This window comes from Dermochelys coriacea, chromosome 9, assembly GCF_009764565.3.
Source record: "Dermochelys coriacea isolate rDerCor1 chromosome 9, rDerCor1.pri.v4, whole genome shotgun sequence".
NCBI classification, from domain to species: Eukaryota; Metazoa; Chordata; order Testudines; family Dermochelyidae; genus Dermochelys; species Dermochelys coriacea.
The window spans coordinates 102,559,752-102,699,027 of record NC_050076.1 but is presented as its reverse complement, the minus strand read 5'-3'; the positions used below and the strand labels follow the sequence as shown (position 1 = coordinate 102,699,027).

Below are 139,276 nucleotides of genomic sequence, written 5' to 3'. Positions count from 1 at the left end.
ACACACACACAGAGAACTCTGTGTTTGTTTTCGTGACTCCAGCAGCTCTGCCCATGGGAGGGCTATCCATTCCTCAACCACTCATCTTCTGGGCATCTTGAGACAGCCATTCTCAGGGTCCTGATTTCAACTCCGCTCTCTTTCCTTTCATGCTGGCTGTTTTGCAATTTAATTTCTTAATGGAAATGTTCAGATATCAAAATTTATGTTGCTCTTAGAATTTTTTTTTATTGCCAGATAGTTCCTATTGGGACTAAAACTTAGTGGGGAAAATAGAACCGTCTGGGGCTGAGGAATATAGTGTTGATTCAAAATGTTCTTTAAACACGCAGCAGGTTTGGAATCGTAAATATCATATTTATATCTTGTTTTGGCTTCAGTGATTCCATTTCCTTGTCTGTTTATAGCCCTTTTATAACTTCCAGACGCATGCAGTGGTGACAGGGTTGGGAGACAGATGCCATTGCAAGATGCTTCATCATGCAGAACCATTTTTTGATGACTGCAGGTTGCCTCTGTGTGGCCTCATGACGTGCAAAGTTGCCTATGCTTCGCACTCGCTGTGAAAATAACACGTTGCTGTTATGCCAAATGTTGCTTGATTTAGCTGCATTTCCAGCTAGTTCTATGCAATCCGTGCTCTGCTTCTCAAGCACTCGATGTTCAAGCAGTGTACTGTACCTAGAGAGGTTTTGTTTTTGTGAAAGCCCCAGGAAATCAAGGTTGCCCAACTTGACAGTAACTCTATTAATTATAGTGCCATAGGTGTGTGCGGGGCTTTACAGACAGGTCGAAGACAAGGTGCCTGCCATGAGGAATTTCCAGTCAACGGGTCACCACCTGCTCACACTCCTGATTTTTGTTACTGCTGATGTACCGTCTTTCATTTTGTTTCCACCATGACACATCTGTGTCTTATAGCCAGTCTCCTGGTGGTTTTCTCGAGATGAGGGCCATAGATCTTCGTGTTTCACAGGGATTATTTCTTTTGTCCCATTGCTGCTTCTGGTATTAACGTTTCCTAAAGTAAATACACCAAGTGTTTTTTGACTAAGACATCTTGCCATTCCACTTTGTATGGGAAGTCTGAGCCTTTCCAGTTCATTTGTTACCATGTCTCTGACCCATGCAGAGGCTAGATACCTGTTTTGACTATTCTTCAGACAGTGATTGGGATGCTCCCTGGGATCTATTTCCTAGTAGACCCACTGCAGAGGCTTTAGGGAGCTGGAGATGTCTAATGTCCTGCTTAGTATTTTATCCAAGCCATGATCCACCTGTTTTGTCACGTTTCTAATATTTTCCTGTCTTGTTTTAGGTTTTGCTGCTGGACAGTATTAGAGGTAAAAGCGTCCCTGTAGGAGTGGCTGGTTTAAATGCGACGGCCCCGGATGGTTTTGTTCCATTGTGCCAAACTCTCTCCTGGTCCCCCTCTCATACTATTAGCCTCAGCTACTTCTCCTTGTGTTTGGTGAAATTGTTGTGCCTTGTGGGTCCAATGAGCTATAAATGCAGCAAACCTTGTTTCTTACCTCTAAGTGAGGAGAGATGGAGCTAAGATAATTTTGGTACCTTTTCTATTTAACTGCAGGAATAGTGAAGTCTTACTAGTGTTGTTTGATTTGTATTATCATAGGGCTCCTTGGTCTGTATTTCCACCATCAGGACTAGCAGTGCCATTCCAGAGAGGGGAGAGCATAGAGACCTCTCCATACAAAGCCAGGACCAGAGATGATGGGCCCAAACAGAACATGGGTAGTCATCCAGAACATTGGCTTACCACAGCCTGGCGTATCCCTCCAAAGAGACTCCGGAGGCCTTGCCTTTCCACAGGAAGTGCCTTTGGACAGTGGAGGGGAGAGGTGAGCACTCACAATATATCACCAATGGCTGCATGTTAAAAATTCCCAAACCTTTACTGGAGTGTCTCATTCTGTTTGTATGAAGTGTTGTGAGAAAGCAGCTGCAGGCAGGTCACTCTCAAGGTGAATGTGCGAAGTGGCCGCAGGCCAGAGAAACATAAAGGCACGTTTTCATTTCAAAAGCGTGTGTGCTCTCGGCAAGCCCCTGGGGCTCCTGGCATGTGGCTGAGGCAGACCTTGCGCTCCGAGTTCGGGCATCCTGTTCTAAATCCATCCGGAGTGGCACTCTGCCGTGGGTTACTGACTTACATTTGATGCAGTTTCTTGGGGAGGAGATTTACTTGAGTTTTCCCCATGTTTTCCCTAAAAGAAAGAAATCCACAAATACCTTCTGCATCTGGAGCTGCATGGAGGAATTTGGCAGGCCAAGGAGGTTTTAACCTCAAGAGTATGACATGACAAGCTGCTAGAACATTTTGAAATATTACATTGTTTGGAATATTCCAGGCGAAGGCTGGGAAAGCAACAGTTATCGGCTTCCCCGTGAAACCCCAGACACAAACTCTGTAATGTACTTTTATTAATTTACAAAAACAAAATGATGAATGATGGGTTCATATTTACTCTCCTTAATCAGCTTTTTTTACTGTTGTAATTTTCTAACCATCTTGTTGAATGTTTGGGCCGGATGTTAGGAAGAGGAGCCACCGCTCTGCATGCAAATGTGCATTTCCAGTAGGTTAGCGTTAGTTAAGCACCAATAGACATGCAGGGCACAGTCTTCTGCTGAAATGCACGTGTACATGTCCAACGCAGGCTCCGAGTTGCGTTAGCTTCAGGTAAGGGGGCTGAAACAGAATGAGCTTCCGGCTCATCTGTCCATCAGAAGGGCTGGGGGGCCCCGCCCCTGTCCCCAAAAATCTGCAGGTCGCCTGTCATTCGTCTGAGAGGAAAAGGGCCATTTGCTACTATGCATCAGCCTGGTCTTCCCAACTGTCGGTGCCCCTCAAAAGCATGGTTCCTGATCAAGTGAGTAAGGGCACCCTGCACCAGCTAGTGCTGTTTCACCCTGGGACTTGCACCAGGAAGGTTTGAAGGAGAGTGCTCAGTGGAAATCAGCCGGTCTCCCCACCCCACCCTGTGGGCCTAGATTCCTGTGGGATCTCTCTGGGGAGCTTCTGGGGGGTCTAGAGAAAGGGGGAGTACACTGCCAAGCCCCTCCTCCTTAGGTGCCCCACCAGCCCAGCTCCAGCAATCTCTGCAGAATGGGTATGCGAGGAGTATGGCCAGTGTGCAAAGACCTACCTAGTTGTGGTGATTTCACCTGGAGCCAGAGGCCATGCCTGTTTTGGGCCTATCCCTCTGCTACTAAGGGTATGTCTGCCCTGTAATCTGAGGGACGATCCCAGCATGGATGGACATAGCTACCTAGATTTCTCCATTTTAGCATGGCTACAAACAGCAGTCTAGAGCTGAGACGCTGGCTTCTGCGTGGGCCGTCCAAGCCTGCAGGGGACCGTGGGTACGTCCTCGCGTTGCTAGCCTGTACCGCTGCGTCTGTGCTTCTGTTTTTCACTCTGCTGCCATCACGTCTCAGATTGCCAGGTTGACCTGTTCTGGGATAAGCCAATGGTGAGGTTTAGGCATTCCCAGAGGTATTGGTAGGGCATACACAGCAAGTATCCATGAGGAACTGAAAAGGATCTGGAGAAGAAAACACTGTTTATATTTCAATCTAAACAACAATTTGGTCTCAGCATCATGAAAAATAAACTTTCACACGCTACTGATTTTTTTTCTTCGTTACAAAGCCTATCAGATGTTTGAACAAGTAGGGCAAAGGCGCTGTCAGAAGTGGTTATGTACAGTGCAGCTGGAAGCAAGCATTATGGCTGCGGGGCGACGTTCTCTCCACTCCTGTCCAGGAGCAGACGAGCACAGGGCTATTGATCAATGAGGTGGGCTTGCGAAAACGTGCAATTTTTCTCATGTGTGCTAGGCACATGGTGTCAGCTGCAGCTCTGAAAAGAATCGCGTTTGTGTTGTGCACATGTGCCAGGCGCTCTCTATGGAGGTGTTCGGTTCTAATTATCAAATAGAGAGCACGGAGTGCATAGTAAAATGTAACTCGTTACGGCTTTCAAAAAGTTGTTCCTCCTTGTAGTCTGGAGCATCGTGATATGAGCTAGGTGAAAGCTTCCATTGTCAATGGTTTCTAATTACATGGCGCCTTCTAAACAAATTGTGGACAATTTTCTGTTTTAAATTTTTTTTCAGATTTAATTTTTTTTTAAATTTTAAACCTGAACATTTTTAGACTTTTTTTTCTTTTGTAATTTTTGTTTCTGCCTCTTATCCCCTGATCTTTTCCAGTGGCTAAAGAGAAAGAAGGGGAGGTGGAAAATCCCCCAAACTGAATTGAAAACATTTTTATTTTTTTGTTTTGAAAACAAATTGTTTTTCATCACTCATTGAAAAATTTTGAAACTTCCCATGAAGAATTTCAAGAGAACAAGGTTAAGATTTAAGGTTGTTTTTTTTTAACACTCCCTCCCCCTCCCCCCAACATACCATTTTTCAGCTGGCTCTGATTCTGATTTACAGTCCACAAATTTTAGAGATGGTCCTGTGCTAGTGGGGATGTGTGGGTGGGGGAGTTACCCTCCCTCTAGGGTGAATTCTATATCTTCCTGAAAGATGCGTGTGATGCTCTGGATTGAGGATTGCAGCTGTACTGTTTATCTGCCCTCGGCACATGGTTTCACTGGGATGCTCAACTGTTTTCATTACATACGTTGATCCCCAGAGCAGTGTCACAGTTGTATCGGTAGATTTTAAATCCTGGGCACGAACGTCAGTCGTTCTGTCCATGAAGCACTGGCTTAGGTGCGCTGCAGTGAAAAGAAGAAATAAGGGAGTTTCGCTGCTTTTCAGTCGTGTTGTTTTGTGCGGTAAGGGCCAGGTTTTACTACACGTTGAATCAAAAGCAAGTCTGCCAAGCAGTGTGCTTGATTTGCTTTCTAAGGAATGGGATGTTTGTGCAAGGAGCCAGCACTGGAAACTGATATCCCCAGAGAGATCCCACAGGAATCCTTCGCCGCAGGCTCCACTTCGAGTGAGAGGCCAGGTCAGTCTCCAGGGCCCATTCAGCCCCAAGAGTTTCTGCAGAGGGGTTTTTAACAGCAGTCGCTGGATTTCTGAGCAGATGTTAACTGCCATCAGGAAAGCATGGTGTGGCGTCTCCCCTCCCCTGTTCTCTTGAACAGGTCCCTTCCGTGTCGCTTGGCTCGAGAGGCTCCCCTGGTCTCTAAGGGCACATGCATGGGAGATACCGTTTGCCCTACTCAGCTACCCCCACAGAAGGGAGGAGAGCCCTGGGCCACTGGGACTGGAGCCCAGGTCTCCAGCTCTTCGTGGCTATTGCATAGATCAGCGGTTCTCAAATTTTTGCAACCCAAGGACCCCCATTTTGATTTAAATTTTTTCATGGACCCCTCCCCCCCAAGCCAGCTTCTAATTTTCCCCAGAGGTGCTCAACCCCCACTCATCCCCCAGACCTCTTCCCCACTCCACCCCTTCCCTCAAGGCCCTGCCCCTCCTCTTCTCTGCCTCTTCCCCTAAGCATGCTACATCCCCGCCCTCCCAGCACCTTCTGCATGCCGCTGAACAGCTGCTCTGCAGCATGCAGGAGGCACTTGGAGGGAGTGGGAGGAGTTGATCAGTGGGCTGACAGCCTCTGATATGACTCGCGGACCCTCTGGAGTACTCTCGCAGACCCCAGTTTGAGAACCGCTGGCATAGATGGTCTGTTTTCAAGAAGGCTGCGAGTCATCAAGCCGAGCGGCCAATAACGCTGCATATGAAGCATTGCAAACTCTGCTCTGCACGTGGCTTATGAAACCCAGATCCCGGCAGGCCCTTTTCCCCTACGGATTGTTCCTTGCAATATGGGCTGTAGCTCGCAGTCCTGCCAGGGAAGGCACCTGACTGGACTGGCTCTGGGTAATGTATTGAAGTGGAGGAGAGCTGCAGGCTTAGACGCGATGAGAATAAAACCAATGTCCTGCTGGCTGCTGAAAGCGTTCAGGGCTAGAGGTGGGCAGGCCAGTGCAGACACCTGTATCTGATCACCAGTTGCCTCCCTCTCCTTTCTATACTCCGGTAACAACGTGTCCAACCCCTACACAGGGCAGCAGTCGTGGCTTGAACAGATCAGCACTTGTGCACCCCCTGCCGCCCAGTGCACCTGTGGATCCAGGCTCTACTGGGGGTGTGTGCAGGTGTGTGCTTAATCTGTTACAAGGGGCAGAGCCCAATCCCATTTGGATTGGCAGAAGACTCTTTCCCTTCCCTCTCACACAGCTTGCTCCAGCCTGGTCTCTGCTCCAAGAGCTGACCCTAGCTGGCTCCCCCGGCAGTGGGAAGCGTGGATGCTGGTTGTTAAGGCACTAGGTTGGCATTCAGGAGCTGCGTGAGCATGTGACACACCGGTAAAGGGTCAGAGCTGAGCCCAGGATGACAATTCAGTTGCATGGCAACAGCCGAGGTTTTTTGTGTGTGTTCTATGCTGGAGGAAAACCAGAACGTTTCAGCCTTCTTCCCCGGGCTGGACTTGTCGATGTCCGTTTTCGGATGGATAGTGGAGCTGGTGACTTGGGGAGAGGGGTGGTCAGAGCACTCCCCTGGCATTTGGAAGACCAGGCTGTAGTCCCTGATTTGGAGTGAGCTGACTCTGAATTAGGCGGAGCAGGGACTCAAAGTTCCCAGTCGCAGCCAGTGCCCTAGCCAGGAGATAGAGTACGAGAGAGACTCTCTCTCCCCTTTCTGATGAAAATGTGATCAAAAGTGATATGTCTCCACGACCTGGTTAGGCTGTGAGGGAACAGCAGAGGGCCATTCCCACCAGCTCTGTAAAGGGTGTTGTGTTTGTGATCTGGTCCTAGCAAGAAAGGCTGATCTAGCAGGCAGGGCACTAACAAACCTGGCTTCAATTCCCGGCTCAGGCTGCGTGTGGGCCCGAGGCAGGTCTGGCTGTGCCTCAGGGCTCGGCAGTGCAGTGGGACGGGAGTGCTGCCCTGCCTGCCAGGTGACTACAGTAATGGCCACGAGTGTGTGGCTCACGTAAGTGCCTGAGAGAAGGGGCTAGAGAACAGCCCCAAGTCTCCAGAACCCCGAAGTCACCAGAAGGGGGGGGGCAGCTTCCTGCAGCTGTCCCCCCGAGTGCCGCTTCTCGGGGGGTGGTATTTGATCGTTACTGCTGAGGGCTGAGTAATGTCCGGGTCGTGGCAGGCAGTGGGCAGGATCTGGAGGGTGGCCTGGACCTTCTGCTTGCCGGTTGCAAAGGCTGTAGTGGGCTGCTGGGCAGGTCTGAAGGAGCCGGTGCTCCGGAGCCAGTGGTCTATGCGGAGCAGCAAGAGGCTCGTAGAAGTGCTGGCTGTGGGGGCTGTGTAGTGCAGGCCGCGTGCAATGAGGGAAGCTACAGCAGGAGGAGCATGGAGCATTTGAGGCAGAGACGAGCTTTCTGCCCTCTGGGCACATTTAAAGGCAATGTTCAGCATTGGGCCAGACGATTCCCAGTGCCTGAGAGGGCAGCTGCGATTAGTCACTGGCAGCCTGCAGTGAGCAAACCCAGGAGCCATTGGCTGGTGGGCATTGCCCTGAGCCTGGGGTGCGCTCTGCACGGCAAGTGTCCCTTCTCGTTGGGAGGAGCGGCACATGGCCCAGTGGAGGCGCTAGAGGAAAGCAGACTTCTAACAGCACAAAATGTTTGCAGCACTTGGGAATGTTTAGCTTGCACCAATCCTCTTGCACAAGTGTCTTCAACTAAATAACATACAAGTAAAAGAAGCACGAAATGGGAATGATGGGGAAGCACATTCATGTACACAATTTGCTGTGAGTTATGTCTGGGTTTGAACGTGCAGGCTTACAGCTCTGCTGTGCTTTTAGACAATGGGCTTGTTGCTTTACCTCGAAGCATGATTCTTCTCTCTGCTCTGGGATTTGCTCTGCTGCAGACTTAGACTCTTGTGCATCATCTCACAAGCAATGTACCTGTTTTAAGACACTTGGGTAATGTATGTCCATACTGTGTATCAGAAGGCAGCAGCCCTCCGAGTTTTTCCTTCATTTACAAAGTAAATATTTTCCCCCTGTGAGCCCTCCTCAGAATGTCCCCTGCTGCTTCCCACAGTCTACATTACCTTCTGCACATTTTACTCCCTTTGTTGACTTTCCTTTTTCTTTAATTAGCACAAATATCTACTGCTCTCTTGGATTTGTTGTCAGACTGAGAATCCTTTAAAGAAAGTGGGATTTCCCCCCTGAAAACCATTAACTACAGAGTGTATGTGTACTTCGCTAGTATAAGGAACCCACTATCTATGCTAGCAAAACAGCTCAATATGTTTATGCAAATTTCATTTTGTTCTTGTTTCTCTCCTTTTCTGATTCACTGTGTGTACTCACACGATCTTGGATGGGGGATTCGCAATCAGTTTTGCTGCCAAAAAAAAAAATCAACAAACTGGCAAGTGTTCATATTTCAGTCCTGGAGTTATGTAGGTTAAAGTCTCCTGGTGCAGACAACAGAATGTATCGGAAAGAAAGCAGAGAGCTGGAGATGTTGCCTGCTAGAAGGAAAGTGGAATAAGGGACCACGTTATTCTATATCTATCTCCAGCTTGAGTTCTGACACTTTTAAGGTAAGTGGAAGTCGCTTCTTGATTACTTGTTTATTTACTGTAAAAAAAATTTGTTAAAAATACATTGCTTTACCTACAATGATGCGATGTGTCATGCTGCTTTAAATGGAAGCATAGCAAAAATAAGTAGAATACTTTACAAAAAATAAAATACAATGAAAATAAAAAATCTGAAATGAATCATTTAAGAGCAGACAGCTGGGCATGTAGAAACAGCTGGTGCTAATTCATGATAATTTATCTAAACGTAAACATAAAACAGTCCTGCTGACAGTAAATCAAACAGATAAGACTTCATGACTCTATTTCCAACACTTAAATCGGTTTCAAGATACAGTAGGCGTGAGAAAAAGATGATCTATACAGTTAAAAACCAAACCAGACCCCTCACCATGGTGGAGGAACTGTTTAATAGTACACTGGATCTTAAACTCAGTTTATGTGACTTTAAGTGAAGAAGCATTCATCTGCTGCCAATTTAATTCTTATTACATTATGATAACCATGTATTTAAAAGTTTGTTTTACCAGATTTTTCTAGGGAGTGTATTATTTATTGTAGTATTAAAATATTTTGTGCAAACCATACATGATCATGCATGAGAAGAATTGACTAAAGTTGTTAGAATGAGAGAAAATACTGATTTCTGAGTAGCAACCGTGTTAGTCTGTATTCGCAAAAAAGAAAAGGAGTACTTGTGGCACCTTAGAGACTAACAAATTTATTTGAGCATAAGCTTTCGTGAGCTACAGCTCCCTTCATCGGATGCATTCAGTGGATGCATCCGATGAAGGGAGCTGTAGCTCACGAAAGCTTATGCTCAAATAAATTTGTTAGTCTCTAAGGTGCCACAAGTACTCCTTTTCTTTTTTAGAAAATACTGAGACTTTTTGAGGCTGTCATTCACCCTTGGTTAAATAAAACAGCATTGTTAGGGATAGACCCTGCAGCCCTTACCCCATCAAAATTCCAGGTGTCTTACAGAGACCCTGGCTAAGTCTGAAATGGCTGCATTTATATCTTGCAAGGATTTTTAGTAGCATAAATATAAATAGTTCCATGAGTATTTAAACAAACAGCAAGTGTAGTTTTATCTTACTGACAAATAATGGAATGTCATGATGACGTCCTTTTTATTGGTTAAACTCTTACATAAGAATGGTCATACTGGGTCAGACCAAAGGTCCATCTAGCCCAGTATCCTGTCTTTCGACAGTGGCCAGTGCCAGGTGCCTCAGAGGGAATTAACAGAACAGGTAATCACCAAGTGATCCATCCCCTGTCACCCATTCCCAGCTTCTAACTATCAGAGGCTAGGGACACCATCCCTGGCCATCCTGGCTAATAGCCATTGATGGATCTATCCTCCATGAACATATCTAGTTCTTTTTTGAACCCTGTTATAGTCTTGGCCTTCGCAACATCCTCTGGCAAGGAGTTCCACAGGTTGACTGTGTGTTATGTACAAAAATATTTCCTTTTGTTTGTTTTAAACCTGCTGTCTATTAATTTCATTTGGTGACCCCTAGTTCTTGTGTTATGAGAAGGAGTAAATAACACTTCCTTATTTACTATCTCCACACCAGTCATGATTTTATAGACCTGAATCCCCCCTTAGTCGTCTCTTTTCCGAGCTGAAAAGTCCCAGTCTTATTAATCTCTCCTCATACAGAAGCCGTTCCATACCCCTAATCATTTTTGCTGCCCTTTTCTGAACCTTTTCCAAGTCCAAAATACAAAGTGATTAATGCTCTGCTGGGTGTGCAGATGGAATAAACGTTGAATTGAAATTTCACATGAAGTAGGTCCCCGAAAGATGTGTGACCGAGGTCTGTCTTTTATTCCTATATTCATGGCTGTGTGTTGTAGTTGCTCCTACATTGTATTACTGAACTGAAGGCCAGTCCTGCTCCCACTAAAGTCCACTGACTAAACTCCCACTGACTTCACTTGGAGCAGGAGCAGGCCCTTGCTTCCCTGACACGTTCTTCTCTTCCACTGAATACACAGCGCGGGGAGTGCACTAGTCATTGTGTGCCATTTGCAAGCCTCTGTGCCTTAATTGCCCACTCCATGAAATGGAGCTAATCCTCACCTCACTTGTGAGGTAGTTGGGAGGCGAGATGAATGTTTGTAAAGCTCTGTGAGCGCTTTGCGTGGACATGCAAAGAATGATTGTTTTCTGTCAGCTGTGAGAAAGATGGGAAACAGGATGAGCACGTGGAGAAAAGGATCAGGAGAAGCCCAGCCTGGGCCTTGTCCAGAATCAATGGGCTTTCCCTTCTGCCCACAGCAAGAACCTCAGAAAAAACCCAGAACCTCAGCCCTTTGCTCGTTCTAATTAGGATGTACCATCACCTCTCTCTGGTGCTAATTGCACCCTGTCATTGGGATAGAAGCTCTGAGAATAGCAATAGTGATTTTGTTGGCTACATGTGGCTCTAACACTTATTTTATAATCTGCAGGGGAACAATGTGGTGATAAAGGTGTCTCTAGCACAAGAATTTCCAGCAGTGAATATCTCCTCGCCAATATCCAAGATGTACAGTAATTACTCCAGGCTCAACACTACGGAAGAAACACTTCAAGATGTACATTACTCTGCTACAAACGTATCAACTGAGCAGATGTCTCCCTCCCCCTGTCCACTTCTATATTCAGATTATCAATTTACACTGATTCCGGTGCTCTACTGCGTTATCTTTATCCTCGGGCTTGCTGGCAACAGTGTGGTGGTCGTGGTACTCTGTTGCCATCACGGCCCTAAAACAGTTGCTAATATTTACATTTTCAATCTGGCCATGGCCGATTTGTTGTGCCTAGCCACACTTCCCCTTTGGTCAGCCTATTATGCCTATGGATACAACTGGCTTTTTGGATCTGTGATGTGCAAAATTTCAAGTTCCGTTCTGTCTCTGAACATGTTTGCAAGTATATTTTTCATCACGTGCATGAGCATGGACCGGTACTGGGCTATTGTCTATCCTATTCGATCGCAAAGGAGAACACTGCAACAAGCTTCGTTGATAGCATTACTTGTTTGGGGCCTAGCTTGTTTGTCTTCCCTGCCAACATTTTATTTCCGTGACATGTACTTCATTGAAAGCTTGGGGGTGAATGCTTGCATTATGGCTTTTCCTTATGAGAAGTATGCAAAGTGGTCTGCTGGAACAGCCTTAATGAAAAACACTCTTGGCTTTTTGATTCCTTTAATTGTCATAGCCACATGCTACGTGTGGATCTGGATGCACTTAATGAAAGCACAGGAATTTAGGAAAAACAAACAAAAAAGAGACAAAGTCTTGAAGCTGGTGGCTGCAGTTGTTGTGGCTTTCTTAATTTGCTGGCTTCCGTTCCACATTTTAACCTTTTTGGATGCCCTGGCTCGGATGAACATCATTAATGACTGTGACATTACAACAGCCATTGACACTACTTTGCCTTTTGGCATCTGCCTGGGATTTGCAAACAGCTGCATCAACCCTTTGTTGTACTGTTTCATAGGACACCAGTTCCAAGAGAAGCTCCAACATCTGTTTAAGCTGCGAGTCAATCAGTTTAACAGCACCAGACAAAGCTCTTCTTCAAGAAAAGGGAGTTACCTTAAAGAGGCTGAGACCCCTGGGGACTGTAACAAAGAAAGACTGAACTGTAAACCAACACTGTAGGTAGCAAAGAGGGTTTCTTTGGGGCATGTAGGCGCTCTGAATGCCACAACACTGTCCTCTTTTTTTCCTCCATTTTCCAGATTTTCTGGTACAAAATGTTCAAAGGAGAATTTATTTGAATGTACCTAGTCATCTACTTTACCTGCCTTTTGGCAAACAGCAATGACTGACTAGAATTTTTACATAAAGTGTAATGTATATAAAATCAACTTATACGTGACAGTTTAAAACATAAGATTGTATGTAGCTGGGGGCACGTGAATGCTGTTTAATACGACATAGGAAAGGGTGACCAAAAATAATGCTAATAAAAGACTGTGCAATAAAGAAAACTGTGAATATCACACCCCTCATTAAAATCTCTTCCTGAAGGAAATCGTTTGGCATGACAAAAACCTGTCAACCATGCTGTAAAATAAGTAAAATACAGATATTACTGTACCTGTTGGTAAGAAAGGATTTTGTTCTGTATTTCATTTAGTGAAAGTATTTGATTAAGAGATCAGATTATTCATGTACTCTGAAAGAACCCTCCCCCCAACATTTTGAAAACACTGGACTTATTTCCTGTTTGTTTGGTTCTGGGACCATTGCAGCAAATAGACAGGTTTCAGAGTAGCAGCCGTGTTAGTCTGTATTCGCAAAAAGAAAAGGAGTACTTGTGGCAGCTTCGAGACTAACAAATTTATTAGAGCATAAGCTTTCGCGAGCTACAGCTCACTTCATCGGATGCATTTGGTGGAAAAAACAGAGGGGAGATTGATATACACACACAGAGAACATGAAACAATGGGTTTATCCCCCACGAACATGATACAGTTGTGTGGTGACCTAGAATCCTATTTTCGACATCTCCGACTCAAGGAATATTTCCAACACACCTCTGACCAACATATTAACCCACAGAGACCTTCCTGCCAACACTACAAAAAGGAGAATTCTGGGTGGACTCCTCCTGAAGGTCGAAACAGCAGCCTGGACTTCTACATAGAGTGCTTCCGCCGACGTGCACGAGCTGAAATTGTAGAAAAGCAGCATCACTTGCCCCATAACCTCAGCCGTGCAGAACACAGTGCCATCCACAGCCTCAGAAACAACTCTGACATCATAATCAAAAAGGCTGACAAAGGAGGTGCTGTCGTCATCATGAATAGGTCGGAATATGAACAAGAGGCTACTAGGCAGCTCTCCAACACCACTTTCTACAAGCCATTACCCTCTGATCCCACTGAGAGTTACCAAAAGAAACTACAGCATTTGCTCAAGAAACTCCCTGAAAAAGCACAAGAACAAATCCGCACAGACACACCCCTGGAGCCAGGACCTGGGGTATTCTATCTGCTACCCAAGATCCATAACCTGGAAATCCTGGACGCCCCATCATCTCAGGCATTGGCACCCTGACAGCAGGATTGTCTGGCTATGTAGACTCCCTCCTCAGGCCCTACGTTACCAGCACTCCTAGCTATCTTTGAGACACCACTGACTTCCTGAGGAAACTACAGTCCATTGGTGATCTTCCTAAAAACACCATCCTGGCCACGATGGATGTAGAAGCCTCTACACCGACATTCCACACAAAGATGGACTACAAGCCGTCAGGAACAGTATCCCCGATAATGTCACAGCAAACCTGGTGGCTGAACTTTGTGACTTTGTCCTGACCCATAACTATTTCACATTTGGGGACAATGTATACCTTCAAATCAGCGGCACTGCGATGGGTACCCGCATGGCCCCACAGTATGCCAAGATTTTTATGGCTGACTTAGAACAACGCTTCCTCAGCTCTCGTCTCCTAATGCCCCTACTCTACTTGCGCTACATTGATGACATCTTCCTCATCTGGACCATGGAAAAGAAGCCCTTGAGGAATTCCAGCATGATTTCAACAATTTCCATCCCACCATCAACCTCAGCCTGGACCAGTCCACACAAGAGATCCACTTCCTGGACATTATGGTGCTAATAAGTGATGGTCACAAAAACACCACCCTATATTGGAAACCTACTGACCGCTATTCCTACCTACATGCCTCTAGCTTTCATCCAGATCATACCACTCGATCCATTGTCTACAGCCAAGCTCTACGATATAACCGCATTTGCTCCAACCCCTCAGACAGAGACAAACACCTACAAGATCTCTATCGTGCATTCCTACAACTACAGTACCCACCTGCTGAAGTGAAGAAACAGATTGACAGAGCCAGAAGAGTACCCAGAAGTCACCTACTACAGGACAGGCCCAACAAAGAAAACAACAGAACGCCACTAGTCATCACCTTCAGCCCCCAACTAAAACCTCTCCAATGCACCATCAAGGATCTACAACCTATCCTGAAGGACGACCCATCACTCTCACAGATCTTGGGAGACAGACCAGTCCTTGCTTACAGACAGCCCCCCAATCTGAAGCAAATACTCACCAGCAACCACACACCACACAACAGAACCACTAACCCAGGAACCTATCCTTGCAACAAAGCCCGTTGCCAACTCTGTCCACATATCTATTCAGGGGATACCATCATAGGGCCTAATCACATCAGCCACACTATCAGAGGCTCGTTTACCTGCGCATCTACCAATGTGATATATGCCATCCTGTGCCAGCAATGCCCCTCTGCCATGTACATTGGCCAAACTGGACAGTCTCTACGTAAAAGAATGAATGGACACAAATCAGACGTCAAGAATTATAACATTCAAAAACCAGTTGGAGAACACTTCAATCTCTCTGGTCACTCGATCACAGACCTAAGAGTGGCTATACTTCAACAAAAAAGCTTCAAAAACAGACTCCAACGAGAGACTGCTGAATTGGAATTAATTTGCAAACTGGATACAATTAACTTAGGCTTGAATAGAGACTGGGAATGGATGAGTCATTACACAAAGTAAAACTATTTCCCCATGAAGAAAAGGAGTACTTGTGGCACCTTAGAGACTAACTTCATTGGATGCGAATACAGACTAACACAGCTGCTACTCTGAAACCTGTCATTATGCAAGGCACTGAATTTAGCCGTATAGAAAAAAAAATGCGAATACAGACTATCACGGCTGCTACTCTGAAACCTATTTCCCCATGTTATTTCTCCCCCACCACCCCACCCCCCACTGTTCCTCAGATATTCTTGTTAACTGCTGGAAATAGCCTACCTTGCTTGTCACCATGAAAGGTTTTCCTCCTTTCCCCCCCCCTGCTGCTGGTGATGGCTCATCTTAAGTGATCACTCTCCTTACAGTGTGTATGATAAACCCATTGTTTCATGTTCTCTGTGTGTGTATATCAATCTCCCCTCTGTTTTTTTCCACCAAATGCATCCGATGAAGTGAGCTGTAGCTCACGAAAGCTTATGCTCTAATAAATTTGTTAGTCTCGAAGGTGCCACAAGTACTCCTTTTCTTTTAGCAAATAGACAGTAATTGCATCAAAACCAAAACCTTTCAAACATTGTCCCCAAGCCAGAACTGTTGAAATATCTATTTTTGGAGGGGAACCTTTTGATTCAGGAAAGCTTTTTGGGTGGAGCAAGAGATACACATGCTCTACTGCCTGGCGGGTGGGCTTGCAGGCTGGGATGTGGGAGACCTAAATTCCTGATCCTCCTGACTGAGAGCAGAGTTTTTCATCCCGGGTCACTCAGAATCAGGCAGAGCTGCGAGTCGAGCTCCCAGCCATTGTCTTAGGCATCAGAGTCTGTGATACTGACCCATCACAGAACCAGATACAGCCCCAAGAAACATTCTGGGTTAGCCAAGATTTCATGTTGTCAGCAATGTGTAGCATGCTACAAATGAACAGGGCGCTGGTTGATTCTGGTGGAGCTGGCAGTTAATTGCTTAGTAATTACTGAAACCCAGAGTGGCGCTACAGCCACACACATAATCATATTCATATAATTGCCTGATATTTAAAGGGACAGGGTCACGGAACGGATACTGAGCTTTTGATCTCCAAATCACCCCTTGCAAGGTCAGTAATGAGGGGCAATATTTGGCTCCTTTCTCCTTTCTCCTCTGCAGAGAGGCCAAGCACTGAATGAATCCGCAGTTACGCACTAGAAATGTGAATGGGCCCCTCCACTGCCTCCGCTCTCAGAATAAGAGTCGTATGTCTATCTTGTCAGTGTGGCACCTTTTACAAGCACTACATTCTGGCTGCAGTCTCACTGCCAGCTTGCAGAGGCCAAACCAAAATGTTTGGATTGAGAAACAGTCTGTGCCCCACATTTAAATCCAACTACACTGAAATATGCAAATAATTAATTGCAACCCCTATGTGTGACCCAGCAGCAGCCATGTGGAAACTCCCCCTGCAGCAGATTAACACACACAGCCTGGGGTTCACTATTACTCCCTTTGGTGATTTGCACAGCTCTGACAGGGGACCTCTGGATGGGGTGGGACTTGTCTGCTACACAGATACGGTAAGAGTAATTTATAAGCACTGAGGGCCAGTTTCTGCCCTCAGTTGCACCCACAGTATGCTGTAAACCAATGGAATTGTGTGCGTGCCACAGAGGGTGGAATGTAGTGCAGGAACTCCTGCTGTCAAGGATATTCATTCCCCCCCCCTCCCCGCAGACTGATTGCACTGTTTGTTTCTGCAGTTGCATGGAGATTAAGAACATAAGAACAGCCACACTGGGTCAAACCAATGGTCCATCTAGCCCAATATCCTGTTCTGTTCATTCCCAATGCCATATGCTTCAGAGGGAATGAACAGAACAGGGCAATCACCAGGTGATCCGTCCCCTGCCATCCAGTCCCACATCTGGCAGTCAGAGACCTAGGGACAACCAGAGAATGGGGTTGCATCACTGACCATTTTGGCTAAAAGCTGAAGCTGGGCCTATCTGCCATGAATTTTACCCAATTCTTTTTTTGAATCCAATTATAGTTTTGGCCTTCACAGCGTCCCCTGGCAATGAGTTCCACAGGTTGGCTGTGTGCTGTGTGAAGAAGTACTTCCTTTTGTTTGCTTTAATCCTGCTGCCTATTAATTTCACTGGATGACCCTGGTTCTTGTGCTATGTGAAGGGATAAATAACACTTTCACTTTCTCCCCCCCCAGTCACGATTTTATAGACCTCTGTCATATTCCCCCTTAGTCGTCACTTTTCCAAGCTCACCAGTCACCGGCTTTCTAATCTCCCCTCGTGTGGAAGCGGCTCCATTCTCTGCTGAGGGGCAGCTCCCAGCTGTGGGTTAGAATGCTGGGTTTAGTCCGAGAGCTAGAGCAGGACGAAATAAATAGCCCTGGGCCCCAGGGAGCAGCTCCTGGGTGGGACAGGGGCCGCTCGGCACATGGATCTCCTCCGGCCCATGCACAAAGATGGTCAAGCTGCCTCTGCATCAATTTCTCTTCATTGCTCTGCGGCGCTGGGGATCGTTGAGTGGTGAGGGACCTGAAAGAGGGGTTGAGGGAGATGTGCATGGATCTATCCCTTGGGGGAATGCTCAAGGAGACAGTACTCGCATTTCTATGGAGCCCCTCCCCTCTGTGGGGTCCCTCCCACAGAGAAGTCTGAGGGGTGGCCAAAGATGGGGGCAGGGACCCCAGAACCAATGCAGAGGCAAAGGGTCCCTGGCAGATCCCCTGGGACTGTGGGGTTTGAGGGGAGAACCCTCTGCTCCTTTGAATAAGTCATCTCTCAACTCCTACTCTCCCCGCACTGAAAGGGAGACCCTGCGGGAGCTGTATGCAGGGATTTCACCGTTTTTTCCCCTGGAGGAGTGCAGAGGGGCAGAACTGAGAGGGATTCTACCTTACAGGGTCTGGCTTTGTCCTCACCAGCACTACAAACCCCAATTTCCAGTTTCCTGCTCCCAACTGCACTGCACTCCCGTCTGCTTTAAGGAACTGTGCGAAACTCCAGTTGGGCATCCTGTCTGTGCAGCTGAGCTGAGAAAGCAAAGGCCAAGAACAGTCATTAATGGGCACAGGCATTGTGGCGGTAAGTGACTTGTTTGCATACTATACACAATAAGACAGCAATGTTTAGTACAGCGTGTTCTCCCACAGAGGCCAGCAAGCCTGAGCATGTCTTGGCGCCCACTCAGCAAGCTTGTCCATTTCCTCTTGATTTATTTCAGACAAGAATATCATCTTGCCATCCCCCAGCTGGCTCATGTTATGTGGACACCCTTCCCTGCAGCCTGGCCCACATGGGCTGAGATGCAACCGAGCTGTTGTAAAGGGAAACGAATGCCCTAATTGCTGAAAACTTTCCCCAGAAAAGTGATTACATTTTAGTGTAAGCTGAGGCTTCCCTCTGTGGACATGCATGAACCCCAAAACATTTGAACAACAAATCCCTGAAGCCTGCACTTCCTGCGGCCAGCCTTGCTGGTCGGCCCAGAGCTTGCTTTCTCAAGGAGAATTCCAGCGGGTTTTGTGGCAAGGCAGGCTTTCCATCAACCAGGCCCTCCAGCTGTCCTGGGCTACAGTCAAGCTGGGTTTAGGCCTGTGCGTGGTCCGATTGCATCGTGCTCACTGGCTGCTGCTGGTCTTTCTCTATGGAGACAGAGCAGATCTCCACGCTAGGCCTTTCAGTGGCCGTTGCCAGTGCTGGTGCTGTTGACAGGTTTGCAGCCCCAGGCAGAATTTGACAGAGCTGCAGCTGAGCGATTGGTCATGGGCTCTGAGAGCTCTCCCAGGTAGATTTCAGAGTAGCAGCCGTGTTAGTCTGTATCCGCAAAAAGAACAGGAGGACTTGTGGCACCGTAGAGACTAACACATTTCTTTGAGCATAAGCTTTCGTGAGCTACAGCTTACTTCATCGGATGCATTCCCAGGTACAGTAACTTCTATCAGCCCCTTTTAGTCAATTTCTATTTGTGGCCACTAAGGGGGGCGGTGACATGGTTTGGGCTGTGATGTCAGGGAGTAGCTGCGGACCCTCAGGGGCTGTTTAACTTGCTCAGTGTTTTCAGAGACTGGCTTGGCTGAGAGCTGAAACTCCAGCCTGCTCAGACCTCAGTGATGCTGGTGGGAAGGGGAAACCGATGAGGTGATCTCAGCCAGTTGAGGTCAGAGGCTAGTTTACCTTTCCTTTGGGTCTATATCCTGTATGGTGCTGTCCCCGTTTGCAGGAAACGTTGGCCTTGAAAATCCCTTCCCATTCCGAAGTGGAAGGAAAGACCAAGCGACCCAAAACCTTCACCAAACAAAACATTCCGACGAGTTCCAACCGGGAATGTTCAAATGGAAAATTGCAGTTTTCTCATGAATTGTTTCATTCTGATCAAAACTGACAAGTTTCCATTTTGATTCTCCTAACTGAAAAATCAAAAAAAATTGATGGAAAGTGACATTTTTCCCATGGAAAATTTTGATTTAGAGAAAACCACATTTTCTGAAAGGAAATTTTTTCAATCACAAAATGTCCTGCACCTCTAGGTCTAGTGGATGTGGGCTGCTTTTGGAAGTCCATATAGCGGTGATGATTATGTGTGCGTTGTCTACCTGTGCTTGGATGGGTGTTTGAAACCTTTCTTCTCCCAGGCCAGCTCCCCAAATGTACTTCAGCCATTGTTGCCTCCAGTCTGAATTATGATGATACACTTTCTTGCGCTGTTTCTGAATACTTGCATCTCTGTAGTCCAAGGGAAAGAAGGAGTAAAGATTACACAGCTTCTTTCTGCCCAGAGATGGATAATCAAACCTGCACTGTCTTGTTTATGTCACATGGCAGCTCCTGCAGCCTGTAACCTCCTGTATATCCTGTACAGGTAACCCCACTGATTTGAAATCAGCATGGGCTTTGTATTCTTCCCAAGAGGACACATTAGAGCTGGCTAAAATCTTTCAGCCAAAAAACTTTCTGGTTGGAAAATGTGATTTTTGTCACAATCAGCATTGTTGGCAAGAAAATGATGATTTCTCCAGTTTTTCAAATTGAAAAAATCCAAACTGTTTGTTTGTTTTTTGGTTTTGTTTCAAAGCAATATTTTGAAATCATTTGAAATCATCACAAAAATCATTTTGCTTTTACTTAAAATGCAATTTCATTTTGGTTTTGGAAACCCAGAAATTTCAGTTTTCCATTAGATGGGGCTATTTTAGTGTTCCCCACCCTATTTCCTTCCAATTTTTACTTTCCCTTTTTTCTCCCACAGACAAAGGGGAGCAAAAATGGAGAGTGAGGGGAAAAACATTTTTCTACGCAGTTTGATATTTTGAACTGAAAAAGTGGGTGTGGGGGGAGGAGGAAAGGGGGAAAGGGGAGAATTTAGAGGTATCCTGCATTTCATTTCATTTCAAAGGGTCTTGCAGAAAAGCAAAATTTTACAATGGAAAACTTTGAAATGGAATTTTTCCCATGGAAAAGTCTTCAGGGGAAACCCCTGGTGTCCTCCTCAGTCTTCAGAAATGCCTACTCTTGAGAACCGGAGATCGCTACTCTTATTAGCGTCGGACGTTAGCAGTCAGCAGCACTTCTTCCCCAAGGCATCTCTGCTGTTTTCTATCACTGGCAGACATGACCAATGAATTGTACCAGTTCCACTCTAACTACCAAGACTGGTAGGACGTCTTCCAGAATCTAGACGTCATGGACTGAGATGGGAGACAGCTTTGTGCTGGCAACACATTGGAGCATTTATCAGACCCACATCCAAGTGAAATGAAAGCCGGGAGTGGTGTCAGTCCACGGAGCTTAGATTTCACAACAATGGCCTTGATCCTGGCTGAGCACCCGGAAATCCCCCTGAAGTTGGTGGTGACTGAAGATCCGCAGTACCGCACAGAGCTCTTAGCGTGTTATATGATTGAGTGACACCTCGGTCACCATGCCCAGAGCCTCAGCTCCTCATCTACTTACGCCACACCTGCTGGAAGATGCTGATGTGGCAGGATGGTTTTGAGCCAAGGGGCTTTGGCCTCTTTCTGTTTTGGTCAAAGAGGCGAGATGGCAAATCCAGGGGAGATCCCCTCGGCAGTCTGGCCCAGAGTTAGTAGTGCAAGACATAGACAGAGTCTCCGATGGACTACAGCCTTGGTCTTGGATGAAATACTTTGGGGGCTAGGGCAAAGACTCTGGGGAGGTCAGAGTTCATTTTTTTCTCTCACCTGGGTTGGCAATTTTCGAGAGTGTTCCTGTATTTGATCCTCCTGTCCCTGTTGGAATAGTCTTATAACAGAACAGAGAACATTGTAGATGATATTTACACTAGAATTCTAGGCTGTGGCTATTTAAGGAATTTTATAGGGTGGTTTAAAAATTCTATATGAAGCACGTAACTTTAAAAAAAAATAAGCGATTTCTTTTAGAGGAGTTTCCATAGATCCCTATTCAGTCAGTCCCTTTGGAATTGAGAGGAGTTTTTAAGGGCATGATCACAATTCTGCATGATACTTTCTGTAGCTTTCTCATTTGACACACCATTTGTATCTCATGCTACATGCCGAGACATAGTTTGTATCTAATGGTATAAGTTACCAGTGCAGCGCCATTAATTTCAATAGGGTTACTCTGGCAAGAAATTGGAGTAACACTGAGGTGACTTGGGACTCTTAAATCTACTGACTTAGAATGGGATCCAGCTGAATATACAAAGCTCACTCCTCCCAGCTGACAACCAGCAGTTCATAAGTGTAAGCAAACAAAAGTTTACAGTGCTACAAGCTGTATCTTTAAAGCAAAGATGCCTGGCTGAGGGATGCCAAGATTCAGCCTGGGGCTTGTTTTAAGAATGTTCAGTTCAAATATTTGATTAGTTTTTACAGTAAATACAAAAAAAAATCAACCCGAATCAAATGAACTGCTATAGTTCAAATGTTAAGTATCAAATGCAGATGCCAAACTGACATGAGAGAAAAAAGAAAAGCAGTACTTGTGGCACCTTAGAGACTAACAAATTTATTAGAGCATAAGCTTTCGTGAGCTACAGCTCACTTCATCGAGTGAGCTGTAGCTCACGAAAGCTTATGCTCTAATAAATTTGTTAGTCTCTAAGGTGCCACAAGTACTGCTTTTCTTTTTGCGAATACAGACTAACACGGCTGCTACTCTGAAACCTGACGAGAGAGAGAGAGAGAACAAAATACAGTATGAGAATCTTCCCTGAGGCTAAAAGAGAAAATACAGAGAAGCCTGAGCCAAACTGTAGGGCACATCCCCAACATGAAGGAGAAATGGGAAACCTGAATTAAAAATAGATACATATGAAGATTTATTGGGGATATAAGGTAGGATGCAATTGACTATTGTGGGGTTGAACATTTATGTAATGGGCATAACAAAAGAGAAAGATGCCACACTATTCATATATAGACAATGTGCAAATAAGATGGGGAGGGAATCCTATAAATAAAACATTATTTCTACTTCTGTTGTGTTGTCCACAGTTCTTTGGCTTTGTTGCAAAGCATTGCCCATATATCCTCCTTTCTGTAACATCAAAATATGAGTTTATCCAGAACATCATATGCAAAGTCTATCTGTTCTAGTTGGTATAGCTGAAACGGGGATTTTCAGTCTCTAACAATGGTATGTCACCCCTTTGCCAGAAGCCTGCATCTTTCGTTCACAGTTTGAACCAGCATACCAGGTTTTTCTATAAAATTTTGCCACAAGATGGCAGGCGAGTGCCTATCACCTGAACTCTGAGTCTAACCAAAGCTGAAGCCTGGTATTTGGAAACCATTTTTTTTTCTCTACAGTTTTTTAAACTGTGATTTAGGCCTTGACTGCTACGTGCAATTCACACTGTGGTCACCTGTCTGAGAGAAATTCTCAACCCCATTGATTTATTGCAAATATTTCACACAACACATGGCATTTTAAAGTTATTGTAAGGAAATTCTTATGTCTAATGACGTTCAGAAACTCATTTAATCAGATAATACAGATCCTTACAGCAAAATATGAAGTGAAAATATGAAGAAGCCATATAGAATTCAGTGCTTGGAATGCTGGAAGATTGCTTAGACAGAACGTTGAGCAATATGGTCCATCAAGACAATCAAGTTTAGTATGCGCCTAGGAACTTGGCACTTTGCAATGTGTTAGGAAGGCAGAAAGCAACCAGCAGACACACATGGAGCTGGTGTCTCAGTTCCTTTTAGAAGAAGAATGAAGCAATATGCTCTAGGTCTGTTTCCTTATGTCCATGTGAAGGTGATAGTGAATGATGCTGTCCAATAGGCCGGGAATGACCTCATGAGGTTATCAAGTCCAGCCCCCTGTGCTGAGGCTGGACCAAGTAAACCTAGACCATCTCTGACGGATATTTGTCCAGCCTGTTCCTACAAACCTCCAATGATTTGGAATCCCACAACCTCCCTTGGAAGCCTGTTCCAGAGCTTAACTATCCTGCGAGTTAGAAAGTTTTCACTAACATCTAACTGAAAGCTCCCTTGCTGCAGATTGACAGGTTTCAGAGTAGCAGCCGTGTTAGTCTGTATTTGCAAAAAGAAAAGGAGGACTTGTGGCACCTTAGAGACTAACAAATTTATTGGAGCATAAGCTTTCATGAGCTACAGCTCACTTCATCGGATGAAGTGAGCTGTAGCTCACGAAAGCTTATGCTCTAATAAATTTGTTAGTCTCTAAGGTGCCACAAGTCCTCCTTTTCTTTTTGCTGCAGATTAAGCCTGTTACTTCTTGTGCTACCTTCAGTGGACATTGAGAACAATTGATCCCCATCCTCTTCATAACAACCTGTAACGTATTGGAAGACTGTGATCAGTCCCCCCTCAGTCTTCTTTTCTCAAGACTAAACATGACCAGTTTTTTAAACTTTCCTCGTAGGTTTCTAAACTGTTTATACTTCTTTTGCTCTCCTCTGGGCTTTCTCTGATTTGTCCACATCTTTCCTAAAGAATGACACCCAGCACTGGACACAGTACTCCTGCTGGGGCCTCACCAGTGCTGAGTAGAGCAGGACAATTCCCTCCCAGGTCTTACATACGACCCCATTAATACACCCCAGAATATTAGTCTCTTTCACAGCTGCATCTTATTGTTGACTCTCATTCAATATGTGATCCACTATAACCCCCCAGATCCTTTTCAGGGTATGACTCCCTCGCTGGTTAGTGCCTGGTGTGTAGTGGTACATTGGATTTTTCCTTCCTAAGTGAAGTACCTGGCACTTGTCTTTATTGAATTTCATCTCGTTGATTGCAAACCAATTCTCCAATTTGTCAGTGTTTTGAATTCTTAGTCCTGTCCTCCCCAGTGCTTGTGGTGCACGGACATTGTGAGCCTGTCACAGTCACTGTCTGGAGGTCTGTGTAGCTGAGCAGTTGCACACCGAGCTTGTTTGGCTTTACCGTACCGCTCTTTACAGGGATTGATGAATCATGAAAGGCCAGCGCTAGTCACTGTGGCCTCAATTCTGTGACCTTTACTCACACTGAGTAGCTCCTTACTCTGCACATAGTGCCATTGAGTACAGTGAGACTCCTTTCAAAGTAAGAATAGCAAAATATGGCCATTTGTAAGTTGCATTTGTAGCCAAGCTTTGTCTGCATTAAATGGGTGTAGATTGCACGTGCATGAGATCTGGTTCTCTGTTTTCATTGTAGAGGGCCGTGCATGCCTGTGGCCTGTATGAACGACAACGGTAATAGTCCCATTGTGGATGCACAAGTCAGCAGAGCAGGGGTTGGACCTCCAGAGTTTCGGGGCCTGTTAAGAACGGGGCTTTCTGAATCTGCAATTCAGTATGCTTCCTGGGTGCCGTTCTCCCGGCATGTGTCCCCACAAAATCAATGCTCAAATCAGCTTCTGTGGTTACTGTGGAGAGAATATTTATCAGTCTTTGGCATGACTAGAAACCACCGGCTGCCCTTGGAGCAATACAGGGTTTAGAAATGCAAGAGACCCAGGGGACGTGCCCAAGTACCCAGACTGCGGCTTCTTGTTTCAACTCTGCTCCATGCCAAACAGAAAAGAGTCCCCAGTCAGGGCCTGTTGAAACCAATGGAGAGATTCTCATTGACTACAGGCCTCAGGCTCCTTCACCTAATTTTAGTTACATTCCTCACCATAGTGCAAGGCTGAGTCCATCCGTCCCTCACCCCTAGAATGCCAAAGAACAAAATTCCCCAGAGTGTGTCAGCAGCAGCCTTCGCTTCAGGTCTGAGCCTGGCAGAGACCTGTGATTCAGGAGACAGCCAGGCTGGGGCCTCACCAGTGCTGAGTAGAGACAGTTCTCCGCTGAGGCAATGATTTGATGCTTTGCAGGAAACTGGCAGTTTGGAAGTGTGAACAGTGGCACTCACACTTCATGGTAAGAGCTGGGAAAGTTTCCAACCTTGAGCTTGCTGCAAGAGACCAGGAGCATGGAAGAGTCAGAGCAAACTCCTTGCTGAACATAAAACTGATCTTTCCTGGGAAGCTAGTAAAGGGGGGAAAGTTTATATTGTCCTTATTATTGTTGATTAGTGGCAGTACTTGCCCGGTTGCAGGAGCTTTCCGGACACACTGTCTAAGATGTCTTGGGGACATCCAAAAATCAGTTGTTTGTGTCTCAGAAATGCCTGCTACATCGAACAGGGTGGGGTTTGCATCCAGGCCTCATGAATCCTATGAATAAATACTTAAAGTTCAAGGGCTTTTTTGGTTGCAAAATACGTGAAGCAACTGTGAGCTTGCCCTGAAATGCAAAGGCACTTCAGTAACCACTGGTCCAGTAAAATAGTGCTATTTAGCTACACAGTGAATTTGAGGAAAAAGTCAGAACATGAATGATATTGCCCTGTTCATCTGCCGAGACCCCTCCCATCACAGCTGCTGCCAGGATCAGTCCTTGAACATTTCAAAGCTGCCCACTGCACTTGTCCACTGCCTTTTACATCTGACTAGCTGCCTCTAAAGAATTTCCAATTTGCAATATGAATATTTTGTCTCTGCAAGGCATAACATCATAAAATAATCCTGCAAGCGAACATCTAACACAGCAGGGATGTGAAATGTTTCTTGCCCCATTTCTCCCTGCAGTATTCATAGATGCAGCAATGACAGGCATGTTAGAAATGCACAGAGACTTGCTTCCCTCTTCTTTGCCATTTTCAAAGCCTCATGCCACTGTTTAAAAAACAAAAACAAAAGTACTACAATAAAGCAGCCTGAAGTGAAGGATCCAGGATTCCCATGTCACGTGTGATAGACCAAAAGCAAATTATTTCCTTTTACCAACTTTCTCTTTGGAGATGTGGTGCCATCTTCCCATATGAGGAACACTTTTCTCTGAGTGCTGTTATCATCTTGACACTGGCTCCATTCTCGATTGCTTTGCAGTGCTGGACCTGAGCACTGTTTCCTGCCTTGAGTTTCTGTCCACCTTGTAAGCAAGTCATCCAATTTCCAGGGATGGGGCCAATGGATGTAATCCCAGGAGCAGCAAACAATGTGCATCACTCCATTACAATGCAGTGCATTGTTTTAAGAAGGCATGTTGCCTTGAAATCAGAATGGTTTTACATTTACTCAACAAAAGGAACGCTGTGCAGAGGGAGAATTGATTTTTTGAGACAGCAACTGTTTCTGCTCTGGCTGGAAAATTTCAAAAAAATGTTGATTTTAATGTTGATTTCAAAATGTTGATTTTAAAAAAAGGCAAAAAAACCAAACCCACAATCATTTTGCTGGAGTTTCCCCATTTTTCACCATCTTTAGTTTCCCTGTGAACCATCTGTAGGAAACTCCCAAGCTTCTATTGTGCTGTAGCAGTCAGTTCTCCATGTCAGAAAAGTTTGATCACCTTCATCTCTTTTCTTAGTTTCATGCTAACTAGGGAATGTCTCCTGGGCACTTCCTCATTCAGTGACTCCTCATTGCTGCTGCTCTCCCAGCTCATTCACTGCTGGAGCCAGGCTGCTGGGCTGAGAACAGGGTACAGGCTTGGTCTGCCTTTTCAGCTATTGCTTGGAAAAACAGTTAATTAACGGTAAGGGGACAAGCCCACAATAATTTTATCTTCACACCCTCTTCCACTCTGCACATAATTGGGCCAAGGGATATAGTTTTGTTTTTCTGCCATGAGGCACCAGCTGTGCATTGCTGGCAGCTGATGCATGGATGTGGCTGCAGGTTTAAAACAAACAAGAGGAAGTATTTCTTCACACAATGCACAGTCAACCTGTGGAACTCCTTGCGAGAGGATGTTGTGAAGGCAAAGACTATAACAGGGTTCAAAAAAGAACTAGATAAGTTCATGGAGGATAGGTCCATTGATGATTATTAGCCAGGATGGGAAGGGATGATGTCCCTAGCCTGTTTGCCCAGAGCTGGGAATGCGAGACAAGGGATGGATCACTTGATGATTACCTGCTCTGTTCAGTCCCTCTGGGGCACCCGGCACTGACCACTGTCGGAAGACAGGATACCAGGCTAGATGGACCTTTGGTCTGACCCAGTCTGGCTGTTCTTAAGTTCTTATCACAAAGGCCCAGCCAGCCAATCACAAGATGGGTTTGGGAAATTAGTGTCCACATCTCAGAGTAGCAGCCGTGTTAGTCTGTATTCACAAAAAGAAAAGGAGTACTTGTGGCACCTTTTTGCGAATACAGACTAACACTGCTGCTACTCTGAAACCTGTCATTATGCAAAGCACTGAATTTAGCTGTATAGAGTGGATTTGTTAGTCTCTAAGGTGCCCCAAGTATTCCTTTTCTTTTTGTCCACATCTCTACTCTGTACAATACAATTAACCCAGTTAGGAAACAACAGGCCATTACTGTTGCTGCTGCTATACTGTTATGGAAACACCTCTGAATACAGCCCCAAAGCTTTGGTGACCAATGATTTTCCATCAGTAAACATTGATTTGACCTGACACACGCAAAAGCGTTCCCTCTAATTCCCCGCCCCCGCCCCCCAATGTGCAGAATGAATTTTATGTGCACCAATATGGAGGCGATGTGTGACACATCACCTTCATATCAGTGTGCACATAACAAAATTCACGTGGTGGGGGTGGGGCCAAGGGGTTCATAGTGTGGGAGGGGGCTCAGGGCTGGAGCAGAGGATTGGGGGTGTAGGGGTGTGAGGGTTCTGGCTGGAGGTGTGGGCTCTGGGGCGGGGCCAGGGCTGAGGGGCTCAGGACTGGGGTAGAGGGTTGGGGTGCAGGGAGTGAGGGCTCTGGCTGGGGGTGCGGGCTCTGGGGTGGGGCCGGAGCTGAGGGGCTCAGGGCTGGGGCAGAGGGTTGGGGTGCTGGGGTGTGAGGGCTCCGGCTGGAGGTGCGGGCTCTGGGGTGGGGCCGGGGCTGAGGGACTCAGGGCTGGGGCAGAGGGTTGGGGTGCAGGGAGTAAGGGCTCCGGCTGGGGCCGGGGATGAGGGGTTTGGGTGCAGGAGGGTGCTCTGGGGTTACGGTGGGGGGAGAGGATCTGCCCCAGCTCTCTCTCCCTTCAGCAGCACCTGGGCTGGGAGGAGGAGGGGAGAGGTGCCTCTCCCTGCTGTGGCAGCTCCAGGGCTAGGGGGCAGGGTAGGAACCCCCCTCCCCATCCCCAGCATATTTGGGCTGGGCCTGGGTCCAGGCTGGGCTGCTCCAGCTGCACCTGGAACTGTGACTCTATGGCTGGGTCCGAGCCGCAGTAGAGTTGGGGTTGGCGTGCCCTGGCTGGGGCAGGATGGGGGCCGGGCTAGGTTGGGGCCAGGGGAAGGGGCGCCCCTCCCCTGGCTGCTTCCCGGCCGTGGCAGGTTCCCAGGCAGGTCCCTTGAGCATCTGCGCATCACTAAATAGGCTGCTGCATTGCTGTGCAGCTTATAGGGACCTTGAGTCACCACCAACCAAAAAGTCTGTCAATAATAATCAAAATGTACAGCTAGGCAAAGAGAGAGCAATGCTGCCTGCAAACTTCTTAGAGCTGGATTGAAGGACATCGACGTTGCAAATTTTACATGTGATGTTGACAATTTTGTGCTTTAACAAGTACAAAGCTTTCACTTTTTGACTCTCAATGTCTGCCCTTAAATATTGCCTGCCCCCCAACCCCCCAGGTGTTCCATAATTTCCCACAATTGTGAAAAATTTAAATTGATAAAAATAAAAAAGCTTCAAAATAAAAATCTATATTATACATCACCATTATAAAAAATAAAAATGAAGCCTGTCAATTCGAACTATATTTAGTGATACATTTGAGAACTTCACTGTCTTGTAGAACACAATGAAGTGGAAGGAAGTCAAGGATGTGTGGACAAATTTTTTATTGTGCAAAATACATTCATGCCACTGGTACACAGTTGTTTAATAGAGCCAAGTGAATAACTGATTTATTTTTTTTTTTGGTTTACTGCTCTTACTTAAAAATTGAAAAAAATAAAATGTTTCTGATTGACCTGAAATGAAAGAAAATGTTTCAAAAATTTTGTCAAACCAAAAAGTTAAAAAAAAAAAAAGCTTTGAGTTGAACTAAGTTTTGTTTATTTTTCCAAACTTTTAATACCATCTTTAAGATAATCAAAATATATTTTAAAACTAAAAGTAATTTTGAATAGAAAAAATTGAAACATTTTGTTTTGAAAGGATTGAAGCACTATATTTGATTTTGCAGGGTTGTTTTTTTTTTTAAACAAAAACTATTTGGCAGATTTGACATGAAATTATGAAAAGTTTTGTTCAGCTGGTTCTGCATTTTTCAGCTAAAAAAAAAGTTTCAGACAAATCATCTCCCTATTCCAGTAGCCTGTTCCTTCCAATGGAACATGGCCTGTTCTGTTGAGAAGTCGATTCCTGGTGTGCCAGGCATCATGTGAATGTACTACCTATTCTGAAAAAGCAGAGCTTGTACTCTAAGGGCCCATCCAATACCCACGAGAGACATTGGGAGTCATTCCTTTGACTTCAATGGGTATTGCATTGGGCCTTTGTCCTACCGCTGGTGCTGGGCCCAGTGCAATCAGTACCCACAAAAACAAGGGGGACATGGATGTATCTATCTAGTGCAGAGTGAAGTTATCATCTGGCAAAATTACACGAGCCAACTCTAGAAGGATGGGCACATTGGAAGGCAGCATAAATACATTCCCAGCTTGCTTTGAGTTTACTGCAAGATGATAGCCCAGTGATATGGCCAAAATCTTCAACTCTTATAGATTTCATGTTCCCTTCCCCCCCCCCCAATTCTCAAACATGCTGAGCACCCAGTGCTCCAGTTGAAGCTCCAATGGGATATGCACACACTCAGCTCTTCCAAAATCGGGTCCATTGAGTTTCAAACTGAGCGCCGCAAAATAGATGCACTCCAAATCAGTGGCCTCTTGTGCAACTTTGGTCCTATGTTACTTCTAGAACACTGTATAACTGAAACCTTCCTCCCAACAGATGTTTGTCTGCTATTCTGTAGTGAATCCCACGCCTTGTATTGGTAGTCCTAACTTGGCCCTCTAGATCTGGAAGGCAAGAAACAGACCCAGAGTTTTCTGTTCTCACTAGAGATCAAGTCTAGGCAGTTAGAAGACATTTTCATCTGTGTTTTATTATTTGGTTTGCTCAAGAAGGTATGGAATGTGGAGATACCAATGCAAGAAACAGGACTTCATTCTCCTAGGGTCTGCAAACATGGAGAACTGGAACAATGGTAAATGAATGCACATATCAGCTAGACAGCATACATGTGTTGGCCCTGGTGATGGCATACAATTTCACTGCTGTTACTTCTGTTTTCACTAGACTATGAATACTAATAGACTTAACAGACTTATTCGTAAAATAAATTTGAGATAATAAAGTAAGGTAAAACATGAAACCAGACATGACTGCATCTAAAATAGCATAGTGATGAGATGAGCTTTGCTTTGGGTTTGAAGCGTTTTTACTGTGGGCCTAAAAACCTTGTTTTTCAAACCCTATTGAAATTGCAAAAGTGTAAAAAGAGGCAGTTGTTTAGTTTTAGAGAAAAACTTATTTTAAAGATTGAACATGACAAATTCTGTAAATTTGAATATTACTTTAGACATAAGTGAAATCTGCAGCGTTTGGGAAATGCTTGTGGCAGTTTCACGTTGGGTTTGTATTCTTCTTGCCGAGTGCTAACTGAATCTGGCATCTTTGTATGGGTACTAACTTCACTGCAGAGCAGAAATGGGTCCGTTTACATGCTAGGTTCTCAGGTAGCTGTAACCTCTTAGGAAAAAAAAATTCTAAATGTCATTATGAACCTCTTCATGTCTCCTAGACCTTTGGCTAATATTAACAGTAGACAGAATTTAATATCTGGTATGTCCTCTGCTTGGGGATTGGCCAGTTTCTAGCAGATTAGCATTAACATAGATTATTTTTCCATCTCTAACATTTGAGCCTTGAAAAAAAGAAAAGGAGTACTTGTGGTACCTTAGAGACTAACAAATTTATTTGAGCATAAGCTTTCGTGAGCTATAGCCCACTTCATCGGATGCATTTGGTGGAAAATACAGTGGGGAGATTTATATACACACACAGAGAACATGAAACAATGGGTTTTATCATACACACTGTAAGGAGAGTGATCACTTAAGATGAGTTATTACCAGCAGGAAGGAGCGGGGGAAGGAGGAAAACCTTTTGTGGTGATAATCAAGGTGGGCCATTTCCAGCAGTTAACAAGAACATCTGAGGAACAGTGGGGGGTGGGGTGGGGTGGGGGGAGAAATAACATGGGGAAATAGTTTTACTTTATATAATGACTCATCCACTCCCAGTCTCTATTCAAGTCTAAGTTAATTGTATCCAGTTTGCAAATTAATTCCAATTCAGCAGTCTCTCGTTGGAGTCTGTTTTTGAAGCTTTTTTGTTGAAGGATAGCCACTCTTAGGTCTGTAATCGTGTGACCGGAGAGATTGAAGTGTTCTCCAACTGGTTTTTGAATGTTATAATTCTTGACGTCTGATTTGTGTCCATTTATTCTTTTACGTAGAGACTGTCCAGTTTGACCAATGTACATGGCAGAGGGGCATTGCTGGCACATGATGGCATCTATCACATTGGTAGATGCGCAGGTGAACGAGCCTCTGATAGTGTGGCTGATGTGATTAGGCCCTATGATGGTGTCCCCTGAATAGATACGTGGACAGAGTTGGCAATGGGCTTTGTTGCAAGGATAGGTTCCTGGGTTAGTGGTTCTGTTGTGTGGTGTGTGGTTGCTGGTGAGTATTTGCTTCAGATTGGGGGGCTGTCTGTAAGCAAGGACTGGTCTATCTCCCAAGATCTGAGAGAGCGATGGGTCGTCCTTCAGGATGGGTTGTAGATCCTTGATGATGCATTGGAGAGGTTTTAATTGAGGGCTGAAGGTGATGGCTAGTGGCGTTCTGTTGTTTTCTTTGTTTGAGCCTTTGGAATCAAAATATCAGTTTTTAGACTCTCAGATTCATAATTTTTTTTTGAAAAGCCAGAAGAGACCATTGCAATCTTCTAATCTGACCCCTATATAACACAGGCCATAGGACTTCCCAGAATTAATTCCTGCTTCAAATTCAATAGCAGTAAACTAGAACGTGTATCTTAGAGAAACAGCCAATTTTGATTTAAAATTTTCCAGTGATGGTGAACCCATCACAACTCTTGATAAGTTGTTCCAATGATTTATTACCCACATTATTTAAAAAATGGTACCTCAGCTCTGGTCTGAATTTGTCTAGCTTTAGCTTCCAGCCCAAGTATGCAAAACATTTTGCTGGTGCATCACTACACATTTCATTGAAAAGTATGTCCCTGTATGTTCTTATCTATTCTTGCCTCACCTGAAATGGCCAAATCCCTTTCAAAATATTATCTAAATGGAACAGATGTTGAAAAAGCCCACAACCAAATAACATTGTGTTATAATAGCTGCATTTCTAAAATGAAGCAATCAAAATTCCAATCGGCTATTATAAAGAATGTCTGGAAGCTGTACCTGGTACTGGGTGAGCCTGTATGATAGTATCAGTGCTTGATTCACAACGGTTTATATCCTAGCTTAAAGAAAAGCTGTACCCATTTTATTCAGCCCTGAAGATTAAAAATTCATTGACTTCTCAAGAGGAATAAACTGGGAATATTTTTGTAATAATTGACATTTCTGAGCCAAATGCTCGAGTCAGCCCTCTTACTCTGATGGGATGGCACTTGTGATGTTAGCACAGAGGGACACACCGTAGACCAGTTTCTTGCCTGACTTAATATAGACTTAACTGGCTGAAACAATGTGCTGCGCGGTCTATTGTAAGGGCGAGGCTCTGCCCCTCTGCCAGGTGTTGTGTAGCCCTTCCCTCCAGGAGTAGTCTCACTGAATTCTATATGATGTGGGTTCCATGGGACCCGAACGTGCAGGAAGATGCTATTCAACATGAGCCAGGCTATCATAAACTTGTCCCAGTTAAAGGAGATGGTCCCTGCCAGGGATGATCTAGTGGGCATGGGTTTCATTTTTCCTTAACCATTATTAAAGGCAAGTAGAGATTGGGTTCAAGTCCCTTTCATGGCTCCCTCCAGCCTCGGCTCATTGATAGCCCAGTGTAAAGACAATGTTTTAAAGCAATACTTCTGAGCATGTGCTCACAGTAACAACCATTTCCTGTCCCGGGAGCCTTTGGGCTGCTGGGCTGAGCAGAGCAGAGCAGGGAGAGCGAGCTTTCTTTGAAACAAGTACCATTGTGAAGAGGAAGTGGGCCATGCATCCCTGCTCTACCTTTGGCAAAACCTGTTTCCCAATTTATCTAAAGCAAAACAATTCCTTCATTCAAAATGAATCACCTGGCGGGACTTCCTGGCAGCTTCCCCATCTTTAAGAAGGAGCCAACTCTTGCGTGCGCATTCCTCCAGGGGTTTCTGGCCTTGTGCAATTAAGAAACATCCATTATTCCTTCAAACGCAGGAATTAAAGTGCCGCCCTCCCCCCCGCGAGCTGCTCTGATAAGCTCTGAAATTCCCCGATAGCAATAATGTAATTTTCTAAACCTGAAGAAATAATAAAGATCAAATAAGATTAAAAAATATCCCATTTCAGCCAAGTTCCCTGTCCTGGAATGTTCTGTGCCATCCGTTTGTGTAACCAGCCACCAGATTTTTGCTAGTTCAAATAAAAACAGCTTGGATGTAGAAATAGGTTGCTGCTTGCCAGCCTCGTTCCCCTGCTATTGACTGTGATCAGTGGAGGTAAGTAAGAGACTATAGCAGCATTCCTCCATGTTTTACGAGGCCCTCTCCTCTCACGCTGCCAGAACTAACCACTTGCTAGCCACCTGCATTTTCCCTGATCCTTTCGACTCCCTTTGTCACAACCTCTGGGCCTGATTCTCATCTGATTTCAGTGGAGTTACTCTTCATTTTACTCTGTCTGACTGGGATCAGAGCCTGGCTCTGTTCCTTTCACCAGCTACTGTCTCACAAATTCCATTTTCCTTCTCTGGCTTGACCTAGCCAGACTTGACTTGACCTACAAGTCAAAAGGACTAGACATCAAGGTCTTTGGAAAGTGCCGAGGTGGTCGTCACTTAACAGGGTTTTGTTTTCCATTGCACAGCACTTTGGATCCTGGGGTTTAGTTCCTGTGACACAGAGAGCATGTTCTCAAGGGTACTCTGTATTTTTGTGACAAGAGTTGTTTGCGTGTTGTGCCCAGCCACATGACTGGGGAATGCAAAGCAAATACTGTGTGCGCTCAAATTGCGCGTTTTCCCATGGGCAAAATTGTGGGTTCAGGTATAAAGATTTGGGGCTTGAGCCCTCATTGCCTCCCAACTCTTTTACCTTCTGTTCTAGCTCTTGCTCTGGAAGGCTGAGAATTTATCACTCTCGGGGGTATTTGAAATAACAATACAAAGTTGTTTCTTTTATTGGGAAGGGTGGGGCTTAGTCCATTTTGAAGCTGTCAGTCCCTTTAACTTCCAGTATCAAACTGGCCTTTAAAAATAATCACACTTGAACAAAATGTTCCTATAATGAAATCTCCCCCATGAGGGTGATAGCTCCGGTGTATTTGGAATAACAATTTCATCTTTTCAAAAGTCTCTTTTTATCATTACAATTGCAGCGAGGCAGGAATTCCAAGAAAAGTCTTAAATCTTGTAGACATCAGCCATGCACTAATCATGCCCAGGTCTGATTTTATATCCCCCTTCCCATGCTCTGAAAAGCACCTCCCCACAAAAGCCCCCTCTCTCCTATTTGATGTACGAGTGTTCTGCACAAATACATTTCTGTCCTGGTTTCTGACAGCTGGTGGCTCCTTTCCTGGGTCTTGTAGGTTTGTTTTTTGGTATTTTTCAAACCTCTGGCTGATGTGGTAAAATCCAGTAGTTTTGTCAGAGATTTAGATGGGCTATGAACGCCAATGTTTAACTACTTTTTATTGATACAGAGACCCAAGCTGATACAGATCATCCATTTACAAAGCACTCTGTAAATGTTCTTCCATGTGCCCAATATGGATCATTCCGGAACACTCTCTCCAACACAAACAAGTCTTGAAAAGATTATGGGTCACTTTCTCACGTCATGGCCAAGCTTTCCTACGGGTCATGCTACAGAGCCTTTTACCTGTGTGACACCGACTTGACTCTGGGTATGTAGCCATTGACCCAGGTCCTTCTATAGCAGTCATTGCTCGGTTTTCTGAAACTGTCCAACATGTACAGAACAATGCCAATGCTCTCTTTCCTTCTCTGCCACTAGGATGGTGCTGAGTGGGCTTAGCTGTCTCCAAGGGGAACCTGGGTGGAGAGGTGGCTGCTGCATTTAGCTTTGAATGTGGGAACCTTAGGGGTGAAGCTGGAAGGGAAATGTTTTCCTCATCCTGCGACTCTCTGAGAGTTCGGAAGTGTTTCCTGTTCTTCCTCAGGATGAGACTGTGACCTGTAGATGTTGTTTAATGTGTGTGTGAGACAGCGCGCCCCAGAATAGCCAACAGCACCATGGTCAGGGCACTCCTGCGGGAGCCAGGAATTCCAGTCCCGACTCCAAATCAGCCACACCAAGGACTTGGAGCGAAGACTGCCACATCCCGAGCCTCTGTTTGCCAGAAGCTGGGACTGAGCAACGGGATGATGAACTGTTCTGGTCATTCCCCCTGAAGCTCCTGGCATTGGCCACTGTCAGAAGACAGAATCATAGACTGTCAGGGTTGGAAGGGACCTCAGGAGGTCATCGAGTCCAACCCCCTGCTCAAAGCAGGACCAATCCCCAACTAAATCAGGATACTGGGCTAGATGGACCATGGCTCTGACCCAGTATGGCTGTTTGTATCCCAGGTGAGCTCTCACCACCAAGTGCTTAGCTATTCCGGGTGCTCTCCCTGGCCAAAAAGGACATGCCGACAAACTGGTTTGGTTTTGACAAATCAGCATTTTCCAGTGAAAAAGCGTTTTGTAGAAAAACTCCTGAGCTGCTTTGTTTGGAGGCTGATTCTCTCCCCCCTGGCAATGAGTGAGTTTAACAGTCTTGGCCTGGCTCCTCTGAAACCTTTGTCTGCCAGAGTCACCCGCCTCTCCTTGTTAATCAGCAGTTTTGTTGTGTCTCTGCAATGTTACTGCCATGGGAAGTTTTGGTGGAAAGCGAAAGAGGGAGCAAAGAATACCATGCAAATCAGGGCAGCACCTTGATGTGCTTGAAGTTCACCAGTGAGACAGTGCAAGAATCAGGGTGACAGGTTACTGAACAACTGGGCTGCTGCATTTGGAACCCGCTGGAGCCTCTTCATTCCCAGCTAAGGGGAACTGCAATGGCACAGCCCAGATGCTCTGAAAGTGTGGGTCATCTTGGCTGGGTCTGCCTGGGATAGTAGCCAGCGCGGTCTCTTGGAGAGCCCTGGATGGGCGAGAGTGGTTTTTGCTGCTGTGGTTATTGGCGCACAAGACCAACTGAGCAGTCTGAAGGTGAAGGCTTGGATGGAGGGGATTGTTATGGAGAAGGAGAGAGGTCCAAACTCTCCTTGCTAGTACCCCATCAGGGTGAGGGCTGAATGGGCACAGTGAGCTGGGACTGCGGGGAGATGCTCTCTCCAGAAATGTCCTGAGGGACAGCAGCTGAGCAGGGTGGGAAAAATGTACACACACAAATGCGTGTCCATTCAGGGCACCAAGTCATCGTTGTCTGTACTGAATGTCTCCCATTGATAGACAGATGGGCTTACGTTTCTGGGGCTGTGCATTAACAATAGCAGGTAGAACTTTGTACCTTCAAAGTGCTGTACAAGAATTAACCTAATTACCTCCCAACACCCCTCTGAGGTACGTGACAAAGTGTTGCTAGTCCCATTTTATAGATGAGGAAACTGAGACATAAAAAGTTTAAGTGACTTGCTCAGGGTAACAATCCTATATTCCACTCACACCCTCAACTCCCAATTCACTGGGAGTGTAGAATGCAAAAGGACTGTGCCATGAATCAGGGGAAACTCAGGCATTCTCAGTTTGGAGTCCCATCCTCAGTCCAGTAGGCCATGTGGCCACCCTTAAATCTGCCTGACTGCTGGCTCTAACCTGCACAAGGAAAGAGACGCAGTGCCGAAGATGCATTCATTTTCGGCCCACGTGTTCCATTTATTTCTGTGTATCACTAGTGCTAAGATCAGCTGGATAACTTTGGCAGGCCATGGTTTGGTTATTTGTTAAATAAATCATTTTTATTGAGCAGTAGGTGCACGTTTACAATGCCTATGGTGAAGAGTGTATCAAAGCACTGTGGTGAGCTAATGCATAAGCAAGCAGAGGTAATAAAGTGCTAAAGTTTCCCCCAAAGGACAGTGAGAAGCAAGAAGAACTCTTAGCTCTGTGGTTTTAGTTTGGCAGCAGGCAAATGTTATTTAATAATCTCTGCTCTGATCCCTGACAACATAATCTGGGGGGTGGCCCCATGAGGAGCTGCCAGGGAGAGAGACTCATTTATGGTAGAAACACAATTGGTTCCTCCTTTTCTCTAGGACATGCCATCTGTGACCACTCTGGGTTTGATCAAGTGACTTTAGAGCAGTAGTAGTTGTTTCATCATCCACAGTGGAAAAAACAGTTGTTGGGAAATTCAGGATGTGTTTTCCTGGGTGTGATGAAATCCGAATCCTCTGACCAATGCTGCCAGTGCTAAGTGGTCTGTTTTGTACATTATGTTCACAGTTGCCTAGCTCTTAGATCATTTCCATTCATACAAGGTCAGAATGTTACTACATTGGTGAATTCCTACTTTTAGAAGAAAAAATGGTTCTCAGCTGAGAGTTCTGCTGACTGAAGCCCGCCATTTGGACAGCTCCCGCCTCTCCTACACTCCCTCCATGGAAAGGCCAAGCTCCTTGGAGTAGAGAATGTCCACCCTACTTACAGGATGGGGGAATCTATCCTGGGAAGCAGTGACTCTGAACAAGACTTGGGAGTGGTGGTGGATAATCAGATGAACATGAGCTCCCAGCGAGAAGCTGTTGCCAAAAGACCTAATGCAATCTTTGGATGTCAGAGCTGAGGCTAAATCAAGGACAGGGTTTGGCTCTGACAGCTATTAAGTGTGATTTATTCACTAGTCTTTAAAAAAAAATCAATCTGAACTGTTGGAGTTTTAAAAATCTTGCAATTTAAGAGAGGAAAAGTAAACAGAGCATTGCAGCCTATGTCACAGTGCAGAACCCCGGCCATGTTGATGCTGGTACAAGGTGTTTGTACGGCGCTGTCATATGGCTTAAGTGACAGTCCAGACCAGCTGCAGGGTTGCCAGCTCTATTTCAGCCTAGGAGAGCTGAGATGTGGGGGGCTCATCCTGCTCAGGAAATGGCCTAGGTAATAATGTTTGCATCTGGAAATAGCCTGGAGATAGTGACCCGCAGCCCAGGTCTAAGCTGTTAGTTCATCAAACTACACAGAACATTGGTCCTGCTGGAGACTTTTTGCAAATCACGGTGCGAAGATGCCATGTGCTGTAGGCCTCATCCCGCCTCTCAGCACCTTGTTCTAAATATTCAGTATGGATGAAGTTTCAGTTTAAAGTGAAACCACAGCTCCTTCTCTCTCATCCTTAAAGCCACACATCTCATTTACTTGCAAGAAGGGAGGCAGGGTTAGAGGGGAGAATTTACATTTGTTAAAGTAAAGCCTCGATAGGGTTTACCTATTAAGTGTTTTGAAACCAAAAGCACAGCCAGAAGGAACAAGAATTTTCCATGCCATTTTCAGAACCATTGAACACAGCTGCTTCTGTCGTGGCTTGAGAACTGGTTCTGGTGCATTTCAAGGTGTCAGTGATTACCCTAAAGCCCGAAGTCCCCATTAGAGAAAGGCAGTTGAAGTCATCTGGGAAGCTTCTGTTGGTTTCTTAGGTAAAATTTCCCAAAAGGGAGCAGCAAAGGTTTCTCCCTTGAGCCCCCTAATCCTGGGGATTTGCTTCCCTTCCATGGCTGACCAGATCCTCAGACTGGCAGTCTTTGAGCACAAGGCAAGGTTCAGCTGTTTTGTTTCAGTACTGCTACCTGCCCTTTCCCAGAATTGAATCCGGCAGCAGTTCCAATGCAGCTGGCCACTCGGGCAGGTGACTTTAACCTCTCCTTTTTGGGGGCATGCAGCCAGAGCAAGGTGTGTGGAAGTCATGCAACATGCATGCTAAATGTGCTGCACAGACGGCTGTAGTTCTGCTGAGCTAATCCGTTGTTGGATTTTATTCTGTGGATTTATTCTGTGAATTCATTTGGATTTTTGCCAGTTTATGGGTCACAGATTCTCACTAAGGACAGAAGTTCAAGCTGTCACACTGAATTCAAAGGCAGGGAGAGGTGTTGCGTATCTATGTAATACATTTCACACTTTGGCAACAGATGTCTGCCTCATTCATCGGTACACAGCTGTAAATGAGGGATAATTCTCCTGAAGTCAATGAGCCTAATTCTGTTCCGGAGCACATCAGTACTGTTTAAATGTGCAGGGACTGTTGGCTTCAGTAGATTTTGTCCAGACCCACACAGGTGTGAGTGACAGTGGAGTGTGGGCCTGGGAAGTTAAAGAGAGAAGAATGACCCTACCTACAAAGTTCTTTTGGAAGTTTTCTTTGTTATTGTAACGGGCAAACAGCATAGAGTGGCCTATAGTTATTTGGCTAGGCAATAATGATTGTTTAGTGCACATTGAAACAATCTTAATAAACCACTTAGTTCCAGCAGCCATGTGCCTTCAGATGGACTTTAAGGAGCTGGAATTTAGCTTGCAGTGTAGAAAAGCTGTGCTCCATCAATGAGATCACAAATACAGCCTCCTGGCTTGACTAACTTTCTCATTACCCCTCTGATTCTTTTCCTAGAGCTCAGAAATAAGGCCATGAAAAAAAACTCCATGGCAGTATTAACAATAAAATAAATCATAAAATACCATGTGTTGGCTTTACCAGCATTTCTGATATCAGATCTAGAGCTTCTCTGACTGATTTCTATTTGGTAAGAAGTCGGGAGCATATTTTAAAAGGAAAACCACATGAAAAAGTAAACTTCTTTCCTCTATTGCCAAAAGCTAAATTAAAATGCCAAAACAAAAAGCAAAGTTGAGAGAACGGAAATGTAGCTGGGTATGGACATGAGTGCATGTCAAACTGGCCAAGAAAAGTCCCAGCCGTTCAAGCCAGCAATGAGTGGAGTTGTGCCCCCTGCCCCGCAGGCAGACATCATGGAGTTTTAGACCCCAGTGCTGCACTGAGCTATTCCTGTGTTTAAGGGTCTGGTCATGCGGAGCTCAGTGCAGGGCCAGGCCTTAGTTTGTGCTTGAGGTTTTGGTTTTACAGTGTTGAAATTAGAGATGGTGCAAATGCAGAGGGGCCCCCTCCCCTCAAACGCTGTCGACACCTGCTGCTTTGTTCTCGTTGTGTTACTGTCTCTCCAGGATCAACAGGGCTCCATCCGCTGCAGTTCTATACCCAGGGATTGAAAAAACACTGAGGATGAAGATCAGGGAGGTCAAGAGAAAGAATTAACCTCACTGTAGATAAACTTGGCAGCCTTTAAAGCTTCCTGCTCCAGAGCACTGCAGGTCAGTTCTTGTTGATTCTACACCTTTTGATAGAAAGAAAGGATTACTTGTGGCACCTTAGAGACTAACAAATTTATAAAAAGAAAAGGAGTACTTGTTGCACCTTAGAGACTAACAAATTTATTAAAGCATAAGCTTTTGTGAGCTACAGCTCACTTCATCGGATGCTGTAGCTCACGAAAGCTTATGCTCTAATAAATTTGTTAGTCTCTAAGGTGCCACAAGTACTCCTTTTCTTTTTGCGAATACAGACTAACACGGCTGCTACTCTGAAACCTAACAAATTTATTTGAGCATAAGCTTTCGTGAGCTATGAAGTGAGCTGTAGCTCATGAAAGCTTATGCTCAAATAAATTTGTTAGTCTCTAAGGTGCCACAAGTACTCCTTTTCTTTTGCGAATACAGACTAACACGGCTGCTACTCTTACACCTGTTGATATCACTCTCTTTTGTGTGTGTGTATGTTCCTGTTTGAGATAACAGTTCTCTAAACAAGCTATTTTTTACAATACTTGCATAGACTTGCATGTATTTTCAGGTTGTCACACCTATCTACCTCCCATGCAAACAAAACCCCAAGATGTGAAAGAGAATGCTGGATTAGCTTTCTTCATACTAATGGCACTATATTTAATAACATTTCAATCAAGGCTTTATAGCTTTCTGCATTGTTGTGGATGACTTGTTATGAACATACAGGGTATGTCTACGCTGTGCGCTAGGCCTGGGTTCTGACACAGGTTTGAGCCCAAGCCTTGCTTTCATCCACACATATCAGGCTGACTCGGGACAGCAAGTGCTCAGGATCTGGGTCCTAGGCCCCTGTTAACAGTATGGGTCAGAGCCCAAGTCCTGCTGTGACTTGAGTGCAAGCCCTGCCATTTTGCAGCGTGGACACAGGTCAAGTCACGGATCCGAGTCAGAAGATCTTCATAGCACAGTATGGACACACTAGCATGGCTGTCAGACCTGGGTCCAGCAATTATAAACCCAGATTCACAATACAGTGTGGATGCTCAAGTGCAGCCTTGGGACCACCAAATCCACAAGCCCATGTCCGACAGACCCAGGTTTACAATGTAGTGTAGACAGACCCAAAGAAATGTCTCCCCAATAATGAAACCTCTTGTCTCATTCATTCAATGTGGCAATTGTCTTGTTTGGAACATTGTCACTGAATCCATGGTGATGAATTACTGTGAGCGCTTGGGGGAACCAAAAGAGATTAGGGGGTCTGATTCCGAGCAAACTTTGGATGCTCATCCCCAGACCTTATCGTCACCTCCTTAAGAGCAAAACTTGGTGACGGTTCTTGTGAGGACAGCCTGTTTCCTGCGGTGCCCAGGATGTCTTGTAGGACTATCCTTTCTTGTGTTGTTGGAGAACTCTTGCCAGAACCAGAAGGAATAGGGCTGGAAATCCAGGACTGCCCCAGCTAAGTCAATGGTGTTACTCTGCATTTACATCTGACAAAATGGGAGTAGTGGTTGGCTCATGAATACTCCTAGTGCATCTGTGAGGTCTCTTCAGGGCAGGGCCTGCATCTTTCTCTTTGCTCTAAATAGCACAGTGTATGCCGTCAGCACCTAATTGGATAATCATCATCGTTATAGTCATGTCCCCATTTCAGCGGTGTTGGAGCAGAGAGAGGAAGAGCGACTTGATGAAAGCCACAGAGTGAGTCTGTAGAGGGGAGCCAGGGTCAGAACTTTGTTTCCCTGGCCTGGGACCAGACCATGCAGGTGATGTTACCAGTAAGATGGAAAGAAAGAACCACGGATCCGATTTCACGGCTCTTCCAAAGAAGGTTTGGATGGAGGAATGCCCAGCAACTCGGTTTGTTCTGCTCTCTGGATTGGTGTGATGCTCCCAAATTCAGCATCAGTAGCATGACCCCAGTGCATAAGAGACTTTTGTTCAGTAGAGAAACACAACAGGAACATGGCAATGGAGCTTGTATTTGGCAGGAGGGTTTTGGTGCCCTAGGAGAGTTACTATCTGATACTAGCTTTGCCCACTGGAGCTCTTTCATTGCCTCCATGACTCAAGTCAGTGTTGGGCAAATGTTTCATTGGGGAGCTGTGACGACAGCCAAGCTGGCAGGCCCGGGTCAGCAATTCTGCTGTTCCTGAATCTCCACGTGCCAGGCTCTGCTAGCATGGAGCTCTTTGCCCAGGGTGCTCTTCGTTCCCCAGCCCTCCTCTGCAGTACCCCTTTCCACTTCCCTCCCCTCGCTTTCCCTCGGTCTTTAGCCACACCTCCCTCTCACTGGAACTGTCCCTCCCTCTCCTCCCCTCATCCCCAGAGCTCTTCCCCAGCCTTGCAACGCTAGAGTTTGTGGCACAAATAATACAAATGTGGCGAAAGGCTCAGAACTATCCTGCTGGGTGCCTGTCCTCACCCCATCACCCTGCTTGTGTGTTGGATCCATCCATCTGCCTTTAATCTCTCAACTGTAAACTCTTTGGGGCAGGGACAGTCTCTTCCCACATGCATGTCTGGCACACAGCACAGTGGGGACTTTGGGCACTGTTACAATAAAAAGTGAATAACAACGAAGCACTAGAAAATCTGATGAGGTTTTCAAGAAATTATCCTAGAACCCTATAGGATTGCACAGAGACAGGGAGAGATCTGTTCCCTAGGGTTTTAGAATCATCCTGTAGACTACAGAGCAGGGATCGGATGTTCTATTACATTTTTCACAGTTTGGAAATTTATGGGAGATTATTGCTTTCTATTAAATCCTAAAGGACTTTTCCATATTGACAAACACCTGGACTGACAAATGGAGCCCTTTCCCCCAGCAGCAGGGATTGGAATTGGGATTCCCATCAGCATCCAGCCTGGGGGTCCCTCTGTTGAACCTCTCTCTTTAATATTGCCTCTGGATAGTGGGTGCCTGCATATACAGGTATTTTCAATCCCTGCATATACAGCTGTAATAAAGGGACCCAACTAAGGCCATGTCTATACTAGCACTTTTGCTGGCAAAACTTTTATTGCTCAGGGATGTGGGAAAAAAAACCCCTGTGAGTGACATAAGTTTTGGCGGCATGAGTGCTCATGTCTGCAGCGTGATGTCTGCAGGAGACACTCCCCACAGACAGAGCTACCGCCGCTCGTGGAGGTGGTTCTATTATGTTGACCGGAGAGCATAACACGGCTGCACCAGCGCTCTTACAGTGGCCCAGCTGTATCGGTTCTCCAGTGCTAGGAATAGGATCCAGAGGCAAGGAGAAAAGAGGGTTTTGTTAGCCTCAGGAGTTCCCAGCTCTGAAATTTGCTGCACAGCTGTTTATCTTTGAGGATCCAGTTCATGCCGACTACAGCCCAAAGTGTCTGAATGGCAAAAAAACCTACAAGAGCATGACAATTTTGCTAATTTTTTTATTCCAAACCATTTGAGTTTCAGGCTTTCCTGCATTTGTTATTGTTTTGGACATGGACTGAAATCCTCAAACTCTCAGGCAGAATGAGTCAAATTAGTCACTGTGGATTAGTTATCTGTTAATGGAATCAGATTCTAATTAAGGAAATCTCCTACAGGCTGGATACTCATTGCATTAGTCAACACACAGGATTTTCAGCAGGGTTTCTGTCTTGTGTGATGAGAGAGAAGGTGCAAGGGAGAGGGACACACAAGAATCAGTGAAATCCTGGCCCAATAGAAGACAATGAGAGGATTTTCCCAATACTCTTACCTTCATCGTGATTTGCCCAATAGGACTGAACTTTCCAGCCCGGTAAGGAAGTTTGGTTACTTGTATACTTTTATGCCTCAAACCATAATTAAAGCTCAATCAGAAATTGTGTTACAAAATAAATCACAATTTCCTCCTCCTCTCAACTTGTTCCTCTGGATTTCAGAGGTGGAGGCTTTCTTCAGTATTGAAACATGAAATAAGGAACTATTAAAAAAAATATTGTAGCTTGTGTTTTGAAAGAAAGTGCCTGACAAAATATACCCATTCTTAAAAACGTTCGCACCATTGTCAAATATTTGCTTTACATTTTGGCTTGTGGAAGTGTGTGCTTAGTCTCTACTAAGTGGAATGCAAACTCAATAATATTTGAATCTGAGTCAACTTTTCAGACTCCCAGAGATGGAGTTAAGAAAAACAAGTTCAGCCAAATCTAATCCTCAGCATTGTACTCGGTCACAGACCTCACTCAATAAAGTTTGTTTTACAATAGAACATCAGAGTTACAAACACCAGAGTTACAAACTGACCAGTCAACCATACACCTCATTTGGAACCGGAAGTACGCAATCAGGCAGCAGAGACACCCCCTCCCACACACACACACCTCAAAAAAGACACATACTGTACAGAACAGTACTGTATTAAATGTAAACTGCTAAAAAAAATAAAAAAAAGGGAACGTTTAAAAAACAATGTGACCGAGTAGGGAAACTGTTTCTGTGCTTCTTTCATTTAAATTAAGGTGGCTAAAGACAGCATTTTTCTTCTGCACAGTAAAGTTTCAAAGCTGTATTCCGTCGATGTTCAACTGTAAACTTTTGAAAGAACCACCCTAATGTTTTGTTCAGAGTTGCAAACATTTCAGAGTTATGAACAACCTCCATTCCTGAGGTGTTCGTAACACTGAGGTTCTACTGTACTTCCTTTTCAAGAAAAATGCACCTACCAAAGGCTGACACTAGGCTACTTAGAACGGCCAGCATATCCTTATTAGAGTGATTAAATTAATGCACTATATGCAGTGTGAGCTAGAAGAGAAGATTTCCCTTTCATCTCCATGAAACTAAACTACAGCCTAGCACTGATGAGGTCATGATTCTAAATAGGACAAAATAATGACCGTCTCAGTAATTGTTGTTGTTATAAAGCCACTACCCTATATTTACAGGTAACTTTAAATGTAGAAAAATATCCCATTCCCCCATTAAAGCTGGAGACGGCTACTGACCAAGGGAGTAAACATTGCTTCAGGTGTTACAAGTGGCAGTACCAGGAGTAATTGTTTGGAACTGAGCACAGGAAAGCTAGTCCAGGGTATCAGGAAAAATAACTGCAAAGGAAAGCCAGCTAAGGCCTGGTCCCTTTGCCAGTGATAGCCATGCAACCTGTGTTGCTCTCTTTACTGGGAGCAGGAGTTCGTTAGAAAGTAGAACTCCCCCCATATAGAAGGGGTATGGAAGCATCATAGCTTGTCATTGAAAACTGAACTGGACCAAGCACTAAAGAAGATAAGCATGAGTGTGAGCATGTGTCTGAGGGCGTGGAAGGTTTGGCTGTTTTCTTTTTGTCTTTGTATGCTGTACCGATTGTGGCTATAATTTCTGGCTTTGTTTTGAAGTTTTTATTTAAGAAACATGAACAAAGAGAGTGAGTCTTGAACAAAAAAGGATCAAACGAAAACCAAATGCAGAGAAGAATCAAATCAGGCAGGACACAGATTAAGTAAAATATATTGAAAGTTTTAGATTTGTAGTAGTATTGATGAATCACAAGGATAAGTCTCATGCTGCAATTTAAGATATGCTGATAATTTAAAACTCATGCTTATAGCAATTTCGGCACTGGCGAGACCCAAGTGAGTACGGTACTAAATAAAAATAGTCTCTGAATCTAATAAAATGAAATTCACGGTCATAGTTTTTAAATTCATCATCATCACAGTCAACTGTGCAGTGCTGTAATATCAGAAATGACCAATAAACACAATTGTCAATAGCTGCCTACTCTCATTCTCTATAGTAGATCTAGTCAAAACTTTTTACTTGAATAGTTTTCCCATTGAAAAATGTTTGTCAAAATTGGATGGAAAAATACTGATTTCGATGACATTTTCTGCTTGGGACAACTGAAACAACTTTCACTTCAAGTTAACATCTTGACACACAATGACATTTTTTTGTTTCAACATGTCAAATCATTTAGTTTTGACCAAAAAATGTCAACATTTTAGTGTCAACCTTTCTGATTCAACACTTTTGGGAATTTTTCATTCTGCAAAATTTTCCAATATGTTGAATTTTCCATTTTGATTCAGAACGGAAATTAGTGGCCAAATATTGACATTTCCCAAGGGAAGAAAATTCCACCTCTTGACCAGCTCTGTGCACAGTACCTGCAAATTCAGAGCTGAGACCTTTCTGATCCCTTGCCATTTGCACACAAGCCCAGATCTGGCAGTGACTGGTGGAGAACAGAAAGCAAAGCACACCGGCAGCAGCAGGGTTAAATGTCTATTTAGAGCTGTGTGCGCCTTACTTCCATGCCCTGTGGCCCCAGGGGGAACTGATCTACCCTTAGTGCTGAGAGTATATCCTGTAATTTGCACTGGTTCTGTTGTCTGAGGTTTTTCAAAAGCTGCACAATTTAGCTCTTAGTTTATGGCCACTAGTGGGAGTCAAACCACAAGCACATTCTCCTATGAGATTTGCTGTTATGGAAGCCTGAACATTTCTGCTGCATTGTGGCATTGGGACCAGCAACCAACCCTATGCCCAAACTGCTGCCCTCCCACACCAGGGTAGAAGGCAAGCCAGAACTGCAAGAAATTTCCAGCACTTGTATTCCCTCGCTTACTTGTTTTCTAGTTTGAATCTTTAAAGGCAGGTAAGAAAGATTTCTGGTTTAGCAATTCAGGGTGACTCATTTGTTTTGAAGCTATAATTGAAGTGTCCAATTAAGGAAAAAAGAAAATAAGATACTTCCAAACAATCTTAACCTCCACTGATGTTTCAAATACTTTTCTAACATGAAAATGTTAATTAGAACCAGGAATAAAGCAACACGTTTAAAATCCATCCTTGGCTCATTCCTGATTTCCAATATCTTTGAATCAAATGGGATCTGACTTAAGGAATGATGTAATTTATAAGCAAATCTATTCTAATTTGTGTAAAAGGATATGTTTGAGCAGTTCTGAAAGGGGTAGTCTACCTGTGCTGAAACTCCAGGGATGTTAAGCTATGGAGCTTAACCTCATTCAGCCAAATCTGGCTTCTGGTGAGGTCAGTGGGAATTTTGTCCTGACTGGATAGATGGGTGAAGCACTGGAATGGGTTACCTAGGGAGGCAGTTGAATCTCCATCCTTCGAGGTTTTTAAGGCCCGGCTTGACAAAGCCCTGGCTGGGATGATTTAGTTGGTGTTGGTCCTGTTTTGAGCAGGGGGTTGGACTGGATGACCTCCTGAGATCTCTTCCAACCCTAATATTCTGTGATTCTATGGCCATGCTAGCAGTGCCATATGCTCTGCTGCATGGCAGGGCCTGCTCTCTTTGCTCACTGCATGGGAGAATCATGTCTCTTTGTGTTTATGATTCTGACTCGGATGGCATCAGATATGATTGAGCTGCACTGCTTAGCTGGCTACAGCAATATTGATTTGTGTGCTTCTGTAAAAGCACAAAGAAAAGTCCTGCAATGACACACAAATTAAAAGATAATAATACAAAGTTAAGGATAAAAAAACCCAAAACCCTGACTCGGCAAATTCAAAGCAATATTAACCCAAATTCTATCAGGAGTTAGCAGGGAAAGAAACCTGGTGCCTTATTTGGAGCCACATGGTCAAGGCCTTCCCCCATCTTGCAGGATGGGCCACCGGTAAAGGCCATCTGGAAATCCCCTGCCCACCAAAGATCAGTGACAATATTATTTTGCCCTTATACAGTGTCTCATACCCATGGATCTCTGTGACGCCTCCTGCGGGTGCCCAGGGCTGTGAGGCTCCTCGCTCCACGTGCCCTTAGCCCGTGGAAGCCAGGATGGGTCAGCTCCCAGACATCACTGGCCCTGGGCAATACAAGCGCTGCCTTCCAGGTCTACGCAGGTCCTTCTGCCACTCCACAGCTTAGCGACGAGGCCACCTCAACTCCCAGGCGCTCCAACCATCTCCCTGGAGTGCCCTGCCCCCATTCCACGGCATGCTCTCAGTCTTCGCTGACCCGCTGCTTCCAAAGAAGCAGGATACCCCGGCGTACCAGTCCCAGCCCAGATCAGCACTCCACTGGACACACAGCACTTGCATATCTTCAGAGTGAAAACCAGGATAAGTTTATTTAACAAAACGCAGAGATTCAAGTAGTAGCAAGTAGAAGTATTGGAAACAAATGGTTAACATGCATGCTGGAGCCTTGACTTAATTAGCAAGATACTCTCAGGTCTTGTAGAAATCACCCAAAATCCCTGCAACACTTCGCAGGCTGGCTGTGCCCCCCGCCCCTGGAAGACCAGTCTGCTGTTAGTTTTCCTCCTCAGTGAAGGACTCAGTATGTCCCTTTGCATTCCCCGATACCAAATCCTTTGTCTTTATTCATCAACAGGACACCCTCTGCTGTTTGCTTATTTCTGTAAATTTTCTCTCAGGTAGATTTCACAATCTCTCAGTCCACACTGGCTCAGTGTGTAAATAAGCACACATTGTGAGGCATACAATGCACAATGCACAAATGGCCAGACAGGGAAATAAGTGTCAGTTACCTCCTGCCTGCCAAGAACAATTCTGAGGCATGTCACCTTCCGGTGACCCGCCTTCACTCCTAAACCTGAAGAACATATTTAATCATTTTATTAAGATAATGTTGAAGTAAAAAGAAAACTGTACAGAGTTTAGGCATAGAAGTTTCTGGTTATCAGGGAATAAGGTACAGATAGTATAGTATAGATACATACTCCTTAAATATATCAGCACGTACATATCGCAATGATTCTGAGGACAGTGGGCTATTGGCTCTCAGTAGAGACCTCAGATACCACTGTTTGATGAACTACTATGCAGATATCTTACCCAGGGGTCCCTGCAAAACCCTGTGTTCCCGTGTGCCCTCTGCCAGTTGGCATGAAGGGGTCTCTGTGTCATAATCGCAAGCACTTTACAAAGGTGGCTAAGCACGGTCGAGAAAGGAGACGGAACACACAGCAAGCAGAGCTAGAAATGCGGCCAGGCACCAGGCTGTGGTGCCTAATTATTAGCCCATGCTGCCACTTAAAGCATCGAGCCATCCCGTAGTGACTTGCATGGTGTCCCGTCTCTGTGCTGGGGTTTGCCTCTTCCCAGATTTGCCTCTGCCCTCTTCTCAGTCGCTCTGATTTACGCACAATGCTGGGCACCACATCAGGATTTTGTCAAGTGTCATTTTCCAGCTATTTACAGGCGTGTCAAGTGCTTTTGCAGAAGGATAGTATTAGCTGCCGCTTTGCACATTTCATTTTTCAGTGACTTGGCATCTACAGGTTGAATTATGCACTTACTAGGGTTTGAATTCTAGGCTCTGACGTGGGGTGAAACCCTGTTCGTTGACACGGGTTTTCTGTAAACTTGATTTGATAAAGTAGGTTGGAGAGGTAAACCTGGTCATGTGCCTTCATGACTAACCCTGTGCCACTCGTGTGAACAGATCATCTGCCTCAGTCGCATGCCAGGTAGGAGAAAACATGCATCGTGCATCCCAAATGGAAAAGTAGCACCCCTGTGCTACAGGCAGCAGTGCCGGGGAGTTGCTTGGGTTGTGCAAGAATTTTTTAGCTGAGAATTGTGCAGAGAATTAGACCCTGGGGTTTTCCCCACGCAGATCACGTGAGGGATGGGAAGGGCATGTGGGGAAAGGGAGGGGAAACTCAGTGGGGGCAGAGAGGGATCTGGGATGGGCCAGGAAGACTTTAAGGAGTAGAGCGTCTGCAGAGGGAGCCAGGGCTAGTATCCGAGCCCTGGGGAAGGAGGGTGGTGCAGTTCAGTGACCGCTCGGTGCTTGCAGGAGCTCTGCTTTGTTCTGTGTCTGCTTGCAGCTAGTTGATTGCATCCCGCTTCAGGCACTCTGCCCGGGGAGCTCAGCCCTTAATGGCCCCGTCTGCAATACCACATCTTCCCTTCTACGACAAAACGTAATAACGCTAATGCTTCGCAGCCCCCCACCCCCATTCACAGATACGGATAACAACCCACTAACCAAACTTATTGCCAAGGTTCACTCTGTCTCGGAGGTGCCCTGTGCCATCGCTTGGACCTGTCGTGCTCCCCTGGAACATCAACACTGGTGCTGGCAGGAGGCAGCCAGTCCACTTGTTCTGCTGCTCTCATATCCTGGGCTCTGCTGTGTCAGTACGCTGTGCTTGTTCCCTGTCTGACGCTCTCGGTCAAACGGCAGACCCAGTGCCGCTAGGTCCCACCCATCTGGGATTTGGGCAAGATGCGCCTCCCCTCTGCAGTACAGGTGACCACCGCATGTGAGCTCAGACAACCTCTTGTGACCCCTCTGCTGTTTGTGGCCGTTCTTCTCCATCACAGAGATGTAGAGTGTCATTTCCATGAGGTTGTGGCAGCGACAGGGACCCGTCATGCTGAGTGTTTTGTTTTGCCTTATTTGTTTCTTTATACATCTGCAAGTCCCCAGTGACTTCGAACAGTGCAGGGATTCTTATTCTTACTTTTCTCTTGAACAAAATGTTAGCAGGTGACAATCCAGTCTTCATTGGTGCTATTCGGTGATATAAAAGTGCTAATACGGATCAGGATCTGACTCTGCAGCCTTTGCAGTAAGAGCTTTATTATTTTGACACTGGTTTCCACCAGCCCATGGGACTGGTGAGATAGACACAGGCGATTATAGGTCTCAAATCATACTTCATTGCAAACTGCTTAAACTCATGGCCACTAAATTGAGACCCATTGTCAGACATCATTAGTTCAGGCGTACTGCGTTTAGTGACAATAGGTCTGAAAAGCAGAGTCACTGGTTTTACTGTCATATCTTCTAGTAAGGCTATCTCAGGGAAGTGATACTAACAGTCTAGCACAAATATGTAGGGTTTTTTCCCTAGCCAATGTAAACAAATCTACACCTATTTAGCTCCAGGATGCCATTTTTTCCTGTACCACTACCATCACTTGGCTTGCTCTATATTTCTGGCATATGCGAATAATCTTAATTTTCTTCAAAGTTGCTATTCATTTGAGGAAAGTATAAAATGTCTCTGGCCTTCTCTTTAGTTCTTTCAATCCCCAAATGACCTTCATACATTCCTTTTAACAACGTGACCCTTGGTCACGCCTTAGGAATCACCATCCTGGTGCCTTTAAACAGAACGTCATCTATTATAAAGAGCTCCATTGGTAATAGGGGCTGGAAATATGCTGTCCTGGCCCCACTGCTTAATTCTTTACTGTGGGGTGTCAGCTGGAGCAGTCACTCTGGCAAGCACAGTCCACATTTTGCCTCAGACCAGACATGTTTTATTCATACTGATGTGTACAAAATCTAGCCCTGGACTTTGCTCTACAGCTTTTCTGCCAAATGCTTTAGAGACCGTGTGTCTGCAACCATCAGCCCTCTCCCAGGTTTGTGTTCAATCGGCAAATAACAGGTTTGAAGCTGCAAAAATGGTCCCTGTAGTTTTTGGGGAAAGAGAGGTTTGCCAGGTCCCTTTAAACAATGACAATTAGTGGTCTGTGGTCAGTTTCAGCTAACATAGGTGTCCCATAACAACTGGAATTGTTTTCACACCCAGGGACTCGGGCCAAAGCACCCTTCTCTAGTTGAAGATATTGATCCTAAGTTTTTATTAAAATCCGCCATGCATAAGCCGCTAGTCTCCAGTTTTGACCAGACTGTTGTAAGAAGATTGCACCTTGGAAGCATCTGGGGACAATTTAGTTTTGTGCTTATTGTCCTAATCCCTCAGGACTGGGGCCTCTCTACTTAACTTCTCAGTTTCTCAAACTCTTTATTAAGATTTGCATCCCATGTCCATTGGACACCTTTGCACAGTAGTGCTCTCAGGGTGCTGGTTTGAGTGGCTAGATTAGGCGCACATTTCTCTGCACAACCCAACTGGCAGTGTGTGGAAAGAGTGTCTCCCACAAGGGGTGTTGAATGTGTGTCCTGGGCTTTGTTTTTCAGGGGCACCTGCCAGAACCCTGTGGTGCATCAAATGTTGAAAAATATTTGGCACCAACTGTCTTTCCAAAAGTGGCTTCTCGTCTAGGTAGGGGGGATTTTTCCCTTTTCCAATAGGTCTTTAATTCTTGTGGTCTGTATATAATTGAAGTGTACCGTCCTTTTCCCTGCAATGACCAATGAGTGCACCCATTGGTTGGCTCTTCTATTCTTGCTGTGGTTCTCAAAGCAATGAGCCAATCCAGCTCCTCGTTCAGCCCCTGCCTTCAAGCACGGGGAACTTTCCTATGGGAATGAAGGGGTGGGGGTTGGGTTCTTTCAGCTTTATTCTGCAGTCTGTTGAGAGTTTCCCTATCCCCTGGAAGACAGCCCACAGCTCTTCCTCCGATGTTTTGGTCCTCTGCCCCTCCAGAGTGTTCACCCTCTTGATGAGACCAAGGCTTGACAAGCATTTAACCCTATAAGGGGTGTGTTTTTTCCCTGGTACTATTACACATCTTTTTCCAATTTTGTTATTTACTCATACATTTAGTTCCCATACTTCCTTGCTGGGGATAAACTTACTATGATAAGCCCTGAGTTTTACCTGTTTACCTTCTAATACCTGTGGTTTTTCCTTTAGTGCTAATAACACAGTTCCCAGCATCTCACTGTCTTGTGCACCCATATCCAACTTAAAATTAATAAGCAACCCATTTGCTTTCAGCTTGACAGCTCACTCTCCTTGAGCTGCAACAGTGTCCATTGCTCCTGTGGAAAATTTATCTGAGAGAGTGGTACTCTTGTCATTCTCATTGTCCATGCTGTGTGCACTTTGCTAGAGCTTGGAGACTCTTGGAAAGCGGTGCACTCCACTACATTTCTTGCATCTTTTCCCATAGGATGGGCATTGTCTTGGCTTGTGCTGCTCCATGGGCTGTTTCTGCAGGACTCTGATTTTGTCTTCCTGCCTCTTCTGCTGTGGTATTTTGGGTTATTTATCATGCCCAGAGTGTGACGGAGCACTACCCACTCTCCATAAGCTTCAGTCCTCACTGGGTGACATCCATTGCTTGGCAAATTCAATTGCTTTCTCAAGGGTTAATTCTGGGTCCTCCAGCAGTCTGAGTTTTTGTTCCACATCCCAATCATGATTTGGTCTCTTATCAGAGACTGACTTCCCCAGAATTGCAAGATTGGCTTAGTCACAAACTCTTCTATGATTTCACCTTCTTTTTGTACTCCCTGTTTAAGCTCATCTCTCTCATATATTTGGATTGTGTATGGAGCACACTACTCAGAATTAGTAACACAAGTTTATAGTGAACCTCGTCTGCCTGAGTTGACTTGATTAACAGTTTTCAGTTAAGTACTTCAGAACCTGCTGCTGTCAGGAATGCATCCGATGAAGTGAGCTGTAGCTCACGAAAGCTTATGCTCAAATAAATTTGTTAGTCTCTAAGGTGCTACAAGTAGAAGGCGACTGTCTCAGCCTTCCTTGTCGCTGGCTCTCATTGCTTGCACATACAGAGTGAAGGGCTGTTTAAACCTTCCCTACTTGTGTTCCACGTTTCCAAGGAGTTTGTTCTGGTGGGGCTTTCAGCTGCTCCATTCCTCGGGGTATTTTCTCAATTCCTCTTTACACCCGGCGCTCTGCGGTGTTCAGTGATCACACAGGGCTAGACACACAAAGGTATGTGACTCTGAGTGTTGCAACGTCTTCCTTTTAGGCACCTAGAAAATCACAGGAACACCACTTCGTGATCTACAAAGTCTACATTAGGCATCTCGACTCTCCATACAACACACGGGGGGAGATGGGTGCCTTAGACTGTGATCCATAAAAGCCAACACAGCAGGCAGGGAGCCGGTGGGGCCCACCTGATCACTTTTAGTCCAGTGGTTAGAGCACTCACCCGGGATGAGGGAGACCCAGCTTAATTCCCCCCTCAGCCAGTGAGGGAGACAGGATTTGAACAGAAGGGTCTCCCCCTTCTCAGAAGTGTGCTCTACCCACTCAGCTATGGGATAGTCTGATGGGGTTTGGCCTCTCTCACTCTCCTGTTGAAACTGTTCCACTGTAGATCAATATGGATGCAGGGCCAGAGAGAGCGACACGCATACTCTATGGCCCGGTGGGTAGGGAACCACCTGGGGGCAGGAGACCAGGGCCCAGACCCTGCCTCGTTCCAGCAACTCTTCCACAGGAGACCCACCTCAGAGAGTCCCATGGCTCAGCAGCCAGAGCACCCTCCTCCGAGGTGGGAAAGCCTGCTTCAAGTGGCTCTCTCCTTCCGGCAGAGCGCGGCATTGACCCTCATCCCAGGTGAATGCTCTAACCTCTGGGCAAACAGTTCTAGGGTGGCCACTGACGCCTCTTCCACCAGCTGGATTTTGAATGGGACCCGTCCTGCCAGGTGGCCTTTGAGCACGCCCCTCTCCCCCCCGATGCAAGATAGGTGGGCAAAGGCCTGTCTTCCCTATTGGTGGCACATCGCAGAAGATCAGGGTGCAGGTGTCTGGAGGGGGTGGCAGTGCATGTGGACACGGGCAGAAGTGTAGGCGCCTAGGAACCTTTCCCCTGTGCATTTAGGCACTTGCAGGACTTAGGGCAATGTGAATCGTAGCAGTGCCTCGGCACCTTTGTGAGGCCAGCTCTCCGGGCGTATGGTGCTCGTCGGAGCTCGGCCTCCTTCTGGGTCTGGTTCCAAGTGGCTCTGGTGGAACCCACAGTCCAGGTCAACTCCTTCTGTGTCTGATCAGGAGTTGGGAGGTTTGGGGGGAACCCGGGCTCACCCTCTACCCCGGGTTCCAGCCCAGGGCCCTGTGGACTGCAGCTGTCTAGAGTGATTCCTGGAACAGCTGTGCGACAGCTACAACTCCCTGGGCTACTTCCCCATGGCTTCCTCCCAACACCTTCTTTATCCTCACCGCAGGACCTTCTTCCTGGTGTCTGATAATGCTTGTGCTCCTCAGTCCTCCAGCAGTCCGCGTTCTCAGTCTCAGCTCCTAGCACTTCTTGCTCCCAGCTCCTCGCACTCACCCCACAAACTGAAACGAGGTCCTTTTTAAACTCAGGTGCCCTGATTAGCCAGCCTGTCCTAATTGATTCTAGCAGTTTCTTCTTAATTGGCTCCAGGTGTCCTACTTAGCCTGCCTGCCTTAATTGGTTCCAGCAAGTTCCTGCTTGTTCTGGAACTGCCCCTGTTACCTTACCCATGGAAAAGGGACCTACTTAACCTGGGACTAATATATCTGCCTGCTGTCCAGTGCCTGCCCTGCCTTTATTATTTTTAAACTCCTGGAGTTTGATACCAAAAATCCTGCTCTGGGGAGAGGGAGCCAGGGAAGGCTGTTGATTGTGGGGGACTGGGTTTAATCTTTTTGGATCAAGTCTATTTTGCCAATTGAGCCCCTTGCCCCCCCCCCCACAATGCTGAGAAGATTTCTTTTTGAATAAATATTTACCAGAAATTCTTACACACACACACCCAGCTCTGTATCCATCTGGCCTGACCCTGTCACACTTGGTATTGATCTATTCTGTGTATAGAGGTTGTTTGTTGTTTCAGCACCTTATAATTAATCACGTTGCTATATTTATGGACAAAGGAACATGACATTCATCTCACCAGAATGTTTGCAGAATGAAATAACCAGATTTATTGACATGAAGCCCCATTCACACTTCCTCTGCTGAGAAGCCATACATTAAAGTCAAGAGCCGTCATTTTCAAATAGTGACCAGTGGTTCTGCAGGCCTAGCAGAAGCTTATTTTCAGAGTGTGGGTGCTCAGCACATTCTCCTTCACAGTCTCTCACATTTGGTACCCAGAAATGGAGGTACCCCAAATCCCTAGTCGTGTTTAAGAAATTTGGTCAAAATGAGGTTTGCCTTCAGGATTGGGCCGCAGGTAAACAGGCAGGTTAACTAACAACTCTGCCATGAATGGCTCACAACCAGATTTGTTTGCTTAGTAAATGCATATGCAGACATGATCATCAGAGAGTAAATAATTGTTATATGTCAGCATGTGAACATGTGTGGGTCCTACAACCTGCCTCTTTGCAATTACTGAGGAGCTGGTGAGTAATTTTTGATCTTCACAAATAGGTAGCTGGCTGCTTTCATTGTTTGGTTGTTCTGAGGTAACTAATGAGGTAAACAGTGTCATAAAGCTAGGAGTAATGCTCGCAACAGGGAAGCCTGTCAGAGGAGGAAACAGCTGTTAGGTACAGAGAGAACTGAGCCACTCCAGTGTGTGTGGTGGCAGGGGTTGGACTCCACGGGGCCGTTACACCTTGCTGATGAGGAAAACAAATTAAATCTGCTCTTTCTGAAGAACTATTCTTAGATTTTTGCCCAAAACCAAGGGAGTAGATTATAGTTTTTCAATAAGATATGTTATATTCTAACTTGAAAATATACAATTTGCAAATATAGGGTGTGCATGAAAACCGCCAGTCAGCTTCGCATTTAGGGATCTGAGGGCGAGGGGAGGTTTACTGAAGTCAATGATGAGGAGGCCTACATAATGGTGGCATTCATGTGGATTACAATGAGTAATTTGCATGAGGTGCCTCCCCCCCTTAATTTATGTCAGCGTGGTGCTCATCAGCACAGAGGGCGCCTCAAGGGAGATGGGTATAGGCAGTTTGCAGTGGGGCCCGAGCCATAAAGGATGGGGAGAAGGCAGAATCAGAGGCTGGTTCAGCATGAGGAAGCTAGGAGCAGAGACTCAGGAACGGAAGAAAGTAGGTGTCTGTTTATATAGAGTCACAGATACCAAGGCCAGAAGGGACCATTGTGCTCAGTTGGTCTGACCCCCCATCCCTCTGGCCCCATATAGCATAGGCCACAGAACTGCCCCGAAATCATTCCTCATGCAGAGCTTTTAGAACAACATCCAGGCTTGATTTAAACATGGTCAGTGATGGAGAATCTGCCAGGACCCTTGGTAAGCTGTTCCAATGGTTAATTACCCTCACTGTTAAACATTTACATCTTATTTCCATTCTGAATCTGTCTAGTTTCAACTTCCACCTATTGGTCATATTAGATCTTTCTCTGCTACGCCGAAGAACCCATTATTAAATATTTATTCCCCAGGTAGATGCTTATGGACTGGTTTCAGAGTAGCAGCCGTGTTAGTCTGTATTCGCAAAAAGAAAAGGAGGACTTGTGGCACCTTAGAGACTAACAAATTTATTTGAGCATAAGCTTTCGTGAGGCATCCGATGAAGTGAGCTGTAGCTCACGAAAGCTTATGCTCAAATAAATTTGTTAGTCTCTAAGGTGCCACAAGTACTCCTTTTCTTTTTACTTATGGACTGTAATCAAATCTCAATCAAAAGACTTTCTTAAGCAAAGTAAGTTGAGCTCCTTGAGTCTATCATATAAAGCAGGTTTTTCTAATCCTTTCGTCATTCGCATGGCTCTTCTCTGAACCCCTCCAATTTATCAATCTCCTTCTTGAACTGTGGACACCAGAGGTGGACACAGGATTCCAGCAGCGGTTCACCAGTGCCAAATATAGATGTAAAATAACCTCTCTGCTCCTACTTGAGTTTCCCTGTTTATACATCTAAGGATCACGTTAACCCTACCAGGTGCTCATGTTTAGTTGATTATCCACCAGTACCCTCACATCTCTTTCAGGGTCTCTGCTTCTCAGGATAGAGTCCCCCACTGTGTAAGTGTGGCCAACATTCTTTGTTCCGAGATGTATATATTTACATTTAGCCATATTACAATGTATATTGTTTGCTTTTCCCAAGTTTGAGTCATCCAGATCACTCATCAGTGACCTGTCCTCTTGTTTATTTACCGCTCTCTCAATTTGTGTGTCATCTGCAAACTTTATCTGTGATGATTTTGTTTTTTGCTGGGTCATTAATAAAAATGGTAAATAGTGTAGAGCCAAGAACTATCCCTATGGAACCCCACTGGAAAACACCCACTCGACGAATCCCTGTTTACAATTACATTTTGAGATTGATCAGTCGGCCAGCTTTTAACCCATGTAATATGTGCCATATTAATTTGATACCTTTCTAATTGTTTAATGCTGGGCTTGGAAATTAATATCTGGGTGTCTTTAATCTGCATTCTTGACACCTCTGTAGCCAATACCCATGCAGATCCTGATCTTACATTGCATGTGCACAAGCTAAGTTTGGCATCTCATTAAGAGGGTGGGGAGCAGGTAAGGCATTCTACATCTTAGCCAGACAAACGAGTTACACATGTTATCCTCCTCCCTCAAGCAAGTGTTGTTGTGTAGCTTTCTCTCTCCATCCTGATATGAACCATCAGTTGTGGCAGTGATGGTCTAGAGCATGTATTGATTAAACAGGGGGTAGTTTAAAAGTCTGTTTGTCTAATTTTTAAGAGGCAGAATTTGCACAGAGAATAGAATGAAAAGCTATCCCCTTTTATTGCCGTATATATTTTCTCAAGATGCAAAAATGTTTGTCCATAAATGTCACATAAGGAGCAGTGGGGAGTTTCATATAAGATTCTTTTGTAATAACCTTCAAGTGTATTTAACACAACAAAGGAAAACTGTAGAATTGCTCTCCGAGAGAGAGAGAGAGAGAGCGCCTCAGGGTTTGGATGACATCACAAATCACTCCAGTTTCACCCTTGTGGAGCTATCCTACTGTCATCACAAACCCAGGTGAGTGTGGGGGTGTGTTTGGGTTGGCCTATTGCTGACGTACAGCACTGGAGTGCAGTATCAGACAGTAAACTCTCTGAATGTAATAACACCTAGCTCTTACATAGCACGTTTCTAGAGTAGCTCTCAAAGCACTTTACAAGGGAGGTCAGTATTGTTGTTATATAGCTGGGGAAACTGAGACAGGGAGGTGAAATGTCATCCAGCAGGCCAGTGGTAGAGGCAGGCATAGAATCCAGGTCTCCTGAGATCCATCCACTAGGCCATGTTCCCTCCCAAGGATGTGGCATCTCTAACTGAAAGTGACTGAAATAACTGAGGGTTTGTTACAGATCGTAGGGTTTTATGTTGGACTTCAGTTCACATATTTTTGGTGAATTCACTCATTCACTCAGCCAGGCCCTATGGAGCACTGAGATTTCCACAGTAATGCTCCATAAATCCAGCTGCACTATTCTAAGTGGATGTTAAAGGCCTAACATAGAAGAGACAAGACGCTATTGCAGTTATCTCTCCTCAGAGTAAGTTGCTCAGCTCCAAACAGCTTCCCATTCAAACCACATCAGTCTAGTAATTTATGGACAAGTCTAGCCCCTCTCTCTATGGATACAGAGGGCCCCATCTCCCCGTTCCCATAGCCTGCTCCCTCAGTGGAACCAATGCACAAAGAGGGGGATGGATTTAGGGACTGCACATGGAGTGCAGCTCCCTATGTGGCCGGAGCCCAGTTCTGCACTGGCTCCCAGGACATGAGAAATTGCAACTTTTGCAGCTGGGGCTGGAGCAAGGCTGGAAGCCTGGCTGTGGCATGGACCATCTGGTTCTCCCTCATGGCAGGGCTCTGTTGGGACTGTGGAGGGCTGCTGCAGCCATTCAGAGAAGTAGCCTCTGTGGGTTTTCCTGCCTCTCCACCACCTGGGAGATGCACTGCCCCGTACATGGATGGTCCCACTAATTGCCTATTGAATGGAAGTCCAAAAATAACAAACTTTTTGGCAAAATGCAAAAGAAATTGCAGGTGAATGTTTGAGTTATAGGAATTTGGCTTGTGTTAGAGTTTATGGGAGAGAGGACAGAGCCCCACAGAACCCCAAGTCTTGAGGAATCTATGGGTGGAGGTGCCCTTGTGCCCTTTATCCTGCTCAGGGACTGTTCTGAGAGGAAAGGTGTGAACAAGCTCCATGCACTTACCTTCATCCCTGCCAGGTCCCTGGGGTGCACCAGCACCATCTCACATTCGGCAATATTAAATGTGTTGGAAAGATCCAGGAGCATGAAGATCAGCATTAGATGCCACCAGCATTGCATCCTGGTTTGCAACCGAAATGGGAAAAGGTCCACAACCCAGGAGGAGGTGATGAGCTGTTGAGAGATGGTTCTTCACCAGGTTCGCAGTCGCTGTGTTCAGGGAATGGAACTCAGCCACTGAGTTGGAGCTGATGAGATCAGGTAGACTGAGTGATGTCTTCCATAGTGCTGAAGAAACTGTACTTTTGAGACTGCCTCCTCAAAGGAGGTGTTGCTATACAGGCTAGCAAAGAGTCCAGTATCTTTCGCTGTGGATCCAAAGCACATGTGATGTGTTGAGGTTTCCTTCAGTGCTTTAAGGTCTTGTAGCTGTGTGAATGGGGCAGCATCTGAGGAAGGGACCCTGTGTGTGGAGCTTCCAATGCCTGGGAGCAATAGAGGGATTGAACCCCAGATCTGGCAGGTCTTGCTCACAGACCCCACTAACAGTTGTTCGCAGCAGGCTGGGCTGGGATATGACCCTGGGAGCTGGTATTCTGCACTGACAGGTTGGTTTACACTCTGAGAAAGTTCAGCAGGACATGGCTTGAGGGCTGCTCTGAGGCCAGTGAAGGAGCTTTATTCCTCCTGGGCATTCAGGAACTATTTGTGCACTACAAGCAATACTCCATACCTGCTCTATGCGGGAGCAAGGCCATAACGTAGAGGGCACTGCTCTGTCTCTAACCAGCATATCTGGGCTTTGTGCCTAACTGTTCATGACACACACACAGGATAGAAGACAGAGCCCAGATCATGGGTGATCTCACTGCTGCGTAAGCTAAGACAACTCACCCATTAACGAAGGAAGAAGCACCTTCTTTTCACTTTTCTAACCCAATGTGGAGGTAAAGTCCTTTGGCTGAAATGCCATTCCACAAGCTTCTAGAATATTCTGCTCCCTCTAGAATCGTTCTGGTCCTTCTAGAATGTCATTATCCTATTCTCTCTGGCGTCTCTCATTAACACTGAAACTTGGGTTAGCGTTTGCCTTCGCACGTAGTCTCGAAAGAATCAAAATAAAAAAACCCAAGAGGACAAATAACATCCACGCAAAATTACTTTCATTTTTAAAAATTCTGTTCCTTAGCGAGGCACAAACCAGCCATGCTCACAGCATCTGTAGCATACACAGAAAGGACTGAAAGCCTAGCTCATGGCTCAGGGTTATATCAAGAGAGACCGGATTCCTGGAAAACAATAGGAGCACAAAAACCGCCAGAATCCCTATTAATATCTCAGCCCAGGGAAACCTGAGAAATGTGGATTTACGTAAGTTTGAGCTCTTAAAAGCAAAATAATCACAGCTTCACGTACTGTACCACATTCCCTTCTCCCCATGAACGAGCCATAGACTAGAACAAGGAAGAGAGCCTGCATGTAACTCAGTTTTTCTAAAATACATTTTACCTCATTTTCTTTCTAATGGGAAAATCACCCTTTGCAATTACTCAAAAGAATTTACCTTAATACATCGTCAATGTCAAAACTTTAGACTTACCAGCCCCGCTTCATCACCCTGAGAGGAATAGAGGTTTTTCAAACCATTGAATACAACTTGATGTTTATGAAGAGGTTTGTACACAACACATATTGTCCTTATTCCGTTTGGGACCTCCATGTAAACTTAATCCTCAGATTGTCTCCGAGGCATGTCCTCCTCTTCTCTCTTGTGTCTGTACTGCTTTAGTTCTTCTCACCACCTCACTGAGATCCCCCCGACCGGAATAAACCCTTCTGCAGGCATCCAGTCTACCAAGGCTTCCTGAATCTGTTTAAAATCTTGATGAATTTGCAGTTCAGAACTCCTGATATTCCATCCAGCAGAGCAGGTAGTTGGCAGTCATGGGTGGAGTCCATATCTCAAGCTGGTTATGGAGCAATCGTGGGGAATTAGTAATTTTTGCCATCTCCTGCCATTGTCCTTTGCATGTTGTTTGTATGCCTGAGTGTTAGCCTATCTTGTTTGGTATGTGATATGGCATTTATATTCTTGTGCTATCAGTCTGTTGTCTTGTTAAGCAAAAAAGACTAAAATAGAGGTCCGTACTATAGCCTATATGCATAGGTATTTGCTAGGTAAGGCACAGGTGTAAATTAAAGTAAAGTAAAGCAAAGATCTTACAGGCCTTAAGCCTGTGCAACAATAGGTTAGCTAAACCAGGCCGAAAAAGTCTTCTTAGCATAAGCAGCTAACCAGAAATAACCTTAGCTCATAAGATATCCCAGTTAGAATGCTGTGATGACTAAACGGCTGACAGGTAACCACAAAATGTCAGTTTAGATCACTTTGAGGTATTTTAAAATTAGGAACATCAGTAGATGTCTGACCACAAGATTGCTATGGTAACTAATGGACATATATGCTAATGAACCTGAGATAGAAGGATTCGAAACCTATGGGAGAGAGGAGCCCGGACATTAGCTTGAGGAAATACAGATAAGAAAAAGGCCTACTGAATAGGCAGAGACATAGTGAGCGCCAGAATTACATGTCATAAAAGCTGTCTTCCGGCCCGTGTGCCTTGGCAGATGCCAGGATGAGGACCACTGGGATGATGAGGGTGACTGACACTTTGGCACGGGATGGTGAGAGTATATGGATATTCAGTTGCTTGTATTGCCTCTACCTACTTTGTTGAGTTGGATTGTTTGTGATCTTGCTAACTGTGTTAATAAAACTATGGCAGATTCAAAAGCTTTTTCTAAGTGCGAGTGTTGCAACCGCACATGTTGGGGTTACCAACTGATCAGTAATTCTAATAATACCTGATCTTTGGACGGCAACCTATCAAACCTCAGAGTGTTGTTGGGAATTCTTAAGAGATCAGTATAATTAATGCACAATGAATAGTGCTACTCATTTGAATAATGCTCTTCAAATATTCAAGCTCCCTGCGATGTTAGATAGTCCTGGTTTGGGTAACATGTTACCTAGGTGTTGAATGGAGGTGGGCTAGAACTGAAACCTGAATGCAAACATCTCAGGAGTTACAGACTGGATGTCTCTGCAAATTTCCTTGCAGAAATCTGCATTTTCTTTACACACCTACACATATATATAGCAGCACATTCATTGCCAGTAGCGCCCATGTACCCTGAAATGCCTAACTTACTAAAAAACCAACAAGACAAACGTAGCCGAGTTGCTGATGAGATTGTTGCCATCACTATTCCTCTAGTCTTCAATGGGCAGATATCTGTTCAGGAATGAAGTCACCCTCTTTGTGATTCCCAGTAAGATTGCAAATGTGAAAAGGTCTGTTTCCATCAGTTCATGGTGTGCAGCATTAACAAGCCATTCTAATGCAAAGGCAAACCTGATGCTGTCTGTTAATCAGTCTCATTGTCTTTATACCAAGATCAGATTTTTTTTTCCCCCTCTGTTTGCTCAGCACATTATAATACTAGTTTAGCAAGTTTGGTCGGACACAAAAATTGCAACTTAGCCAGCAAAACAATTTTATGTGTGGGTTACAGCCAGCTAATTGGAAGCACTTAGGCATATAAAAGAGAAATGTCAGCCGATCAAAATTAACCCCTTGCTAGAAATAGTCACACTATAGTGTTGTCTTTTCTTCTGACACCAGTGTCCATTTCTGGAACTAGTGTGACCCTCTGCTTGATATTGGTACCCTTGCAGGTTGGCTTTCCAGTGGAGGAGGTATCAGTGATTTGAAGTCTGGGTATTTCTAAGTGTCACTTGTTTTCTTTACACACATACACCAGCCCAATGGGGAACAAACAGCCTGTAGAGTAATCTCTTCTCTCCAGAATTTCAGCCCAGCACCAGTTCCCAGTGAGTAACTCCAGCTTGAACACTGACTCAAATCAGAGATCAAGGCACTGAGCAGAATCTCTCCTGCTTCTCAAACAGCTTCCTCTCCACTGCCTCTGCACAGAACATTGCATAACAAAAGCTAACAACAACATAATGTCTTCCCAACAACATTTGTGAATTTTGTGGCATGTTGTGTTAACCATTTAACAGCCATGGTTATAGTTTGCAATATATTACTTTTAAGGCTAAAATTTTTTGCCTTAGCCTTACAGATTTCTTTCCACATTCCTTCCCCACTATATCTTTAACATTCATGTGGACCTTTTTTGCTAGCAACCTAGCATGTCCATACCTTATTACACTCTGTGAGGATTTGCAGAGAGGGGTGATGGGGATTTCTAGCTCGTGGTTTTCTGTCATGTTAGATCGAGATTCCTACAGAGGACAGCTCGCTTACTTACCAGATCAGTAGTCGGGGTCACCAGTGTGGTTAGATGTTCAACTGCATGTGTAAGTTCATTCTGAGTGCTGCCCCAGCTCTGCGCAGACAGCCAGCACAGCAGACCTCAAGTGAACTGCCCAATGACCACAAGATCCGTTAACGTACAAAGGCACCCGGCCAGGTTAATTGTTGACAAAGCATGGTAATAGCACCTATGAGAATACTAAGACATGTATGCCCATGACACTGGACACAGCTCAGTGAATGGTGGGACTTTCCATTTCCCCCTTGGCTGGATGAAGATACTCCCTCTGAGATATGTCTTTATACCCTGATACGAACAAGTTATGTACTGTCATCCTGACCTTATCTTTTAGGAGCGGTCAGTGTATTCCTGTTATTCTTGGGGAATGTTTTTTGTACCATCCTTGATAGTGGGATGTTCTGGTACCACTTGATATCGGGATGTGTTTACGTGAGTGCTCTGTGCCTAGCACTTCTTACGAATGTATATTTCTGCAATATCAGCCCTGTTCTTGCCAGTTTCTGTGAGCAGGTCCTGCCTTGTACCAGGCCTCTGATACAATGGCTTATGTCTCAAGCTCTCTTCCTACTATACGCCATAAGAAAAAATAACTTAACCTGTGTACCCATGTATGGCACCTAACACAATGGGGTCCTGGGTCATGACTAGAGCTACTAGGTACTACAGTAATACAAACAATTAAATAATGGTAAGTTTAAATGAGATGCAAAATACCGTAACAGAGCCAAAAGGTCTGAGGTTAATTGATCTAATTCTGCAAAGGTACAATTAATAAACTTAGAACTTTGGACCTGAACCATTTACAGGGTTAAAATGAAAATTAACCATCAAATGTTTGTGTCAAATTGATCTACAGCCTCTTGTCAGATGTTTTGTAATACATAGTAGCTCTTCCTGAAGGATTTCCAGCAATATCATTTGCCATGTATGATTATCTATAATTCTAAGTGAAGATATCTAACATTATTCTTCCACCTTGAGATGACATGTTTCAAAGCCTCTGGTCTCTGTTTGCAAGAAATCCCACACATCTTTGCAGTGTCCTTCAGATTGGAATGCTCTGTGTATACAAGGTTCAGTTAAACACGGTACTGTCTGTACACCATTAAACCTTCATAATCATGGTACATGGAACTGATTAAATAGCAGTGCTGCAGCGTTTGCACTATGCTTCCAGAAACCAGTTCATATGTGCTTTCCAAGGTATGGGCTATACCAAGTAGATATCTTATGTCTTCTGAATCTCTATCTTTCTAGTGGAAGCTGAGCATTGTAAATGATCAGACACTTAAATCAGTGCAAGTGGCTGGGTTTCTCTTGATTAAATACATTTTTAAAAGGTGCATATTCTGGAACGTTACAATGCCTATCAGTGCTGATTTGGAATGCAGACTGCACATTGAAAGGGCTCAGTTGAATCTTAGCAAGCCCAATCTTTCTGTCAAGTTTCTGTTTTGGAAGTAACCACTCTGCAGACGCTTGCCATGTTGGGACTGTGTACTGTGTACTGAGATGGCCTAGCAGGATCTACCAGAACTCTGAGACACCTTTTGTAAAGCCCTGTCCACATGGCAACAAAAGCCAGTTTCAGCTGCCCTAGGTCAGCAGACTTGTACCCAAGACCTGGAACTACAGGGGCCAAACCTGGTACTTTAACCCAGGTTTAAAACAGTTCTTTAAAGAAGAATCCAGGCATGAAGAATGCCCACATCACCAAGAGTAGGGAATTTCCGCCCCCCCCCCGCCATTCACGACTAATGGATGTCCATGATGAGTTTGGGCATCTTGTGTGGCTGGTCTTCTGTTGGCCAATGCTTCAGTTGATGTGTTGATTGGCCTGGGCACTGACAAAGCCCCCTTCTCTCTGAACCATGTTGCTGTGGTCTGGGTGGCCCCTCCATGAGGTATGTGGCAGTAGCTTCATGTGTTCCCTGGCTACGTCATTCCAGGACGATGTCCACACTCCATCAAGCTGCATTACAATACTACCTTGCAAATGTTTCTTCTGGACATGTCAGCTAAGGAAGGGCCAGATGTCACCCCCAATGTGGAGAGGTAGCAAATGACAGGATTATTGGGTTGAGATAATATGGACAAATTAATTATTGCACAAAGGCTGATGGAGCCAAAATGTTCTGGGTTTGTATTGGTGTCAGAAGATTTGGATAATCACCCCCAGGAATGTGAAAGGACCTGAATTTCTGAAGATGTGTCCCTTGAAATCACCTGGACAACCCAAATGTAACAATGACTGATTTGAGGAAATGTCACAATGCAAAGCGAACTCAACTTCAACAAGCAAATAAAATCTCTTCAACTGGGGCATGGGGAAACCTGTAGTCCGATCCTGTGGAGTAACAATAATGGGCCAGATTACATATCTAGCTGTTTTACTGAAGTCTGGCAATGCAAAGGAGCTGTAACCAGTTAATTAGCCATTCACACCAGAGTTATTGCTGACCTGTGTCGCTAGAACAGTGCAAAGAAGCCCAGCATACCAGAGAATTTATTCCAATATTTTCACATGTTTTTCTGCCAATTGTAGTGGAATTATGTGTATTAATCTCTTTTCTTATCAGCAGTCAAATAAAAACAAAGTTGTAATTTATCTGTGTACACGGATGTGTGTAATTCCTCACAGACAGAACATGCAATAAAGGTCTGCTCGCCCGTTTGTCCCACAGAAAGTGCAGAAAATAAAATTATATTTAAGAAGAGGCATAGACACTATTCATTGTGGTGATGAATTATAAACAGCTTCTGGCAAATTCATCTCCGATATAACTCCACTGGAGAGAAAGGGATGATGCATCAAAGATGTATTTATCCCCTCATCTCTTCTATACTGCGACTCCATGAAGTCTGCTAGGGACTTTGCTGTTGATGATAATTTTATGTGGAAGGCACTCGGATTCTACTGCGTTGGAGGATTAAGTCCTGTGGCTAGATAGATTAGATAACAGGAGCCTACAGGAAGGGAAGTACAAACCCTTATTTCAGATGGCACATCTACCTCATCTTTTCAATTACAAAATGCCATTGTGCTACTTTTAGTTCTTCCCCTGTGATCACTGCCACAGTCAGCCAAATTCTGTCCTCAGGAGTCACTGGGGCGTGCCCTGCCGTTTCTCTGGGTGAATCCAGACTATGGTACAGAACGCAGGTGCTTGTGTTAGACGTGCTGATGGTTTCAGAGTATGGGGGAAGATGGTTCCCCCTGTTTTTTAAATACCGTTCTGATTGTTTGTGATGGAATGTAGGGGTAGGAGGGAGGACAACAAACTTCTCCCGCAGGCCCCTTGCACCTCTGACCCTGCTGGGGGCAATGGGAATCTTTGCACCTAGAACTGGATATTCACCTATGTAGAGAGGGGAACCATGAGGCCTAGGCACCTCTGGAGGTCTATCTGAATGATTTTCTTTTCACAGACTTGTCCATAATCCCGGTGACTGAAGGGTGAGAAAGGGATAAATATTGTACTGTGCAGTGGGTATTAATGGCTGATTTCTGCCTCTGGCATTTTAGTTCTGAATTTTATTTTATTGAAGAGCTACATTGTGCAACCCTTACTCACCTTGGTCAACTCTTGCTCAGACGAGCAGTGCCGTTGACTTGGATGGGAATATTTTGTAAGTGCAGGTATCTCACAAAGAGAAGAGTGGACAGAAGTTGCTGTCAGTTTACATAAGATAAAAGCATAAAGACTAGCCAAGGCAATACGGGCTATTGGTTATAGCTTGCTTTTTATGCTGTTGGTGAAGAACAAGCATGAATATAATGTCCTGTAAGATCATGTAATGAGGGTGTTTTAATATGTCAGATCAGCTGAAATACTTGCTATGTGATAGACAGCCCTTCTCTTTTCATAGTAATGTAGGACTGGAAGAGACCTCAACAGGTCATCTAGTCCAGTCCCCTGCACTGAGGCAGGACCAAGGATTATCTAGACCATCTTTGGCAGGTGTTTGTCCAACCTGCTCTTAAAACCCTCTAAAGACAGAGATTCCATAACTTCTCCAGGTAGTTTGTTCCAGTGCTTAACTAGCCTGATAGGAAGATTTTCCTAATGTCTAACCTAAACCTCCCTTGCTACAATTTAAGCCCATTAGTTCTTGTCCTTTCCTTATAGATAAGGAGAACTATTTATCTCCGTACTCTTTCTAACAACCTTTTATGTACTTGAAGACTGTAATCGTCCCCTGTCAGTCTTCTCTTCTCCAGACTAAGCAAACCTATTTTTTTTTTTTTACTCTTTCCTTGTAGGCCAGGTTTTCTAGACCTTTAGTCATTTTTGTTGCTCTCCTCTGGACTTTTTACAATTTGTCCACACTTTTCCCAAAGTGTGTTGCCTGGAACTGGACACAATACTCCAGTTGAGGCCTTATCAGTGATGAATAGAGCGGAAGAATTACTACTCGTGTCTTGCTTACAACACTCCTGCTAATACATCCCAGAATGATGTTTGCTTTTTTTTGCAATTGTTACACTGTTGACTCATATTTAGCTTGTGATACACTCACAGCCCACAGATCCTGTTTTGCAGTACTCTTTCCTAGACTGTCATTTCCCATTCTGTATGCGTGCAACTGATTGTTCCTTCTTCAGTGGAGTACTTTGCATGTCCTTATTGAATTTCATCCTATTTACTTCAGGTCATTTCTCCAATTTCTCAAGATCATTTTGAATTCTAATCCTGTCCTCCAAAGCACTTGCAACCCCTCCCAGCTTGGTATCGTCTGCAAATTTTATAAGTCTACTCTGTATGCCATTATCCAAATCATTGATGAAGATATTGGATAAAACCAGACCCAGGACAGACCCCTGTAGAACCCCATTCGATGCCCTTCCAGCTTGACTGTGGATCATTTTCTCTCTGAATATGATTTTTCAATCAGTTGTGCATCCATCTTATAGTTTGTGTAGACTGTATTTCCCTAGTTTGCTCATGAGGTCATGTGAGACAGTATTGAAAGCCTTACTAAAACTGAGATATCTCACATCTATTGCTCTTCCCCCTTGTCCACAAAGCTTGTTTTTCACATCTGCCTGCTTTTCAAAGCAGTTTTCATGTAACTAATGGGGATATGGGTGGTTTCCATATGCAGTAGCACCCAAATTTTACTGAAGAAAATGACAGAGACTGATTCAACAGGAAAAAATTTGCTAATAATTGAAATATGTCACTGTTAGCAAGGGCTGGGGGACTCATCTGGGCACTCTCAATATTTGACACTCCAGTCATTATATTACTGAATATTCATACTCTGTTATATTTCTGTGAAGAATGACTCCCTTGTTCCCATTATTCACAGCTCTGAAACATTTCCACTCCCATTAGGCTAGTGATGAATTGTGTGCATTGCCACAGAGTTTAGGTTTGTAACTCCCAGTTTGTATTTTTCATGCAATTTTAACTCCTCCCTTGTATTAGTCGAACTTGTTGTGTTGGGTTAATGAGACACTCCTGAGCTGCACATTTGCACAGAACATTTCAAGTGCTCGAGGAAAATCAGGTGGAACGTACTTGGTGGCTTATATAAATAAAAGGTTAGGAAGAGGGGGGCTTGAGGCTTTTTTTAAAGTTTATTTCAATTCTTTAAAAGTTGATAGTGACATTTTGTTTCAGAAAGGGGAAAAAGTGTGTGTATTCCTAGAAAACCCCGAGACAGACTCCTTTTGATAGAGAGTTTTGTATGTTTGACAGTTAGACCAGAGCTATTTCATCCAGCTTATGAAAGTGATGGAGACCGTTCTACCTCAGGTTTCAGAGTAGCAGCCGTGTTAGTCTGTATTCGCAAAAAGAAAAGGAGTACTTGTGGCACCCCAGAGACTAACAAATTTATTAGAGCATAAGCTTTCGTGAGCTACAGCTCATGCTCTAATAAATTTGTTAGTCTCTGGCGTTCTACCTCAGTGACACAGGGCCACCTCTGAAATACCTGAGAGAAGACCAGGGCCCAGGCTCTGTGCCTAATACTTAAGGAAGATATCAGACGATCGTGGCTACACTCCTGTTTATACACATGCTAGCTTGATGAGAACTAGTTCAAGTATCTGCACATGAGCAGGGGAATCACTCCCCTTAGCTCCTAGTGTAAACATAGCCCCAGAGAGCGTTACAATGAAGAAAGATCTCACTGGAGAACTAGTACTTGAGGTTAAGTCAAGACAGCTGCCTAGAAAACTATATCGCAGATAATGCATGTTGTCAGGAACACTGGTGTGGTGCTCTGCTCTGTTCAATGTTAATAACAGTCGGCTGCATGCATGTGTTCTCCCTGTGAGCTGCCCTGGTTCTCCGCGGATAACTGACATAGCAGACCCCGAGAGAACCCACAATGACCACAGACTCCAATAAGGTACGAAGGCACTTGGCCAGGTTTATTGCCAAACGAAACACAGTCTCCAGCTCCCCGGATCAGATGTCTACAGTTCTGCTAGTACATATGTGCTCCCTGACAATGGACCGGCTTGGTCAGTGGCGGGATTTACCACTGCCCCCTAAGCCAGACCAAGACAACTCCCCACGGATGCGTTCTTATACACAGGTACAAACAAGTTACACATCACTCCTGACGTATTGAGGTGCAAACTCCTCTACATTGTCAAGGTGCCGCCTCTCACCTTGTACATGTTGGTTCAATCAAAACAACCCTATCCATCATATTATCCTCTTAACCCTATCTTTGGGATTGGGCAGCATGTTCCTGTTATCTGAGGGGGAATGTGCTTGTGCTGGAGTGTTCTAGTACCATCCTGGCACGTATTTACATCACTTGTGCCCGGGACCTTTTAGGTATGTGTGTGTTTGCAGCATCAGCCCTCTTCATGCCAGATTCTGTGAGCAGGGCCTCCCTCTTGCTCACAGCTTAACTTCGTTCTATATCAGCAAAGTCTTGACCGTTACTTTAGCTCAGACCTTAGGCCTCATACCGGGCCTCTGATACAAGGTCTTATGTTTCAGGACCTCATCTGCCTACAATGTACAATAGAGCTGGTTTAAAAAAAAAAAAAAGTTGTTGGAGCAGTTTTCCATTGGAAAATGCCTTTTCATTTTACGCTACGGGTTTTGCTGGAATGTGTCATAAAGATTCGAAATAGAAATGGAGTATTTCACTTTGACTTTCTCAGTTCATTTCATTCCAACCTTCTTGTTTTGATGTATCGTATTAGAAAAACGAAATGCTTTGATAAAGTTCTTCTGAACTTTCTGAATCAAAATTTTTGTGAATTTCTATTCCACAAAAATGTCAAAGTCCCAATTTAGGACAAAAACAACTTTCCAAATGCTGGGATTTCCCCAAGGATGGAAATTCCATTTTCTGACAAGCTCCAGTGCACAAACAATAAATGTGGCCATGGGGGGAAGCTGCAGAAATACTGGGGCGAGGCAGGGGGGCAGTTGGTCAGTTATAAACCTTCCAGTCTCCCTAGCCTTGCATTGGCAGAGGCTTTGATTGCAAGCAGGAACTCATCTCCTTTAAGTGAATGACGACACTGGGAGCATGATCAGACCCAAAGCCCACTTGTTTATTCATGGGAGCAATCCTATAGAAACTGCAGGATGTAGGCAGCAGGATTTTCTCATGATCATTTCTCACCCCCACTATAGTTTATTACAACCCCCTAAGAAGCTGCTTCCTTCTCCCTGTTTCCTCCTGCAGTGAGAGCTCATTGTTTTTACGGCTTAGTTGTGCAATTTGCATAGGCTGTGCCCTTGTTTATCCTATGATGACCTCTCCACAATAACACATGTTCTCTGAACATGAAGTCCAGTTAGGGCGTGTCTACACTGCAATTAGACATCCCTGGATGGCCCCTGCCAGCTGACTTGGGCTCATGGGGCTCTGGCTAAGGGGCTTTTTAATTGCAATGTAGATGGTCAGGCTTGGGCTGTTGCCTAAGTGCTGGGACCCTCCCACCTTGCAGGGTCCTAGAGCCCCGGCTCCAGCCCAAGTCCAGATGTCTACACTGCAATGAAACAGCCCCTTAGCCCGAGTACTGCGAGCCCAAGTCAGCTGGCAGGGGCCAGCCCTGTGCATCTAATTGCAGTGTAGACAGACCCTTGGTATCATCCCCTCTTGCCAGCTCTTCCAGATGTGCTTCCCTGCCGCTTGCAGCTGGTCCAGAATGCAATAGTTGCTCACAGGATGGAGTAACTAGGTTTACATGACACCCACCCTGTGTTACTTTCCGTGGGTTGCCTGGGAAGTGTCAGGTTGGTTTTAAGTAGGTGGTGAAGGCTCTGGCTCTATTCCAGACACCACCTACTACCTAAGGACAGAGAACGGCCATGAACTCATGAAAAATACTGAGCATCTCTTAGCGCCACAGTTAATTGGGACTCAGCGATGGCCATTATAGCCTTGCCAGGCATTGGCTTGTGTACCTCCCAACACGCAGCATTGCTAGGATCCATGTGAGCAGGCTGAGCAGGGCGGTGGTCACTCCTGGAGCACTGAAAGCAAGCATGGAATCACCAACTGCCTCCCTGCAGTCAGCTCCCCCTGAAATGCACTCACCAGTGTATGGCTCCCGCAGGTTCCCTGCCTCTGCAATCATGTCTGAGTCTGCCGGAATGACCTCACCCAGGAGGGCCGCAGGATGTGGCCACTTCACCCACTGTGCAGGAGTGTGGGAGGACGTCAAGGAGGTCAATGCCACTCATGGAAATCGGGGAACATGCACACGTGGCAAGGGATGGGCTGGTGGTGTGACTAAGGGACCAGGCTGGGATTGCATAGTTCGGATACTCCCATACCATCCATAGTAGTAGAGCTGGCAGGCATGTCGGCTGTTACCGTGATCACAGACTGGGTGTCAGGCTGGCACTGTTCACCAGAGAGTAGATCAGACCCCACCCCGCATGCAAATCATCTAGGCATCGGTTCCTGAGGTCAATTCCAGGCTGTGCCACAGACTCCCTGAGACTTGGCAGGTCCCTTCAGGCGAGGTGGGGAAAGGAGCAGGTAGGTGCCTAGTGACATTTTCAGATGCCCCTAAGAACCAATGTCCACTGAAACCAATAACAGTTTGGCATCTAGGAGCTTTTGAAACTCTCACTAGGTACCTCTCAGCATCTCCGGGTGCCTAAACACCTTGGAAAACTAGCCCTTAGTCTCTCTGTGTCTCCATTCCCCATCTGTAAAATGTGGATAAAATATTCCTCTGTCTTGCTGGGGTGCTGGGTGATTAGATCATAATGTTTGTGGGGTGCTTGGATTGTACCACTGCGGGCGCCATATGACATACTACTTTTTAACCAGAAGGGGAACCAACCATCATTAGCCACGCCTGACTAATCTAATTGCCTTCTATGATGAGATAACTGGCTCTGTGGTCGAGGGGAAATCAGTGAACGTGTTGTTCCTTGACTTTAGCAAAGCTTTTGACATGGTCTCCCACAGTATTCTTGCCAGCAAGTTAAAGAAGTATGGGCTGGATGAATGGACTATAAGGTGGATAGAAAGTTGGCTAGATTGTCGGGCTCAACAGGTAGTGATCAATGGCTCCATGTCTAGTTGGCAGCTGTATCAAGTGGAGTGCCCCAAGGGTTGGTCCTGGGGCTGGTTTTGTTCAATATCTTCATAAATGATCTGGAGGATGGTGTGGATTGCACCCTCAGCAAGTTTGCAGATGACACTAAACTGGGAGGAGAGGTAGATACGCCGGACGGTAGGGATAGGATACAGAGGGCCCTAGACAATTAGAGCCAAAAGAAATCTGATGAGGTTCAACAAGGACAAGTGCAGAGTCCTGCACTTAGGATGGAAGAATCCCATGCACCGCTACAGACTAGGGACCAAATGGCTCGGCAGCAGTTCTGCAGAAAAGGACCTAGGGGTTACAGTGGACGAGAAGCTGGATATGAGTCAACAGTGTGCCCTTGTTGCCAAGAAGGCCAATGGCATTTTGGGACGTATAAGTAGGAGCATTGCCAGCAGATCGAGGGACGTGATCGTTCCCCTCTATTCAACATTGGTGAGGCCTCATCTGGAGTACTGTGTCCAGTTTTGGGCCCCACACTACAAGAAGGATGTGGAAAAATTGGAAAGTGTCCAGCGGAGGGCAACAAAAGTGATTAGGGGACTGGAACACATGACTTATGAGGAGAGGCTGAGGGAACTGGGATTGTTTAGTCTGCGGAAGAGAAGAATGGGGGGGGGGATTTGATAGCTGCTTTCAACTACCTGAGAGGGGGTTCCAAAGAGGATGGATCTAGACTGTTCTCAGTGGTAGCAGATGACAGAACAAGGAGTAATTGCCTCAAATTGCAGTGGGGGAGGTTTAGGTTGGCTATTAGGAAAAACTTTTTCACTGGGAGGGTGGTGAAACACTGGAATGCGTTACCTAGGGAGGTGGTGGAATCTCCTTCCTTAGAAGTTTTTAAGGTCAGGCTTGACAAAGCCCTGGCTGGGATGAATTAGTTGGGGCTTGGTCCTGCTTTGAGCAGGGGCTTGGACTTGATGACCTCCTGAGGGCCCTTCCAACCCTGATATTCTATGATTCATCACGAGGCAGTACCAAGGGGTGTGGCTAATGTCTCATCGTTTGGGAACTTTAACTCAAGACTGGCTGTCTTTCTAAACAACATGCTCTAGTTCAAACACGTACAATTGGGACCTATAACGTTCACATTCCCTCTAGTGCAGGAAATACTGGGTGAACTTCTCTGGCCTGCATGATGCAGGAGGTCACACTAGCTGACCCTGGTGGTCCCTTCCACTCTATTAATCTGGAAGTATAGAGCGAGCGATAGTCTGCGACCTCTGAGCAGCATTAGCCTGGTGCTGTTGATGACTGATTGGATGACTCATGTTCCCTTCCTTGGGATCAGTATCGCTTTTCAAATTGAAAAGGAGTACTTGTGGCACCTTAGAGACTAACAAATTTATTAGAGCATAAGCTTTCGTGAGCTACAGCTCACTTCATCGGATGCATCCGATGCATCCGATGAAGTGAGCTGTAGCTCACGAAAACTTATGCTCTAATAAATTTGTTAGTCTCTAAGGTGCCACAAGTACTCCTTTTCTTTTTGCAAATACAGACTAACACGGCTGCTACTCTGAAACCTGTGATTATGCTTTTCAAATTGAGATTGCTGCTGCGGCCTGTCTTGCTAATGGGCACATCCAGTGATGGGGAAGCTATTGTAGAAGTATTGTGCTGAAGTAGGAACAATGGCGGTGCCAGTATTATTGTGGTCAGTCCCTCGGGTCCATGGGAGGACAGGAGTACACCTCTCTCCCCACAGACCGCTCTGGACCAGCTGACCCAGCAAGCTCTGTCCGAGGCTCTTTGCGTTTTTCGCGTGACGACGGCGACATCTCGTTCGTGACCATTCATACGCACTGAGTGCATGGACCGTGTCGTTCCCGGGGTGGAGCTGGGTATCCCGCGTGGGGGCCCCTACTCCTCTGTGCACAGTGTGGGCTGTGTTCTGCCAGGCTGCACTTAGGGCTCCTGCAGCAGCAGGATACCAGCTATGGGACTGGTTCTTACGTCTGGGCCTTTGCCGGTAGGTGTAACTGGCTACTTTGGGAGTGGGAGTGCAGTGTTCATTTTCTTTTGGAGCCCTGAAGCTTTTCCAAGGCCCTTGCATTTTGCAGAGGGGATGACATCCTGGGCTGGGTTATCCTGCAGGCTTCTGTTTGGTCATTGCCTGGTCCAGCCAACTGCCTGTACCCAAAGGCTGGGCACGTGCATGTGTTGTCACCCCTTTCCCAGAGCAGCTGTGTTCTGCTCGTGCGAGCATGCACTCTTGTCTGGCTGCTCGCATGGGGGCATAGATGTGTATGGCTTACTCCCATTTCTCAGCCATGTCTGTTGGCATGGAGGCAGCTCGTGTCTTTCTGCATTCACTCTGTGTTGGTTGCCAAATGCCTATTGTTCCTCCGGATTACATAGTCCTCATCTGGATTCCCTCCCGTGGTGCGCATAGCCTTGGAATGGCTCCTTCCACCTGCCTCTGGGTAAAGGCTATGCCAGATCTGTCACTCCTAACATAAGAAAGGCCAGACTGGGTCAGACCAAAGGTCTATCCAGCCCAGTATCCTGTCTACCGACATTGGCCAATGCCAAGTGCCCCAGAGGGAGCGAAGCTAACAGGTGATGATCTAGTGATCTCTCTCCTGCCATCAATCTCCACCCTCTGACAAACAGAGGCTAGAGACATCATTCCTTCCCATCCTGGCTAATAGCCATTAATGGTCTTAACCTCCATGAATGTATCCAGTTCTCTTTTAAACCCTGTTATAGTCCTAACCTTCACAACCTCCTCAGGCAAGGAGTTCCACAAGTTGACTGTGCACTGAGTGAAGAAGAACTTCCTCAGGTCTCCTTTAGGTTCTACCCACTGGCAGTAGCAGATGCAGAGCCCTGCCTTGCTCAGCTGCACCTCATTTTGTCTCGTCCTCTTGTGGGAAATGCATATTTGGTCACAGTGTTGTGTGCGTTGAGTGCATTGGGTATGTGTTGGTGTCCCAGGTGACACACAGCTTCGTACTGGAGAGGAAGCAGTTGAGTTTGTCTCGCCAGTTTCTTTAACACACATTGAATGTGTGTGTCTCCCACTCCTGCAGATGTGCTGGTGTTAAAGAACAGCCACACTGAACTCCCAGTGAAATCGCTCAGGTATCTAAAAGGAGAATTTGAACTTTGATGTACTTAGTAAACTTTCTGTGTCAAATAGCCTATGAGTATAAAACCGCCAACAGCTGCCCGTGGATCTGATTGTTGCCATCCCAGAAAAAAAGCTACTAATGCTTTATTTTTATTTTTTTTTCTATTAGCGGGATGGTTGTAATGGAATTTATAGTAATTTAGGGTGATTTAGAGCACAAGTCTCATTGATTGTCAATGGGACTTGTGCCCCGACTCACTTAGGTGCTTTTGAAAACCCCACTTTGTGCAGGTGGGGTCAAGCTGCTCGTTACCATTGTGTTGCTGGATCAGGAATTCCACTGGTAACTGGCTTAGCAATCAACAGGGGTAATTATTACACTGTAATGAAGTCAATGGTTAGCTCAAGTGTGCGGGAAAATCCGCCCCCCCCCACCCTTAATGTTGGAGGAGTCAGACTATAGGAAATTCAAATCAAACAGCTGTGCCTTTCAGCAATGTATCTTATCACAAGGTAGAACAAAGCCACTCGCCTGGAAGCTCTCCTTCGATAGGTCCTGCAATTTATTTGTTCTAAGTACTGATTTTTTTAAATACTGGAAGTGCATAAAAATGAACAGTCAAGTGTCAGGAAGAGAATGCGCCCCAGGTGTGGTACATTAAGTGTCACTGTACTTTAGTTGTCTCTAGTTACATGGAAAGAAAATACCGCAGTAAGTGACTTCACAACATTACAACATGCACTTCATCTTAATGAGAAGGGAGAGGTTGCAGCTAACAGGTTGGGTTTTTTTTTTTCTAGTTTCATTTCAAGCTAAGCACATCCCCAGGAACAGGAGCTGTCTTCTAAATCACTAAACTGTAGTTCTGACGAAAACTCGGCACTACTATAACGTTGTTCAAACAAACAGGTTTCATCCTGGCTGTGAAGCACTGATGACTTGGACTATGCAAATGGTCAAGAAATCGCCCGTAAGCCAGGCCAACTCACCCTGTTTCATAGGTAATTTCACACTCACAGCTCGGAATCCAGTTTGTCAAAAGATCCACTAACGTTCATGTTAGAGCCCAACAAACGTGGTGCCAAGTCTGAGAGAATCTGGGCTGAAGTATGGGTTTCTCTAGCACATAGGTGAGATTTGCATTTTCTTTCAGGCTGAGTTTGTTCAAACTCGGAATTCAGAGGGAAGATGGAAGCCCAAAGAAATGCCTTCACCAAAGCCAGTGTGTCACGCAGCCCGACAACTCTGGTTGCATCTCTTTCAGCAGGTACTGTAGACTGGCGTTCTTCCAGCAAGCTAACACACATGCCTCACAGGGATCCTACTTCACAGGATGATCCAACAGAACCCAATACAATCCTGTTACCTTTCACACACTATCCTCCCCCCTCCCCCCCAATGTACCAAATACGCTTTGACGAATGGCTGGATTGTGCCCTGCTTGCTTGTGCCACGCAGCTCCTCACTCCATAAGGAGCCACACAGACCTGTGAAGAAGGGTGCTGCTCATGGTGAATATGGGTGGCATAAACTGGCACTGCAAAAGAGAATGGGCCATGCAGTTGGGTCAGTAGTTGGAAATGGAAGCAATGAAGCCATCAGTCAGTCCTCACCCGAGTCCCCTTGCCAGTGACTTGGGTTCTTTCCTGCAGGAAGTGTGGAGGTGCTTTGGCCAGTTTGCTATTTCTTGTCCAGAGAGGGCTCGTTGTGAAATCCGCACTCACCACAAGTAAAGCGAGAGCCCTTTCCCATTCATTGCCCCTCGGATTCCTGGCATACAGGTGACTCTGCTTTTATGGTCCGTTCTCTAGCACGATTGATAAGTGATGCCCACCTAGCCCTCTCGGAAAAGGTCACACCCCACCATGCCTCTCTGGCTGGTGACTCCCTCAGTGAGGAAATTACAAAGGGCTCCTAGGAAAGTTAATTTAGGCATTGGAATTTCTGGTCAATGGTTTGGGAGCACGAAGAGCAGAGGCAGCAAGCCGGCAGGTTAGGTGGATGTGGTGTGGATGTGTGTGTGTGGGGGGTAGTTAGGAGGATGGAGGTGCAGGAGGGAGGAGGATGGAGGTGCAGGGGGGGAGGGTAGTTAGGAGGATGGATGTGTCGGGTGAAGGGTAATTAGGAGGATGGATTGCAGGGGGGAAGGGGGATGTGTGAGGTGGGGGTAGTTAGCAGGATGGATATGCAGGGGGAGGATGGATGGGTCGGGTGGGGGGTAGTTGGGAGGATGGATGTGTCGGGGGGAGGGTGGATGTGCTGGGGAAGGGGGTAGTTAGGAGATGGATGTGCAGGAGGGAGGAGGATGGATGTGTCGGGCAGCGGGTAGTTAGGAGGATGGATGTATTGAGTGGGGGTAGTTCGGAGGATGGATGTGTCGGGTGAGGGGTAATTAGGAGAATGGATGTGCGGGGGGAGGATGGATTGCAGGTAGGAGGATCTATGTGGGGTGGTGTCTGGGGGTAGGTAGGTACATAGGTAGGAGGATGGATTTGCAGGTGGGGAGGATGTGTGGGGGATGGCAAGCAAGTAGGTGGGAAGATGGATGTTTTGGGAGGAGGATGGATGTGTCAAGTGGGGGCGTAGTTAGGAGGATGGATGTATCGGATGGGGGTAGTTAGGAGGATGGATGTGCAGGGTGGATGTTGAATTTTCTTGGTGTTTGGTTTAAAATATTCTCCTGTGAAAACTGAAACTCAGTCACTGTAAGGTTGTGTTTAAGACCCTTCTGGAAAGTAAGTAGCCTTTAAACAGAAGTGAAACTCATGCAGTGTTGCCAACTCTGATGATTTTGTCATGAGTCTCATGATAATTATTGTTTTCCTTAAAGCCCCAGCTCCTGGAGTCGCATCATCTGTGATTGTTTCAGCCTTCATTCTTAAAGAAAAATGAAGTTTCTAGCCCTTATGGCTGTGGAGAAAGCTTCAAAATGTGACCCCAGTGCGCCCTAAAGGCTCAAAAAGCAGAATGTAAATAAAAAGAACCCCAAATCTATTATTTGTACATAATCACATGATTTTAGAGCCAGTCTCATGATTTTTGGTGCGCCTGAGTCATGATTTTTGAACAGTGGGGGTTGGCAATACTATGAGAGTGACTTGAAAGTGTCAGGTTTCAGAGTAGCAGCTGTGTTAGTCTGTATTCGCAAAAAGAAAAGGAGGACTTGTGGCACCTTAGAGACTAACAAATTTATTAGAGCATAAGCTTTTGAGATGCATTGGATGCAAGTGAACTGTAGCTCACGAAAGCTTATGCTCTAATAAATTTGTTAGTCTCTAAGGTGCCACAAGTCCTCCTGTTCTTTTTGAAAGTGTCAGTTTCACTCCTCTTTAAAGTCAGTTTCTAGTGTGTTGGTTGTAGTGAGGTAACACTCCCCAGCCAGGTGCAGTATAAAATAAATGCAGGGGGCCTTCCCTAGTTGGATGTTTCAAAAAGTTTAAGGATCTATTCAAAGCTTGAGAATTGCAAACAAGTGACAGAAAGTCATCTAGCTTTTTCTACAATTGTTCCAAGAGTTGTATTCAGCGTTAATGACAAAGTGAGATGATACATTAACATTGTTAAACCTAACCAGTGTCCCTTACGTGGATTGACATAAGATGTCAGAACAGGTTAGGATTAGAGTCGCGTGGGTCTAATATTTATTTCATTTTCTTTTTTTATATAGGAATTAGAAATTATTTGACAAGAGCACCCAAGTTGTTGTTTGCAAAAAAACAAAGACCCCTGCCCCAAAACAAACAAAAATAACCCCAAGAGTTATCAGGTGCCCAAGTAGTCTCTGGAATCATGGTTAAAGCTGTAACCCCCCATCTGAAATGGTGCCAATAGGTGGGTAGGAGGATGTGTGTGTAGTGAGGGGTAGGCAGGTGGGGGGATTAGTGGGGAGGTGTCTGGTAGGAGGGAGGATGTGTGGCAGGGGGAGGATGATTGTGGGGGGGCTGGATGTGCGGGGGGTGGGGGAGATGGCAGGAGGATGTGCTGGGGGGACGGATAGATGTGCGGAGGGCTGGCAGGTAGGAGGATGCGTGTGTGTGGGGACTGGATGGATGTACGGGGGTCTGGCAGGTGGGAGGATGTGCGGGGGGGCGGGGCGGGGCTGGATGTACGGGGGAGGATGACAGGTGGGAGGATGTGGGGGGGGCTGGATCGGGGGGCTGGCAGGTGGGAGGATGTGCGGGGGGGGCGGGGCGGCGCTGGATGTACGGGGGAGGATGACAGGTGGGAGGATGTGGGGGGGCTGGATGTACGGGGGAGGCTGGATCGGGGGGCTGGCAGGTGGGAGGATGTGGGGGGCCGGATGTGGGAGGATGTGCGGGGGGGGGCTGGATGTACGGGGGAGGCTGGCAGGTGGGAGGATGTGGGGGCCGGATAGGGGGGCTGGCAGGTGGGAGGATGTGCGGGGGGGGGCGGGGCGGGGCTGGATGTACAGGGGAGGCTGGCAGGTGGGAGGATGTGGGGGGCTGGCAGGTGGGAGGATGTGCGGGGGGGCTGGATGTACGGGGGAGGCTGGCAGGTAGGAGGATGTGGGGGGGCGGATGGGGGGACTGGCAGGTGGGAGGATGTGCGGGGGGGCGGGGCGGGGCTGGATGCGCGGGGGAGGCTGGATGGGGGGGCTGGCACGTAGGAGGATGTGGGGGGTACCGGATGGGGGGGCTGGCAGGTGGGAGGATGTGCGGGGGGGCGGGGCTGGATGTACGAGGGAGGCTGACAGGTGGGAGGATGTGCGGGGGGGCTGGATGTACGGGGGAGGCTGGATCGGGGGGCTGGCAGGTGGGAGGATGTGGGGGGCCGGATGTGGGAGGATGTGCGGGGGGGGCTGGATGTACGGGGGAGGCTGGCAGGTGGGAGGATGTGGGGGCCGGATAGGGGGGCTGGCAGGTGGGAGGATGTGCGGGGGGGGCGGGGCGGGGCTGGATGTACGGGGGAGGCTGGCAGGTGGGAGGATGTGGGGGGCTGGCAGGTGGGAGGATGTGCGGGGGGGCTGGATGTACGGGGGAGGCTGGCAGGTAGGAGGATGTGGGGGGGCGGATGGGGGGACTGGCAGGTGGGAGGATGTGCGGGGGGGGCGGGGCGGGGCTGGATGCGCGGGGGAGGCTGGATGGGGGGGCTGGCACGTAGGAGGAAGTGGGGGGTACCGGATGGGGGGGCTGGCAGGTGGGAGGATGTGCGGGGGGGCGGGGCTGGATGTACGAGGGAGGCTGACAGGTGGGAGGATGTGCGGGGGGGCTGGATGTACGGGGGAGGCTGGATCGGGGGGCTGGCAGGTGGGAGGATGTGGGGGGCCGGATGTGGGAGGATGTGCGGGGGGGGGCTGGATGTACGGGGGAGGCTGGCAGGTGGGAGGATGTGGGGGCCGGATAGGGGGGCTGGCAGGTGGGAGGATGTGTGGGGGGGGCGGGGCGGGGCTGGATGTACGGGGGAGGCTGGCAGGTGGGAGGATGTGGGGGGCTGGCAGGTGGGAGGATGTGCGGGGGGGCTGGATGTACGGGGGAGGCTGGCAGGTAGGAGGATGTGGGGGGGGCGGATGGGGGGACTGGCAGGTGGGAGGATGTGCGGGGGGGCGGGGCGGGGCTGGATGCGCGGGGGAGGCTGGATGGGGGGGCTGGCACGTAGGAGGATGTGGGGGGCCGGATAGGGGGGCTGACAGGTGGGAGGATGTGGGGGGGGCTGGATCGGGGAGGCTGGCAGGTGGGAGGATATGGGGGGGCCGGACGGGGGGCTGGCAGGTGGGAGGATGTGGGGGGGCTGGATCGGGGGGGCTGGCAGGTGGGAGGATGTGCGGGGGGGCGGGGCTGGATGTATGGGGGAGGCTGACAGGTGGGGGGGCCGGATGGGGGGCTGGCAGGTGGGAGGATGGGGGGGCTGGATCGGGGGGCTGGCAGGTGGGAGGATGTGGGGGGAGGCGCAGATGGATGATTAGCCGGGGGGGGGGGGCTGGCAGGTGATTTACCTGCCGTAGACACGGCCCCGGGAGGTGCCCAACCTGCCGCGGCTCCGCCCGGGTCCCGCCGCGCTCGTCACGGCCGGGCAGCCCCACGGGGGCGGGGGGCGGATAAAGGGCCCGGCCCCGCGGCCGCCGCTCACTCGGGCAGGGGAGCGCAGGGAGCCGGGCTCATGGGGAGACTGACACCGCCCGCCTGCCTCTGCTGCGGGAGAAAGAAGGTGGGGCCCCCGGGCAGGTGCGGCGCGGCGCGGGGGTCCCCGGGCAGGTGCGGCGCGGGGGGGGCGCGGGGGGCCCCCGGGCAGGTGCGGCGCGGGGGGCCGGGACCTCTAGGCAGCAGCCCCGAGCCACCCAGCGGGTCCGGGGAGCAGGGTGTCCCCCCAAAAGCCCGGCTGCCGCCCGGGGCCGGGGCTCCGTCTCTCCCCCCCCGCCGGGCGCCACGCTCCGGGTCCGAGTCTCCGGCGCCCGGCGGGAGCCGCGGGGGCCCCGGGCGCGGGTGATCAGACTGTCCCCGGGCCACGACGGCCCCTCTCGCCCCGCAGGACTTCACGCTGTCGAAGGGGAAAGAGGCCCCCGCGGGGCAGAGCGACGAGAACTCGGAGCGCGGTAACTGGTCGAGCAAGACGGACTATCTGCTCTCCATGGTGGGCTACGCCGTGGGGCTGGGGAACGTGTGGCGGTTCCCGTACCTGACCTACCAGAACGGAGGGGGTAAGTTTGGCCCCGTCTGTGCAGGGCGCTCCGCGCCTCAGCGAAGGCAGCGGCGTCCCCTCTGGTGCCCCGCCGGGCAGCGACGCGGAATTCATGGGATCCCCCTTTGGTTCTCGTGCAACACATCGGCTGTCCCCAAGCCCCGGCCTTCAGCAGAGCGTCCTTGCTCCTGTCGGACGCCGTGTGCTGGGCAAAAAGAACAGGCGGACTTGTGGCACCTTAGAGGCGAACACATTTGTTTGAGCACAAGCTTTCCTGGGCTACAGCTCGCGGCGCCCCATGCCTAGTCTCAAACCCGAATCTCCCATCCAAACATCCCCGAGCTTTTGGAGAAGTTGGGATTCCCATTTGAAGGGATGTTGTAGCTGGCACCAGCCTTTATAATCGGCTAAACCAAAACCCGAACCCTGGGAAAGGTGGGGTGGGCCCATCTCGAGTTAGCAGTGGATCAGGATACTAGGAATGGACGGGAAATGTGAAGTATCTGTTCCAAACTCTTCCCTATCAGGAAAGTAACTGAAATACTTCTCTGATGGATTATATCTACTAAGGGACAACCCATCCTAAATGCTCAATTATTCAGGGACAATCTACACTCATTTCTATAGTTGCTGTCTACAACCAACTCTCTCCCTAACTTTTCATGAGTGATGTACCTGAGTATTTGGATTCTAATATTTACATTTAATAGACACAGTTTATCAAAATTTGGGTTATTGCAGATCATGTAGTATACGTATCTTATGAGTTTTTAAACAAACTTTGTATTTGTGGATAAACTAAGCACTGTACCGGGGTGGGCAAACTTTTTCACCCAAGGGCCACATCTGGGTATGGGAATTGTATGGTAGGCCACAAATGCTCATGAAATTGGGGGTTGGAATGCGGGGGGGGGGGTGAAGGCTCTGGGCTGGGGCCAGAAATGGGGAGTTCAGGATGCAGGAAAGGGCTCCAGGTTGGGGCAGGGGGTTGGGGTTTGGGGTGGGTGAAGGATCTAGCTGGGGGGGTGGGCTCTGGGTGGGGCTGGGAATGAGGGGTGCAGGAGGCTGCTCTGGGCTGGGGCCAAGGGGTTCACAGGGCAGAAAGGGGGATCAGGGCTGGGGCAGGTGATTGGGGCACGGGAGGGGGTCAGGGGTGCAGGCTCCGGGTGGCACTTACCTCAAGCAGCGGCATGTCCCCCCTATGGCTCCTAAGCAGAGGCACGGCCAGGCAGCTCTGCACGCTGCCCTGTCTGGAGGCGCTGCTCCTGCAGCTCCCACTGGCTGCAGTTCTCGGCCAGTGGGAGCTGTGGGGATGGCACTTGGGGCTGGGGCAGCATGTGGAGCCCCATGGCTGCCTCTGCACGTAGGAGCTGGAGGGAGAGCATGCTGCTGCTTCTGGGAGCCACACAGAGTGGGGCAAGCCCCGGAGCCCACTCCGTAGTGGGAGCTCAAGAGCCAGACTAAAACTCCTGGACGGCTGTAGTTTGCCCACCCCTGCACTATGCCCAGATACACAGACACTTTTCTCAACCTGTGTATTATATAATTTTAACATTAGCTTTAATAAAATTTTAAACCTATTTAGCACTTAATTAGCAACCATCTGAGGCTCTCCAAACCAGGAGAATAAGATAAGCACCCCCATCAGACAGATGGGAAAACGAGGTACAGAGAGGCTGTAACTGGTTCAGACTTATTCAATGAGCCCGTGGCAGAACCCAAACCAGAATCCAGGTCTCCTGACTCCCATCCCACACTCTGTGGACCTAATCTACTGCCAGGGATGGGTAACCAAGCAGACAGCAAATATTCTCAGCATTTGGTAATTCCTGAGGCCTCAATCCAGCAAAGTACTTAAGGGGGCCTGTAACCTGAGCCCTGCCACCTGGGCCTGAAACTCTTGGGCTTTGGCCCTGAGCAGTGGGGCCATGTGTGAAAAGATTCAAGTTAGTTTGAATGCTCATGTGCTTCTACATCTACCTAAGTGCTTTGGGGCCTTGAGACACCCCTGCTTCACTATTGTCAGTGCAATGGGACTAGTCATTTGAGAAAGGGTTACTCATGTGAGTAAGAGTTGCAGGACAGGCTTTAAAGCTGAAATTATTAGACTGAAGTACACAGAGAAAAGCAATTGTGATGTGACCTGAAATAAATGACAACTTTTTGTGATTGTAGAAACAACTAGTTAGAGCAACGATTCTGAAACTATGGGTCTCTCAAACTGTGGGTCAGGACCCCAAAGTGGGTTGGGACCCTGTTTTAATGGGATCACCAGGGCTGGCTTAGTCTTACTGGAGCCCAGGGCTGAAGCCTGAACCCCACTGCTCAGGGCCAAAGCCCAAGAGTTTCAGGCCCAGGTGGCAGGGCTCAGGTTACAGGCCCCTTGTCTGAGGCTGAAGCCCCTGGGCTTTAGCTTTGACTATCCCCTCCCACCCCCCCATCCAGGGCAGTGTGTGGGGGGATTCGTTCCCCCCTCCTGGGGTCGTGTAATAATTTTTGTTCTCAGAAGGGGTCACAGTGCAGTGAAGTTTGAGAACCCCTAACTTAGAGCCTGTTCTGTTTGTTGCTAATGGCTGTTTCTGGTGTAAATGTTGAAGGTTATCTATATTTACACTTATCTATATTTCACAATGCTGCACTCCAGTCAGAAACTGTCCCACACTAAATGATGCTCAATGCCTATTTATTTAAAAGGGTCTATTTTCAAGTGACATCCCCGTTTTTACTTGGATTAAAAATAGTTTACCCCAAACAAAGACTAAAAATAAAGGCCTCTAATCTATTCACCAGAAGGTTACATTCCATGGGTGCCTTGGCAGCTCCTTCACAGAACCATGTGGCTGGCTTTACCTGACAAATCTCTGGTGAATCACTTGGCTGAATGCAGAGGCAGGATAGACAAACTTTGGCCTGTCCTGTGATTTATGGAGGTCAGAGATTCTATTTCAGGTGGGAAAAGCAGGTGTTTAAGCTAAAGGTCTTAGGGCCAAGTCCAGCTCCCATTTAAGGTCAATGGGTGTTGTAGTGTAAGTGCAACACAGCCCGAGTATGTAATTTTACATACCTACATTTGAGATATAGAGATATGGAATACATAGTGGCATTCTTGGCATACATCTTTTATTGGCATGTGTTTAGCCTGGTTGCATTACTCATGAGTGATGAAGGAGAATTCTAATCCAAAATGAATGCTAATTAAATCAGTTTATCACACTGCACCATTATTTATTTTTGTATATAGAACAAAACAGTTATTTGAGGAATATTTTAGAATTTAAAAATATTTCATTGGGACTATTTTTTGTATCCTTCTGCCTGTAAGGCAAGGTGCCTTCAGCAAGGCATGTATGCATTTGCTTAACTTTAAACATGAGAAGTTTGCTTGAATTCAGTGGGGTTACATGCTTAAGGTTAAGCATGTGCATAAATATCTTGCCAAACTGGGTCCCTAGTTTATCTTAAACCCCTCTGTGGGCGAAAAGAAAAAATAGATGAACAGCTGCACATGCATGAATATAAGATCACTTACTGGGTGCTGATTCTCTCTCTCACTTATACACTACAGCAAATATGAAATGCTGGTCCTTCTCATAGTACAAAAGATCTCAGTAATGAGGGGTGCTGGAACAATTTGTACAGTGCGGGTGCTGAGAGCCATTGAACTAAACTTTAAACCCTGTATATGATGGAAAGCACCTCAAGCCAGGGGATGCGGCAGTACCCCCAACACCCCTATTTCCAGCACCTATGTCCCTGACCCCAGTTTAATGTGGAATTTAGGAAAGCATTCACGCAAATGACCAGCTGAGGCTCGGTATCAGAAAGGGGTCAGCCAACCATATGAAATAATTACTAACATTTCCATGTTCTAGCCATTCTAACAGGGAGTTGCAAATCACCACTAAGTACAAAGAAGAAACAGTTAATTTCTGTTTTAAATTAAAAAACATAAGCTACCGTAGAATACAAAGAAAATCAAGAGTATACATAGCCAAATATCGTCTCTGTCTTCCTGAGAGCAGTATGTGTTGGACAGGTTTTTTATCCTTATTTTCACAAAAGAAAAGTTGTGCCATAAAAATTCGTCAGTTCTAAGTTCCAGAGCCTAGCAGGCTGGCTCAGTGCTTTGTGCCTGTGGCAGTATAAAACGATGCATTCTGAGGCATCGATGAAGAGGAGAAGCAGCTAGTGGTATTGTTCAGGGTCTAAAATTAGTGTTAGATTTGTTTTGAATTACTGTTATTTATATATTATGGACCTGACTGAGCTATTTTTACTCATATGGGTAGTATCTGATTCATGCTGAGCAGACCCAGGTAAGTAAGTACAGACAGCAGACTCTAATCATCAGTATTTATACAGCACTATACATTTGCTTGGCACCTATAGAAATAAAAAAGAGATGAGGTCAGTTTTTTGATAATTCAACCTTTCTATGTGTGTGTGCAAATCCAAGGTGCAAATAACTGTGGATGCAGTTGTGTGCCTACATTGATTTGCAGGTAAAACTGATGTAATGTGGAAGTCTAAGTACCTGATTTGTGAGTGCAATGTGGTGCATCTTTTATTTTGCTTAAATGATTAAGATTAAAATAATTTTTATTAATATTTGGTTTTGTAAAATGTTTATTTTTAAATTACAAAATCTAAATCTTGGGCTGAACTATGTTCCAGTGTTCCTGTAAGCAATTACTGAAAGTAAAAAGCAGGTGGGGGAAACTAGATAATTTTAAAACTTTCATATATATGTTATGCAAGTACATCTATTCCCTTTTATTCAAAATATTAAGGGCCCACCATTTTAGCCCTGAGGTGAGGCTTTCGTACTGTCTTGAATCTTAGACTTTTAAATAAGTTATTCAGAGATAGAGCCACTTCAGCATCTTTCTGACCTACTGATGTTTTCCTGTGAAACATATTTTCAGTTGTGGTTATAGGCACAATTCATAGTCATGCCTGAAGGTATATCTGGGATCTATGTGACACAAGCAAACATCTCTGGATAGACAATAGTGCATCCTGTTGTTGGTAAGAATCTATCATTGTGAAAGAAAGAAAAATACATGAGAACTTTATTTTACAAAACAGCCGTGCTTATGTTACTAAAGTTACCTTTAATGGAACTTGGATCAGACCTCCAATGAGTAATTATCCCTTTCCTCTGCAAATACTATTTGATTTTATGGAACACAGTCCTTTTTTTTAAAAAAAAAAAAAAAGCAATCTGTACATCCTGTACAAAATAAAAACCACTTTGGTATATTTGCATATATGGCTATACCTGCACAATTCTACTCCTTTTTGTATAACAGGTTTTTCTATTTTCCCCAGGTGCCTTTCTAATACCCTACACAACTATGCTGGCGTTAGCTGGTTTACCTTTATTTTTTTTGGAATGTTCCTTGGGGCAGTTTGCCAGTTTGGGGCCAGTTTCTGTGTGGAGAATATTACCAATTTTACAAGGTCAGTGACACTAGTTTCTTATGTATAGATCTTCTTATGTTGCTGCTAATAGTCAAAAGTGGACTAATAATTTCCCCATAATGCTTCTGGCTAGTGTCATAAATTAGACTCTAGAGTACTGTACATGGTGTGTCATGCCATTTCATGGATGGCCAAACTAAAAGGGCTTGTATGTACTGTAGGAGAGGAAATTGAATTCATGGCACTATATGTGATACATCAGAAGCAGCAATTTTCCATAGTGCCAATGTAACTTTATTGTTTTTCATTTACTGTCTGTCTTCTCACTCTATATGCTAAATAGGGGTCTGCATGGGACATGCAAATCCTGCATTTAGCTGCTCATATTGGCACCTGCACATGTGCAGAACCATTTTACGCACCTATGCACCTGGGCCTCTATTCCAGCAGTATGGTCTGTGGAGCACTGAGCCTGTTGCAATCAGAGACATCCCGCACCTGTGGGAATCAGGATCATGGGGCAAATTCTGCCCCATTTGCATCCATTCTTCTCCAACAAGGATGGACATGAACAAGGGCATCCTTGGGCCTGCATGCCCTCCTCACCACCCAGCTGCATTAAGATAGAAAAGGAATTTACATTTTTAATCATATTAAGAGCTTTATTTGCCTTTACTGATCCTGTATATTAGTAGACAACAAAAAGGAACAATGTCCAGGCATTTACTGTTCCTTACCAATTTCTGCCTCAGAACTCACCAGAAACAACAAGGCACTGCACACAAGCTTTCAAAATCTGCATTAAATGAAAAGAAGGATGGATCCAACCCAAAGGCAGTTGGGTCTATGGAGATAGCCAGGGCTGTGTGTGTGTAAACGCGTATGTCATATATACTCCCCAAGATCATTGGAAAAGGTTTGGTAGGTTGACCTCAAACTCACAAAGTTCCTTTTGACAAAGAGAAAGCTGCAATGTCCTTGCAAATCACTAGTTTATGCTGTCTTTCATTCCCTGATGCAACTAGCAATCGCAATGAGATCTCTACAAATGATGCAATCAGTCCCAGTTTTGTATAAGTTTCCTTTCATTTTTTTTCGAGACACCCAGACCAAAATCCATTGAACTTCAGGGATACAGAAACTTTAAAACCTCACCCAGAATTCACAAATGGCTCTGATTTTCCTACATGGCTGGCCCAAACCCTGGATCCAAACCCTCATTTGGGATATTCAAAATCTGGATCCAGTCCCTAATTTTGTGGCTTCAGCCCATCTCTACGTTTGTTACTGTCCAGGATAAAAGGAATGAAGGTAATTCTTCCCACTGATGTTGTGCTTTTCCATTTAACTAGCACAGATATTTTCCACCCCGCTTTTCCTATATTTAGCATGTTTCTTTTAGCGATGCACCCTCCCTTTTCCCTCCTTTCTGTCTTCTTCATCAGTCCTTTCTTCAGCTGCAAAGAGCTGGACTTGGTTTCCTTTAGCACATGATTCATTGCGCCTTGTATTGGCTACAGAGAATCACGTAGTCCTTCCCCCCGCTCACAGTCTATGCCACCGTTTCCTTCTTTCCTGGTAGTCTGGGATCTGATCTCATCCCCTCCCTAACTGGGCTGCCCTGGTTCTTTAATATTAATGTGTACTCTTGGACTAGCACAGTGTATTTTCCCCCTAACTCAGTGTGGAATGCAGAAGACTCTCCCTTACTTTATCAAGTTTATATTTATCTTTAAAACTATGTAAATAACCTAATAGATTAGCCTTAATGATCTTAGTCTTACTGCTAAGAAAGATCAGTAAGGTTAAGTTGTTAGTTTATTTATACACAGAAGCGGCACGTAGATGTTAGCCACACTGTGCCTACAGAAATCAGCCATGTCCGAATTTTCTCTTCAGCACTGGACTCCCCTTGGTATCTGAACCAGTGAAATCTGGTCTTCTCTTTTTGGCCTGGACTGCCTTGGCGTGGATGTTGTATTCGGTTCTGTTCTTATTCTGCCCTCTTCACCATAGCATCTTCGTCCTCCGTTTGGCCACTCCACACACTAACATTACAGGCTGGTAGGCTTTAAGGCCAGAAGGGATCCTTGCGATCATGTGGTCTGACCACCTGCACCTGGCAGGCCACAGAACCTCACCCACCCACTCCTGTACTAGACCCCTAACTGCGGGCTGAGTTGCTTTCTTCCTGCTGCTGCACTGCACTGACCCTTCCTCCCCTACATCTTCAGGGAGGTATGTAGCATCGGGATTGGGTGACTACGTTCCCTACAGCTGTTAAAATGTAGGGTGTCTCCCCCGCCAACAGTGCTGAGGCTTTTTTTGTTTGTTGCAATCTGCAACCTGTAAATCCCGAAGTGCACCCTCCTTCCGGGTAGACAGGCAGGTTTTTTCAAAATTAAAATGGAACATGTATATATTTGTGTCCTCTGATTCTGTCTCTTCTCTAGCCCGATTCCAATAGATCGGGATGCAAGAGGGACAATACAAATAGGTATCTGGGTTTTTAAACATTACAAAGTTCTACCACTTTGAGTTTGAAGGTCAAGTACCACACTCCGTCATGGGAGCTCCTCAAGAGAGCTTTGCCTACACCACATGGTATAAGACCCACCGTGAACTTTGCTCTGCAGTACACTTGCTCTACCACGTGTTTGCATGTTACTTTTGTCTGGTCACTTTCTGATGTCACACCAGGCTTCACTGCTTCCTCTCTGTGCATGTGTGGAATTCCTCTCAAAACCTGGCAATGAATGAAGAGTGCTTTGAAATGAACCATGTTCATTGTACATGTGCAGGGAATTGGTATATGCCCAGGTTTATTCACAGGGAATTGTCTTTGCCTGGTGTATATACCCAGCAATACTATGCAATCCAGTTGACAGTAAAATAACTTCTAGGCAATGTGGAGGAAGAGTAGAGAAATGTGGAGTTCACTGAAGTTGATGATTCACATTTTCTTTATACTCTGTTTGTTTGGGTTGGATGATGAAACTTTCACTCTCTCTTTTCTAGGCGTGGGAATCACTATGGTCATCATCACCGCCTTGGTGACGGTCTATTACAATGTTATCATTGCATATGCCCTCTACTATTTGTTTGCCTCCTTCCAAAGTGTACTGCCGTGGTCAGACTGCTTTGCGTGGGCAGATGAAAATTGCAGCAAAACACCTGTAGGTACGATACTTTTAAATAATCCACACTATTACTAGGAATAATTCCATTGCTTCTGTTTCCCAGTAATAAACAAAATACATTAAAAAGGGCAGTAGTGGGATAGCTAGTTGGCCATGATGCTGCTGTCTACTTTACCTTGACAACCTGTTGACACCTGGACTAATCTTCTATCTATCTGCCTGTAGCATCTGCCCATATGATCTGCTGGGAACTAGAATGAATCCTCCTCTCTGCCTTTCTGCCCATCTTTCCTCCTTCCCTAGAATAACAGATTTCTAGACTAGTATAAAATCACCAAAAATACCGCACTGCAATTTCATTAGTGCTTCATGACAAAGAAATGGCCGTTCTAATGCAAAAGAAATGCATACCTAGTGCATTCACCTGAGGTTCTTCCAAAATCCTTTATCCTATATGTGTGGCTTTGTTAACACCATGTGTTGGATGGGCATTGGCTTCATGTTTCATCATGTCTTTAGATAATATTTCCAGGCTATTGCTTGGCTGTGTGCATGCACGATTTAAAAACTGTAATTATATTTTAACATTGTGATTTCCCACCCCACAGTTAAGTTTAATAGTTTATCACAGACTGCAGTTCTGACATGTTATTTAACAATTTTACATTTGTAAATTTCAAGGAGATACTCATTTAAAAGATGCCAATAAAAATGTTTCACCCCATATTAAAAGTGTGCTGGATTGGTATAAAAGTCGGACAAATTTCCCCAAAATACTGCACTAAAATTTCACCAGGGTTTCATTTCAAATAAATCCTCATGCTGATAGTGATCTTTAATGCTTTGATCAACTCTTATTTGGCTTAAAATGTACTGCAAATCTCTTGGCTACAATTTAAAGAGAATTAGGAATAATGCCAGTCTGTCCCCATCAATATGATATGGGATTGCTATAGATGAGTGTGAACTGAAATACTGGATCTGGCCCTTAGATTATCAAAGAGTTTGAAATCCTAACTGCACCTAGATCTGATTTTTGCAAACATTTCCTATCTTTACATTAGGCCAGCCAGGTTCCCAGAGCTGAACACATCAGACCTGGGAGTGTTTCAGATGTGGATTTGGCTCCATATCCAAAGTGGTGGCAGGGGCCCGTTTATAGTTACCACAAGAATACAAACTGTAGTGATAACAGCACGAAAAAGGCACTCGCTGTAATCAAAGTCTGTTTCTAATTTCACCACTGAACATTAACAACCCTTTCTCTTTTAGTGAGTGATTGCAATACGACCTTAGCAGACGGGACAATCATTCACACAAACTACTCGTATGTCTCCAGCAACAATCTAACCTGTCTCAATGGCACTTCAACGTATAAACAAGTGCAACTTCCCAGTGAGCAGTACTGGAAGTAAGTATACCACCTTCATATTGCTAAAATCAGTATGTGCTGTATGGGGTTTGGAGGAATCCTCTGTGGAATTCATACCGCTTTCCAGAAACTGCTTTGGGCCAAGCTCATGGGACTGCAAACTGAAGTGAGCAGTTCTGCCCAGGAAAACATTAAATACTGAATTGGGGTGACAAATGTAACACAAGTCACAGAGAAGCACAAGAACAAATTTATAACTAAGAAATAAATAATAAAATTAAGGAAGTTTTCTCCACTTAAACTCCCAAACATAAGGCATGTTCTTTACGATGTTGAAAATATTCATCTTTTCATATACCTGTCATTACAGAACACTTTCCAAGACAGGTTAGTGTTCATAATGTGCAGGTGTTTCACCTGCATACCACACACTTAGGTGTATGATTCACTGCTGTCTGATGATTAATAGAGTAAATAAGCCTTGCCGGAGTATGCATTAGCATGCCTTCAGTTCATGCTGTGTGTGTGTGGTGTGTGTGTGTGTGTGTGTGTGTGTGTGTGTGCGTGCGTGCGTGCGTGCGTGCGCGCGCGCGCACAGAAGCTGCATGGCTCCAGACACCCTGGAAGAGTATCGCTAGTGATTACTGCTCACCTTAGCATGGTTTGTTGCTGTTACAATACAAATCTTTCAGAACCAGTCTTGCCTTCACTATTTTAGGTTCTTCTATGGTGTCTGTCAACCAGGCACCTGGAGCTGCACAAAAGCCCATAACACAAAGGTGTTTTTCTCCTAGCACTACCCCACTGGCCACTTGCACCTTCACTTTCTTTACAGTTATTTATACCAGTTTAGGACAGTAACTCCAATGAAGAAAATCGGACCTTAAATTGGAATCTACCTACTTCCATTTTTATAACTGTATTTGAGCTGGCAATGGGTGGAAAGACTAGTCAGTTCATTGGAGAGGTGTTTTCCTCCAACTCCTGTCAGCCTGGCAGTGCTGGGCTCGTCCTTTTAGTTCATAGCCTGAGCTGGCTCTGTGCAGTAAAGTTATCGTTTTAAAAACAGCACAGTCATGTCTATACACCTACTGAGTGCCAAACCGAGGCAGGGTTGAAAGGAAAGCACTGGTTTCTTTTTGAAGCCTGCAAAGAAACCAACTTTCCCATCACTCCCAGCCTGGCCTGCTACCCAGAAAGTCAATGGAATTTCAGTACTTGCTTGAAATCAGCAGATGTTTAAAAGGATACATTTAAGAGCCCCGCTAGGAGGCGGGGGCGGAGTGGGACTGACAGTCTGTGCACCAATGGAAGTTGATGCATGGATGTGACATCACCAGCTAGACAGACATGAGCATCCCCTCTCCAGAGCGGCTCTGGATAATCAGTGGGATGCTTCATGCTAGCAGCTGCCACGCCCTGTTGCAAGTGACGCGATGCTGATCACGATGTTCTGTGCTTTCAGTAAAGTGGCCCTTCGCCGCTCCAGCGGGCTGGACGAGACGGGTGAAATTGTCTGGTACTTGGCCCTCTGCCTGCTTCTGTCCTGGCTGATAGTCGGAGCTGCATTATTTAAAGGGATAAAATCTTCAGGAAAGGTAAGTCAGGAGGAATCTAGGCTAGATTTCTGGGACTGATCCTGCCAGGAGACGATTCCAACTTCAATGGCAGCTCAGCACCTGGTGGGGGTAGGCCCTGATTCTCTAGCCCAGGACACAGGCAATATCTGAGTTTGCTGCTGCTGTTTGCTCATATATTACATGACACATAGAAAGCACATGGGGCCTGATTCTGCCACCCTGATCTAAGTTCAACGGTCCCTTATTCCACCAGGAATGATACTGTTGGGGCTTTTTATGATCATGTGAGAGACATCGGTTGAGTTCCTGTTATAGCCTGGTCTCTTGTGAAGCATGCACGCGCGCGCACACACACTGCGCACACACCACGCACACGCGCATACACACTGCACACACTCGCACGCGCACACACACACACACACAGTATGCACATGCATGATGTTTAGCTTGAAAGCATGGGCCCGATCCTGTGGCTAGTTATGCACACGCCGCTTGCTGCTGCACTATAAAGTCCTGTCTCTGTCAATGGGAACCCTCCATGCTGTAGTCAGGGACTAGGTGTGAGGGCTTTTTTTCAGACTCAGGTCCACTGAAGTCAAGTGAAAGCCCCCAGTCTCTTGTGGCTCAGGCTCTGAGTCCAGGCCCTGCAGCTCTTCTGGACAGAGACACATCACCACACAGCAGTGCTCCAGCCACAGGGGAAAAGCCTGCTGGATTGGCCTCGTTAGTCCTTAGGGGATGTCTACACTGTAGTTAGAGGTGTGACTGCAGCACCTGCAGATGCTGGCTTTGATCTAGCTCGCTCCTGTAACATAACAGAGAAGCCACAGCAGCCTGGGCTGTACAAGCCCATCCATGGCCGTGGGTATGCACTCAAGCGGGTAGCCCAGCCTGCCACAGCGTCTCTGCCAGCATTATTCGAGCAGACTCGCTGAAAACTAGCTGGGGGCATACTGCAGGCATGCCTCTGACCAGTGCACACAGATCTTTCCTTCATAACCCCAAGTCCTCCCATCCAGCCAGGCTCCCTATCCAGCCTGAAAATCCCCCTCTCCCCAGGCCACGATAGCCGGCGGATCCGCTGCAACTAAAGAGGGCTCCTCTCCTGCTTTCAGGCAGGGGGTGACTGTTACTCATTTTCCTACGTGAGGCCTGGCCCCCTTGCCCGGTTTCTTGACTCCCGGTTCTTCTCTTATTCTTCTCTTTGCTCCCATATGTTTCTCCGTCTCCCTGGCTCCTCCAGTTCCTTGCTCAGTCCAACTGCCCCCATATCCGTCTCCGTCTTCCCCCCTGGATCTGTCTTCCTGCACCTAGCTAACTTGATTTTCTTTCCTTTCCTCCCATGATGTCTGTCTCCTTCTCTCCTTGCTCCCCCATCACTTTTCTCTGCCTCTAACTCTTCTCCGCAACACAATTTTTGTCCCCTTCTCCTGTCTCTTTAGGCCATAGCGGCTTCCATTCCAGACTCTAGTTCCTCCCTATTCCTAGGGGTCCTTTGGCCTATAAGGCCCTTCTTTCCCAGCAGGAGAACAGGAGTGTCCCTTGGGCCATTAGAAAGAGGCTCTTGGAGCCAGTGCAGCCAGTGTGTTCTGGGGCAATCCTACAGCATGATGCAGTGCTAGAGCAAGGCATAACCAACTAATCTGGCTCAATTACAGAAGTAAATGACAGTGAAACCTGCAATGAGCACCACCTCCAGAGTTGTTGTTGTTTGTTTATTTGTACTGTGGTAGCACATAGGAGCCCCAGTTTACAGCCCGTGACCCCATTGTACCATGCACTGTACAAATGCAGGAAAAAAGATAGTCCCTGCCCCAAAGAGCTTACAGTTCCCTTTGCTCAATAACTCCCATGGTTTTGTTCAACCTTTTCAGTAAATACGCCGCTGCCAGCCAGCTGGCTTGGGAAGATCCTGAGGTGCTCACTGGGACAGGTTGGACGAGGTTTGTTTGCCACTGTTGTGCCCAGTTTGTGAATCCAGCCCCAAGCTGAATCCAGTAAATGGTTTGTTTGGCTCAGGCCCAGGTAATTTTTTAAGTAGCATTTCCCCCCAAGCCTAATGCCTCTCCCTCCGTTTCTCTTGGCAGGTGGTTTATTTTACAGCTCTCTTTCCCTATGTGGTCCTCGTGATCCTGCTTGTCAGAGGTGCCACCTTGGAAGGGGCTCGGGACGGCATTGACTATTACATTGGAACACAGTCTAATATCACAAAGCTGATGGAGGGAGAGGTGAGGCTCAGGGGTAGTTCTGAACACAAAATATTTGCTTGCGGCTAATTATACAAACTCAAAGCCTATAAAGGCTTGCATGTCACTTGGTTTCCAGAATACAATAGCTTCCTTCTTAACCAGCCAGACTCCTCTTATCCCTCCCTTCCAGGGATTATCTAAAATTGGATCATGCCTTCCAGAAACCCACAATTACAGTAAAACCCTCTATCCCCACCTAGAGCTCATTTATTCAGAAGAAGGGCAAGTCCACTGCATCATTTGAGTAAAGAGGAGTCTGGGTAGGGCTGCCTGCTATCACAGCTACAGCTGAGGTTTCTGTGTTACCACCCTCTGTTTTTCTGGAGTGTGTAACTTTACTCGCTAAACATGGGTGTACCCTGTGGCCTGGTGATAAAGGTCTCACCGTGAGAGTGAGTATTAGGGCCGCCTGCTTTGGTTGGCATGAATTTCAGGGCATTTTATCTGCAGGTTTCATGAGTGTTTGAGCTTCAATTTTAGACTGGTCACCTAAAACTATGCCTTCCCCTGGAAGTTAGATCAGGGCAGAATGGGGGTGGGGCGCAAGGGAGGAGACTTGCTCCTAGCATGGATCTTCTGTGAGGTTCTCTCCAACCTCAGCTTCTATTTTAAGACCAAAGCTCAGGTGTGGTTCTTCCTAGCATGCTATCATAAAGGTTGGCCGGGGGCTAGGAACAGCACTTAGAGCCTTTCACACTCAGCTATCCGTTCAGATCTCACCTCTGTCACAGTGATGGCTGTTGCCAAGTTATTGCGGGTTGGTGTCCGGTACAGTCTGGTTCTCAGTGGATGGGGTGTCTGCTGCACATCACCTGAAATCTGGTTGGTGTAACCAGGGACTACCTCCCCAGTCATAGAGGCAATTCTTCCAGGTCCCAGTCTGAGGAGCATGGGTGGGACAACGTGTGTGGGAGCTTCCACCATTGCCAGCCTCTGCTGTCTGTTTTATTTCTACATTGGCATTTCTATGGCGTTCATATCTCAGCGCCTCCCAGACACCTCAGTGAATTACATCTCTCCTCGCTCCTGTGCAGTAGGAAAGTACTATCCCCACCGGTCTTACCTATTGGGAAACTGAGATGCAGAATATTTAGGTGACTTTGCCCAAGGTCACACAGGAGGTCAATGGCTGAGGTAAGAATAGAATCAAGATCTCCTGGGTTCTGGTCCAGTGCCTTAAGCACAAGACAAGCCTTCATGCCCTTTGGATAGGAAACTTCACTCCCCGGGTTCATTGATATACGGCACTTCTCACTAAAATTCTCATAACATTTTTTTAAAAAATGCAGTATCCCTTACAGGACACTCCTAATGGGTTAGAACAAGTATTTGGGGGTAAATAATATAATAACCTACCTCAAATTATTTCTGGTTTAGGTTTGGAAAGATGCAGCTACTCAGATATTTTTCTCCCTGTCGGTGGCCTGGGGGGGCCTGGTCGCTCTCTCCTCTTACAATAAGTTCCATAACAACTGCTATTCCGATGCCATTGCTGTTTGTTTAGTAAACTGCGTCACCAGCGTGTTTGCAGGATTTGCGATATTCTCCGTTTTGGGACATATGGCTTTCCTGGCAGACAGACCCGTCTCTGAAGTTGTAGACTCAGGTTTGTTTGATAGTCTCAGTATTCATCACAAACACTTCTTGTCTGTCACACTCTTGAGTTGTTTCTAAACCTGTTTAATCTCAGCTGCTCTGACTGTAGTTTATTGGTGCCAAGCACTTTCAGCATATAGAGGCTTGAAAGAAGGACGTTTTGTCCTGGTTTTCCATCTCTAGTTGACTTCATGCTGTCCACCGTAAGTCAGTGGAACTTCTGCTCCTAAGTCACTAAGGTGCTACTGAAAATCCCACCCTATGTATCAAGTGCATCTCAGCTGATGGGCAGGAGCAGTGCCAGATTGATACGTAAGGTAATAGAAGAGGACATTTTAAAAAATGAAAATACAGGCTTGATATTGATTCTATTTGTCCTATTGCATCAAACATGTTAGTAAATCTTCCAAATTATAGGTGAAATTCACCCCATACACAATGCCTTTGCATAGTTTAATGCTCAAAATAGGGCTTAAGTGGTTCTTAAGTAGCACACAGGCCTTTGGAAAGACCAGATCTTTTCACCAGGGGGAATTTCACCTCTCATCTATTTAAGAACACTAAACCTTCCCATTTTGCTATTTGAATTCTTTCTCGTTCAGGATCTGCCTGAAATATTAGCCTATTCAAATCTGAATGAAAGTAATGAAATGTGGTTCGTATTTCCACAACCCTATTCACCCACAGCTAAAAGCTTTGGTGAAGTTTGGTTCAACAATTTCAGGCTACATCCTGCTTTGGTTATAGTCAATAGCAAAACTTCCAGTGACTTTAACACCTCACTTTTTGTATTCCAAGTTCTGATATAATTTCCCATTATTTAAGTTTAAGAGAAATGAGTCAATTTTGCATTGAGCAGGTCATGATAACGTATCTTCTCCTCCTCTATTTCAGGGTTTGATTTGGCATTTGTTGCCTATCCATCGGCTCTCTCCAAGTTACCAGTTGCCCCTCTTTGGTCCTTTTTATTTTTCTTCATGCTTTTACTGTTGGGGCTTGACTCTCAGTTTGCTTCCATAGGTGAGTAAGACATGACATTAGAGCTGAGTCAAATTTGTCAGCTGATTTCCGCCCCCAAAAACCTGCAGATTTGGATTAACCAAAACTTTTCAAGAATTTGTGTTAGTTTAATTGAATTGTTCAGTGACACCCCACACACAAACCCTTCCAAAAATCAAATATTTCACTTTGACATTTTCCAGATGAAACATTTTAATTTTTCAATTTTCAATGACATGTTGTTTAGAAATGTCCTTCAATTTTATTTTGAAGAAATTTAAAAAATGCTTGAACATTTCAGGTTGAACAAAATGTTTTGTTCAATGCAGAATGATTTTTTCCAACTTTTCAGTTTGCTGAACATGTTGAAAAATTTTCATTTCAAGTGGATTCAAGTTGACAATTTTTAATTTAATTAGCTATTTATTTATTTTCAGAACAGCCAATGAACGAAAAAATCAGTTATTCACACCATTCTGCTTAAAATAACAAAATGCTTCCCGGTTAGAGTTAGCTGCATTTCTTCATTTTGCTGCCCATGTCCAACAAGTAAAATTCTCTCTTCCCCTGCAGAAACAGTGACAACCACCATACAAGATATATACCCCAAGGTGATGAAAAAGATGAGGGTTCCTGTAACCCTGGGATTGTGCATGCTTCTGTTTTTTCTTGGTCTCCTCTGTGTCACTCAGGTATAACATTAACTCTTTGTTGGCAATGGGTTTTATTATGATTCAGCTGGTGGGAGGATTTGTATAAGACAATACATCATTTCCCCGTGTGACAAGAAAATCCCTGCTAGCAGCATAGTCCTGCGCTTGCTTGTTCTGAGAGAAGTGACTTCCATGCCCCCAATTCTGCAAACACCTATGGACATGCTTAATTTATGCATACAAGAAGTCCTAATGGCAGTATTTGCAGAATCCAGTCCTCTGAAATGACTATAATTTTTTAAATGAGAGTCTTTGTCAGCTGATAATTTGTGAGCTGTTCTTTTAGTGTCTGAGCCGTTGATTTAATTTTTTTCTTCAGTTCAGGAGATTAATTTGTGTAATCTTGAACATTTATCCACCATGCCTGCAGCAGTGTAGGAATTGCAAGTGGATATTGATAGTTTTATCATTCAGAATCGATTACCGAAGACGGCAGCTCTCTAGAACTGGTATATTCAGCTCGCAGACAATCAGTAGCTAAAAAGCTTCTTCAGCTAGTCAGGTTAGCCCCTAAAATATAGTGATTATATTTTTTCAGTACATGGAATGTACTTCCTTGGGACGATTGCTTTTTAAGATGTCGAGTGATTTTTAAGGGCGATATCCAAAAAGATAGTTTTACATATGTAATTACAATGAGAAAGTTGCTGCCCCAAAAGAAGTTAGCCCTAATGAACCCATGGCAAGAGTTATGGGATAATATTCAGTAACTCCCCCTCCATTTATTTCCTATCATGCTATTTTATAGGTGTGTTCATATTTGTGTGTAACCCACACGAGGAACTTCTGGGTCTTTGTCCCCCTCTAGTGGCTGGTGCATAACAGAAAATAAAAGTCAATTTCAGCAGCGTATTCTGCATATTGCTAGTGTTACTCCTTTAGTTCAATCCTCAAAAGCTGATGTTATGACACTAAGTGTCTCAGGTTCAAACCCTGCTGTCCCCTCATGTGTGTTATTACAATAGTGATCAGTAGTATGCCATAAAAAGCACTTGTCTGTGTTAAATATAAATATGTAAATGAAATAATGTGCAATGAATGAGATCCATCCCTGGAAAACAGGGGTTTTAAATAAAAACCCAGACTGAGGTTTAATTCAGTTGGCATGAGTTCCTCGTATTGCCATACAAAAGGTTACTAGTACTGGGTAAAAAGCTACCTCTTTATTGTTTGTTTTGCAGGCAGGAATTTACTGGGTTAACCTAGTGGATCATTTCTGTGCTGGATGGGGGATCCTTTTTGCAGCAGTCCTGGAAATAATAGGCATTAGCTGGATTTATGGTAAATTACTGACACTGGAAAATCAAGCTGTGGCAATGCAAATAATCCTGGTCATATCACAGACATAAAAACAAAACACGCTACAGAAAAATTTGCATAATATCTCAATGGTTAAAAATATCTCTTGTTCCAAATCATTAGAGCATAAGAATGGCCATACTGGGTCAGATCAAAGGTCCATCCAGTATCCTGTCTTCTGAAGTGGCTAATGCCAGATTCTTCAAAGGGAATGAACAGAACAGGGCAATCATTGAGTGATCCATACCCTGTTGTCCATTCCCACCTTCTGGCAGTCAGAGGCTAGGGACACTCAGAGCATGGGGTTTCATCTCTGCCCATCCTGGCAAATAGCCATTTCTGGACCTATCCTCCATTAACTGATAATTATAAGGAACAATGCATCCATGCTTTGTAAAGCTCCTTATACTTGCTTTCTGTACATGATAAAGCCCATGTTCTAGACCCCAATCTTACAGTGCACTCGTTGGCCATCTTTCAATAGGAGGAAACAGATTTATCCAAGACATTGAAATGATGATTGGAAAGAAGAGCTGGTGGTTCTGGCTGTGGTGGAGAGCATGCTGGTTCTTCATTACCCCTGTTCTCTTATGTGTAAGTACCACGGTTGAACTACTTTGAGTTTTTGGCCAAGAACATATTCATTCCATGTTGAACAGTTTCCATGTAGAGATTTGGGGCTGCATCTTTGGCCCCTTTGAGCCTGTTTTAAAGCCAGGGTAACAGGCCAGCTGAGGAGTCTCCACATGTGGAAGAAACGTGGGTGGTGCTGAGCCATTGTGGCAACTCAGACGCCATCCCTGCCAAGCGTCCCTCCCTGGGCACAGGACACATGACTGGTGCCCTTGTGCTCTGGCAGTGCCTGGCCATTGCAACTGGGGCTGAAATTTAAAACAGTCCGGGGTTGCTCCTCTGCACTGGACCAGTGCCTAGCAACTCAAGAGTTAAGGAATGCACATTCAGCACATCCCTTACTCTTCAGGTTCTTTCAGATCATTGCTACTTTGTGCTCTTATGTGCCTCTCATCTTTAATATGTGCACTATGTGAAAAAGAACAACAAAAACCCACACCTGCAACTGTTGCATATCCCTTTCTAGCAACAACATTATCTCTAATCTCTCTAGGATACCCACGAGGAAATGGTTAATATAAATATCTCTCACCTGTGCAGGAATGTTCTCCAGAACTTAACTCAGCATTCTTTGCCCCAATCCTGTAAACATTCGACTAGCACACAGAGGTATAGTGAGCCGTCCCTTCCACATCCTCAGAGCATGCCTGTGCATGCAAACCGAATGTGTGAGAAATGTGCCTGCTGAGCTATGCGGCTTTCTGAGCAACACGGGTGTTTAGATATAAAAAAATAAGGAAAGTGTGTGCATGCATGTCAATGGATACTTATAGGTCAGTAGGGGGCAATGCATGATGATCCTTACTGCCTGACCACATTTGGAAACAAAATCCTGAACTGCAAGCCAGAGACTGTCTACAGAAAGCACCTTAGATCGCTGTCAAAGCAGCAAAGGTTCACTTGGAGGTAAATTGTGTGTTCTGTAATCAGTACAAATCAGTCTGAGCTTTAGTCAAGTTTTCTCCCTCTTCTTTTTTTAACAGGTAATTTTATGCTGGTCTTTGGTCACATTTTCACCTCCCAAGTATGGCTCAGTCGAATACCCTGCATGGGGATCTGCTGTGGGCTGGTGCATGATTGTCTTCTGCATCATCTGGATTCCCATTGTTGCAATTGTAAAAATAGTGAAAGCTCAAGGAAACCTGTGGCAGGTAAGAGCCTAAGAGAGCATCTGCAATAGGGCCATAGGGTCAGCTGCCCTGATGGAAGTTCATGGGGACACTTACAGTGACTTCACTGGGGATAGGATCAGACCCTGACTTCTCACATTAATCAGATAAACTTGTTGGATCAAAACAAACCCCTGGCATTGGCAGAGGTGAATTTGGCCCGATTGGTTGTCATACGAAGGCAATCCGTAATTCCCTTGGAATTTCATAGTCATTTGGCAGTGGTCAGTGTTTCCCTGTGGTAAAGACATGCAGTCTGTCCTGATCTTCATGGTCTCATTTACTGTTTCCATTGTTATCTCAGTGCTGAATTATGCAATTTCAAATCTACAGTCAGGCTCGCATCTTCACTCGGGCCACATCCCACTGTAGTTAATGAGGGTTTGGATTGAGGAAGAAACAAAGTGGGTGACCACCTTCTCTTGAAAAAAGAAAAGGAGTACTTGTGGCACCTTAGAGACTAACATGCATGAAGTGCATCGGATGCATCCAATGAAGTGAGCTGTAGCTCACGAAAGCTTATGCTCTAATAAACTTGTTGGTCTCTAAGGTGCCACAAGTCCTCCTTTTCTTTTTGCGAATACAGACTAACACGGCTGCTACTCTGAAACCTGTCACCTTCTCTTGGTGAGAAGACAAGCTTTCAAAATACACAGAGCTCTTCAGGCCTGGGAAAGATTCTGAGAGTGTCACAGCTAAATACAGGGTCAAACCGATAGTTTAGCATAAGTAATTAGCACATATTCTGAGGGACCATTCAAGGTGAAATGGCCCATTAACACCCCTGTAGTCACAGGACAAAAAGGGGAGGGGAGTAGTGGGTATAGATTGTTGTAATAAGCCATAAATCCAGTGTCTTTATTAAGACCATGGTTTTTAGTGTCTAGCAAAGTGATTAATTTAAGCTCCCAGGCTCGTCTTTTGAAGGTGTTGTGCAGATTTCCCTGGAGGATGAGGACCGAGAGGTCAGATGTAGAGTGATCGCTTTGGGAAAACTGCTTACCCACAGGTGACAGTGTTTTTGCCTTTTATCATTTTCCTGTGTGAGCTCATTCGAGAGCATAGTGATTGTCTGGTTTCACACACACAGGTGTAATTGGGCATTTAGTGCACTGGATGAGGTACACCACACGTTGCGATAGGCTTGTGTAGGACCATGGATCTTGAAAGTTGTGATGTGGGGGTGATGTTCATCGTATCAGTGGAGCTATGTCTGCAGGTTTTGCATCAATTGTTCTGGCAGGGTCTGGTGCTGCTTTCATAGAATATCAGGGTTGGAAGGGACCTCAGGAGGTCACCTAGTCCAACCCCCTGCTCAAAGCAGGACCAAGCTCCAACTAGTTGGTGTGTTCTGGTCTGTGGGGAGCTTGCTTGTGATGATGAGATTGGAGAAGCTGGGGGGTTGTTTAATGGCCAGAAGAGGGGGTTCAGGAAATATTTCTTTCCAAATAGTCCCCATCGAGTAGGGGTGTAATTGTTTGATATTACCCCATATGGGTTCCAGTGTGAGATGGTAGGGAACAACTAAGGGTATGCGGTTGGAGGGGGGTCTTATTTCTGTATTGAAACAGGTTCTTTCTAGGGATTTTGGTGGCCTGTTCCATGATCTGATCTACATCTCAGGTAGAGTGTCCTTGTATGGTGAAGGCAGTTTTAAATGTTTTAAGGTGTATATTCCAGACTTTCTCCTGGAAGAATATTCTGTGGTATCTGAGTGCCTGGCTGTAGATAACAGATCTCTTGGTGTCTTTGGAGTGGTTACTGGACCTGTAAAAGTAGGTGTGGTGACCTGTGGGTGTCTTGTATACACTTGTCTGAAGGGTTCCATTGTTGAAGCTGATCACGGTGTCCAGGAAGTTGATGCCAGTGTGGGAGTGCTCCAGAGAGAGTTCAATGGACGGCTGGTGGTTGTTGAAGTTGTGGTGGAAACTGATGAGGGAATTTAAGTCATCTGTGCAGAGGATTAAATATATCATTGATGTATCTCTCATATATTGGATAGTGTCTGTATAATAGTCTAGTCTGGCTGGCTGTGTGTGCCCATGCCTGGGTGTATTTGCCAACTCATAGACTCTAAGGCCAGAAGGGACCATCATGATCATCTTGCAGGCCACAGAGCTTCACCCACCCACTCCTGTAATAGAACCCCTAGCCTCGGGCTGAGTTACTGACGTCCTCAAAATCATGGTTTAAAGACTTCAAGTGACAAAGAATCGACCATTTACACTAGTTTAAACCTGCAAGAGATCTGTGCCCCATGCTGCAGAAGAAGGCGAAACCCCCGCAGGCTAAGTTCCCTGTAAGCTGCGCGGCCACACAGCAGCCTATCTAGCGCCACACAGGTGCTCAGGGAACCATCCTGGGGACCTGCCACGGCTGAGGGAGGGGCGCCCCTCCCTTGGCCCCCACCTAGCCCGGCCCCCAACTTGCTTCGGCGCCCCTCCCCCAGCCTCAACTCTGCTGCAGCCCAGACCGGTGGTCGGGGCGCCCGGCCCGGCCCCAGGCGTAGCCAGAGCGGCCCCAGGTGCAGCCGGGGTGGCCCAGCCCCAGGTGTGGCCAGGGCAGCTCTCCCCTGGCCTGGACCTGCTGGGGCCGGGGAAAGGGTGCCTATCCTGCAGCCCAACCCCAGAACTACTTCTGCAGGAAGAGGCGCCTCTCCCCCCTCAACCCAGGTGCTGCTGCGGGGAGAGATAGCTGTGGGGGGATCCCTCCTGCACCCCAAATCCCTCATCCCTGGCCCCACCCCAGAGACCTCACCCCCAGCCAGAACCCTTACCTTCCTGCACCCCAACCCTCTGCCCCAGGCCTGAGCCCCCGCCACACTCCAAACCCCATGGCCCCACCCCCACCACATTAATTTTGTTATGTGCACACTGATATGAAGGTGATGTGTCACACATCACCTCCATATTGGTGTACATAAAATTCATTCCGCACCTGGGTGGGAAAAATTAGAGGGAACACTACCCCCAGGGTCTCTGACAATCTGACCCGGGGGAAAATTCCTTCCTGATCTTAAATATGTCAATCAGTCAGACCCTGCGCATGTGGGTGAGACCCAGCAGCAAGATACCTGAGAACGAATTCTCTGGAGTAACTCAGAGCCCTCCCCATCTAATGTCCCATCACCAACCATTTGCTGTGTGTAGCATGTCGGCTACACGCCATTGCGAGGAGTCTCATCATACCATTCCTCCACAAATTTATTGAGCTCGGGCTTGAAGCTGGTTAGGTTTTTTGTCCCCATTGCTTCCCTTGTAAGGCTGTTCCAGAACTTCACTCCTCTGATGGTACAAACCTTCGTCTAATTTCAAGCCTAAACTTGTTGATGGCCAGTTTATATCTCTTTGTTGTTCAGCTCATTTAATTTCAGCAGATAGGATTGCAGTATACAGATGAACTGAGCTGGAGGACAAAGATGGAGATGGGAAGAGGAGGAACAGGGAAATGGTAACCTATTTCGGATGTCACCTTTCACCATGGAGTGAGCATGGGACAGCTGCAAGGGAAGCAGTGGAGAGCAAACAAGATGTGTAGGGGAGGAACCTCTGCTAGTGTAACCCACACACCTCCTGGGTGTGGTGTTCGGTTCCATCTAGTGGCACCAAGACCACTTAGAGCAGACTCATTTTCTCTCTCTAAAGCCTTAGCTAGCAGCCGATTGGCTTTTAGCTCATGTGTAGAGGCTCATGCACTAAGCTCCAGAGACCCCCCTGCTGACCATAGGGGTCTGTCGACGTTACACTAGCACAAGTCCATCAACCCAGGCACTTTTGCAGAATGAGCTTTAAATGCAACTGAATTTACTGGGCACTTGTGATTTGTAACCAAATATTTGGATCGCTTTGATTTTGTACCTGAGGCAGGGGTTTGGGGCAGTGGGGAGGTCAGTGTTTAGATTTCTCCCAACTGTTCAGCAAAAAGTACCAAATAAAGCATGATGCAGAGAATAAAAACATGCAAAGAAATATCAGCAGAAATATCAAAGAAATTAAATCCCCTTTGGGGACTCTGTTTTTTGCTTCCCAGCGTATTGTGAGCTGCTGCCGGCCAGCTGCTAACTGGGGTCCCTTCCTGGAATGTCACCGAGGAGAAAGGTACAGCCACATGGTAGATCCTCACAAGGAAAGAGACCAGGAGATCCCCACCGTGGATGGCTTCGTGCACAAGCTGGAATGAGACGTCTGCCCTGGGCTGCATTATTTTTTAACACAAATGTATTTTCTTTTTGTTTAATGTTGGAAAATAGTGATCCAAAATATTGAAAGCCATACTATTTATTGTTAGCTCTGCCTGTACAGGGAAGAGCAGGGCATGAAGTAGAGAGGAAACCCTAAGCCCATGGGCTGGGAGGGCAGGAAAATACACTCCAGCCTCTCAGAGCATAGGGACTGGGAGCAGTCTGTAGTGCAGCTGGCCTGCAGATGCTGCTATGGGAGGATGTGCTGCACAGGGCTTGAGCCACGGGGCTCTGTGCTGGGCACGTACCAACAAGCCAGGATCACGAGGCACCTCCCCGCGTGTTCTGTTTTCTGGAGCTGGCGCACAGCTCAGGCTGACGGCATGCAGAAGGGCAGATGGGTTGCTGCTCTCCGGCTCAGCAGCCCAGGGGAAGTGAATAATTGCTGCTGTCTGGGCCTTGTTCAGGCTTCTCAGGGCTTGGTGCTGAGAAAAACATGTGTCTGTGTCATTTATGTCTCTCGACATTGAGGGATTACAAGCTGCCTTGCTGATGAGGATAGAATGTGGCGAGACAAGTTCCCATAGAGTTATTGTTTCCATGGGAATTCCTCCGGGGTCACCTTTTGGTATGGTGTAAATACAGTCAACATTCACTTGTCTGGTCCTCGCAACCGCAGCTTCCTTAGCACTGGCACTGCAGTAGAAACTTTCACCCTGCAGCTTTTGGTCCTTCTGTTCTTCCTGCACCACGCACGGCTTTACCCTTCCTTCCCTTTTCTGGAACCCACACTCAAGGCAAAGCTCCCACTGGGCAGGGGTGCCACACCAGGCCTGCATGCTACTTAAGCCTTCAAAATAGAGCACAAGTAGGACTTAAGTGTTGCCCAGACCTCGTGCTGGTGATCTGCACAGGAGAGCAGAATTTCACTCTGAGAGTAGGTTATAATTGCCATTCAGCATTTGCAATGACACCAGCCTCAACCACCCAAAATCATGCGTGGGGACCCCCAAAATCATGGGATTGGCTTAAACCATGAGAGTTGGGTTCTTTTATTTACCTTCTGGTGTTTGTGGCTTTAGGGTTCACAGTTTTCAGCTCTTCTTGGTATTGATGGGGCTAGAAACTTACTTTGCTTTTTAAATGAAAGCTGAGATTTGCACATAATCACATGATTCCAGGAGCAGTGTCTTTAAGAACAAACACCAAATCTCGTGAGATTTTGGAGCATTGAATTTGTTCATTCATTTGCTGCCAAATATGGAATGGGTGGTCTGGCTAAGGGATGCTGACTGCAGACATTGCCGGAAAGCCCAGCCCCACACAGAAATCATATTAAATGAACAATTAAAACTTTTGCCTGTAAAATAGAGGATTTCTATTTTGCATTATTTAAAAAGTTGGGTGGGGTTTATTTTTCCCTCATGTTAATTGTGAGGGGTGGTTTTTTTTTTTTTTTGTTTGTTTTTTTTTGAACAACATGGCAGGGTTATCAAGTACCGATTCCGCTCAGTGGTATCTTACTAATTCTGGGCATGGAGGGGGCCAGATAGCTGAGTGCTGGCTGTGCTGTATACACAGACCTACATTTTGTACTGGCATTTTTATGATAAATTAACTATCATGTTACTGTTTTTAGCAAATAAAATGTAGAGTTTTTACAACTTTTGGAACCGGATGATCCAACTGGTCTCTTTTGTCTCCCACTGGGTAGAAAATCACCTGAAGAAAGCACCAGCAGTTCTTACCTGAGATTGTCAGAGCAGCTTTGTAGTGCAGCAAGACTGGGGTGTCCTGAAGCGGGATGAGGAAAGCCCCATCCTGGAGGTGTTTTACAGTGGAAGCCAGGAATAGACATAACAGATCTGGTCATGAGCTGCAATCCGGACCCAGCGCAGAGGGCCCAGATAGCAGCCTGTTTTCCCTAGCTGGCAATTCCTCCAGCGTGGAGAAGTGTGCGGGTGTCACTGAGCCCATGTAGTCAGGTCCTGTGTCATCTGATCTCGGCTGCCCTGGGGAGATAGGGCAAGGTGGAGGCTTGGCTGGAGTGCACTGTTGCTCCTGGGCTGGCAAACAGCCCCCTTGGAAGCTATTGAATATGCTTGAATATGTTAGAGCAGCCTCTAGACTCGGGGGCCAGGGTTTTCATGGCACCAACCCAATGATCCGGGAGCTGCTCTCCCGTGGGAGGCTGGGGACAGAGAGAGAGGCTGGGAGTGAGAATCTCCCTGGCTCCAGCCTGCCTTGCACCAAGCAGAAGAGCTGTCAAGGTGTGAGGAGGGGCAGTGATCTGTGCCTGGTAAAGGGAGGGCAAGGGAAGGAGTGGAGAAAGAATCCAGAGGTTAAGCTATAAATAGAATTTCATACCCCAAACGGGGGGGAAGTGAATCCAACCCAAAACACGACCCAGAGGCTCAGCAGAGGGTAAACAGGGGCTTTGGAAAAAGTGGATAATACACTCCTCTCCTTGTACACCAAATGTGCCATACTGCTGGGAGCTCCACCAGCTGCAGCAGCCAGGACATCTCTCCTCACCCTCTTCGTGCAGCGCTTCCCTGGCTGGAACTCCCCGAGTCACTTTCATGATCCCATCCCAGCTTGGCCTCCCATGTGCGGCCCATAAACGAGGCAGCAAGTGGCTTCCCTAGAGCCTGGGGAATCAGGCCAAGCCATATGGGCCAAACCCACTTACAGGTAGGACTCTTGGGAGATCGTTCCCGAGACGACAGAGCCCTGGTGGCTGGCATGGCCCCTTACTGCCACTCCTGGTGGGGCACAATTCCTTCCGTGTCTTTAAGAGCCAGGATTCCCCCACCACAGCCCTTGGCCTAACAGCTGAGACAGGTGCTGTCTCCTCACCCATTCAGTCCTTGTTCTTCGGGAGTTGATTGAGCTGATCTCCAGCACAACTCCTGGGGGATGGCACAATCCATTAAAGCTGGGCTTAGCACGCTGCTCGCATCAGGGCTGGTCAAACAATGGGAATCCTCCTTTGCAAAATATTCCAAACAGAAAGGAAATGGTTTGTTTTGTTCAAAATCTTTTTTTCCCCCTTTTGGAAGAAATCATTGAAAACAAACAATTTCATCTTGATGCAAACTGAATTGAATCGAATCAAATACTTTTATGGGTTTTTTTTAAATTCCTTTCCCCTCTTTCTCACCCTTTGGGGCTGGGGTGGGGGGGGGGGAGGGAAAGGGCAGAAAAAACAAACAAAACCATCACTTCAATTCCATTCGGTTTGAATCCAAATGAAAATGTGAGTTTTGATTGTTGACGGTAGAGTGAGAAGCTTTTGACTGATGTGAACATTTTCATAATGTCAATAGCTATTTTTTGTCAAATCCCCTCCCCCCTCTTTTGACCAAAACCCCTTCCTTCCTTCCCTAATTAATGTATACGGAATGCCCTTTGGTGGGTGTTTTACTCTCTAGTCACAGGTTTCAGAGTAGCAGCCGTGTTAGTCTGTATTCGCAAAAAGAAAAGGAGGACTTGTGGCACCTTAGAGACTAACAAATTTATTAGAGCATAAGCTTTCGTGAGCTACAGCTCACGTAGTCACAGTGCATGTTGGTGTTTGGCCAGCAGGGGACAGTGTGGGTTTGCTTCTTTTTCTCTTTCCTCTCTCCGCTCCTAAGATGCAGAGTCCTGGCACAGCGCTGGGGAAGAGATGGCGAGGTACACACGCTGTTTGTTGTATTCCAGAGTCTGCCGCCACGCCTAAGACGGACCGTTAGACTCAGAGATGGCCCCTAGCTTATGCTCTTCTCTGTGTTCATGAGAGGCTTCACTGAGGATTTCATTGGAAAGCAGAAATGCTTGTAGCTAAATTTCTTGGTCTGATTCTGGCCTCACACCCATTTCACAGCAGTGTTACCTCATTGCCGTTACTCCCAATTTACGTAACTGAGACTGGAATCAGATTCACGGTAACTATTGCTCTTCCTCACACTTGGGTGATGCATGAAAATTCACCATGATCCTCTTGTTTAACTCCTGTCCATCTTGCCCTCGCCAGAACATTGCGGGGACAATGTGGAGTGCACTGCTAACGTGACTGGAGCCTGGGCTGCCTGAAGCTACTCAGAGGTGGCAGACTGAGGGTCCGTCTGCACAGCAGCTGGAGGAGTGGGTCCCAGCTCTGGGTGGCATACTGCTGCTAGTTTTCATTGAGCCGGTGTGCTAAAAATAGCAGGGCAGCCACAGCTGGGCCAGATGTCCAAGCACATACCTACGGTCTTGGCTGGGATCGTGGGCGGCAGATATCAGAGGCCAGTGGAGGCTAAGCCTCCTCAAACAGCCAAGTGGGGCCCTGCCCCTGCTCCACCCCATGGCCCCCACTCCTGCATCCTGTTCTTCCCCCGTGGCCCTGCCCATGCTGATCCTCTTCCCACCTCCATGCACCTCTCCCCTGAAGCCGGCTGGGGCTAGGGCATGTTGGGCGGATGGTCTGGCCGACAGCCCCGTACTCGGACCGGCCGGTGCTTGGGCTGGGACTCTGGGCAGTTTGGGTCAGTGTTTGGGCCATCTGGCAGGCTGACACTCAGGGCAGCTGGGGTGGGTTGGCCAGCAGTCTGGGGTTAGGGTAAATAAGCACCCCGACTTTCACAATAAGCCAAACATCAAGCTAATCCCATTTCAAAACAAGGCCCAAACAAGCCAATCCCTTAGAACCCCAACACTCTGTGACTAGATCCCCCCCGGCCTGCAGGTGGGCCCACTGAGCACCCGACTCTCGCCCCCCCTTGCCCCTGCTTGCTCCCCCGTCCTTGCCCCTGCAGGCCGGGAGCCAATCAAAAAAAAGAAGCAACAAGCCACAAACTAGCCAACAAGCGACAAGCCACAAACTAGCCAATTAAGCCAAAACCAAGCCCGATTTCTGTGGGTTTTTTGCGGGTTTGGCACGTCTGGTCAGAGGTGAAGCCAGGACTAGACCGTGCCTGCAGATTGCCAGTCCCGGCACCTGGTCAACAGACCTTGCTTCTGCTCAGCTAGGGCTAATTATGGTTAAGGCTGCGAGCCCGCCATGGAAGTCATGGATTCCGTGACTTCTGTAGCAGCTGGTGCCGTCTTAGGGGGAGGGTGGGGGGGCACTTACCTCGGGGTGGGGGCTCCCACTGGCATAGCCCTGCAGCTCCTAGGTGGCGGAGGGGCCAGGGACGGCCGTGCCATGTGCTGCTGTGCCTGCAGGTCCTGCCCCCGCAGCTCCCATTGGCTGCAGTTCCTGGCCAATCGGAGCTGCGGCAGCCGGCACTTGTGCCCCTTCGCCACCTAGGCGCTGCAGGGATGCAGAGCTGGGTAGGTAGCCCCTGCCATCCCCGCCATCCCTCCTCCTCCCAGCACCAGTGGGGTCCCAGGCCCCCTCCCCCAAGCACCCACAGTGCCTCAGGACTGCCCCCCCGAGCACCTGTAGCGCTCCCCGCCCAAGTTTTAGTCACAGGTATTTTTAGTAAAAGTCATGGACAGGTCACTGGCTGCGAATTTTCGTTTGTTGCCCGTGACCTATCCCTGACTTTTACTAAACATACCTGTGACTAGAAGGTAGCCTTACTATGGGGGTGTGAGGGCGTTGCTTCCCGGGCCATGAGACCCACAGCCCAGACACAGTCATAGGCAGAAGGAAGGAGCAATGAATAAAGGGAAACCGAAGCGATGCCCCCCTCCCATTGGCCTTGCACAATGCTCAGTGCAAACGAGGCAGCAATTACCGCAAAACGTGCCGTAGAAAAACAATGGCTTCCCCTGCGCTCCTCTCAGCTGGCAGGCCCCCGACCATCCCTCCAGATACACCAAGGCACAAAGGTACTTTCCCTTCTGATCAATGGACAGACATTTGCTTTTACTTTAGCTGCTATACCTGGCAGCGTGGCCCCTGTGCAATCCTAGGAGACCGGCACCAACTGCTGCATTTTTGTGTCAGAGCGATTCAAGCAAATACGTGTTCAACTCCCCAGTTGTCTCACCCATCTCTGGGGGGCGGGGGATATCTCCTACCACAAAACTCCTGGCAGCTTAAAGGCCGTCGCAGTGAACCTGTGTAATTCAGCACATGGAGCCAAGGGGACGGGAGCTGCATGCACTGCCACGCAGAATGCATTGATGTCCATGAGCATCTTTGCACTGGTGCTGTACTCCCTGCACTGCATTTGTCAACTGGGGGAAAAGGCAAATGGGCTCTTCAGCAGCTTGGGCTGGAACACATTAGCTTTGTCTGCGGCTTTTGGGTCAAGAAACCAGCATCTGGTTGCAACCGTACAGTCCCAATGGTCGCTGCTGTTCTCCAGCCTGCACCAGAAGGGCTGGAATCCCCCTCTGCCTTTGCACAAGTGTGCGGTGGGGAGCAGGGGGGAGCGAGTGTGCAGAGCCCTTTGCCCTGCTCCTTGAGCAACATGGGTCAGAGCTAAGCACTCCTGGGAGTAAGGGGATAGCTCCTTCCTCTTGCCAATGGGACTGGCTCCCCCCCAGCCCCACACGCACTGCTCAGCAGAGCTCACAGCCACATGAGGAGTACTGAAGCCCTGGGAGTGTGGACGCCAGGTGCCCGGGGTAGGGCTGCTCTGAAAATGGATTAGCCGTTCGGTGAGGAATTCCTCCAGTTCAAGCTCTGGTTTCCATCTGAACCTGAGTGAGAAGCTGCAGCATCCTGCAGAGTGTAAATAACACTACTTGATTCACGTTCTACACACCCGGCACAATTGTATAGACCTCTCTCAATCTCCCTTCATCGTCTCTTTTCCAAGGTGAACAGGGCCCAGTCTTTTTAAGCTCTCCTCATGTGGAAGCTGTTCCAGAACCCTCATCATTTCTGTGGCCCTTACTGTATTTTTTCCATTTCTAATATATCTTTTTTTGAGACGGGGCAACTGGAACTGCACACAGTACTCAAGGTGTGGGCATATCATGGATTTATATAGTGGGACTCTCTACCAAAATAAAATAACAGCACCGGGAAGGAAAGGTAAAGAGAAAAAAAAGAAATTGAAAGAGGGGAATCCAAGCGGAAAGTTGGACAGATGACTAGGGAGGAGTATAAAAATATTGCTCTAGCATGCAGGGGTGTAATCAGGAAGGCCAAAGCACAATTGGAGTTATAGCTAGCAAGAGATGTGAAGGGTAACAAGAAGGGTTTCTACAGGTATGTTAGCAACAAGTAGAAGGTCAGTGAAAGTGTGGGACCCCTACTGAATGCGGGAGGCAACCTAGTGACAGATGTTGTGGAAAAAGCTGAAGTACTCAATGCTTTTTTTGTCTCAGTCTTCACAGGCAATATTAGCTCCCAGCTCAACTGGAGGTGAGCAGCCCTCAGTGGTGAGAGAACAGGTTAAGGACTATTTAGAAAAGCTGGACATGAACAAATTCATGGGGCTGAATTTAACGCATCCGAGGGTGCTGAGGGAGTTGGCCGATGTGATTGCAGAGCCATTGGCCATTATCTTTGAAAACTCATGGCGATCGGGGGAGGTCCCAGATAATTGCAAAAAGGCAAATATAGTGCCCATCTTTAAAAGAGAGAAGAAGAAGAATCTGGGGAACTACAGACCAGTCAGCCTCACCTCAGTCCCTGGAAAAAGCATGGAGTGGGTCCTTAAGGAATCCATTTTGAAGCACTTGGAGGAGAGGAAAGTGATCAGGAACAGTCAACATGGATTCACCAAGGGCAAGTCATGCCTGACCAACCTGATTGCCTTCTATGATGAGATAACTGGCTCTGTGGTATAGGGAAAGCGGTGGATGTGATATATCTTGACTTTAGCAAAGCTTTTGATACAGTCTCCCACAGTATTCTTGCCAGCAAGTTGAAGAAATATGGATTTCATGAATGGAATATAAGGTGGATAGAAAGCTGGCTAGATCATCGGGCTCAGCGGGTAGTGATCAATGGCTCAATGTCTAGTTGGCAGCCGGGATCAAGCGGGTGCCCCAGGGGTCTGTCTTGGGGCCGGTTTTTCAACATCTTCATTAATGATCTGGATGAGGGGCTGGATTGCACCCTCAGCAAGTTCGCAGATGACACTAAGCTGGGGGGAGAGGTAGATATGACGGAGGGTAGAGATAGTGTCCAGAGTGACCTAAACAAATTGGAGGATTGGGCCAAAAGAAATCTGATGAGGTTCAACAAGGACAAGTGCAGAGTCCTGCACTTGGGACGGAAAAATCCCATGCACCGCTACAGACTAGGGACCGAATGGCTTGGCAGCAGTTCTGCAGAAAAGGGCCTAGGGGTTACAGTAGAGAAGAAGCTGGATATGAGTCAACAGTGTGCCCTTGTTGCCACGAAGGCTAACGGCATATTGGGCTGTATTAGTAGGAGCATTGCCAGCAGATCGAGGGAAGTGATTATTCCCCTCTATTCGGCTCTGGTGAGGCCACATCTGGACTATTGTGTCCCGTTTTGGGCCCCTGACTACAGAAAAGATGTGGACAAATTGGAGACAGATGCTGCTGTCTTTCTGCACTGGAGGCTGTGCATGGCGAAAAGCAATCAGGCCTAGCAGGGAGAAGGGACCTGATAATTGATTTCCTTGTCTGTTTCTTTGCTCTGTTGACATTCACTCCTGGGATCGGATCCTCAGCAAGCCACCAGATGGTCTGGGAGGTGGCGGGGGAAAGGAGCGTAATCAAACCTGGGAATTTCAATCAGTCATTTTTTCGGCTGCCTGCATTTGGACGGCAGCAGACAGCACAGTTTTTAGCCCAAACATGCAATCTATTTTGGGGCACTGGTATTTATTTCTATTGTACCTTTCCTTAGCTAATGATTTCTCCTGAGATTCCCCTTCAAACTCCCAGATTTCTCAGGCCTCTCCAGTGCTGGTTACACTGTGCTAAAACCACAGACATATTTATAGATTATTTTTTAAAATATTAGTCCAGGTTCCCCCTGCGTTCAGCCTCTGGGATGCTCAGAATTCTGGGTAAGCAGGGCAAGGGTTCTGCTGGGTGGGCAAAGTGGAGACATTCTTTTGCTCATAAAAACTCCTAACAGGATAGCGCAATTCTGTTCCCAGGGAAATGTCTGATTCTCATCAGTTCTACGTGTTGTGTAGATTTCAGATGTACGACACCAATGCCAGTGTTTAACTCAAATTGTGTGAATGAGATCTACAAAGTAAGTCAAGTGTGAACAAAAATCAATCTGGCAGTTCACATTACACATGCCCAATGTATATATATGTGTCTGCACACATACACGGGCAAATGGCTGAACTATATTGCTCAACATTTGCAGAAACAATTCACGTCTGGACAACATTTCAGCCCCGTATGATATTGCTTGCTGGAAGACTGGGAAAACATTTACAATAGGATTGGAATTCAACTTTGAATATAACATTTGCCATAGTATGCACCATAGTGCCATAGTGTGCACACCCATTTGCAGTGCACAGAAAAAGCTGATATCTTATTGCACTCATAAATATTCAAAGCCCTGCAAGTTAACTTGTATCTGGTGCTTATTAAAAAGGTAGAAATAAAACATTAAGAACATGAAAAAGAAAGATTTCCTCCATCTGTTAAACGACTAGCATGATTAGACGTGAGTGAATGACTACCTTGCTCATTAGAAACACAAGGTGGGGGAGGTAATATCTTTTATTGGACCAACTTCTGTTGCTGAGAGAGACAAGCTCTCCAGCCACCCAGAGCTCTTCATCTAACTACAGCACTGTTAACTACCTTGCTTGTGAATTTTAGCCTACAATGTTTTTCTTTAGTCAAATTTCATCCAAAGGCTTTAAAAACAAACATAAAGAAATGAAAAGGCTAGTCAGGGACAAATAGTCACAGCTATGGATTATGTAGGGAAGACAGAAATATAGAAGGGGAAGATATAGCAATATTGGCAAAGAAGGAGTTGTTTGGGGAGAAATTAGTAACTATGTAGAATATTATGGAGTTATTATGAAGACTAAACTAATTAGAGGAATCTGTTGTAATGCACCGGACTAAAATGAACAACTGGAGTGTGAAATGATTAAACAAATTAAAAAATCATGCAGAAAGTCCTTGTGGTGGTTATTGGGGTATGGATCAGACTCAAGAGCACATGAAGTGGAAGAAATGAGGATGGAGACATGACACTGGGAAGGGCACAGCATCAGCTGATAAGGAAGGTGTCAATATTAGACATGGCATCTGTGACTAAACTAGTCCAACTGGGCTCCTGGCATCAGTCATAGAGACTCTCCCCTATTCAGAGCCGCTCAGGAAATGGGTATTTTATTTACTATGGAGAATTGCCATGAATATTCAGTTTTTTTGGTGGAATCTTTTATTTGTTTCTGTCAACAAGGTGGAAGTGACTTTCTTTCTTTCTTTCTTTCTTTCTTTCTTTCTTTCTTTCTTTCTTTCTTTCTTTCTTTTTCAGTGGTTAAGATAAGGCACATGCCTAGAATGGCAGTGGCTAAGTGCAGCTGTCTGAGAGCAGTAGGTTGGCCCCCAGGAGTTTCTGTGCTGGGTAGGATGCAGCTAGGACCTACCATTAGTCCCAGAGCCATAGTCCTGGCCCATCACCAAGATTCTAGGTCCTGGTATCATGGGACTACTGGATGGATGAGACAGACTCCCAGTTACCAGGATTTTCTGTGGGTCAAAGCCTGCAACTCCTGTATGAGTTTTGTCCAAGTGTGGGAAGAAGTAACAGCTATTGCCAGCACTCTGGGATCAGAGCTAGGGGGTGATGTAGCAGTTGCACTAAGATAGTGGCCACAGCCATATGACGCTAGGTGGCTTGTGGTGTGGTGGGGAGAAGTAGAGGTTTCTAGGTAGCAGGTGGAGGAGACATTAGCTACATCTGCCCACAAGCAGGTCAGGGTGCAGGCCATCTTGGCCAGTCCCTGCTCCTAGTGAAGCTGGGTGGTGACTGGCCAATAGTGGCCCATCTAGCAAGATGGGCAAATGCCATCAGCTGGCGGGGAGCAGAATACATCCTTCCACTTTCCCCCAGGGGACAGGTCTGTACCTAAAGCCAAAGCATGTTCTAAACCCTTGTCGAGAGTCTCCAGTGTGCTAGTTTGACACAGTATAAGACAAGACATGTCTGTATTTGCTCTTCTCGGGATTTCAGATGGATGAAAACCATCTTTTAAATAATATCCCTGTATGTTGGATTTATGAGTTAGAGGATTCAGAGTTCAACATGCTGGCATGACTCTCAAAATGCCAGTCACTTGCAACTGTGCTTTCAACATTGGAGAGGCAGATTAAATCTGGGGTTTACTAAATACAATCCAACAGAATGGAAGTCTGGGGGGAAGGCACAGCCCAGCATACTGGAAATCAGCAAAATCCTGCTTTCCACCCCCTCACTCCGAGATGCAGCAACACTAACCTCATCGAAAGAGCTAGCAGGCCTGGCCCTGGACAGAGTAGCATTTCCATCTGCTCAGAGAGCAGCGCTACCCCTGGAGTTTCGAAAACGTGAACAGAGACATTCTGTGCTCTGTACTTCAATCAGCCAAAATGCTTTCTGCAGATCTCACTTCGTTATCAGCATTGCCGCATAGAGGAGTAATAGAAGTTCCTTCTGTATCACAAACAAAATCTGTGTAAGCACGGTCTGAATGAACTAGGGTGACCTAGACAGCAAGTGTGAAAAATTGGGACAGGGAGTGGGAGATAATAGGAGCCCATATAAGAAAAAGACCCCAAAATTGGGACTGTCCCTAAAAAATCTGGGCATCTGGTCACCCTAGAATGAACTATCACCTGACAGTTAGCTGGGATGGGGAGAGACTTCAGGAGCAAACTGTATTTACCTGAACACACCTACTCTTCTTAGATATCCAGCAGATAGAGCCCTGTTGCTCAAAGTGATCAACTTTGGCTGGTGTTGGGTTACAAATCACTTTAGTACTGAATACCGGGGTAGTAGAACACTGTTATCAACGTTGTTGTCTTTATTGTATGAATAAAGGGGAGCAAAACTGTGCTCAACCTGGCCCAAAAGAGGGGGTCACCCTCAGCTGAAAGGACCTAGTTAAACCAGGGGCTTGAATATCAGAGCCCTGTGACTATAAAAGGGATGGGGATAAGTATCCTAGCCAGATGATGTGGACTCTCCTCACTGGTCTGGTTTAACCTGTTCCTCCCAACTGCTCAAAGAAAGAACTTCATAGACGTCATTAGGATACTCTTTGTTATTTTGAATGCTCAATCAGAGCTGAAATCAGTTGTGGTGGGGCTGTGTTTCTACCCAGCCTGCAAAGAGCTGAAAATTACTAACAGACTGATGTGTAGTGGTCATAGCAGAAAGGAAGGTGGCAGCAGAAGGTGACTGATGTCTGGTGAACAAGTGGTTGGTGAGGCAGCGAGGAACAGCGGCCGGTGGGACGGCCAGGCAGTGAGGCACAGCAGCTGGCAGCGCGGCCAGGCAGGGAAACAGGGAGGCTGGCAAGACGGCCGGGTGCTGAGGAGCAGCAGCTGGCGGGGCACCCAGCCAAAACAAGCACTCAGATGGCAAAGCAAGCAAGTGGGCTTCTTCCCGGGGTGGGAGGGGAACTCACACAGATGCGCCTCTGAACCCTGGATCCTCTCTGACCAAGGACAACCCCTGTGAGTGGGGTGTGGAGAGGGAGCAGAGGGGCACAGAAAAGGAATTTTTGGTTGTAGAATTCAAGAACAGGCGGCAGAAGGCTCTGCTCCATGCACTCGGGGGTGGGTGTCCTGATCACAGTTCTATGATTATGAATCCTGCTTGTGGCATTTTCCCTAATTAATGTTGGGTGACTTCCCTCCTTTCATTAAAAGTTTCTGTTCTACACTCAGACTCTGCACTTGTGAGTAGGGAAGTATTGCCTCTCAGAGGTTCCCAGGGATGAGGTGTAATTTTTCCAGGTTACTGGATGGGGGCTTGAGCTGGTTCAGTGTTGTATTGTTGAAAAGGAACCCCTAGATATTGAACCCGCCTCTGGTTGCTGCCGGCTCCACCTGTCAGAAGGGTTACGTCTGCAAACAGTCTATGTTCACAACTCACTGTAATGTTTTCATTTGAAAATCCTATTTTTATTGAAATGTGGATGTACCTTTATTTCTCCTTTTTTCGTCCTAGACGTCAAACATTTGCCTTCTCTCCCCCTGGTGTTGGAATTCTACCAGGACAGAATCCTGGTCCCTGTCAAGAAAGGAGATAGGAAACAGGGCTGAACTCTGCCGAACTTTAATGATGCAAACAGAGCCCCTGACAACAATAGAACTATTCACATGAAGAAGGTGGCTTGAACTGAACTTCTTGGTTCCCAGCTCTCGTGCTTGGAAGGCAGTCTATGTCCAGGCCATCTCCACAGTTCCAGCTGCTGAGTTCCACTCTCACTATTCTGGAGGTTAGGATTTTTTGTCTCCCTTATATTGTCTTTATTTTCTAAATTAATTTACGAGTTTAGTTTAGTAGAATAAACCATCATTTCCATCTGGGCTAAACCACCATCTGCTCATTCAGTTTCCCTTTTTTATTCAATTAAGATATTTCTAATGTTAAATTCCGCTTTGAGAATTCAGACATTTTGGGCTCTGTTTTTCAGCCCTTCCATTGAGAACAACGGGATTTCGCCAGTGGGTCAGTGCAAAAAAGACTGCCATGCCAGAGCTGGTGTGCAAAACGCCACGGAAGCCAGTGGAACTGTCTCCATTTGCACGAGCAGAGAATTTCATGCAGACTATGCATTTGGCAGTGCTACCTCCTGTTAATGCTACTGAAACCTTTGCTGGACTGTGGAATCCACTAAGTTTTTCCTCTGCTCTATTCTTAGGACGGAAGAATCCCATGCACTGCTACAGACTAGCGACTGAGTGGCTAGACAGAAGTTCTGCAGTAAAGGACCTAGGGGTTACAGTGGACGAGAAGCTGGATATGAGTCAACAGTATGCCCTTGTTGCCAAGAAGGCTAACAGCATTTTGGGCTGTGTAAGTAGGAGCATTGCCAGCAGATCGAGGGACGTGATCGTTCCCCTCTGTTCTACATTGGTGAGGCCTCATCTGGAGTACTGTGTCCAGTTTTGGGCCCCACACTACAAGAAGGATGTGGAAAAAATTGGAAAATGTCCAGCGGAGGGCAACAAAAATGATTAGGGGCTGGAGAACATGACTTATGAGGAGAGGCTGAGGGAATTGGGATTGTTTAGTCTGTGGAAGAGAAGAGTGAGGGGGGATTTGATAGCTGCTTCCAACTACCTGAAAGGGGGTTCCAAAGAGGATAGATCTAGACTGTTCTCAGTGGTAGCAGATAACAGAACGAGGAGTAATGGTCTCAAGTTACAGTGGGGGAGGTTTAGGTTGGATATTAGGAAAAACTTTTTCATTAGGAGGGTGGTGAAGCACTGGAATGCGTTACCTAGGGAGGTGGGGGAATCTTCTTTCTTAGAGGTTTTTAAGGCCTGGCTTGACAAAGCCCTGGCTGGGATGATTTAGTTGGGGTTGGTCCTGCTTTGAGCAGGGAGTAGGACTAGATGACCTCCTGAGGTCCCTTCCATCCCTGATATTCTATGATTCTCGGGTTTCTCATTTCATTCTAATCCAGTGGGGAAATACAGTGTGAACTTTCTGAGGGATTCCTGGGAATCTGTCACCGGAGAATATCCTGCACAAGCAAATGCTTTAGAGAAGGAAAAAAATAAAGGTGAGCGGATCAGTAGAGTAAAGCCTTAAGCACTCTTTGTATTTCTTCGGTGTACACCAGTGCAGCTGAAAGGGGCCTGACATTCTGCAACTCCTGCAAACCTTCTGGGGGCTAATTAAGTGATGTTGGGGATTGTACACTGCAGTCTTCAGTGAAACTGAGAATGGGAACAGTATAGGGGTAAGCCCTGGAGCCAGAAGCTCTAGAGGGACAGGAGCTCTCTGCTCCCATCTGTTGGTGAACAGGGGTAAGGATGGCCACAGAGCTGGTTCATCTGCATAAGCTATTTACCCAGAACTCCAGAGGGATAGAAGCTCCAGAGGGAAAGGCGTGCTCTGCCTCCATCTATTGGTGAAAAGGGAGAAGTACAGCTACAGAGAGAGCTTCATTTGCATAAGCCTCCCACCCAGAATTCCTCCATTGATGCTTTGGGAGTCACCATAACTGTGGACAAAACTCAGAATTGGTTAGATAAAAGAGCTCCTAGCTGGTAGCAACGATTCTGTACAAGGGTCCTATATGGTACTGGTTTCCATTTAGTAAGGGCTCTGCATCTTTGATGGGAGACAACACCAGGGTCCTTTCCAGCCAGCATCCAAAGAAAGCTTCAACCATATAGCTGCGCTAGGTGGTGAAGCCTCCGGCCAGGACCAGTCTGCACTATCTATGAAACTGGAGATAGGCCTGCCTGAGTGATCTTCGGGCCAATCATTGACACCTAACTGTGAGTGGAGTTAAGGGGAAGGGGCTGGGAATGGGGATGGGGAAATGACACTGTAAAGAGCATTTTACTTCTTGGATGGTTGCACTGGTGGATGGGGAACAGAGTTAACCAATGACTGTACAAGGTACCATGGAGGAGTGATTTACTTGTCATTCTCTTAGACTGTTGCTGTGTTTTCCCAAGCTGATATTGAGTAACCTTTCCTCCAGAGAAGTTAGCCGTGTTTTGTACAATGATTGAGAGTGGGGAAGTGTTGTCTCTACAGGGTGCGCAGGGAAGGTATTTAGTCAGCCTAGAAATTCTGGGTGGGGCTCAGGCCAGAGGTGTTTGTGGGTTTGAAGAAGGTCCCCCTCAATATTTGAAACTGCTCCTTATTGCTACTGCCAACACCTGGCAGAAGGGTTATATAGAAAATATGACAGTGAGTGTATCTATTATATTTTGGATATTTATGCAGATGTAATCTTACCAAATGCTCTGGACTCCCCAAAAAAGTATGAAATCATCACCCCCCCTTGTGGTTTTGTCACTACACAACTTTAAAACAGGAAGGTGAAGTGCCCTGATAGCAACTCACCCCCATGTCTACTACCTGTTGGTGAATGGGGACTCTTTAAGGGCAACTACTGTATCTGTAAGATACTTCTATAATATCACCGTATTTCTCTCGTAACAGAAGATAATATTGGTTCGGCTTTTTTCACTGCTGTTTCACTTTGTACGGGAAGCTATACTACTCACAAAATCTGTTCCCTGCTTGGTATGCTACAGCATTGAAGTAGATAGTCCCTCTTTGGTTCTTTGGGCTAAGAGTCATTAATTTGAGTTTATCAGCTCTTCCCAGACAAATGGTGAATAATGATCCTTGGTTCAGGTAATGAAATGATCTCCCTCTTACATCTGATTACGTTGTTCTTTATTATTTTTCTCAGCTCCTAATTTAGCTTCCCTTGGAAACTTGTTTTATAAACAGTGATGACAATGCAGATGCAAAGAAAAGTTAAAGCCCTCCTCAGCAATACTTCAGGAGGCTGGCAAAGCATGGGGGCTGCCCAGGGGGGTTCTAATATGTGCTCTCTTAGCAGACATAGCTGGGGAAATCCCCACACCTACTCCAAGGTGCACTCCACACTGCATTGCTTTGGGGTGGATGGACAGAGGCAGATAGGTCCAGTCCAGGAAGTTGAGTCTTTTACTTTCCGGCAAACAGACCAAGCTTTTCCCTAGATAAACCAGCCTTTGCAGTGGTTTCATATGTGTGTTTACATGACTTGGGCAGCCCAGGGACATGTTTTGCTAGACTGGACTCGTTGTTATTGTCAGAGGAGTAAATGTTGGTTTACATAGGAACTCGGGAGGTAATGCCCTGGGCTAACCACTGCCGTGTGCCTGCTCACCTTTAACCAGATGTGGCCAAGACTTGATGCTTCAGTCAAACACAACCTCCCTGCCTCACACGTTATTACGATCATTATTTATTTATATTACTGCAGCATCTATGGGCCCCAGTCACAGAGCAGGATCCCACTGTGTTAGGTGCTGTACAAACACAGCACAAAGGCTCTGCCCCCAAAAGCTTACCAAATGCATCTTACCCACCTAACTGATTGCAACTGCTCGGAGGACATCTTTATGGTCTGTTTGATAGGGCTGCCCAAATATTTATCAAATTTGAAAATGTGTGGGACTCTGTTGGAGTTTTGGGACAACTTCATCCCTGGTGTAATAATTAATTTCACCAAGAAATACTGATTACATATATATTTGGGCATTCATTAAAAATGAGATGTTGAAACAATTGTACAGGGTCTGTTGTAACAATCCCTCTAGGGTATGCAATTTATTGAGCTGATTGATAGTACATAATTGTGCACGGGCTTAAAACCCTTAGACATTTTTATATTAGTAGAAGCATAGTGCATATGAGTAGAAAACTGTATTTCTCCACAAAATAGTTCAAACTTTCTTAATTAGGTCCCCCCCTCCCAAACTATGAATCTATGAATAAGGGTGTCCCTATAAAATCAGGACATCTAGTCACCCCATATGCAAAGACTAGAACAGCCTGGTTGTCTGCTAGGATTTTTTGGAGGAGGACTTAGAAAAATGGCATTGTTTTCACAAACAGGTGTGTTTTGAAATTTTTCAGCCCATTAGTCAATAGTTTTCATAGATTCATAGATATTAAGGTAAGAAGGGTGTGAAGGAGTGAAGTTTTGGAATAGCCTTCCAAGGGAAGCAGTGTGGGCAAAAGACCTATCTGGCTTTAAGATTAAACTTGGTAAGTTTATGGAGGAGATGGTATGATGGGATAATATGATTCTGGCAATTAACTGATCTTTAACTATTCATGGTAAATGGGCCCAATGGCCTGTGATGGGATGTTAGATGGATGGGATCTGAGTTACTACAGAATTCTTTCCTGGGTGTCTGGCTGGTGAATCTTGCCCATGTGCTCAGGGTTCAGCTGATCGCCATATGTGGGGTTGGGAAGAAATTTTCCTCCAGGGCAGATTGGAAGAGGCCCTGGAGGTTTTTTCACCTTCCTCTGTAGCATGGGCACGGGTCACTTGCTGGAAGATTCTCTGCACCTTGAAGTCTTTAAACCACGATTTGAGGACTTCAATAGCTTAGACATAGGTGAGGTTTTTCACAGGAGTCGGTGGATGAGATTCTGTGGCCTGCGCTGTGCAGGAGATCAGACTAGATGATCATAATGGTCCCTTCTGACCTTAATATCTATGAATCTATGAAAACTATTGACTAATGGGCTGAAAAATTTCAAAACACACCTGTTTGTGAAAACAATGCCATTTTTCTAAGTCCTCCTCCAAAAAATCCTAACAGACAACCAGGCTGTTCTAATCTTTGCATGTGGGGTGACTAGATGTCCTGATTTTATAGGGACAGTCCTGATATTTGGGACTTTTTCTTATATAGGCGCCTATTACCTCCCACCCTCTGTCTTGATTTTTCACACTTGCTGTCTGATCACCCTAATTGCATTCCTCAAACTGTGTTGGGGAAACAGGTGTACAATAGGTTTAAATTACACTGTTCTATGACATGAGAGTTTAAAAATACCTAAATTATTCAACTCAGAATTTATTTGATGGCTGTAGTGGTAGAAATGCCTTTGTTTTACCTACCAATTCTTGCACACTTATGCTACATAAGCTATATAGACCACTTTGCATTAGCTGAGAAATCAGTTACTGCTTGCAAATCCCAGCAAAGCTAGTCAATGTGTAAATTTCATTAGTTGTAAGAACTGCAGCGTTAAGCGCAACATCCCAGATTCTTTGCTGGGAGTCCATACTTCCCAGGAGCCTTACTACTTCCATATGGCTGCTCATTGGCATCTATGTAATGAGACAAGCTTTAGGCAATCGCAATGCATTTCAGTCCAGATGGCATGCACTGCCAAATGCATGCTGGTTGCTTGCCACAGTTGCATGCTCTGGAGAGAGCATCATGTTTCATTCCTACTGTATAGTACTCATGAACTCTTGGAAAAGATCATATTCTGATGGCTGGCAGAGAAAGGAGAAGTGATGACTAACAGAGCTCTGTGTCACTCGAAAGCTTGTCCGTCTCACCAACAGAAGTTGGTTCCATAAAAGATATTCCGCCATCCCCCACCTTGTTTTGTGGTTGTGATTTTTGTTCCCAGCGATACCAGTGATTAAAACCCCAAATTCTGTATCCAGGGCATGTGGAATGGTGAGCTAGGGAACAGTCCTCCCCCTCCCACGTCAAGATTTCAGGTTTGTTCGCAGATGTTCGTAACCCTGGACCAAGTTCAACCGGAGTTTTGTTCAACTGACTCTGTGGCCCCATTAGGAAAAGTCATATCTGGATTTCTGTGACCCTCTATACTCTAATATATCACAGCTGACTGATGCCTATCTATTCCTAGTACTTACTGAGTAAATTGGAGCCATGATATAAATCCTTGGTTTAACTATGAGCAGGGGTGCTGGGGGTGCAGCAACACCCCGGCTTGAGGTGGTTTCCATCATACCCAGGGTTTACAGATTTGTTTAATGGCTCTCAGCATCCCACTATACACATTGCTCCAACGCTGTGGACTCTGAGTAGAACTCTTGTGCGTTGTATATTGAAAATTACAGCTAAAGTAAAGTTCAGTGCCCAGGGAGTCTTTCCTTTGACCTCAATGGTGTTGGATCCAGTCCTATGTACAGAACTGATGGGACATAATACACCAGTTATGATCTGCGGTCGTGAAATCCTTATTCCTATGATCAATCTGTTCTCCACAAGTAGCCCCATTAAAGTCAGGGGAATGACTCATGTGAGTAAAGGTTACAGGACAAGCCCCTGGAGTTATTAAAACATTGTGTTGTGAATCATAAATGGCAAAATATGACTAGTAATTTTGGTGTAACTCCAGGCAGAAATAAAGGTGTCCAATGATAATGAATGGGCAATCTTGTTAGGTAAAGATCATTTGCAGATTGCAGTGTCAGGCACCTCTGCTCAGGCAAGATGCAATCTGTTGTAATTAAACAAAATACTTAAATACAATAAAGCAGATGCCAGGCCAAATCGTGGTCCTGGTAAAGTCAATGGCAATACTCCCATTGAATTCAGTGAGGCCTGGTCTAGGCCTGTGAATCACATTCAGCTGGTATATTTGTTTTATAAGAATAGCAGGAGAAAATAAACTGTTTAAGATTGATTTTATTGATAAGAAGCTTTCATTGTCATTGTGGGCAGTTGGAGACCCCATTAGACCGAGCAGACATCTCCAGTGGATAACCACTCAGCTATTGGCTATTCCAGTCTGGGTGTCTCCCCCTGACCAGGAATTACATCCTAGCCCCAAGAGAGCTTCCTACCTGAAGTTTTGTCAGGACTGGTATGTTCCTGCACAAAGTTTCAGTTTTGACAAATCAGTATTTTCCAACATTAACCTGTTGTGTCAGTAAATTCCTGACCAGCACTGCTCAGCACTTCTTCAGCAGCAAGTAGATTCTGCTACTTCTAAACAAGACTAGACAAGTTTGTCTTCCGTTAAATGTTCTCCATACTAAGGTTGATGGGTCCTGCTAGATGCTCACGTGGTGTAAATTTTTCAAATTGCAATTAACTATAGAGCTGGGACAAATTTGTTAATTTTTAAAAGTTGACAAAACTTTGAAGTTTGAAATGCCAAAAGCGGGATGCCTTCCCTTCCCCCCACAAAAAAACTTTCCTTGTGTCATTTTGAGCAGCTGTATTATCCTTAGCGGCTGTCTCTGAAAATAGCAGAATTGCACTTGACTATCCTTAAGAAAATGTACATCTAATGGCTTCATGTTGGTGGCAGTTTTCCAAGCTTCTGCATAAACCATCCAAGTTTAGTTTTGCTCCAAGGTGCTCCAGTTGCAACATGATCACAGTCAGTGATCTCTGACCTTGCCCTGTAGATGGTGGCAAATAGCCAGTGAGCTTTTGATTTCTCATGGATTTGCAGTTGTAGATCCTTAGGCTAAATGCCTTCCAAGTCGCCAGGAGAACACAAGACCATGAAATATGAAGCTGCATCCTCTCTGAAGCCAAGATGAACACCCACGGTGTGACAGAGTGGGATACGTCTGGTCAAATCATTAACACAACCTTGTGATAGGGCTTATGGATTGTTTTTCTTGCTCCCACAATATATAAAGCAGTTTGGGTTCAGGATTCTGTTACTAGGGACTTGGTTCTACTTGTGCTACTCTCAGAATTTTCTAATATTTAATTATATTTAAATTTAAAACAAGAGAAACACAGAAAAGAGGGAGGAGGGGAAAGGAAAGAAAACAGAGCTCTGTCTGATGCTTGCATGCCAATGGCAGAACATGCAGCAAGTCACCCAAGTGGCTGCGCCCGGAGCTCAGCTGTATGCTCCTGGTTCTGACGCTGCACCCACCTCTGTGTGCCATCTGAGCACCGGGGGCTATGCTGTTTGAGTTCTGCCCCTGACTTCAGTGAGGTGAGACTGGGCCCAAAGTGGTGTGCAAGACTAGGTGTCGGCCATACAATGCTTTCCAGGAGCTCCTGTAGGTTTGTTGTGTTGGTGTGTGATAGTAAACACCCCACCCTCCGTAGCTTTATGATTAATTTGGGGTGCAAAATGCATTTGTCACTAATAACAAATTCATTCTTTGGTGGTGAGCTAGAGCTGAATTATTAAAATGATTGGTGAGACGCAAACAAACTTCAAATTTTATTAGAAGCACGATCACTATAAGCGAAATCACAGAACTAGAAAAACCAGATAAGGTGACAGCATCACATGTACTCCCAAACCTGTGGGCCTGGGGGTTCCCCTTAAGATGAGATTAAGTGTTAAGGTTGTCACCACCTGCTGTCTTAAGGTCCCACAGATGGTCGGGTTTGATTCCCTTTTTATGCACCAATTCCTTACACCTACCTATTGCTGAGACTCTATTTGATTAAGTTTTGGCCTCTTGTCCATATTTGTCATTCCCGCTACCCGTGTGGGTGGGTCTAACAATTGTCATAAGCAGCGGTGAAGTTCAAAGGTTCTCTATGCAATAAGTCTGGCTAAATGAAACCTTTACAGCCTAGACAGTTTATCACAAGGTCTATATTGCTAAATCCTCTCACCCAAGGTTACTCACTAATGCCAGCTTTTAGTAGGCTTCCTGGGGCCTTGTGCTAACTGTTGCTACCACTAGGCCTCCAGCTAAATACAAGACCTCAGACAGCAAAGCCCACTTTCAAATGTTCTGTAATGTTCTTTGCATTCGAAGTATGATAACTGTAGGTTCATTCATAGGCACTGACTCCGTGGGTGCTCTGGGGCTGGGGCATCCATGGGGAAAAATTGCTCCCCGCCCTGTCCCCCCACCCCAGCTCACCTCCGTCTCCTCCCCTCAGCACGCTGCCGCGTCCTGCTTCTTCCCCTAGCTCCCAGCAACTTGCGCCGCAAAACAGCTGTTTTACACCACAAGCCTGGGAGCGATGAGGGAGGAGGGGAATGCGGCGCGCTCAGGGGAGGAGGTGGGGCCAGAGTGGGGATTTGGGTCCAATAGGAGTAGGGAGGGGCAGAGTTGGGGCAGGGACTTTAGGGAAGGGGTTGGAATGGGGGCAGGGCAGGAGTGGGGCAGGGGTGGAGTTTGGGCGGGGCCAGGGGCAGGGGGCACAAGCACCCACCAGCACAGAGAAAAGTTGGCACCTGTGGGTTTGTGTGCACTATTTAACAAGCATCTTAACTGCAGCTAAAGACATAAATAATTATTTACCTGACCACCACTCCTGGGTCCATGTCGTTCAAACCAATAGGTCAAATGTTCAGCAGGGAGAAAGTACCTGTCACTGTGAGCAGAATGCCCTTTTCCCAGAAGTTCTTAATTACTGAGCGTAGTGCTGGTGGCAGCCATCCTGCTGGGAAGCGAAGGCCCCGCTATGTCAGTGGTGGTCTGACCCTCATCACGGTAGTGAGTGAGCGCCTGGCAAACATTAATGACAGTGTCCTCACATTACTCTGCCTTTGTTAAAGATGGGGAACTGAGGCTCCCAGAAACAGCTGGCCTAAGGTCCCACAGGGAGGCAGGGCCAGAGCTGGGACTTGAACCTTCGTTTCTCATGTCCTACACCACTGCCTTAGCCAGACGATTGTCATTCTTGCTTTCTGCAGAATGCTGTGGCTAGGGTGACCAGATGTCCTGATTTTAGAGGGACAGTCCTGATTTTTGGGTCTTTTTCTTATATAGGCTCCTATTACCCCTCACCCCGTCCCGATTTTTCACACTTGCTGTCTGGTCACCCTAGCTATGGCAGCCCTCAGGAGCAAGCTGTAGGTCAGTTTCCAGTTGGCTTTAATATTTTTTTAAAAGAATGCTCTTTGGTCTAAAAGAAACTGTGTATTTGAGGAAGGGGGGGAGAGGGGTACATATTTGTAAAAATTTCTATTTTTAAACCAATACTAACTCAGGAAAAAAGATGTGTTGTTCAGGTTATTCTTTTTGAAAAGTGCTTCTTCCCCAGTGGCCTTTCACACAGGTGCTTGGTACAAGAGGTGTGGTTCACTGTTCAAGCAGTAAAAAGCATATGACTGAAAACAAGGCACTTGCCATAACACTCTACAGCCTTCTATAATGAGTCAGCCACATAACACTGTGACTCCGGGTAATTACCTGCTCTGTTCATTCCCTCCGGGGCACCTGGCACTGGCCACTGTCGGAAGACAGGATACTGGGCTAGATGGACCTTTGGTCTGACTCAGTATGGCTGTTCTTATGTAATGCACTGGGTTAGTGCATGTCCAAGGTATTTCTCCAAGCTCTTCCACATACAGGGCCAATTCCAGCAGAATTACTGAATCCCCACCTAGCAAATTCCCATTGTGCTCAGTGGGATCTTTGAGCAAGGAGAACGGGATTAGCCCATAACCTTAGTGGGAGGAGAGTGATGTGATGGTGGGGGAGACTGTGTGAGGAGAGGGGATAGACAAGGTGTTGCAGGGTGTGGGGAAGTTGTGTGCAGAGGAGTGTGCTGAGAGGAATGAAAAGGGCATGCTGGGAAAGGAGAGAGACGCCCATGGGGAATGAACGACATGGAAGTGGGATGAGTGTGAGAAAGTTGGAGAAAAGCTGTCTCTGTTTCGGCTGCCCTCCGTTGACAATCCTTTGGGACTATTGCAAGTTCCACGGGAGCAGAACATTGCAGCAAAAGTTCCGGGCCAGATTCTCTCTTCATTGGCATTCCCTCAGAGCTGCACCAGCGTAACGAAGAATGGACCCTGCCCCTCAGTGTGCCAGGTGACTGCGGTCAAATTGGTAGTTGCTCACTTCTTGGTATGAAGGGAAAGTGGAGCTGTGCTTTCTAGTCAGCTGACTGAAGAGGACTCAGGGCAGCTGATCGTAGAAATATAGGCCTGGAGGGGACCTTGAGAAGTTATCTAGTCCAGAACGAAGTTAACCTGTGAAAATTGCTATGAGAAGTCTCTGCCAAAGTAAAAATGCCTACTCTAGCGTCAAATGAGGTTTCTTCATGCCTTCCCTATCTGCACAGAGTTGGCTGTTGACTTCCAGCTTCTCGTTGCCAATTTGACCCTTAAGGAAGGTAGCCGGACTGAGGAGTGAGTTCACGCCAAGTAAATGCTTGGCAGCATTTGCAGTAGAGAAGGACATTAAAGTGCCCCACCAGATTTTGCAGCAAATAAATACTGATAATCAGTGGCCAAAATCTTGCTGTAAAATGGTCCATTGCAAGTTCTTCTAGTTTCTGCAGAAGCCAAAGGGGAATTAGCCCAAAGATAGAAGGATGCACCTGGCTTTAAATACCATTTTGAACCCAGGTTGTGTGTGTGAGGGGAAGACAACTATGCAAGCTGAATGTCACACTAGCCTGGCCCCTTCCTCACACACAGCCCCCAGCCCAGTGGGATATGGAAGAAAGAGCTACAGAGGGCTGAGAAATGTGGGTGGGGAGGGGCAGGGCAGAAGTCAGTCTCGCTTTCAGTCTTAGTTATTACTTGGGCAAACTCCCATTGAAGTCGATAGGAGTACTGCCTGACTGTTGCTTAAAATCTGAGTACAGGCCTCATTGTTTGGCCTTTAACATAGGGCTTAAGTGGCACGTAGAGCTTTGTACGATCCCACCTAGACTGAAGTAAAATTCACCCCTGCACAATCGGTGCAAGAGACACCACTAAATTTCAGGGACAAGTAAATGCCTTTGTGGTTTCCAGGGAATGTGTCTGTTTTTTGTGTGTCCCGAAGTGCTGTTTCTCTCTCCACACACATGATTGTTATCACCATGAGTGGCTGTTCCTTAATAATTGACAGCCCTTCGGTGGAGAAACACGGGGCCTGCAAAAGCTGCTGGTTTCTCTGTGTTTGAGAGAGACAGACATGAAGAAAAAAAAAAGATGATTTCTCCTTTTTAAATTCAGACCACTACACGGGGTAAAAGCAGAAATTTGAGCAATGAGCTGTTCCAGGAACTCCATTTAAAGAGAAACATGCCCCGGGGCCCAGATTATTCATTGAGGAGGGGCTCTGCTTTTGTGCAGGGCCTGGGAAGTGGTAAACACAAGAAGCACTGATCTGAGTGCCAACAAGCATTTTAAGCCTGGATTCAGTAAGGTGCATACTTCACGTGACACACGTTCTTAGGTCCCTTGCTGAACCAGGGCCCAGAATGGCACCTAGAAGGCTGAGGACCCCAGGTTTCCCCCACAGGAGGGGCTGAGGGGAGAAGGAATTAGAAAGCAAGATGCTCTAAGCCTGGCAAATGGAGACATGTTCCTGCTCCCCACATCCAAGCCCCTGACTCTGCAGAGTGAGTTCTGAAGGGCATTCCCGCGCTGGGACCTCAGTTTTCTGTACAGGAGTTAGTGTCCATAAGTGCTGGTAATGCCCAGAGACTCCCCTGGACATTTCTGCTGTGCAGCCACAGCGTAAGTGAAGGGGGATGATGGCACAGCAGCATGGCTCCTCAGGGAAACGAGGAACTCAGAGCAGCAAGCAGAGTTACATGCACCAAAGCCTGCAGGTAAACTTGTCTCTCATAAACCAACCCCCTCCCCCACTTCTTCTCTGCCCATCTCCCCTCAGTTGTCTCGCTCCATTGATATTCCCAGCCAGCCCATCAGGTTTCTGCTGTGCCTATTTGATCATAATCACGTTCACTGAATAACGTTGGCTTGCAGGTCTAACTTGCTGCAGAGTTTGCAGCTGGAAGCTCAAACTCCCATTTAGTTGCTATATGGCTTTGTAATCTGGAAATGGATCTAATTTGCTTTACTGAATTACAAGCAAATTAAGCTAAATACATTGTGTTATGTCTGGGTGCATTGTCTGTTTTTCGTCAAGGAGAAAAAGCAGTAAATTGTCATCAGCACAAGTTTTTTCCTTCAATGTCAATAAATTCATGTTTTCTAAAACATAAAACATCTCTATAAACAGAGGAGTATTTTCCCTTGGGGCCAAGGGCTGAATAGCGTGAGTGATTCATTTTGTTCCCTCTGTCTCCCATCTTTCACCACCCAACTCCCTAAAGAACATCCTAGCCAACAACACAATCTGTGTTCTATCACACCTCCCCTCACCCCCACGCTTTGATTGTCTTAGGCAATATTCAATTTGATAGCGTTAAATGGTTCTTAAAACTTTCCCTCTGGCAAAAGCCTCTTCCCTTCAAATTAGAATTTTTTTCTTGGCTATAAATCAACGTTAGAGCCTCATATGTATAAACAGAGTAAATAACACAGCACTCTAAATAGGAAATTTATTTTACATTTTCATTTCATGAACCATTAGAGAAAATATTGTGCAAAAACCAGAAGGGGAAACATCAAGCTGATAAAATGACATTGTTCATGCTTCGTTCTGTGTGTATAACATTTTAATAGGGATGATATTATTAAACACATTCAGGACCACCCAGACTTTGTTTAGGTTATAGCTATGGTCCAGTGATCACTTCCATTCAAGGACCAATATTACAAAATGCTATACTGTAGCCAAACTAATTTTAACTGTCACATACTCTTCTTACTTTGCTGACTACAAAATATTGCAAGTTTGGTTCTGCTCTGAAATGTTACTGTGCAAAACGGGCACTTTCTCCTTAGATTGCCTCCTTCTCTGTGATTAACCTCTTAGCTGTTTTGGGAACACAAATAAGGTTTTGATGATGTCCTCCTCTTTGCTCTGCAGCTCCAGCACAGCTAAGAGAGAGTGCATAATATGAACAGGATCATTTTCCAAGTTCTCATTTACAGGGAGGTTAGTCAGTGCCATCAGAGCCAAGGCTGGGTGGAAATTTTCTGATGGAATGTTGTTCTGCCGAAAATGCTGATTTGTCAAAACAGAAAAGTTCTGTGGGAATGTCCCATTTTGACAAAATTCCAGCAGCAAGCAGGCAGGTTTCCAGTCGGAACTTGCTTGCAGGTAGGTTTTGAAATCTGCCTGGCTTCCTGTCAGCTTGCCCTCTTGACTCTTTGACAGCCTGGCAGCCCTGGCTTCTAGGAAGCTCCAGGAGCCTTGGAAATGTTGCTGAAAGATCACAACATTGACTTTTTCAAAACAAAATTTTGTAAAATGTTTGTAACAAAACCCAGAACCAAGTGAAAATTGCTTACTTTTAGTTGTGGCAGATGCCAAATTGGTTTCAGGAGCCCTGAGACTCATGACCCTGGGCCAAGTTTCAGACACAACTGTCTGAAGTTGTGGCTTCTGGTGGAAACCATCTTAAATTGAGTGGCTCTGAGTGGCTTCTACTTGAAACCAGGCATAACACAAAGGTGTCAGATGAATTTTGCTTTGTATTTGGGGGTTTATCACAAGATGCACAGCAACTAATTCAGGAGGCAAGAACTCCTAAGAACTGAAACTGCCAGCTGCCTCGTTCTCTTCTCTTCTCTTCTCTTCTCTTCTCTTCTCTTCTCTTCTCTCATCACCAAAAGGTTGGCATGCAATCAATCTGCTTGCAAATTTGAGATTTTTAATCATTTCTTTTTTATGTATGTGAGGTAAATTAGTTAATGGATGGCCAATAACAACAAAGAGCTGAGTACCGTGACATCCACTGAAATCCAGGGCCAGTAATATATCTTGATTAAGGCTAAGATATTGTCACGGAGCTTATGGAAGTTGGTATATGCAATGGGGGGACCCCACAGCTCCAAGCCACTGCCGTGGGGAACCCTGCAGCTTCCAGTCCCTGCGGGAGGGAGCAGACCCCACAGCTCCAAACTGCTGCCCATGGCAGGGAGGGGCCCTGGGTTTTCAACCACCCTGGGTGGGGGGCAACCCCTGGAGCCCCAGCAGCAGTGGGTGCTGGACCTTCCTCCTTCCCCATTTTGTCATAGTTATTTTTAATAAAAGTCAGGGACAGGTCACGGGCTTCTGTGCATTTTTGGTTATTTCCGATGACCTGCCCATGACTTTTACTAAAAATAATCATGACAAAATCTTAGCTTTAATCATGATAAGTTCTCTCTCCACCAGCCTATACTTACTATTATTTAGTAACAAAGAAAGTGTCTCCTTCTTAAAGACTCATGTTTAAATCAATTGGTTTTCAAGATAAAATGTGTGTGATTGTTAAGGTCTCTTGTAGGCTTCATCTGAAATGACATTTAACAGCTACATAACTTCCCTTTGGGAAAAGCATCTTTTACAGCACTCTTTCTATTAACACAAACTGAGATTTCAGTTCTTGATGGATACGGTCATTACAGAATTTGTTGTTGCTGGTCATGGGGGTTACAGAGCGAAGTACAAGAGAAATGCAAAATCTTTAAAAAAGAAAAGGAGTACTTGTGGCACCTTAGAGACTAACAAATTTATTTGAGCATAAGCTTTCGTGAGCTACAGCTCACTGCATCCGATGCAGTGAGCTGTAGCTCACGAAAGCTTATGCTCAAATAAATTTGTTAGTCTCTAAGGTGCCACAAGTACTCCTTTTCTTTTTTGCGAATAGAGACTAACAAGGCTGCTACTCTGAAATCTGCAAAATCTTTACAATCATTGGCAGCTCCTTGGAGCTACAGAGCCTGAGACATACAGTTCTCAGTGACTTAAATGGGAATTGGGTTCGGCCCATTGTACATAGGCAGGAGCAGGAGTTAGGGTTATTGCTCTTGTGATTTTAAAGGTGTGTCTTTGAGCAAACATGAGCAGTAGATCTATTGCTCAAGTTATTGTGACTCAGCGAAGCTGGTAAAAGTGGTGTAAATATATGATACCGTCAGCGGACATACAGCAATTTAACCTTCGAACACCTGGCAAGTTTATTTTGATTTGCTGTGTGCTGGCCAGAACATCAGGTCTATAGGAGTAAATGGCTACTACTGAGTTGTCTATTCACTGAAGCACGAGAGATAGAAGTGGACATTTCAGCACTGGACACAAAATGTTGGGGTGGCTATTGAAAAGTAAGCCTCTTGTCACAGGTATTTTGAGAACAACCGATTTCTGGAGGTGTCCATGTACTAAGGACGCTCAGATATTGTTACAGACAAGAAGAACGCTTTGTAACAAAGAGGAGGCCACAAAGAAGGTTATTTCTCAAACAGCTATTCCAGGTGGGTAGAAATGTTTTGTTCTGTGTTTCACATAATTTACAGTAAAATGGCTAGTGACTGACCCATTTCTCTATCCCCTAGTTAAGCTGAGAAGATTCTGTATGTTCTTTGTGGGTACCACAAAGTCTCTGAAACAGAGTCTCTGGCAGCCCCACCTTTTACAGTGTACATGGACAATTTCTTAATTTCCATTTTAAAATAGTCCTGCTTCCATCAAAGCAAATGTTCCCAGTTCATGGAAGAAAACTAGTTAAATTAAAAAACAAACCAGCCAGGAAATAAATGTATCTATTCATGCCCTAGTAATGAAGTCCTAGAAGAGAAGCTATTCATATTATTCGCAAAAAGAAAAGGAGTACTTGTGGCACCTTAGAGACCAACAAATTTATTAGAGCATAAGCTTTCGTGAGCTACAGCTCACTTCATCGGATGCATTTGGTGGAAAAAATAGAGGAGAGATTTATATACACACACAGAGAACATGAAACAATGGGTTTATCATACACACTGTAAGGAGAGTGATCACTTAAGATAAGCCATCACCAGCAGCGGGGGGGGGGGGGGGGGGGGGGGGGGGCGGAGGAAAACTTTTCATGGTGACAAGCAAGGTAGGCTAATTCCAGCAGTTAACAAGAATATCAGAGGAACAGTGGGGGGGGGGGGGGGGGAGAAATACCATGGGGAAATAGTTTTACTTTGTGTAATGACTCATCCATTCCCAGTCTCTATTCAAGCCTAAGTTAATTGTATCCAGTTTGCAAATTAATTCCAATTCAGCAGTCTCTCGTTGGAGTCTGTTTTTGAAGCTTTTTTGTTGAAGGATAGCCACTCTTAGGTCTGTGATCGAGTGACCAGAGAGATTGAAGTGTTCTCCAACTGGTTTTTGAATGTTATAATTCTTGACGTCTGATTTGTGTCCATTCATTCTTTTACGTAGAGACTGTCCAGTTTGGCCAATGTACATGGCAGAGGGGCATTGCTGGCACATGATGGCATCTATCACATTGGTAGATGCGCAGGTGAACGAGCCTCTGATAGTGTGG

The 139,276-nt window shown here is 46.0% G+C and overlaps 3 protein-coding genes across 5 annotated transcripts in view; all 3 read left to right on the top strand.

Annotated features, from left to right (window-relative positions):
• The first annotated feature begins 3,365 nt into the window (after positions 1 to 3,365).
• On the top strand, positions 3,366 to 12,691 carry AGTR2 (angiotensin II receptor type 2). Of its 2 annotated transcripts, XM_038415919.2 has the most exons (3): positions 3,366 to 3,820; positions 8,360 to 8,566; positions 11,033 to 12,691. In XM_038415919.2, exon 3 carries the CDS (start codon positions 11,108 to 11,110, stop codon positions 12,233 to 12,235), a length of 1,128 nt encoding a protein of 375 aa, XP_038271847.1. In that variant the 5' UTR covers positions 3,366 to 3,820; positions 8,360 to 8,566; positions 11,033 to 11,107; the 3' UTR covers positions 12,236 to 12,691. The 2 variants fall into 2 exon arrangements, with proteins under 2 accessions (XP_038271847.1, XP_038271846.1); XM_038415918.2 differs by lacking the exon at positions 3,366 to 3,820 and having other exon boundaries at positions 5,510 to 8,566.
• A 5,474-nt stretch (positions 12,692 to 18,165) lies between these two features.
• Positions 18,166 to 110,508, top strand: SLC6A14 (solute carrier family 6 member 14). 2 transcript variants are annotated; one of them, XM_038415912.2, is made up of 15 exons: positions 18,166 to 18,201; positions 79,008 to 79,121; positions 84,341 to 84,509; positions 89,822 to 89,953; positions 92,933 to 93,094; positions 94,327 to 94,465; positions 95,892 to 96,024; positions 98,094 to 98,234; positions 99,633 to 99,861; positions 100,746 to 100,871; positions 101,424 to 101,542; positions 102,745 to 102,844; positions 103,347 to 103,456; positions 104,479 to 104,646; positions 108,694 to 110,508. In XM_038415912.2, the coding sequence occupies exons 1-15, from the start codon at positions 18,181 to 18,183 to the stop codon at positions 108,841 to 108,843; spliced, it is 2,013 nt and encodes a 670-aa protein (XP_038271840.1). In that variant the 5' UTR covers positions 18,166 to 18,180; the 3' UTR covers positions 108,844 to 110,508. The 2 variants fall into 2 exon arrangements, with proteins under 2 accessions (XP_038271840.1, XP_038271844.1); XM_038415916.2 differs by lacking the exons at positions 18,166 to 18,201; positions 79,008 to 79,121 and adding an exon at positions 83,871 to 84,019.
• Positions 110,509 to 137,930: 27,422 nt separating this feature from the next.
• Positions 137,931 to 139,276, top strand: part of LOC119861594 (protein FAM162B-like) — a 15,164-nt gene continuing 13,818 nt past the window's right edge. Inside the window, exon 1 of the mRNA XM_038416895.2 lies at positions 137,931 to 138,233. Coding sequence (XP_038272823.1) covers positions 138,062 to 138,233 — 172 coding nt within the window. The 5' untranslated portion in view covers positions 137,931 to 138,061. The remainder of the gene's footprint in view (positions 138,234 to 139,276) is intronic.

What these genes read in the sequence shown, in the direction of transcription:
- AGTR2 (XM_038415919.2), top strand. Translation starts at nt 11,108, where the DNA reads ATGTACAGTAATTACTCCAGGCTCAACACTACGGAAGAAACACTTCAA.
- SLC6A14 (XM_038415912.2), top strand. Translation starts at nt 18,181, where the DNA reads ATGGGCACAGGCATTGTGGCG. An exon ending in GACCTACCAGAACGGAGGGG is followed by an intron (nt 84,510 to 89,821) that starts GTAAGTTTGGCC and finishes TATTTTCCCCAG; the next exon opens with GTGCCTTTCTAATACCCTAC. An exon ending in GTCTCCTCTGTGTCACTCAG is followed by an intron (nt 101,543 to 102,744) that starts GTATAACATTAA and finishes TTTGTTTTGCAG; the next exon opens with GCAGGAATTTACTGGGTTAA.